Source organism: Miscanthus floridulus, chromosome 8 (assembly GCF_019320115.1).
Source record: "Miscanthus floridulus cultivar M001 chromosome 8, ASM1932011v1, whole genome shotgun sequence".
Classification (NCBI taxonomy): Eukaryota; Viridiplantae; Streptophyta; class Magnoliopsida; order Poales; family Poaceae; genus Miscanthus; species Miscanthus floridulus.
Window position 1 is genome coordinate 59,896,302 of NC_089587.1, and position 144,179 is coordinate 60,040,480.

At 44.8% G+C, this 144,179-nt stretch overlaps 5 protein-coding genes, 1 long non-coding RNA gene, 1 other non-coding gene and 2 pseudogenes across 8 annotated transcripts; 7 read left to right on the plus strand and 2 right to left on the minus strand.

The window, feature by feature from the left end:
• Positions 1-7,237: 7,237 nt before the first annotated feature.
• LOC136472242 (sm-like protein LSM2) lies at positions 7,238-16,387 on the plus strand. Its single transcript, XM_066469970.1, has 4 exons — positions 7,238-7,394; positions 7,609-7,645; positions 7,748-7,906; positions 16,030-16,387. The coding sequence occupies exons 2-4, from the start codon at positions 7,643-7,645 to the stop codon at positions 16,147-16,149; spliced, it is 282 nt and encodes a 93-aa protein (XP_066326067.1). The 5' UTR covers positions 7,238-7,394; positions 7,609-7,642; the 3' UTR covers positions 16,150-16,387.
• LOC136475402 (uncharacterized) lies at positions 8,055-12,860 on the minus strand (annotated as a pseudogene).
• A 13,508-nt stretch (positions 16,388-29,895) lies between the features above and the next one.
• LOC136472243 (oxysterol-binding protein-related protein 2A-like) lies at positions 29,896-36,968 on the plus strand. Of its 2 annotated transcripts, none has more exons than XM_066469971.1 (10): positions 29,896-30,415; positions 32,234-32,596; positions 32,887-32,965; positions 33,152-33,555; positions 34,044-34,199; positions 34,490-34,657; positions 34,750-34,890; positions 35,477-35,704; positions 35,787-35,900; positions 36,034-36,968. In XM_066469971.1, exons 1-10 carry the CDS (start codon positions 29,960-29,962, stop codon positions 36,187-36,189), a joined length of 2,265 nt encoding a protein of 754 aa, XP_066326068.1. In that variant the 5' UTR covers positions 29,896-29,959; the 3' UTR covers positions 36,190-36,968. The 2 variants fall into 2 exon arrangements, with proteins under 2 accessions (XP_066326068.1, XP_066326070.1); XM_066469973.1 differs by lacking the exon at positions 29,896-30,415 and adding an exon at positions 31,196-31,264.
• A 3,708-nt stretch (positions 36,969-40,676) lies between these two features.
• On the plus strand, positions 40,677-51,712 carry LOC136469159 (uncharacterized; annotated as a pseudogene).
• A 10,577-nt stretch (positions 51,713-62,289) lies between these two features.
• On the plus strand, positions 62,290-66,743 carry LOC136472244 (vesicle-associated protein 1-3-like). Its single transcript, XM_066469974.1, has 8 exons — positions 62,290-62,621; positions 63,276-63,346; positions 63,451-63,532; positions 63,643-63,758; positions 63,869-64,030; positions 64,455-64,499; positions 65,469-65,546; positions 66,264-66,743. The coding sequence occupies exons 1-8, from the start codon at positions 62,564-62,566 to the stop codon at positions 66,378-66,380; spliced, it is 729 nt and encodes a 242-aa protein (XP_066326071.1). The 5' UTR covers positions 62,290-62,563; the 3' UTR covers positions 66,381-66,743.
• Positions 66,744-75,135: 8,392 nt separating this feature from the next.
• Positions 75,136-83,651, minus strand: LOC136476485 (protein NRT1/ PTR FAMILY 6.3-like). Its single transcript, XM_066474340.1, has 4 exons — positions 83,345-83,651; positions 82,921-83,138; positions 81,493-82,088; positions 75,136-76,436 (listed from the first exon to the last, which is right to left on the minus strand). The coding sequence occupies exons 1-4, from the start codon at positions 83,472-83,474 to the stop codon at positions 75,575-75,577; spliced, it is 1,806 nt and encodes a 601-aa protein (XP_066330437.1). The 5' UTR covers positions 83,475-83,651; the 3' UTR covers positions 75,136-75,574.
• A 7,449-nt stretch (positions 83,652-91,100) lies between these two features.
• LOC136473781 (uncharacterized) lies at positions 91,101-91,881 on the plus strand. Its single transcript, XR_010762725.1, has 3 exons — positions 91,101-91,321; positions 91,414-91,609; positions 91,690-91,881. It is a non-coding gene; the product is annotated as an uncharacterized lncRNA (long non-coding RNA).
• A 2,546-nt stretch (positions 91,882-94,427) lies between these two features.
• On the plus strand, positions 94,428-98,336 carry LOC136469160 (uncharacterized). The gene is made up of 5 exons (XM_066467467.1): positions 94,428-95,444; positions 95,487-96,002; positions 97,008-97,145; positions 97,254-97,308; positions 98,317-98,336. Exons 1-5 carry the CDS (start codon positions 94,428-94,430, stop codon positions 98,334-98,336), a joined length of 1,746 nt encoding a protein of 581 aa, XP_066323564.1.
• Positions 98,337-126,912: 28,576 nt separating this feature from the next.
• Positions 126,913-127,021, plus strand: LOC136478602 (small nucleolar RNA R71). Its single transcript, XR_010764325.1, has one exon. It is a non-coding gene; the product is annotated as a small nucleolar RNA R71 (small nucleolar RNA).
• Positions 127,022-144,179: the final 17,158 nt, after the last annotated feature.

A 144,179-nucleotide genomic window follows, 5' to 3' on the forward strand; every position in this document is an offset into this window, starting at 1 on the left:
CTCGTCGCCTCCGCCTCAAAAGTCACTCTAGCAGGCTGTCGCATCCAATTAATGCGCCCAGCTGCACCCACTACGTAAGCCACGATCGGCAGTGCGCCACGACAGGAGCGACGGGACAACGGTCAAATCGCCTTTTTACCATCCCTTACTGACAATACAGGGTACCGTATCCTGTAGACGCACGTTCCGCACTGTTCCGCCTAAATCAACTACGACGATGGCCGCCAAGACCCTGCATTGCCACCCGCAAAGGTCTCGGCACGGCAGGCCTCAGCACAGCGGGTCTCGGCCTTAGCACAGCGGGTCTCGACACAACCGACTACAGCAACCACCAGGCCTCAGCACTTCACCGAGTCAACAAATATATAGGAGCACAGCGTGTCGCCGGCCTTAGAGACCATACCGACTAGACACCGACAGGAACTCCCATGATGCCGCGCTACTCCAGGGAGCAGAATACGTCAGCAAATAGTGGCCTTCTCATATACTTCTGGCTTCCTCCTTGTGGTTATAAAAGGAGGTAGCCGGTGCCATTTCTAGGGGAGGAGAACGAACAAAAAGAGGAACTCACCCATAGAACCACATCCGTGCTGCTTGAGAACAACGCCTCAAGCAGCCCGCACCGCCCCCGCCGAGACCTGGGGCTAGCTCCCTCTCTCGCCTAGCTTGTAACCCCCTACTACGAGCACTCCGGTGCAAGGAATACAAGATCGATCTCTCAGACTGGACGTAGGGCGTTGATTGCCTGAACCAGTATAAACCTTGTGTCTCTTTGCATCACCATCGGGAATTAGGGGCACGCAGCACAAATTCACTCGTCGGTTGAGGGGGCCCCCGGTTCCAAAACACCGACACATAGGGGGAGAAAAGTGAAAAAGGAAAGGGATCAATTAAAATTTTAAGCACACAAGTAGGGGGAGCAAGCTCATGAACTTGTATGGTGCATTTGAATGTGCATTTCATATGTTTGCTTGCATGGCATACGTTCTAAATTTAAAATATCCATGCTTGTGTGATTAATGCTAGTTGTTAGATTGAATGATGAAATGAAATCAGTAGATAAATTTCATTTCCAAATATTTCTAAGTGGTATTGAGCTAACCATGGTGCTAAGGATGGTATATTGGTGCACTCCGATTGGTATCACGCTTCAAAGGTCTATCTTTTATACCTTAGCATCATGTGGTAGACATTGTCTCCTATATTTCCTATATAAGCATATGTGCAAGCTATAATCCAAACTCTTAGCACATATGTAGGGGGAGCAATTGCTACCATTTAGAGTTCATGAAACCTGTCCATATCCTTTTACACATGGTAAATATGCTTGGGCAAGCAATATGGATTCAATTGAATTTCAATTCAAATCTTTGTATAAGGGTTGTCATTAATTACCAAAAAGGGGAAGATTGAAAGCTCTAGTTTGGTTTTAGTGAATTGATGAAACCCTAAGTGCTAACTTAGTTTATCAAGTGATCATGATATAGGTAGCACACTCCAAGTGGTCAAGCAAATGAAGATCATAACATGATGTGCTGACGCCATGGTGATGATCAAGTGCTTGGACTTGGAAAGAAGAAAGAGAAAAATAAAAAACTCAAGGCAAAGGTATAAACCATAGGAGCTATTTTGTTTTGGTGATCAAGACACTTAGCGAGTATGATCACATTTAGGTCTGATAGCTATACTATTAAGAGGGGTGAAACTCGTATCGGAATACGGTTATCAAAGTGCCACTAGATGCTCTAACTCATTGCATATGCATTTAGGATCTAGTGGAGTGCTAACACCCTTGAAAATGTTTGTGAAAATATGCTAACACATGTGCACAAGGTGATATACTTGGTGGTTGGCACATTTGATCAAGGCTGGTAAAGTTTAGGTGCAAGGGTAAGTAACTCCACCGGCGGAGTGTCTGCCCATAGAGTGCGGACAGTCCGACGGTGCCACCGGCGCCCTAGACAGAAAAGACAGAGGTCACTGGAAGTGACCAGACACTAGCCTCGGTTGGACCGACGCATCTGGTCAGGTGTAGCAGCAAAGACGCTGGCGTCGGTCAAACGACCGGACACTGGGTCACTCTACGACCGGACGCTGGTAGGGTGCATCCGGTTAGTGCTGACGTACGCTGACATAAGGCGCACAGAGGAGACATCATCTGACCGGACGCTGGTAGGGTCTGGTCAAGCATGACCGGACATGTCCGGTCGGCAAAAACACGTTTTGGACCCTTACTGTAAACAACCGGACGTTGAGGGTCCAGCGTCCGGTCAGCTCTGTTGGAGCGTCCGGTCAACATTTCGACCGTTGAGATCAAACGTTCACAGTTGAACACAGAAGACACGTGGCCACCATCGGGCGATCGGACGCTGAGGAGCAGCGTCCGGTCAGTTGGACCAGAGCATCCGGTCAGCCCGCGTTATGCCTAGTGAAGGGGTACAACGACTCTATTTCGTAGGGGCTTCTATTTAAGCCCCATGTCGATTGAAGCTCACACCTTTGGCCATTTTCATTGATATAGCAACCTTGTGAGCTTAGCCAAAGCCCTCCCACTCATCTTCATCATTGATTCATCATCTTTGTGAGATTAGAAGTGAATCCAAGTGCATTGCTTGAGTGTTTGTATCTAGAGGCACTTGGTGTTCATGTTTCGCTATGGGATCCGCTTGTTACTCTTGGTGGTTGCCTCCACCTAGACAGATTGGAGCAGCGAGGATCGTTGAGCGGAGGTTGGTGATTGTCTCCGGCTCCGATCGTGGTGATTGTGAGGGGTTCTTGACATTTTCCCGGTGGAGCGCCAAAAGGTACTCTAGTGGATTGCTCGTGGCTTGTGTGATCCTCATCTTGTGTTGGTTGTGTGGCACACTATTGAGGGTTTGGCGTGTGAAGCCAATTAGCGCGTGAACCTCCAAGTGAGTGAATCGCCACAACGAGGACTAGCTTGCTGGCAAGCAAGTGAACCTCGGTAAAAATCATTGTGTTCATCATTGATTTCGAGGTGATTAGTTTTCATTGTTATCTATCCTTATGATTGATTGGTTCCTCCATCTACACGACGGTATTATTTTCTTGATCACTCTCTTTACATTACCGTAAACTAGTTGTCAAGCTCTTTAGTGTAGCTAGTTGTGAGAGCTTGCTTGCTTGGTTGGTGTGGTTCTTTAGTTAGCCTTTGAGAGCACACTAACATAGGGTAGTGTCATAGCCATTGTGTGAATAGTTACTATCTAAACTAGAATTGTGGTAGGTGGCTTGCATTTTGAGTAGGCTAGCGCAACACTTGCTTCGCCTCATAATTGTCTAACTATTTTGTTAAGTGTTGTTGTAGAAATTTTTATTAGGCTATTCACCCCCCTCTAGCCATTAGGACCTTTTAGCGGCCAGCCCTGCCGACGAGCCGCCCCTTTCCACGCCTAGAGCGCCTTTCCCGCGCCGTTCCATCGCCTGCTGGAGTTCCTCGGTCGGTGCGTTGCTTTAGAAGACAAGGTAAAGGGTATATGTCCAAGACAAAAATTTATATGAGGTATTTACTGCGAATACGTGAGCCATCAGAATAGTACTGGTTGTACTGCGACGTGATTTAGTAGAAGCTCAGGGATCATTTTGCAAATATTCCGCGCCACAACCGCGCGTTGGGACACCGTCTCCGCCGTTTGGGCCGGACGGGTGTCGCCCACGTTGGGTCGGTTCGCTTGGGCCACCTGCGCGCCACGCTGGGCCACGCGCAGCTACTTGTCGCCTGGGCCGTTCGCGCCCGCGTGGGCTGGCTGCTCGCCGCCTGGGCCGTTCGCGCCCGCGTGGGCTGGCTGCTCGCCGCCTAGGCCGTTCGCGCCCGCGTGGGCTGGCTGCTCACTCGCCCAGGCTACCTAGCCACTAGCTTTGTTCATTTCTAAAAGTATTTGTTAATTTAGTTGGAGATAAACTTGTAAAATCCGTACTGAATCCTAGAAAAATCGTAAAAATGCTAAACTAGTTTGGTTAGGCTTCTAAAATCATGATCTACCTGCTAGTATAATTTGTTCATATAGTTGAATAATATTCGTGGAAGCTATATAATTAATCTAAGATACTTAATATTATAAAAATATAAACTTGTAGGAACTTCTGTGATAAATTGGTAATAGTATTGGATCTCAAATCTTTACAGTAGGTTCCTAGCAATATTAGCTGCTCACCGAAATTTTTGTAGCTCTAGAATAATTAGTTGCTTGATAAATAATGATGTCCTATTACGAATAAAGAAACACCGTTGGTTTATATAACTAAAAAAATTATTGAGAAGTGACGTCTTATGTGACAGCATGGATATGTAGCCTAAGTACGGTCGTCGTTAGAACTAGCTCGTTCACTTGAGACACGTAGAGCGTATTTATACGAGTCACGATTGCAGTCAGTTGATCATACCTTTGCATTTCATTACATTGCATATCATGATACGGACGTCGATGGATCACGGAGTCATTGGGAGTTGCTGGAGAAATAGTGCTTTTGGAGATCATGTCACCATGATAGAAAGCTAACTTCTGATTATATTTTACCCAGGCGGGCCCCGGTGCATAACCCCTACTTTTTATAGTTTAAATTATATTTGTGCATTAAGTTTTAAGAAGTTGAATGAAACCCACTTGCATATACATCTTTATTCCTATGAGTCTTACTAGTATGTCAGTATCGTGTAGAATGCTATGCTACAGGACTCTGGTAGAAGTCGAGTGATTGCCTATCACTCGCGAGAGATAGGAAATATATTATTAGATTACTATCACTTGGAAAATATGAAAATGGTGGAAGGGAGAATGGTGACCGGACAGGGATATGGTTTAGGTATTGGTGAGTGTAAGGAGTTGTGTCACCGTGGACACGGGGCATAACTTGGTTACACTGTTTTTTCCTGTCTGGTCGGTTAAGGACCGATCGTTGCATATGACTCTAGACAGGTCACAGACTTATTATGCTGAGCATATACTTGTGTATGGGCGCTTGGAAGACTTGTTGCTCTCTTGTCGCAGATCCGGCTCTTTCCGGACCGACTGTTAGGGTTTATTTTTGGTGAAGGAGGTCCTTGCACCGCACTGAGTCCGGGACTCAGGGGCGGGGGCTTGAAGTTCCAGTTTGGACGGGGACCTAGACACCCAGAATAGGAGAGTGGTGGGTTGGTCCTGCTTGTGCCTGGGGTACAAGCGGGGCGTGTGTTTTCAGGGTACCCAGCTGGGGGCATTGATTCGTGAATCGTCGGGCGATCCGGTACGGCTTGTCTACGGTTTAGCATCGTAGTAAGAACTGGAAGATGAAAGATGGAAGATTGACAAAGGAAATCTGATTGCTTACCACCTGCTTGAAAGTAGCATAGGTGCTTACATAGAATTGTTAGTTAATGAACCAATGCAGGTATTAATAAAAATCGAATATAAGGACGCACGTTTAGTAATGCTTCCTGCAAATACAATAAACCCACAAGCCAGATAGCCTTGCATATCCTTAGAGTCTTTTCTTTTCTCCTGTCGGGTAAGTTTTGCTGAGTACAATTGAGTACTTAGGGTTTTATTTCCCTTGTTGCAGATAATAGGAGGAGGCTTGAGCTGACCTTTGTGTGTGGATTCCTCCTGGTGGGCTCAGAGAGGATTTCCTTTACGCTGCGATCGTAGTTGTTATTTATAACTCTCACTAAATATTTTTATAAATGAAAGTTTATAATCTATTGTTATAGTTGTTATATATCAATCCCTCGACATGTCATGAATAGATATTTATTTTCGCTGTAATTCTGATCACATGTTTATATTTCGTTGTACATTAAATTATTCATAACTCTGATAATATGATTACATTCCGCTATTATAAAAATAAATGTTATACTCCGATGTACATGTAAAGTGATGTAAGAAATGGTTAAGAATGATGTAAGTTTTATTCTCTCATTTGTGATCCTGATGGCGAAAATATAGATTTTCGGGTTCTCCCCTAGGGTGTGCCCGACGAAACCGAGTAATTTGGTGTTCTCCCTCGAGTGCTTAGTGTCTAATGAAAGATGAGCACTCCTATGAGGCATCGGCGGGGGGGGGGGGGGGTTGCCTCCCTCTCATGCCGGTACAGGAGAGGGACGCGACCCTTGGGGTGCTCGAGAGGTGGAGGCGCGGGGAGAGGTAGAGGCGCGGCAGCGAAGGCGGAGGCGACGCCTCGGTCATGCGCGCGTGGGAAGGGAGACGATAGAGAGAGGAAGAAAATGGGTTGGGCCACCTAAACCTAAGTCCCCTTGTCGCAACAGCCCAATCACGCCGAAGTTGCTGGCGCGACAGGGCGGGCCCCACTGTTCGCCACGCCAGCTCTGGTCAATGACGGATGCCACCATGGCACCCCTTGTCGCGCCAGCGCATGTGGCGCGACAAAGTAGTCTAGTCGCGCCATCCTCGCTGGCGCGACCAAAAGGATCAGTTTTGCAAATACTTTTTTTGGATTAGTATTAAAATATTAATTAAAAATGGATTAAAAATAAAAAAATTGCAATTGGGTTGAACCCATCCCTAAAAATGGGATCCAACCCATTCCTTCTGATTTCGGAACCAACCACACGCTAAAAGGAGTTATACAAGCTAGTTGTAGATTTATAAGTACTTTTTAACAAGCATACACTTAAATAAATCTATAACTAAGGTATACATGAGCCAATAAATATGAAATTTTTACTACAGTTCAAGAATACAATAATTAGTCCACCATAAAAAATTCACAACAATTGGACCATAGAAACTGCAGCTATGAATTAATTATAGAAAAACATGGATCTAAAGCTACAACAAAACATTTGTACTAAAGCATACCATATTATATGTTCACTATGTAGATCTACTCGTGTGGAGTCCTAACAAAATTGGATTTTCTATTTTATGATTTAAGGTGATTTACTATGATTTTTCAAATATTCAGCCGAAATAAATAAAAAAGAAAAAGACAAAACCATCTTTCAAAATTGCTTATAACCGATCAGGGAGGTAAAATGAACTATTTTAAAAATTCAGGGAGGTGATTTACCCGATTTTAGAGTTCAACGAGGAAAATCAGATTTTCGCCAGAGCTGAGGCTGCATTTTTTCCTTAGGGAAAATGCACTTGTCTTTTGGGCTGTTTCCAGCCTCCAATACTCTCGGCGGTGGCATGGGCGCGGTGGCATGGGCGCGGTGGGCTGGCCAGTTGAGCTACAGGAGGCGGCCTCGCCTACTTCTTGCTCCCCGTTGTTTCTCTCTCCGGGCCCCACAAGTCACGTGACTTTTCGCATCACCACCCAGTGCGCTCTCTCTACCGGCTTGGTCTTCTTTCCTGGCGCCGACGACTGGTCGAACGCCGCCGCCCTTGGCTAGGTTTTCGTCGGGCCCTTCGCCGGCGACGAGCATCCACCAGGTACCCTCCGCCCCTCCCCTCCCCTCCCAGTCCCTTCCCATCCTATCGCTTCACGCTCTGTGAAACCGAGCACCCCCAAGCCCTAGGGTAAGCTTATTTGTGTTGGGATCTGACCCAATTTACATCCACATTATATATCTTATTATGCCCACTAGCTTTTGCCCCCGTCCTGAATTTGGGTGCTAATTCTGTGGTACTGTTTGCGGATATTCAGGGGCCAACTGAGCTGAGCCTGCAGTAGCGACACTATGGTAATTTTTTCCCTCCTGTTTGTTTCCTCTTTGGGTGCCCCCGCCTTGTTGGTGTTTGGGTGGCGCTGGAGTTCGATTGACGCGCCTCCCTTGTTGTGCCAGTTGTTCTTCTCCTACTTCAAGGAGCTCGTGGGGAAGGAGGTGACAGTGGAGCTCAAGAACGACCTGGCGATCCGCGGGACGCTCCACTCGGTTGACCAGTACCTCAACATCAAGCTGGAGAACACCCGCGTTGTTGACCAGGACAAGTATCCCCACATGGTATGTCTGTCTGCTGTCGTGTCTAATTGTTATTATGTGCCAGCACAGAATTCATGCCCTTCAGCATACTCCTACCAGTTAGAGTTCGTAGGCTACTAGAGAGTTTGTAGGCTATTAGATTGTTGCTCCTTCCTTGGTTGTTTTATGCTCATTCATCCTTGTTTGATATATCTGCTTGGTGGGAACTAGGAACTGCAGGGAAAAGGCCATAGTAGTAGCAGTTACTCCCATTTTCCAGCATCTTTTGTAGTGTGATGGAAGGTTCCTGTGTTGTACAGATAAAGGCCAGAAGGGATGTGTTACTGGCATTCTTGCGGCAGACCTTACAATAATTGCATAACTGTGCACTTGATTTGTAGCGGACTTACCCTTAAAATTGACTGTCAGAACTTAGTGTTTGGGTGATTTGTTGGTGCCCATGTCCACACATACAGAACAGCAACACAAATTTCTTGTTGCAACCTTTACACCAAGGTAGTGTTTGGTTCCGAGGACAAGGTGGGATGGGATGGGACGGTCCTAGTTTTTGTGGTGTTTGGTTGGGACTTGGGAGACAAGAGGGGATGGAGTCATCCCACTAGCTAATATTCCACATATATGCGGGGCAACCGTCCCTCGGAAAAAGGCGGGGGAGCTCGTCCTCACTCATGCCGTGACTTGGCTCATCCTCGTGTGACTGGGTGGGGGTTGGGCGGGCGGCGCGGTCGACCGAACGGGGCACGGACAGGTGGAGGCACAACCGAGCAGGGGCTGTATGGTGCGCTGGTGGCCATGGCACGGACGGGTGGGGGCGCAACCAAGCAGTGGTTCTACGGGGCGACGGAGGCCATGGCGCCAACGGGCGAGAGTCGGCAGAAGTGGCGTGGTTGGGTGGCAGACGGCGCGGATGGGCGGGGCCGGGCTAGTTGGCCAGATGGGGTGCGGACAGGCAGGGGTGCGTCCAAGCAAGTCCTGACAGGGCACCGGCAGCCATGGCACGGATGGGCGAGCTGGCCGGAGTGGAGCGGCTGAGCGAGAGTTGGCTGGGCACCACCGAACGGGCGGCGCGGGGGTCCGGACGGGCGGCGGTGGTCTTCTCTGAGGTGTGGTGGGGAGGAAGAGGATTAGTAATCATACTGATAGTTAGGGTCCACATAACAGTGGCAGACAGACAAAAATCTGCTATCCATGTAATCCCTTCTTATCCCATCCCTCTGAACCAAACGCAGCCTAATTGCATAGCTGTGCTGTTAACTGGCAGAAGATTTACCCTAATACTGACTGTCAGAACACAGTGCTTGGGTAATTCAATGGTATTCAGTGTCCATGAAGACAGAACAAAACCACAGATTTGTCCTTGAAGAATTCATATATAGTTCACTTTTGCATTGTGTATCAGACCTTCACATTCTCATATGTTGAGTGTGTCTTAGTGAGCCCCTCTAGCTTGCGCCTGATTGTATTGTACTGTAAATTTAGGAAACGCTGTTAGTTTGTGAATGAAAGTTCTGTTCCTAAATCATGGCTCAGAAGTTGCATAGTTAAATAACTATAATCGATCCAGTCAGTGTTCAAGAAGGCGCTATTCCGCGGCCGCCTGGGCGCACCGCTGCACTAGGCGGATGGGTACCGCCTTGCCTAGGGGGGTAGGCGGACGTTGGGCAGCGGAGGAGGAAGGGAGCGGCGAGCGGGATCATTGGTGGGGGAGGTTGAGGATGTTTTCAGATCGTATTATCGAGGCTAGTCGTATGACCACCGATCAGACGACTAATCGTGATTAGTCGTCGATAAGGGTCGATTAGTCGGTCCTAATCGGTCTAATCGGCTAGTCGGACATTTAGTCGTCCTTGTGCCTAGATGGCCTGATCGACCATGTATATACTATATATGATGTAAATATATGTAAACATGGCCATAATAAATAGGTAAATGTTAGAGGCAAGCAACCAAGCACAGTTTGGCATGTAATCATGTTTGCAATGAATCATTATCATGGTGATTTGGCCACTTACCTGTAACTGCTGCTTGCTGATGCCTGATGGTGAGTGCTGACTGTTGACTTGTGGCTGAATCTGAAATTACAAAGAAAGAAGATAATCAGTTAAATAGGCAAAATAGCAGAAAAAACAAATCTGTAAAGACTAAAGAAAATGTAAAGAGTAGTAGACAGTAGAGCATGGCAAAACAACTTAACCAAGTACACAAATTTAACAAATAAGAACTAACAGCAGTTTAGCACACTGCACACTGTGCACAACAATGTTTTCAGATCGTATTATCGAGGCTAGTCGTATGACCACCGATCAGACGACTAATCGGTCCTAATCGGTCTAATCGGCTAGTCGGACATTTAGTCGTCCTTGTGCCTAGATGACCTCGACCATGTATATACTATATATATGATGTAAATATATGTAAACATGGCCATAATAAATAGGTAAATGTTAGAGGCAAGCAACCAAGCACAGTTTGGCATGTAATCATGTTTGCAATGAATCATTATCATGGTGATTTGGCCACTTACCTCAACAACTGCACGCCGTCGAGCATCCTCTGCAGAGCGGCACAGCCACACAAATGTGTCACAAATTGGTGGCAACAGGCAATAAACAGCAGCAGAGTAGCAGACAGAGACAATGACCTTCAGAGGAGGCAGAGTGGTGGGACTGGTGGCTCATCTCGATGCTTGAGGCCTCCCGTGTCCGTCCTCTAGGTGTCGAGGAAGGAGCCTCAGAGGCGGGCGGAGCTACTGGGTCCCGGCAGGGGAGGAGACAGGAGCGAGCGGAGGTGGAGGCGCGGGCGGAGCTGTTGTGGACGGACGGACGGAGCTGCTGCGGGCGGAGCTGCTCGAACGGACGGACGGGCGGAGCTGCTCGGACGGAGCTGCTGCGGGCGGAGCTGCTGCGGACAGACGGAGCAGCTGCGGGCGGAGCTGCTCGAACGGACGGACGGGCGGAGCTGTTGCGGACGGACGGACGGGCGGAACTGCTCGGACGGAGCTGCTGCGGACGGACGGACGGAGCTGCTGCGGGCGGAGCTGCGGACGCCGGCGAGGGAGATCCAGAGGCAGGCCGCCGGCGGCTGCGAGAGAGAGGCAGAGAGCAGCGGGAGCTGGAAATGTGCCGTCACTCACTCACTCACTCACTCACTCCTTACCCTAATGGGCCAGCTAAAGGTGGGCCGAATTCTTTAGCTGGGCCAAATTCTCCCTCCCCCGAACTAGTCGTCCGGCTAGTCTGATCGGACGACTAATCGTGATTAGTCGCAACTTATCGAACGATAAGTTTTCTAATCGGTCTAAACTAATCGAGGGCCCTTATCGAGCACCTGGTTACGATAAGGATGACTAATCGCGATTAATTGCGATTAGTCGTCCGATCTGAAAACATTGGTGCACAGCAGTACACAACATAAGTAAACTAATAAACTTAAACAAGTTCTTAAGTCTGAAATGGAAATAGTTCTAAACATCCAGTCCACTGATCCATAGAACCAGCAATTCAGCCATCTAGAGAAGTAAATCTGCGTCAACATGGAAGTCTTCATTTCCATCATTTGTTGCAGGTCCGCCTGAGTCTTCCTCCCCTCCCTGGTCCTCCATTTCTTCATCTGTTGCACTTGCACCTTGTGGCTGTTCTGGTGCAACTCTGTTTTCCTCTTCTTCATGATCACTGCTTTCAGTTGCTGGTGCATCTGACCTTGGACTTCGACACTTCCTTTTGTTATTCCTCCCAACCTTGTCAATTTGTTTCTCTAACAAGTCTGCTAACATAGAAGCATTGGCTATCTCACTTGAAGCGTCAACTGAACCTAAGAAGAATGTTCCAGCTGGGCTATTCGCATGAAAGTTGATGAGATGACGGTGGCTAGTGTCAGTCCATCCATCTGACATGATTGTGCAGCCATATTCTTTCCAAGCATCCTCATGCTTCTTTCTCAGCTCCTCTGTCTTGTTCACTGCCCTATCAAGTAGTGGATTCCTAATCTCATGGTATGAAGGTGAGCGATACCCAGGACCATATTGCCCAATGTACTCAAGCATAATCTCCCAGCTTCTTGAGTTAATAGCATTCAATGGTATTCCATTCTCATAAAAAAAATCAGCCACATGGTCATCTACAATTTGCTTTGCTTCCTTGCTCTTTGTGGAGTACTCAAGAGTGGGCTGTGACATCTTGGACTTGTGCCTTTCTGCAACCACTTCTTCTGGACTCTTGCAAAGCAAAGAACTCACTGACTTGGAATGCTTCTGTGTTTAAGGTTTTGGTGGAGCAGAAACCACAAAGTTCGTGATTGATGCTTGAGCTATCTTTCTCGCTTGCTTTGATTTTGTCCCAGAACTTGGAACTTGCTTTGACTTTGTCCCAGCATTTGGTTCATTTTCAGCAGCAGCAGAAGCACCACCTCCACCTTGATCTGTTTCTTCTTCTGTTTCTGTCTCCACCCCAGTGTCGCAGGTACCTGAACCTGAGTCCTTGACCTTGTGACCAAGTAACCATTCATCTCATGCCTAACTAGTTTAGGTGCTTCACCACATTTCACTGCATCAGAATAGCCCCCAGCAAGGTGTTGCTTGAACCTTTTAATGCCTGCAGGGACAACCTTTTTGCAGAAAATACATTGGATGAACTCTTTCTTCCCTATGTCTGGCCAAAACCCATATTTCCATCCAGGATCTGATGATTTTGCCTTCCTCTTATCTTCAGCCATGGCAGCAAGATCTGGCGGCAATTTAGCTATCGCTTGAGCTATCAGAGATGCTTCAGTTGGAGCAGCTGACGACGCTGAGGCAGCCCCTCCTGAGACAGCTTCATTCTCAGGTAGAATTACCTCAACAACTGCACGCCGTCGAGCATCCCCTGCAGAGCAGCACAGCCACACAAATGTGTCACAAATTGGTGGCAACAGGCAATACACAACAGCATAGTAGCAGACATAGACAATAACCTTCAGAGGAGGCAGAGTGGTGGCTCATCTTGATGCTTGAGGCCACCTGTGTCCGTCCTCCAAGCGTCGAGGAAGGAGCTTAGAGCGACAGAGCCTCAGAAGCGGGCGGAGCTACTGGGTCCCGACAGGGGAGGAGACAGGCGTGGGCGGAGCTGCGGACACCGGCGAGGGAGATCCAGAGAGGCAGGCCGCAGGCGGAGGAGACGTGGGCAAAGGTGCCGGCGGCTGCGAGAGAGAGCAGAGCCAGAGCGGGAACTGGAAATGTGCGGCGGCTGCGGCTCCTTCACTAGGTTACTCACTCACTCCTCTTCTTCTTACCCTAATGGGCCAGCTAAAGGTGGGCCGAATTCTCCCTACCCAACTAGTCGTCCGGCTAGTCTGATCGGACGACTAATTGTGATTAGTCGCAACTTATTGGACGATAAGGTTTCTAATCGGTCTAAACTAATCGAGGGCCCTTATCGAGCACCTAGTTACGATAAGGATGACTAATCGCGATTAGTCGTCCGATCTGAAAACACTGGGTTGAGCGGCGGGCGGCGGCGGCGGCGGCGGCTGATATGCGTGTGTGCAGCATGCGGGAGAGACTGAGCAGAGGAAAAAGAAGGGATAAGGTGCCGGAGGACTTGGGCTTTGGGTCGTTTTCTATTTTATGGGCCTTTCTCTTCAGTGAAGTCCACTTATCTCCTGTTTTCTTTTTCTTTTTTCAACATGATATGTGTGTATTAGCCACCGCCTAGAAAAACGCCTAGGCTTGCTTAGGCTCTAGGCGGTGGGTCACCACCTAGGGCCGTTTCTAGGCGGAGGGCAGTCGGTGCGACCGCAGGGGGCCCAAGCCACTAGGGGGCCCATGAAAATATATGTATATAGTAATGTATATAGCTATTATAATTAAGCGATGAAAGCCTATATATTTAGTATAGCAGCCCATGAGAGTTTTGATGGTCAGCGTCTTTTCCTATTCTCGATCAACGTCATTTGTCCTTGTGGTCTCGTCCGACGCCCAACCCAACAAGAAAGACAAATGTTGTCCAATTGTTATCTTTTATTTGAGGTAATCATAAATAGTTATTTTACTTTTCTTTTAGTTCATTATATTAGTTGTATGATTGTTATGTTTAACTAAACATATGTTGCAAGTTATTCTTTCATATGATATATTTAATTGTCATATTAAAAATTAGTTTAATAGGCCCTTATGACTTTGCTTGCCCAAGGGCCTTTAAAATTGTAGAGACGGCCCTATGCCTAGAGACCGCCTAGCGCCTTCTTGAACCTTGTATCCAGTCGCTGCCTCCACTCCTATGTATGACTGAACTCAATTCCGTAGAAGGATGCTTAGATAGATGCAAGGTTGTGGGGGCACGCCAGCTGTGTTAGTTGCTGATCTAGTTCTGGTTGTCTAAACTTCTGAATCCATTGTCTATTTCTAAAGGATGTTCATCTAATTCTGAATGTATTGATCATTGATCAATGAATCTTCATAAATAAACGCTCAAATATGCTAATATGTTCTTGGAAGTGTTACTGATATTTGCATATGAAATTTTAAAACCTTGTTAATTCCCTGGCAAGATATAGATAGACAAGTCACCAGTGCAAGATATAGGCTTCCTTTCTATTGTTCTTGATAATGGAAGTAATCTGACGGTCTCAACTAAATAAGAAAAGAAAGGTAAAAAGATTGATACTAAGGAAGTTGACACATCTGGATTTTCCTTCTCACGTGAGTTATGGGTCGATCTAATCAATCTGTACTGATCTAGCATTTCTGTGGCAGCCTTGCGCTACATTTAGTTACTTTAGTTGTGCTCTTTACTCTGTAGCATTCTGACCTTGAAAATTTGTGTTGGAACTCAGTGCATGGGTAATGGATGGTGTCCCACAGTCCACACACACAGAATAGAACCATAGATGTAGCAAATGAAAGAAATGGAACATTCATGTCCACTGGACTTGTGCATGAACTCACACATCAAATTGAGTAACTTGAAGAAGTCTAATGAGCCCCTCTATCATGGCACTGATGTGCTTGGTTTGTCATTACTGCTGTACTTCGAATTCATTAGATCTTTTCAGGCTATGCATATATATATGCATGTTATATTTGGAACGCTCACTTCCTGTAGTTGCATGAGTGAAATGAATAAGAGAGATCGAGCGGTTCTGCTCCTTCACATCATGATTGTTCAGGTCTTCTTAGTGCTTGCACCGCACTTGATGACTTTTTATGAGCCAGTTAATTCCAGCACAAACTGCTAGTGGAACTACATTTTTTTACTCCCCTGATCCCAAATGTAGTTCGTTTTCGATTTGTCCTAAGTTAAAACACTTTTTTAAACCTTGACCACCAATGGCTAAAAATCTGAATAGATTTTCAACATAAGGTTCAGGCAACTAGTTTCGCCATGAAAATTAATTTCATAATATGTATTTATCACGATTTGAAATATTATATTTCCTTTGAATTTTCTTGTCGGAGTTTCACTTTGTAAACCTGTGTCCTAAGTGATTTGCATTTGAAATATTATAAGAACCATGCTGATGTGGGTTACTGCTCGGGCTTGTGGTTGCTACTTTCTAAACAAACAGTCTGAATGAAGTTGATATATGTGCTGGATTCTCCTTTTGACGCGCTACTCATGGGTGTATTTTTTGGGACCTTATTTTTTTAAACGAATTTTTGGGACCTTATTAATTAGTGCTGCTGGCAGGTAGGGTGCTGATATCTAGTTTTAGTTGGCATTTATTTAGTTAGCCTTTTGTTTGGGCCACTGAAGTTGATTGGATTATATTTCTGCAGGTGGGTGATTGTTGGGAACAATACTGTTTTGTCATAAATACATACTATGCAGTATATTGCTAAAGTGTGGTTTTCATACGTACAAGATGCTTGAAGTATTCTCAAAGCAAAGCAATCCTTAGATATTCCTATCCTGTACCCTATTTTGTGGGTAGCATAGCTATCTGTTGTCTGACGTATAAGTATATCCCTTTTTTTTGTGTTCTGCTTGGTGAATGCACAGAATGCTTAGGCTCTTTTACACCAGTGCTGCAACCTTTTCTGACTAGGCTGTTGGAAGCATCACATACATTGCATTTCTTTTGAATGGGCACACTAACCAAGCTGTAGGAAGTGATAGTGAATTATTGGTGCTGGACATGCTGTTAACAGTCAAATCATTCTCCTTTTGCAGCTGTCAGTGCGGAACTGCTTCATCAGGGGCTCGGTGGTGCGGTACGTGCTGCTCCCGCAGGATGGCGTGGACATCGACATCCTCCACGACGCCACCAGGAGGGAGGCGCGCGGAGGCTGATCCTGATCGGCACCGCCCCACCACCGGCCCTCACCTGCTTCCCCGGGGAGGAGATTTGCCTTGCCCTGATCTGATTGTACGAAGCATGCATGTATGGTGGTTGGTGGGTGTGTTAGACAGATGCTGGTCCGAGTTCCCTGGTACTTGCCGTGACAGACGTTCCAGGTTGGGTGATGTCCTGCTATATATCATATCATACTATGCCATGGCCCCAGCATGTTCCTTGTGGGTTGCTGTCTGTCTGCCTGCCTGTCTGTCAGTAATGCTGTTTGACCAAGAGGGCCCCCACTTATTAGCTGTGATGTTCCGCCCTGTCTCTGTCTGGTCGTGTTTTCCTTGAGACACGCTATTTATCATCAACGGCAGGCATTGCCGTGCAAAAAGCATTTTTAATGACCGGTCGGAAGATCGGCGATGCTGAGGGGTTAGGGGGTGAGTGTGCCCTGAAGTTAGAGCGACGCCACACACCGGTCCATGTTGGAATGGCGTCGCTGATCATAACGGATGCAGCGGTTGTTGAAACGCGTACAGCACCCAAGGTAAGTGGGATTAGCGGTTGCCGGTTGGTCTGCTTGAAGAGAAGAACACGTTGGATCTGCTGCCTTGTTCGTCACCAAGCCAGCGAATAACTAGTTGGTCACACCTTAGACGAGGTAGGTTCATTAGCAAAGTTAAATGACAAGTAGGTTTAAGGGTCTGTTCGGATCACCAGCACTAATAGTTGTCATATGAAATTAGCACTGCGATTAACTATTAGCTATAAGAAGCCTGCTAACAATCACTAGTTCCCACTAGCTAGCAGGTTTTGAGCTGCTGACAGGTAGTCAAAACTCAAAACGACGATTTTGCATGGGTAATTTCAACCTCACCCAGGCCTTGTTTAGATCACTTCCAAATTCCAAGTTTTTTCACTCTCTCTCCATCACATCAATTTTTAGACGCATGCATGGAGCATTAAATGTAGGTAAAAAAATAACTAATTGCACAGTTTGGTTGTAAATCACGAGACGAATCTTTTGAGCCTAGTTAGAGCATGATCGGACAAAGTTTGTCAAATACAAACGAAACGTGATACAGTGTCCAGATTGCAAAAAGTTGCGATCTAAACAAGGCCCTAGTATTATCAAACCTATTAGTAGGATGATCTTAGCTAGGTTCATAAAATTAGATACCACCTAAATAGGCCCATGCTGGTAGTTACTGTAGCTCCCACCTATTAGCAACCTAGGAGTAGGACTATTAGTACTAGCTAGTTGATTGATATATTATTGGAACATAAAGTATCTTGAATATTGGAACGGAATGCTATGACGTGGGGACAAGACCGGGCCTTGCGGCAGAAACTAGTGGAAAAGCTCTGCTAGCACAAGAAGAGACGCTACCGTCCATGCTCACGTGCACGCCCGGTTTGCGCTGCAGGACATCGCACGGCCTAGTTTTTTTTTTCTCTCTCTCATGAAGCACTGCATAGTTAACTGGTCCCCTAACCAACGGCGGTGGCTTGCCCCCTAATCTAATCCAGGTAATTAATCTTGGCTTGCAATCAGGATCGCTCCTATACGTGCACCTAGTCTAGAGATGATACGCTTAGGGTGTGTTTAGTTGGTAGACGGGGCTTGCATTATATATCTTGGCTAAGATAAGAGGAACTGTATTTTAGAAAAGATCTTTAGTGACATAATATGAGTGGATACAAAAAAAAAACTGAGATACTTTTTTGATTCCCTGCACGAGCGAATGCAAGCTGTCTAATATGTGAGACTAATCCTGTATCCATTTAGCCTGGCCCGGCGTGAAGCTCAGTTTGGTTGTATGCCGCCAGCCTGTGTCCACTCTTGCAATTGCATTCACTCAGGTATGCATGCAGCCAATCAAACATACTTCTCGCTCAGCTTTATACAGCTCCACCCATGCAGCGGCGGAGGGTGGATCAAAAGCAAGCAGGGGCTAATTACAAAAGCTATTGTTGTATTAGCTAACCGCAGAAACTACAACTGTTTTATAGGTTATCAAAACTAGGATTATGCACTACCAAAAGTAATCCTGTCACAAAGGAAGGGGGGAGGCCCAGTTTCACGTCCGTGAGCCTCCGCCCCTGCGTGTAGAATAAACCAACCAAACACACCCTTTACTGTTGATGCATACTATGCCTAAGACTTATTAGGGTATGTTTGGATGCCATACCACCGACTAAACTTTAGTCACCTAAACTTTCGGTCTCGACATCTAAACATGTGAACTCCTAACCCAACTAAGCATTAGTCCATTAGTTGGTAAAAGTGAACTAAAATGAACTAAAAGGTGGCCATGAGTCTATGTCCAAGGAATCTTCTTGCTTTTAGCTCACTTTTAGTCTGCGTACCCAAACACACTAGACCAAAAATAGTCTATCTCAACTTTAGTACAACTAAATTTTAGGTACCATTTAGTTCATTTGGATTCTAAGAATCCGCATAAAATAAAAATCAGAATCCTAAAATCCCATCCAAACAAGCTAGGATTCTATGAAATTCTAACACACATCCACACAATCCGAAAAACAGAAGGGATTATTTTTATCCAGAATCTGGATTATAGAATCCCATCAAACGTGGGACCTAGTCTATCTCTAAACTTTAGCCTTAGCAAGCCGAATAGTGCATGCTTTATTTGGTGGCAATCGAGAGAATTGTCGTACACGTTGGGGCCTGCCATCCGTACTACCCCTACCACTAGGGGTTGGGGTTTTGTTTCCTGCGAGAGGAATGGACGACTCGAGAGGGAATTTTTCATATAATAGGATTACAGGAGTAAGATGAAAAATCACTTGTTTTCGATTTTGGAGTAATTCCACAAGAATCTGGACATTTCAGTGTGAGGCCATCTTCTCTGTAGCTCCTGGTGGTTGGTTTAATCTCACACATTCTCTTAACTGTCCAGGTTTTCTAGTTTTAGCCATTTACGTTTCATCAGTGCCATGTTTTTTTTTTCTAGGTACGATTTCTTTTATTTATTTCCTACAGTTCATTGACCGACAACAGTGTCTTATACTCATTATGATGATCGGTACTGCACACCTCGAGATACACGCTAGTTTAGTGGGGATGGAGGGGAGGATGCTTTACAGAAAAATTGAGCTGTATTTGAAGCATTTCCGTGTGCGCAACAAGCAAATACAAATACTCCTACGAGGAGGAAACGGAATGATGACGTTGTCCGTCGTACGGCGGCGCCTTTTATCACGCGGCTCCAAGCGCCGCGGTGCTGCGTGCTGACGGTGCCGCAGGGAACATCTGGTGCGGCGATCCAAGGTCACATGATATGCTTCCAACACACCCACCCACGCATTGTCCCCCGAGCAGCAGCGGTCGTGCTGGCCGTCGTCTCCGTGTGGTGATTTTGCAAAATTCCCCTTCGCTGCTACAGCAAATGAGGAGAGAGAGTGTGGAGCCGTCACGTCATGACCACAACAGCGAGCGCTCGTGCTCCCAGACGGACTCGACGGCTGGCTTCGCGTTGCACCAAGCCCGTCTTGTTCAGCCGACCCCGCGCAGATCAAGCTGCACGCAGGAGAGGTGAAAAAATCACGCCAAAAATAGAAGTCGTCTTCTATGTCCCTTCGTTCTGATTGGCGCGCGCCTACGACAACCTTCAAGCCGGAGCTCGAGCTAGGATTGGGAGGACCGGAGGGGGACGAGGGGGAGGGTCGGACCGCCGGCTAGTGCTGCTGCTAGCTACTACCGGCCACTGCTGGGCGCTGGTCGCGCAGCCACGCAAGGGCGCAGGACCGAGGAGGAGATGAGCCGGAGGAGGGCCGAGGGAAGGCTATCGTGATGTTGCGCGCCTGCGCCGCCGGCCGCCGGTGCTTCCGTCCTTCCGCAGATCCCCAGCCGATGCGAGCGAGAGACAAGAGACAGAGAGAACCGAGGGATAGTGTTTCTGCTCTGCCTTCCTGGGCTGCTACTGCTGGCTTTTATTGGGCTTACATCCCATATAACAAACTACATATGTTGTACCATTATACATATTATATACATACATTTTATGTTTGTTATTTCTAAAACATGGGTATATTTGATATATGAAACATATTACATTACATTATATATATAATATATGATTTACTTTGAAGGGTTTGTTTTGTATCAATTAGCAACACAATGGTATATATAAATGATATTCATAATTGATCATAGCTACCATGCAAGCATTAAATGATTCATAGACAACCAAACAGACATCAGTTGTCTATGAGTTGTACGAGCTGTCTGTTTAGCCGTCTGTGTTATGAATTCCAAAAACTTACAGACAACAGTTGTCTCTTTGTTGTACATGCCCTTAGGAGCTGTTTGCAGCTAATTTTTTTATCAACCGAGTTAAAATAGAACAACTTCTCAAGTGGGTTTTTCTAGAACCTGAATACCTGATCTCCCAAATGACTAATGTCAGATGGAGCTGAAAATACCAGCAACTCGTAGAGCCAAAGCTAAAAAAAACTACCAATGAAGCAGAGTCGAGGCATCCTGTACTCTCTTTTCACGTACACTGACACACACAACCGCATTCCTCGCATCGAAGGAGTTTGAGCGAAGAACAGACAAATTCACGAGGGTCGTCTCGGCTAGCAGCAGTGGAAAAAAAACCCACTGAGCGTGTGAATGAAGACCTTCATGTACTCTACTGATTCCAAAACCGAGAGCAAAACACCGTGATTGCTGATGTTGGCTGTTTTCCAAATGTCGTTTCAAAGAGGAGACACACATGCTCCACATCTGTCCAAAAAACGTTTAATTAATTAAATTTAAACTATTATAATTTATAGAAAAATGTATACGAACCAGCAGTAGCTCACTTGGTGGTCTCACCGTCGTAGGAAGCCCAGAACTCCCTACCTCCACATGTTGTAAAACAAAAAATTCCCTAGCCGTCCCATACCAAAGCACAAGTCTAAGACCCGGTACAGTCTCACGTGGACAACGGTGCCGTAGGAGTTCAGGGTTTTTTTTTCTCGATCTACGTAATAAGGTCACCTTCTATCTTAAGCAGAATACCGGGGATTGTCTACCTCCACGGATCGAGTTTTTTTTTAAATGTATTGAAATATTTATGATAGTAAAAATTGGCACTAATATTTTCATGTCCATAAATAGATACTTATGTGAACTCAACCAAACTTGCGATAATTTAACTTTGGCTGAATCTGTAAGATCTTTTTTTCTTTTCGAATGGAGGGTGTAGATCATATACAATTTATTGTCTAATTGAAACGGAGGAATTTCATAGGAATACTGCTGTAGTTTCACATAAATCAGTTTAATTTCGCGGGAGAAACACAATCAAACTTACAGTAGTTTAACTTAGACTGAGTGCATAAGATCTTTTCTTTTGGAATAGAGGGTGTACATCATATATTTAATCGTTGGATGTGATCGAGATCTACGGTGTCCAGGCTCTATGTCACCGAGAGTGGTGGTCTCGTAGTTGTTCATAGTCTCCTACAGAGGAGCCGGTAGTCTCAACTGACAAAAAGCAGAAGCTACCAGTGAAAAACGCGTTGGGGAGGGAAAGTAGCTGCTTCGGGAGTAGAGAAAGCAAGAAATGCTGCTCCATGTGCTGTCAAAAGCTTCTGACAAAAAAGCATCCATCTCCCTACCTGCGATGGGGGATACACGTCCCTGGTGTTTGCTTGCATGGGTGGACCGACGAATTCAGCTGTGGCATACGATGCTGTTAGCTAGCGTTGGGTGTGCCCTAACCGCCTCCTCCGACCATCTGACTTCAGCAGCCACAGCTGCGTCCAGCCCCATCCTCTCAATGCGTGTGAGAGACACCGCAGCCACCGACCGCCAAGAGGCCACTGTCGTACCTCAAGCACCAGTGGAGCTCTGATCCATACGCCTCTCTGCCTCCTCATCATGTCCACGCCTCTCCTGCTTGCCGCCTTGGTGTCCCACTTGCTGCTCACCGAAGTTGATGGAGATCGCTGGAGGTCCTTAGAGGTGAAGGAGAAGAAGTGCAACGTGAATCTCTATTTCCCTCCGTCTTAAATGGATAGGCGTATTTGACCACAAAATAGATTTTGACCAGTAATTTCTCTTATAGTATGTAGTCAATTGCTAAAGAGTCAATACCATCTTAGAGCCACTTTGAACACAAATATATTTATATAAGTTTTAGGCTCTAAACTTGCACATACATTGACTAATTGTTGGTTAAACTTTATAAAGTTTGACTTTTTCTCTAGTCTAATACACCTATCAGTTCTAGACGGACGAGAGGAATTTAACAATTTTTTAGAAAAAAAAATCTCTCAACGGATAAATAGTAATTCCCTTATTCGTTTTGTGTTCTTGACACGTGAGCCAAGCCCTGCTAACTCCACGTTCACCGAATCCAATGGTTGGTTACCCGTACCATCCTCCAATTAAATTATCTAAACTGTGATTGGATCCAACAGCAAATAAAATAAGAGTAAATGTGTCGCTGTCTTCCAATGCGGTGGGTGAAGACAAAAACTAATCTCCTTTAGCGCATCAATCAGATCGTACTGTATTCCATGCATTCACAAATAGTGAATAGTTTTGAAATGTAGCAGGCTATAGGAGTTTGTATTACTCCCTATGTTATTTTTACATTTTGTATTGATTTTGTCCAAGTCAAATATTTCTATTTTTGGCCACTATTTTTTAATAAAATTATATAGGTTAACAACATAAAATTTATGTTTTTACATCTCACTATGAGAAATATTTCCATAATATATGTCCACATGTTGTAAAATTAAATAGTTTTTTTTAAATTGATGATAAAAATTAGGAAAAACCTAATACGACATGTAAACAAATAGAGGGAGTACAATATTTCTAAAAATTTTAACCATCTACTGCCACAGCCACACGATAGTTTTTCCCATGGTCAGCGGCGGATCTGCCAGGGGGGCTGGGGGCTCAAGCCCTCCCCCCCCTCCTACCATGGCTGAGCCTGTGGAGCCCCCCTCAGCCCCCCCTAAATTTTTCTGCCATTGAAGGATGGAAAGGAGGAGCTTGAGCGTTGAGCTGAGGTTGAAGATGATGCTAGAGCGTTGAGCTGAGCTTGATGCCTTTGTCCCCGTGTAAACTTAAGGCCCCCCCTAGATTTTCATCCTAGATCCGCCACTGCCCGTGGTGGTGGATTTTATTGATATAAGAGCATCTACAACATGCAACAATAATCTAAAAGGTTGAATTATAAAAAAGGTTTCAGACCCTTTCCAAACACTATCGGACAAAAAAAATACACTTCACTAGCAGTTATCTTTTATTGGTAAAAAAAATGCACTATCGGACAAAAAAACAGCCTCCAACATGTTACCAACACTTGGTCCTCTATATTTGTTAGCGCAACTTCAACAGAGTGACTATTTGTGTTGTGGAATCTTATTTTAGGTATTTTCACAAGAATAAGAAGTCCAATAGCTATTCTATCCTGTGATCCCTATCCCGCATTTCTTGCTCGGTAAAGAAAGCAAGCCGTAGAGGCTCGCCATCCACCTATCCGCGCCTATTATATTCCTGCATGGCACTGGTGGCATGCAAGCAGATGTCGGGAGTACAGGAAATAGGGAAGTTAGCCAATCTGAGCATGACGTGTGTGTTCTAAAAAAAAGATGATGGCAATTTGGAAAGGCTGTTGCGTTACTCTGTTTTTTGGAGGATGTTTTATTTTGGACAGTGGTTAAATCAATGGTTTTAGAATCTAATTTTACATAATCTCTTGGAGTTGCTCTTAGCAACCTAAATCTCCTCCCTCACTACCCATTCCTATGGGTGAGTAGGGGGCCTCTACTTTTCGGTTGGGTCAGTTTCTTCCCCCGCCATGGCCGGACCCCACTGCTCCACGGCTAATCTCACCTCCTCCCCGCAGCCTCCTCGCCCTACTCCGGCTCTTGCCTTCTCCCCGCTGGATCCCGTCTCTTCTCTGCCCAATCCCGGCTTCTCCTCGCCTGACACCTCTTCCTCATCGGTCGTCGCCTCCACACTCGGCATCGCTGCCTCCATACCCGACTCTGGCACCTTCCTAGCGGATTTTGCTTTTTCCCTGCCTGGCCAAGGCTCCTCGCCGCCCGATCCCGTCGCCACCCTGCCCAACCTCAGTTTGCCTAACCCTAACTCATCCCTACCTGATCCCGCCGCCACCCTGCTCGACCACGACTCGTTTACTCCCAACCCGCCGACTCCTTCACATGCGCTGCCTCTGCCTCTCTACACCCGACCTAGGCTCCTCCCCTCCCCCCTGACCGCCGCCGCCTCCTTCCCGTCTGACGGCGACACCCAACCCTGCAGGATGGTATTCCTATGTCATCGTGGAATTTTCGTTCTATATGTCATTGGGATTCTTATGAAAATTGATTCCTATATCATTCTAAAAAAATTTATACTTTGTCCTTTCGAAATAGTTTGCAATGGATTATGAAGGCACCTGCACACATATGATGTCGGAAGACACTAATGTTGATTTGATTACATTATCTACTCAAACAAAGTCAACCACACTATTAGATACTGATGAAATTCCTGCCTAGAGTGGCATAAACAAGCAAAGTACACACAGTTCTTGTGAAACCCAAATATAAGAACATCCAGATGTGTACTGATTTCAAGAGTTTGTGGTTATTTTCTAAAAATATTGAAGGTTCATTTTTCTTTTTTTATGAGAAGTTAAGTTTACCTATTCCCAAGTGTACCGGATCATTTCCAGCGTACGATACTTACTGCTCCGTCACGAACAGCATGATCTAACACCGACTAGTGGCATCTGTAAACATTGATCCACATTGTCAGTTAGAGCGAGTTTCATAAAGCTTGGTACTGGTAGGAGAGACCGAGAGTTTGAATAAAAAAATAGGCCTAGGAAAGAGGCTTGCTGGTCAGGCGGGGCACACCAGACACGCACACGTGCCACCACTAGTGGACCTGTCATTTTGATTTGACCAATTAAAAGCGTAAAGATCTCTTCTAAGCAAAACTATCAAAGACTTCATTTTTTGAACTCCCAACAAAGACTAGTTAGAAAACGAGTGGTGCTTGTTAATTACTTTATTGCGTTCTTTTATTTTTCTAAACTAAAGACCTTGATATTCGGCTTCAAAGGAAGTACAACTACGTATATTTACATATTGATGGAAAAGATATCTGGTTTGGACAAAGCTCGGTATCCCGGTATGCTCGGCTACACGCTGAATGTCAGGCTAGGTGCTTCCGACTAAGGCCCCGTTTAGTTCTAAAAAAATTTTGCATAGTAACCGTCACATCAAATCTTGCGGCACATGCATGGAGTACTAAATGTAGATGAAAAAAAACTAATTACACAGTTAGTCAAGAAATCGCGAGACGAAACTTTTGAACCTAATTAGTCCATAATTAGACACTAATTATCAAATACAAACGAAATGCTACAGTGTGCCAAAATCCAAAAATTTTTGGATCTAAATGCACCCTAAAGCGTTAGTCCGAGGTACCAAGGTGTCCTTATAGGCTTCGTCAATCCTAAGACCTAGTACCCAGTGCTGGCTGTAGGGTAGGGCACGAGGTGTGATGGCCGAGGACTCAAGTCCAGGTATACAAACCTCTAGGTCCTATAGTCCATTAGACATTAGCAAACTAATAAGAAAAGAGACATAGAACTGGTCAGGCGGCCTAAAAAGACAACATCGGCATTTCTTTCCTAGTTTTCTTTCCCCACGGCCCTCGGATAGAGAGGAGGCGAGGAGTCATGCTACACACAACGCACTTTGATCGTGAGTTCGCGACGTGTGTCTTACACATGCGGAGCTACCGAGCCGCGTCGCCGCGAAGAGCTAGACTACCGGAGACACGGACACGGCGCACGAGGACGGCGACTAGACAGGGCTCCACGACGACGACATCTTGATTCTTGGCTTCTTATGAATTGCGATCACCAATCAGTTGTTTAGGCCCAAGGTATTTTTTCCTTTTTATTTTTAATCCAAATTAATTATTTGTATAGTATTCCAGACTTCTAGTACTTTGTACCCATATAGTCATATTTTTCTTCCAATTTAGGTGTTAGAATTTTAGAATGTCACCTAAGAACATTTGTCATGGGTGAGAAAAGAAAACGAATATATTGCTTTTTTAATCTACATTGTACCTCGATAATTATTATACATCTACAAATATATTGCTTAATCTATATTGTTCCTCGATAATTATCAGACATGTTAAATAAAAAATATGTTATTGAATTTGCTTTCGTTTTGCAAGTAAAATTAGCGCATATATATTATAAGATTTTATACATGGTCAAGAGGGGGCCGTTGCGACGAGATCGTCAGAGGGCCCTTCAAATCCTAGGACCGGCACTGCTAGTACCGACTTATTATCTCACAACTATTCATATTCGTAGAATAGAAGTAGGACACACATACCTTCGTGGGTTCAATATACATAAAAAAAACTGTATATATATGATGGCTTGTGTATGTATTGTGTTCCGAAAAAGGGTTCTTTCCTATAGCTGTCTATTGATTATGATTTTGTTGATTCTCTGAACTCCATAGGTTGTTTTCGTTGTTTTCTCCACTTCTATATATTTCCCTTGCAACTTTGTTAGAGCTCACATACATTGTATTGCATGGTCCAGCAAGTGCAGTCCATGGTGTCCTTTGTAACGTAACACACTTCTAGAGCGAGGCAATTATCTTTCTTGCAAGCACAAAACAAACCCAAAGGGCTAAGACTGCGTTTAGTTCGCGAAATGAAAATTTTTAGATGTCACGTCGAATGTTTTGGGATGTCGGAAGGGGTTTTCGAATATTAATAAAAAAATTAATTACATAGCTCGCTTGGAACCGCGAGACGAATTTATGAAGCCTAATTAATCCATCATTAGTGCATGCTAGTTACTGTAGCACTTATGGCTAATCATAGACTAATTAGTCTTAAAACATTCGTCTCGCGATTTTCAACCAAACGGTGCGATTAGTTTTTTTCATCTATATTTAATACTTTATGCATATGATATAAGATTTGATGTGACAGTTTGAGATGAAATTTTTTGAACTAAACCCGGACTAAGTGGAAGCTGCTCTCACCACTAGCTACCGCCTGCTAGTCTACTGGCGAGTACACTCTTCTCATTTAAAAATGGTAACTGGTAGTACACTTTAACTATACATTAAGGCCCACTATATCTAGTCATAGCATGTGAACCCCTCCTGATCCCTATGACATCAAACATGTGCTCTTACATCTAATTAAACAGGCTTCATGTCTTCGCATACATAACCTCTCTGCCTTTTTCTTCCTTACAGTCTATTCGCTCGTTGGTTTCAGCCGGTCCAAACCAGTCAGCCAACAGTGTTTTCCTCTCAAAAAAACCAGCACCAGCTAACCCAAACCAGCACCAGCACCAACCAGCGAACATGCCCTTTGTAAACTGTAAGCTGATACCGCACAAAGTTTATTATGTTAAAATAGAAAAAGATGGCACATGAAGTTCATTCCAAGAAAAACGAAAGCACTAAAGAAGCCTTTCCACCAAAAATCACCACTGCGTGTGATCACAGCATACCATGTCCTAAAAGATCCGAAAACTACGTCCACTGTGACCCCCAACCACCAATCATTCTAAATATACATTCACAAAACAGAACCACAAATATATGGCCTAACAAAGCTCTAAATTATAAATTGCCAAAAATGATGAAAATATCTTAATATGTAGCTTTCTCTTACAAACAATACAAATACTAGATGATTTTGGGATATTTTTCTTGATGGTCGAAATACAGGACATGCCTAAGGACCTGTTTGATACCATGTGCTAATTGTTAGCCAGTTAATTTTAGCTCAATCAGCTTTAATGCATCCAAACAAGAGGGCTAATAGGTGGGCTAATTTTTTAGCAAAGTCTCTAAATAGTTGTTAGCCAACCGTAGCTAATTTAGGCTAGTTTTTAGCACAACTAGTAACTAGCCATGTCGGGTTCATAAACCCGGGGTCCCTCATGAACCAGCTTTCCAACAAAGGCTCGGCCCAACAGACAACGTTGCAAACGACGCGCAACTCATGGGCCGGCCCAAATACCTAAAACGACATAGAAGGGCGATCTAGTCTTCGACCGGAAGGCCTGGCCGAGAAGGAACGGCGCCCGCTTCCGACTCTGGCCCGCCTCTCCAACCGGAAGGCCTGGCCAAACACTACTTTCGACTCCGACCTGCGTCTTCAACTGGGGATGCGCCAAACCCATGCTCACTGTTCTTCTCCAACTGACACAATCAGAGCCGACTGGGACCAACCGATCGAGGACGCTCGCTCGGTAAGGACCAGGAAACAGACGGAGAAAGTAAGGCAGGGCACTCAAGTCAAACGCAATACCGAGGAACGTACCCTGTACACCTACAGGATAGTACCCTGCGACCTCCCTGGCATGACAGAACCTAAAAGGTGTTGTAGGCGTCGACATTTCTCCTACAGTGTTGTGGGCGCCATCAACTCCCATACCAGACAAACACGGTAAGGCTCCCCCACGTGCCTCTGAGGCATCAACAGTGTTGTGGGCGTTGGCATTTATCGTACTAAACGAACATGGTAAAACCCATTGCATGCCTCTAGGTATCAACCGTGTAGCAGGCACCAACGTCTGTCATACCTGAAGAAGACGACGCAACTTCCCACATGCATTGACATTAACAGTGTTATGGGCGTCTACGATCATCCCGTACCCGATAGTATGGGCAACAAGACTAGGCATACGTACACTCTCTCCCTCTCACTTGTAAGGCTATCTCCTTCATCTATAAAAGAGGATGCGCTCTCTCCCAAAACAGATCCGTTCATTAGGATACAACAACAGAACCACCAGGTTCAAATCATAAGCACACGCTCGAACACTTAGCACATAGCGGAGCTTCCGTCACTCTCGGCCCCTCTGACCAGAGTCCGACCGGACCTCTTGTACCCCCATCTTTCTCCTTCTCGTTTGTAACCCCACTGCAAACTTCGAGCACTGGGCTCAGGAATAAAGTCACCGACCAACTCAAACTGTACGTGGGCACGTTGTCTGAACCAGTATAAACCCTGTGGCAATCATAACGTACGACAAAAACTACAAATATTTACGTGTTGATCACTTTCTGCACCGACAACTAAATCTATCAACAACTTACGTGATGACACTTACATAGTGTAAAGTATGCCATTATGTGGATCAAAATTCAGAGAGCTAATGTAAATGTCTCAATTGCGGTTCATGTAGTTAGCAAAACACTATGGAAACAAACCAACAATAATTGCCAAAGTGTATAAGTGAACCGCTATATTGTCATAGACAATAAAGGAAGGTACTAGGTACGCGTCCGTGGAATGAACCTACATCTTAGAACCTAAAACGAATTAAAATGGTTGATGTTATAGATACCCTTTTATCATACTATGAAGAGACAAGGTGAGATGAGATAATACCCTAATCCCTATTTCAGCAAGACAGGGTGTCATTAGTTGGTGGTTTTATAAGTCGAAAATTTTGTTGTTGCAGTTTTGTAGACACAGACACAGACCAGCCCCCCCCCCCCCCCCCCCCCCCCCCCCCCCCCGCCCCCACACACAAAAAACACTCCAAAAAGATCCCAAATAAAGCCACCGGGCGGGTGGGCCCACACATAAATAGCGACCAACCGCTGCTAAAAATAAAGCTTGGCGACTGGCGAGGCGAGCGGACCTCGCGTCGATTCTCTCATCCCGCCCCCCACCCCCCTCGCATCGCGTCCCGTCCCGTCCACTCCCTCGCCGTCGCCGCCGTCGGAGCGCCGCGCCGCGCAGCGCAGCTCCGGATGACGCAGAGCATGAGAGGCGGAGGGAGCGGCCGCGGCCACGGGAAAGGCCAATACGGCAGCAGCCACAACCACCACCTCCACCACAGCGCGCTGTGCTGCCTCTCCGCCGCGCCGCCGCAGCCAGGGGACGCCACGCCGACGCTGACTCCGGAGCCGGAGGCCGCCGCCGCCGCCGCGGCGGCGGCCGCTGCGGCGGGGCCGGCCGTCGCGGTGGAGGGCGTGCTGCACAAGTGGACCAACTACGGCCGCGGGTGGCGGGAGCGCTGGTTCTCGCTCCGCGACGGCGTCCTGTCCTACTCCAAGATTCGGGCCGCCGACGCGGGCGGCGTCGCCCGGGCCGGGGCGCGGGCGCAGGCGGGCGCGGTGGACGGCGACGGGGAGGTCAGGCTGATCGGCTCCAGGGTGGGAGGAGCGCGCCGCACGGAGAAGCCCGCCGGCGTTGTTTTCCTCAAGGTCCGCCTCGCTCTTCCCTGTCCTTTCCTCCTCCTCCCCCGTGCGATTGGCGCGTGATATCGGCCGGTGGGGCAGATTCCGTTTCTTGATTTCGTCCTCTCGTTTGCCCGTCGACGGTTTCTCCCCGCATTCCTGACTGCTCGTTCGGTGAATGCAATGCAATTCGAGGCTGATTTTAACCTTTTCACCGCGATTACTTTCCGCCCGCTAAATTTGCGAGATTTTCTTCTTCTCGTATTGCCAATCTATGTTCCCGGGGAATTTGGTTGCCTTCGCGATGCAGCCAGCGCCGCTGTTGGCTGGATCAAAGTGTTGCAAAATTGCAAAAAGAAAAAAAAAAGAAAAAAAGAAATCCTATTTAATTGGCCCCGCCTCCGGGTTCTTTTTGAGGGGGGTGCAAGGTAGATTCTCGTGTCGAGTTCTGCTCATGATGATGGAATGGTAGGTGGGAGACATCGTCACATTGCTGGATCGAAATGACGTGACCTCCCTTTTCTATTTTCCTTTTGCTACGATGCTCGCATTCATTCCATCCTTCTCCTTGTCTGCGCATTGCCGTGACAAATCATTCAATCCTGTCCATTTTGTTGTTCAGATCGTCCCCCTCCCTCAAAATCCATTCAATGGTGCTATGCTAACATTAGCATGCTTGATTAATTAATCAACTGACTAACCACCTCATTAGTGGCCCTAAGACAGTTTCCTGTCTAAATTTAGTAGAATCTAGTTTAGCTTGGAGTATAAACGAACAAAAGGCTTCGCCTTTTTCTTTTCTTCTGATGATACCAGTATTATATGGGAGTATATGTATTTCCAAAAGGGCCGTACCTTTCTCTGTCACGCGATCAGGTACATCTTTGCACGTAAAGCCTGAGCTTTTCGCAGATTTTGTCTAAATTCCAGGCCTTGTTGTTATTTCTGAAAAGGATGGGGGCTCTGTTGCCATTCTGTTGATACAGATCGATTAGGACAAGCCAAGTTTATCAGTTAGTCGCTGTCTTGTTACTGTGCACACTTTTTTAACCCAAAACATGCTGTATGATAGGATTCATCCAAATGGATGGGTACTTGACAGGTGCTATGTGATAATTTTAATAATTTAATGTGATTACGAGATAGGATATGCTCTGGGGATGTTTTTGGAATTTGCATTATTGATTTGTACCGCTCCAGGGGTTGCTTTTCCACAAGGCTTTTACTAGCTGTTGAACTCCCAGTGTTAGTACTATCCCTGGGTCTTTTCAAGGCCTTTGCCCATGGGTCCCAAGAATTAAAGCATGCACAATCCATCCAAGTGGCCGCATAGAGAGAGGGAGCCTAGGGGAGGGAATAAAATGGAGGACCTGTGGTCTATGTCAGATTGAATCAGGGGGGTCTTGTGGATCTTCAGGAACTGCCTAGGTTGTTTGCCTGTTTGGTTGAGGTAGATTGTAGCTTGGATTTGTTTTCTTGGTTTCTTGAGATCCTTGTTTGCCCCCTCATTTTTTTTTGCGTTGGATTTTCATTTTGTTTCCCTCCCCCCCTAACCAAAGATTGAATTTGAAGGGAGAGGGGTCCGATTTATATTTTCTTCTTCTGGGGAATACCTTTCCTTGTTCCTTAAATCAGTTCTTGTATTCTCTTTGCCGTTTCTTAATAGAAGGTTTAGAGCTTGTCTATAAGATATTATAGATGCTGGTCTGTGTATGTATATGCTTTTCCTAGGCCTGAATGCCTGATGCATAGTATTGCATAAGGCCAAGGGAAGTTGTACACATTTTCCATGTCCAAGGCTACCCAGTTACAAACATATGGGAGCTAATAAGTTACTATGTTTAGGTGTCAGCATTTCGGGAGAGTAAGTCGGACGATAGGAGATTCTACATATTTTCCCCCACCAAGACGCTTCACTTGAAGACGGACTCGAAAGATGACCGAGTTGCCTGGATTGAGGCCTTGATCCTGGCAAGGAGTGTTTATTCTCTCGGGTCACTCAGTGGGAGAGTAACTTTCGTGCAGAGCGATGTTTCGATTTCAACTGCAAGGCTTAGAGATCGGATGCATCAGGAGGGTCTGAATGAGAGTCTTATACAGGACTGTGAACAGATTGTGCTTTCTGAGTTCTCAAGTTACCGAAAGCAACTGAAGCGACGTTACGAGGATTACTTAAGCTTGTTTGGGTCCTGCAGACATCAGTTTGAGGTAAGAAGAGCTGCATACATTCTTTGTAGGTGTTCATGACTTTGCCCAACGGTGTCCAGTAGCGGCAACCAGTCATTACTTTTCACAACAGTGATAAGTAGCAGCAACCGACTTGATGCCTGAAAGTAAAAATGTGTCTATATATAGTTGTGGCTTCTTAAATTCCTACCAATCAGCATATCTCATGTTGAAATAGTTATATAAGTTTGCAAAGGTTACTCCTTGAATGGTTACTCTCCTCTTTTCCCTGCAGGAATTTTACATAGTGTATTACACACATATTTGTGCAGGAAGGTAAAGATGGAAGTATAACACAGGAGGCATTGACAAGAAATGACTTCTCTAGTTCTCGGCATGGAAATTTTAGCGGTATGATTTTAACACATACTGGGCTATTTTCAGCACTAGACCAGCTACATGATCTACTTATCTGTTTCTTGTGTCTTTCACTCCTTTCATGTTTGTGTTTCAAGTAGCCCGAGTAATTTTGAACTCCCACATTTGTTTCCTAAGAATTAACATCTTGCTAATGGTACAATTTTTGTTCTTGCCCAGAATATAGCACAACAGAATCTGATGAGCATGAGTTTGAGAAGCAAGATGGAGGTGAATTGATTTGTGAAGATGAATCTACATTCTTTGATTCTGTAGACTACTTCACAGAGTCAGACAACAGATCTGCAACCATGTTAACTGGTCAGGAAGTTGTGGATTCCCAAACGCATGATTCCAGTAACAACAGGTTACCTCAAATCACACGACGGAGTAAGCTGCCTGAGCCTACTGAGAAAGAGAAAGGGATCAGCCTCTGGTCCATTATTAAAGATAGCGTTGGAAAGGATTTGACACGAGTTTGTCTTCCAGTGTACTTCAATGAACCACTCTCATCCCTTCAGAAGTGCTTTGAAGATTTGGAATATTCATACCTCTTGGATCAGGCATATCAACATGGAAAAGTGGTAAGATCGCTTTCACATCTTTGGTATTGCACATGTCTAGGAATTTTGTCTGCTTTCCATGAGTGGCAGAGATCAACGAAATTATTTCCAATCGCTTTTCTTGTTCAGCACTGCATCAGAGTTCAAATCAGCAAACTCAATCTTCAAATGTGATTGTGAGGCAAGTTGAAACTAGATGTGTCATATCTGCTGATCAGATTACATATTAGTACCTGTTGTCATGTTGGGAACTCATCAGTATTGTTCAAGCAGTATACTCTGCTAATAAGCGTGGAAGTTTACTCATTCTTAAAAAAGTGAAATGTGTTTTCAGAGTACTATAGTTGTATCTGTTAGTTTTGCTCAGCTATGCTGTACAATATCACTTGTGAGTTAGGGAAAAGGGCAATGCTGCAGTTCTGTGTATCAACATATAGCATGTTTCTAATACCATGCATGTTGCTATGTTATATGAACTTTTGCTCATTCTTATATTTGAAATCTACTAGGGGGACAGCCTCATGAGAATTCTCAAAGTAGCTGCTTTTGCGGTCTCTGGCTATGCTTCATCTGTTGCAAGACCTTGCAAACCATTCAATCCATTGCTAGGAGAGACCTATGAAGCTGATTACCCTGACAAAGGAGTTCGTTTTTTTGCAGAAAAGGTTAGTTCAATACGCTTTGTTCGTCTTGTGCAAGAGATGCTGTCTGGGTCTCGGGGGGAAGGATTTATGAGAAATGTTATACATTTACTAAGAAAATGAAGTTTATTTGTTTCGATTATGTTCATATAATGCAAAACTACTGTTGTATGTCCATTCCAAAGCCATTTAATTTCTGATAGAGCTATGCCCCTTTGTCTACCTTTTTACTAATCATCCATATCTTACTTTGTGGTACTTTGAATTGGAGACTTTAATTTCATTACATTGCTGTTCAACATTTCCACCAATAGGTTAGTCATCATCCAATGCTGATTGCCTGCCACTGTGAAGGCAAGGGCTGGAAATTCTGGGGCGACAGCAATCTCAAATCCAAGTTTTGGGGGCAGTCAATTCAAGTTGAACCAGTTGGCACTTTGACTCTTGAATTTGAGGATGGTGAAATCTTCCAATGGAATAAGGTGTCCAGCACAACTGGAGATACTAATGTTGCTGATTGATATTATAAGTTTCTTCTCATCATAATTAAATTCTTATCATATTGCCTTTTCAGGTCACAACAACCATTCACAATCTCATTCTTGGCAAGTTGTACTGCAGCCACCATGGAACCATGCACATAAAAGGGAATCGTCAGTATTCATGTAAACTGAAGTTCAAAGAGCCATCACTTCTTGACCGGAATCCTCATCTAGTATGTTTCGCTTTGTTCCTTTCTTTGTACTGTTAAGTGTCAACTCAAACATTACAATTGTGAACAAGGGATGTAGAGCCCACATGTGTTTTCCTCTTTGAGTACATTACCTTCTGACCAATCTGTGGTTAACTCATTATCTTCTTTTGTGCTGTTGGCATTTACATATGAAGAGTTTTGCATGATTATCATGCTCTTAGCATCTGACAAATAAACTGTGGGAGAGATGTAAACCACTTTTCATTGCAAGATTTCACAGTCTTGGCCTGGGGTATCAATATGAGTGGCTAGACTTAGCATCCATTTGACCTTTGATCACTTGGGGCAAGTGGTTCTCCTTGTGCTGATGATATAATTTGGACTGAGTTAGCAGTGATTTACAAATTTCGTTATATACTTATTGACCCTAGGTTACAGAACTTATATTTCCCATCTTTTATGTGTGACATCTGAGTTGTAATTTAATTCAAGTGCTACCATAAGTTATTCACTGTTTTAATTTGTGGTGCATACTTGTTTTTAGTTGTATGTTTGCCTCTTTCATACACTGCATTATGTTTATCTGTTGCATGCACTTTGTCCACAGGTACAAGGCTTTGTAGAGGACAATAATGGGAACAAAGCTTCGTTTTTGATAGGGAAGTGGGACGAAAGCATGTATTGTAGTAATTCCGATACTTTCAAGGTGAAGAGCGCCGATCAGCTGAAAGGTGCCTCGCTGCTGTGGGAAAAGAACAAACCTGCTCCTAACCCAACACGATACAATTTGTCTTCATTTGCGATCACACTGAATGAGTTGACCCCAGGGCTGCAGGTATGGATGTACATGTGATTGCCACATAAGTGTTTCGTAATCAAGATTTTGTCCTTAATTGCTTGGCCATTCCTGGATTCAGGAGAAACTTCCACCTACTGATTCACGGCTCAGACCAGACCAGCGCCACCTAGAGAATGGCGAATACGAGAAGGCGAATGCAGAGAAGTTGAGATTGGAGCGCCGGCAAAGAATGGTATCCTCTCTTGCTTCCTATGTAAAATTTAGAACTGACCTAGAGGATCTTGCCGAATAATTTTGGAAGAAGTTGAGCCTTTCATAGATCACATTCCCAACATGATGTTTCATCCTATTCTGTCTCATTGCAGTCAACGAAACTTCAAGACAATGGCTGGAAACCCAGGTGGTTCGAGCAGGACACCGAGGACGGGACTTATCGCTACAAAGGCGGATACTGGGAGACAAGAGAGAAGGGCTGCTGGGATGGGCGCCTCGACATATTTGGGGAATTTGTGGAAACATGAGCGCCCTGTTCTTGCAGCAGCAGAGGTTCAAGTAGCCCACACGCGTCGGGTAACGCCATTCAGAAACAATGGAGCACTGCCATCTCCAATGGAGCATCCTCTTGCTGAAGAAGAAAAGGGAGCAGCCTTGTGCGAGGAGTAGAGCATTGGAGACGAAGGCGTTGCCGTCATGACTGAATGGTAGCATAGTATATGATTGGCCACGGGAGAGGCATTGCCAGCGTGTTAGTATAGTAGTATAGTTCCAATGCAAATAAGAATGCTGGTATTCATTCTTTGGTTCCTTGTGTTGAACGTGGATCTGTTGTTGCTGATTAGGCTACCTGGCCTTCGTTACACTGTGGAAGAGATTTGCTTGCTCGGCTAGGCAAAAGTCTGCCTGCCCATGTAAGAGCAAGTATAATAAGTGGGCTGCATGTTGACGTGGAGCAGAGAGAGGAGAGAGGAGAGAAGTAGGCCCTAAGCTTAGGGCACCCGCAACAGTAGGAGTCAGCTACTAGCTTTAAGCCATCCTCTCCATTAGTATTAGCTTTTAGCAATGTCTCATAATATAATTAGGCCAATATGTCACTCTCATATGTTCTTAGAACGTGCGTACGAGCCTAGCTCTTGATCAAGAGTTAGCTTTTCTCTTTTTTTTTATTAAAATATAAAGAAAATGCTTAGAGCTGGCTTATGAGCCACCCACTGTGGGTGCTTTTATACCCGGTTTATGCACAGGAACCAAGAAATTCTGTGAGATGAATAAATGGGCTTTAAGCCGGCTAACTATTATATTACTGACTGTTCGTGTTTTTGCCGATTGCAGCCGGGGCTGGAAAAGCACCTTCGAGGCAGTAAACTTACATGATCCTGACATAATTCAGCAAACAATTATTACAACCTTCTTTTCGATCTCTGGTGGATAGTGTTTTCATCTTCAAAAATCAAGCGCATAGGTCTCAGCATTATGATCCTAGCAAAACTCACTGCCATTCTCTCTTTCTTTTGGTGAAAGGTATTTCCCTGGTTTTATAGAAGGCATATAACGGCTTACAGACTCCAGAAACAGTTCAGAACAGAGGGAAGCAGAAACACTAGACTGGCACTATGGGCTGGGACCCAAAAAGCAAACTCCTGCGTACAGGCACCACCAAAACCAGTAAACACTTCTTATAAAAAAGAATAAAAAACAGTAAACACTTGCTAAGCTCGATCAGCACCAAAGCAAGTGTTTCATCCTTTTCTTGACTCTTCACTTCAGTGAGACTAGTAGTTTGTCATCCATCCAGAAAGCCACCCTTTGATTTCAAAGAGTCGATTTCTAACAGACGCCCTCAGCAACTATTGCCATTTCTACAAGAAAAGAAAAGAAATCTTTGAACAAAACTTGAGCAGACAATCTTGGGAACATGTTTTCTCTAGACATTTTACTTCTACAAGTCCAAAGCGCCCAGGTGACAAGATATCACACCCGATTTTAAGGACAAAATCGAATGCACAACATATGTATGCCATGATCAATTTATTCGTACATATGTCGACTTCATTACAGTATCATAGCAAGGTTGCTTATAAAACAAAAACATTATTTAAAAAATGACCCATGGGTCAATGGGTCTGAAAGGAAAACTCATAAGCTGTTAGCGGAAAGGGATGCCATCTCCACATGAAGGTTGACCGGGGTACACCAGCCTAACAACAGCACCGTCTTCGGGAAACACCATCTTCTAGGGACTCCGTCTTCTGGTCTGAACAACTGGGTGGGGTAGAAAGGGGACAAAGAGAGGAAGGGTGAGTACATCGAAATGTACTCTGCAAGTATAGGAAAGTATGACATGAGGGCCAACACAAGGAAAGGCTTATATAGGTTTGACTCATGCACTTAAAGCGACAAATCCTAATTTACCTTAAATCCTTAGCACCTAATTGCTAGGTGAATTCTGCCTTCTCCTCAAAGAACCAACACTTGAATTCCATCCAAGCTCCCAAACTAATATAATGCTATGTTCCACCATGTATATCAAATATACAATAGGATAAATATTTATTTTAATAACTTATGAAAAATAGAAAAATGTTCACTTAACCAACCACGTAGCAATAATACTTTATCTTAATACTCCGTGATAATAAATTGCATAAGTTATTATATTAAATAAGTTTGTACATTTTCACTGAAACATTTTATCATATCAATATTATTAATTTAATTTTATGCACTATATAATATATAAATAATACTACACACATATAATACTGTGATATAACAAATTCAATATGTTTAGTGTTGGGATGCAAATAGAGTTTTAACTTATGTGGAAAACAATACTACTAGGACCTAGACTCCTTTTAATAAAAAACAATTTTTGAATAAAAGATAAAGAATACTAGAATTTCTAATTAACATGTGATAAAATTGCAACAACTTGATTAATAGTTAAAATATAAACTATAGATTTACGAAGTCACAAAATGGGTTGTATCAAGAGTTTATATATCTTAAGACTAGATTTAAACTAAATACATGTCACACTAGAAAAAAGGTAAATACTGCAAATTCTAACTAGATGTCCCCACTGGAGCCTGCATGTTAATCCTCACAGACTTGATAATATGAATATCTTACCATAAATATGAATATAGAAAACAAAAGATAGATCCTAGATATTCCCATAAAAGTCTGAAACATCTTAACATAAATTAGGTATAACCTAATCACCATTGATAATGATAATAGCTATTGGATCTATTTTATTTTATAAATAATTATTCACTTCTGCTCTCATGACTCTAATTTATATTACCAAATATGTCATTCAGAAACATGATCTAAAGTAGACCTAAATTTGCATTAATTACCGACGTCCATTGATAATTTACATAACTCATTATTAGGAAAAATAAATACCCCATCAAATCTACATCTAAATTATCAATATCCCCTCTTATAAAAATTTTGTTTAGATAACAAATAGAGCATATATATATGTTTCTGCATTACCCCACCTCTATCAATATTAATATAGTAAGATTTAATTAAAGTAAATATACGCATCGTGCCAACATGCATGAGCAATAAAATACATATGTTATCTTTTATCATATAAAAAATATTTTCTTAACAACTCATATACTAATGATGCTAACAAATTATTTATAAATCTATAATTTATATATATTGTTACTTTACATATATTTATGTATTTTAAGTAAAACGTTTGACATGTCTATATTGATAGTATGACCATAACGGAAATATAGTTATTTGATAGGAAAATTCAATCATCTTGAGAACCGTGGGAGATCATCCGGTGGCTGTATTTTTCTGGCCTTTAAGAATAATTTAGAGTAAAAAGTCTCATTATAAGGTTTAAGTATTAAAATTCTCTTAATGTTAAAATTGCTATCCTGTTTCGAGATCTCAATTTAACCTCTATGACTTATCTTAAGCGATATGGTGCACGTTTCAAATAATGGCCTATGTTATTGTAATACTTAAGAATATACTCTATGACCTAAAATCCTTAATTTTAAAAAAGTGCAAAAAGGAGAGTTAATGAAAGATACAATCAGCACAAGAGTTTCAACTTAACTTTGAGAGGAAAAAAAAACCTGTAGCAATCGATAAGAATAAAATTTGGAAAAAAAATCAAAATTTAGATTCATGACTTCATAAGATTCATGATGCAACAAGAGCCACCATGATAATGATAGGTTTCAAAATAATTGTATATTTAAAATATACAGAGGTGCCATGCAAAGAAAAAATATGAATATGGATGAAAAATATAGATTAGTTCGTTGAAAATAGTAATTAATAAGTTTATGATTACTGGATATAGACTACATGATATCTATTACATCTATTATGTTAGAAAATAAACAAAGAGAAAAACATACAATTTAATATAAGTAATTATTTATTAGTCTGATGTACTCCCTCCGTTCAAAATTATAAGAAATTTTGAGTTTTCTGGATACATATATTTTTGCTATATACTTAGATGACTGTTAAGATATGCAGTAAAAACAATATATCTAAAAAAGCCAAAACGGCTTATAATTTGGAACGAGGGGAATGTTAAATAATACTTAATACTTATATCTCCTAAAATTCTAGCCCATGCGGGAGCACGGGTTGATGGACTAGTAGTAAGATAATCCCAATGCAAATAAAATGGTAGTATTCATTATTTTTTTAAAAAAATGATTGAGTATTCATTCTCTCTTTCTTTTAACTGTCCCTGCTTTTTTATAGAAGGAAATAAGCATATATCGGCTTAAAACATTCCAGAAACAGTTCAAAACAGAGGAAGGAGAAATACAAGACAGGCAATCTGCGCCGGCCCCCAAAAGCAGAAACTTCAAGACAATGGCAGGAAACCCCGGTGGTTCGGGCAGGACACAGAGGACGGGACGTACCGCTACAAAGGCGGATACTGGGAAACAAGAGAGAAGGGCTGCTGGGATGGGTGCCTTGACGTATTTGGGGAAGTTGTGGAAACATGAGCACCCTGTTCTCGCAGCAGCAGAGGTTCAAGTAGCCAACACGCGTCGGGTAACGCCATTCAGAAACAATGGAGCACTGCCATCTCCAATGGAGCATCCTCTTGCTGAAGAAGAAAAGGGAGCAGCCTTGTGCGAGTAGAGCATTGGAGACGAAGGCGTTGCCGTCATGACTGAATGGTAGCATAGTACAGGGACATCTAATTATTTGTCACTCTTACGGAGGTCGCCTCTCTGATTATCAACTTTGTGGTGACAACTACAAAAATATCTCAAAAAATAGTAACTCGTCTAATATTTTGCCATTTTTGCTGACGTGGCATGCCAGATCAGCCAGCCAACTTGGGAACGGGCCGTTGACGCTCGAAGACCGAAGGCAAAAGACCATTCTGCCCCTGCCGTGTATTGCTTAACAAGCGCCGTCTCCTCCCATCTGTTCAGTCCACTCGCTATTTTTCCGTCCCTCCCCTTTCATTCCCTGTGGCGGCGCGAGCTCAAGGCGGGCAGGCGGGAGCTCGACGGCGGCGTCAAGTTGCAGGACGGCACGACGCCTGCAATGTTAGATCTACTTCCTTCTTCTACCTACGCGCGGCATCTGTGGATGGGGGGATTCCTGATGCTAGGGTTTCCTAATTTTCGTGTGTTGATGTAGGATTCGGATATAGAGCAAACCATTAGCCATGATGGTGTTGTCTCCGTGCCCCCCCCCGTATGTGAGGGATGTCCTAACTCCCAATTTGTTTGTTTTGCTTGTCATTATCAGGACTGATCCTGACAATGCTTTTAGAATCAATGTTAGCGTTGATAAATACACTTTGGTTAACGACTATGGAGTGGTTGACCTAGATGCTCAAGAACATGACCTGTGGTTTGACAGTAGCAATGTGTACACACTGAATGGCTTTGTAGATGATATGACCAGCAAGATCATTTGGGGCCGCAGTCAGCAACTGCTTATTTGGGGTGTTGACATTGACAGTGGAACAGAGTGGAAGGTTACTAGCAGTGATCAATTTGAGGAGATGATAATGTCTAGGATGGATGAGAAGATAATGCATGTTAGCTGTGATGTTGTTGAGAAAGATGTAGTTGGTCTGAATGATGTTGTTAGCAGAGCAAACAAAGGTGGGTCTTCTACTACTGCTGCCCAATCTGGTGTGACAAATGCAGGACATGCAGAGAATGCAGAAGGCTTAGGTGACACTTGTAGTACTCCTGAAGAAGGTAGAGCTGAAGAAAATGTGGTTGATTGGAACACATTGACTATATTGGCTGATGAGAACTATGATGGTGAAGCTAATGCTGTGGTAGATGAGGATCAAATATATGAGGCTTTTGGATTCAAGGCAGCAGATGAGGCTCCTGCAGATGAGGTTCCTATTCCTAACATACCTGCTGATGTGGAGGATGAAATGAATGAGGCAGCAATCCCTGTTAATGATGACCTAGGAGATGAGCCAATGTTTGGTTGGGATAGAGACAACCCTGACATGAGTGTTGGGACACTGTATCCTTGCATGGATGATTTTAGGATGGCAATTAGGCAGCATGCTATTGTGAATGAGTTTCAATTGGGGATAGAGAAGTCTGACAAGGAGAGGTTTAGGGGCTACTGCAGTTCCAAGGGCTGCTCATGGAAAATTAGAGCTAGACACCGAAGGATGGCAGTGTCAGGGTACCAATACTAACACTTTTTTATTCTTTTGATGTAACCTTATTTCTGATATTTGCATGTTGTATATGAATTTATCTTAACTATTTCTGACATTTCTTCATGTATGTGCAGATCCAAATCAATAAGGGTACCCACAAGTGTCTTTCAAAGAGTAGAGTTCTTGGGAGGATGGCATCCCAGAAGTGGATTGCTGAGAGGGCTATACCACTATTGAAGGATAATCGTGAGATGGGTCCCAAAGCTGTGAAGGAAGAGTTAGAGAAGAAGTACAATATAAAGATTCCATATCAGACTGTATTTTATGGGAGACAGAGGGCTGCAGATAAATTATTTGGTAAGTGGGATGATTGTTTTGATTATTTGTTTAGATTCAAGGCTGAGATTGAGCTTAGGTCTCCTGGTAGTGTAGTTGAGATAGATACAGTTACTGTGAAAGGCAAGGTACACTTCAGTAGATTTTTTTGTGCCTTCAAAGCAAGTATAGATGGATTTAGAGATGGCTGCAGACCCTATATTAGTGTAGATTCAACTGCTCTCAATGGTTCGGGATCTCAGCCTGTGGTCGACGTGTAATCGCTACTCGGTAGCCGAACGTGTAGTTTAGGCCATAAACGGTAGGTTACACGGAATCGTCGTGTAAACAGTAAAAAATGGCCGTGTAATCGGTCTACACGGCCGTGTAGGCAAACACTAGGTAATATTTTGAAAATAATTTATCTATGTTATTTTCAAAATATTACAAATGTTTATGATGTGTAATAAGTACCATTAGATTAGTTGTGGAATATACTTTCATAATAAAATTATTTGAATATACAAATATTATCTATGTTATAGGAATATATACACAGGTTATTATAGTTATTTTTACAAATAAAGTAAAAACGAGTAATCCGTGTAAAACCGTGTACACGCCGTGTACACGGTCTAAACGCTACACGAGACCTCGCCGACTGTCTACCGTTTATCGTTTAGGAAAACATTGCCTGCAGCCAATACAATAGATGGCCATAATTGGTTGTACCCAATTGCTTTTGGCTTCTTTGATTCGGAGACCAAGGATAATTGGACTTGGTTCATGGAACAGTTAGGGAAAGCTTTAGGGCCAATGAACCACTTGGCTATATGCATTGATGCCTGCAAAGGCTAGAAGCAGCTGTGAAAAAGGTTTTCCCTGGAGGAGAGCAGAGAGAGTGTTTCCGGCATCTCATGGAAAATATGAAGAAAAGATTTACAGGAAATGCCTATGCCAAGTACATGTGGCCAGCAGCAAGGGCATGCACAGTAGAGAAGTTCAATAAATTGATGGACAAAGTTATTGAAGCCTATCAGGAGTTGTTCCATGGTTGAAGGAACATCATAGTTTACTGTGGGCCAGGAGTGGATTCAAGGAAGAGATCAAGTGTGACTTCATAAATAACAATTTGGCTGAATCTTGGAATGCATGGATCCAAGCTGTAACACCTCGGTGTTACGATCCTTTTTAGCGCCGCGATTTAGACCTAAGTAAAACTTTCGAAACGAGTTTCTCGAATTTTTAATTTAAATATACGGGAAGCGATAAGCGAAGCTTGCGTAAATTAGTAAACCATTGTAAAAGTTACGATGGATGAACGTGCTCCAAAGCTAAGTGCTGTTACGGCGATTTACATAAGAATGCCTGAGTCAGAAGCACGTTGTCCTGTTTCCGAGTCAACTCGTGTCATTTTCGCCGCGCTGTTCTTGTTTTAATGAAAGTTGGCCGAACTTGCTGCAGTGTCGTCCTTCTTGTCCCTGTTGCTTGCCCTAGGTCCCTATTTCACAACGTTGTCTTCATCTACTCCATCCGTTTCCCCACTCTGGATGGCAGCAGTCACATCACCGATCAATCCGCGCCAGTCCTGCTTTCCCCTCCCTTTTTCTTCTCTATGGTGCCGAGGAGGAAACAACCAGCCGTGGAACGCCACTGCCGGGCAGGTCGGACCACGCCCACGCTGCCATGCCGGACCTGTCTTGCCTCGCCTACCTCCGTCCTTGTTTTTTCCCTCCGTCCTTTTTCTATTTATGCTGTCGAGGAGGAACTCCAGTTCGTGGGCGGCGGTTCTCTTCTCTCTCTCGCGCGAGAACAAGCTGGTCCCGCAGCGTTGCCTCACCGGCGCCCTTCCTTTCCCCCCCGCCTACTGCCCGTGGCCGGTGCTGCGCCCCCTAGCCGCAACCACCCACGCTCAGTCGAGTCGCAGCCGTCGCGCCTCGCAGTACCGCCCCTCCTTCCTCACGCACCCCGCTGCTCACCGCACGTGCAGGCGCGCTGAATCCGTGCGCAACTCCCCCTGCGTGCCCATGGTCCCATAGCCGCGCCGTCCGCCAATGCTTGAGCCTACGCGCGCCCTCGGTCTCGACCGCGCTGGAGCCACGGTCCAGCTCCTGCTCTCCCCACGGCGCGCCTGGCTTGGACTACCTCGTCACCGAGCCGCCTCGCCAACCGCAACTACCACGCACGCAGGCGCGTGCGTGCCACTACCATGGCTGTGCACGAGCAGCAGCGTCCCTTGTTTCACAGCGCCGGCCGGATGTGACTCGCCCGCTGCCGCAGCGCCATGGCCACGCCTGTAGCCATGCCTCTCCTCCATGCAAGCTCACACGAGTCCCATGGCTTGCTCTTGACAGCATCCGCATTCTCCGTGCCTGCGCGCCCGAGCCTCCAGCGCCACTGCACGCAAGTCTCCGAAGCACCGCGCGCCATCCGGTCGCCCGCGCCCCTGTCCTTACCGAGCCACCGTGAATTGGAGCCGCCGCTGCCATTTTTGCCACCTTCCGCGGGTTGTGCGGGCAGGCTGCCGTGGGGCAGCTCGGGCCTTGCCGTGGCCGGGTCGTGGTTGCGCGAGTTCCCGGGCAACTCTCCGGCGGGTCTCCCGCCACCGCCGTGCCTTCCCGGCCGGGATTGGTTGCCGGCCAGAGCTGCCCTGCCGGTGCTCTGCTTTGGAAGAAGACGAAGGGTATGAATCCAAGTAGATTTTTGTACGGGGGTTCTCGGTGCAAAATACTAGACTCATTTAAATAGTACATTAGTACCGCGGAGTGATTTAGTAGAAGCTCAGGGATCTTTTTGCTAATATTCCCACAGCCGCTGTGGATCTCGTGACCGGGACGGTTTGCTGGGCCGGCCTACCGTTGGCGCTGGGTCGCACCCCGCCCCGCGTTGGGCCTACTAAAGGGTCGAGATGGCGACTAGAGGGGGGGTGAATAGTCTTTTCTAAAACTTAATCGTGTCGGCTAACCGATACAAATGCGGAATTAAAACTAACGGTCTAGCCAAGACTACACCCCACTATATATGTTCGCTAGCACCTTGCAAAGATAACAATTATGCAACAAAGGTGCCGGGCTAGCTAGAGCTCTCCTAAACAATTCTAGGAGCAAGGTTACACAAACCTATGCCACTAGTACTTTAAGCGACAAGGGAGCTCCTACACATGCTAGTAAGCAAAAGCACAAAGCTAACTAAGCTCACTAGCAATGCTCAATAACAAGGCAACCAATGCCTAATTAGAGAGCGCAAATACTTAGCTACACAAACTAAGCAATGTGACTAACAAGGTTACTAAAACCAAATTAGCCACGCAAGGGAGCTACTTCTATGCTACACAAGCAAGAAGGTAATTAGCAAGCTACACAAGCTATCTAATTACAAGAGCAACTACACAAGCTTAATATGTATAAAAGTAATTGCAAGCTTGTGTAATGGGGATGCAAACCAACGGGAAGAATAAGGTTGACACGATGATTTTTCTCCCGAGGTTCACGTGTTTGCCAACACGCTAGTCCCCGTTGTGTCGACCGCTCACTTGGTGGTTCGGCGGCTAATTAGCATCACCCGCTAAGCCCGCACGTCGGGCGCCGCAAGAACCTACCCCTTGAGTGAGGGTAGCTCAATGACACGCTTTACTAAAGTTGCTCTTCGCGACTCCCGCGGGGCGAGCACAATGCCCCTCACAAGCACTTCTCCGGAGCGCCGCACAAGCTTCTTGCGGGCTTCGACGGAGACCACCACCAAGCCGTCTAGGAGGTGGCAACCTCCAAGAGTAACAAGCACCACCGGCTTGCAACTCGATCACCTAGTGCCACTCGATGCAACCTCACGATGCAATCGCACTAGAATCGCTCACTCACACAATCGAATGATCACTATCAAGTATATGTGTGATGGAGGGCTCCCAAGCACTCACAAACATGGACACTAAGTCCCTTGAGGTGCTCAGCCCCAGCCATGGCCGAAGGCCACTTCTATTTATAGCCCCAAGGGCTAAACTAGCCGTTACCCCTTCACTGGGCAACGGTCGGGCCGACCGGACGCTCCGGTCGTGTTGACCGGACGCTGGACCTCAGCGTCCGGTCACCCGCAGACGACCACGTGTCCCGATTCCAACGGTCACTTGACCTGACCGGACGCAGCAGCTTCAACTGACCGGACGCAGAACCCCCAGCGTCCGGTCGTTTCCAGTAAGCTCCCGAGCATGACCGGACGTGTCCGGTCGAACGTGATCGGACGCAGCCAGCGTCCGGTCACTCTCCAGCTACTGCTACACTCCATGTCAGCGCGACCGGACGCAGCCAGTCAGCGTCCGGTGCAATCAGATCCAGCGTCCGGTCAGTTGACCGACGCCAGCATCTTCGCGACCAACTCGTTCTCACTTCTAACTTCTTCACCCTTGCTCCAAAGTGCTAACCACTAAGAGTTTGCATCCGGTGCAATAGAAAGTAGGCATTCCATTTTCCCGAATGCGCCGAATCCCGCCGAGCAAGCTCGGCGGGAGGGAGAGAGGGACCCAAAACCCATCTCACCCCTGCAAACACCACCTCCTTTGTAAATGTGCCAACACCACCAAGTGTACACCACCATGTGTAAGTGTGTTAGCATTTTCACAATCATTTCCCAAAGGATGTTAGCCACTCAACTTGCCACGCCACTCGATCCTAGCGACAATGCAAAGTTAGATCACTCGAGTGGCACTAGATGACCGATATGCAAACAAGTTTGCCCCTCTTGATAGTACGGCCATCTATCCTAAACCCAGTCATAAACTTCTCTACACACCTATGACCGGTGAAATGAAATGCCCTAGGTTATACCTTTGCCTTGCGCATTCCATTCCATCTCCTTCAATGTCGATGCAACACATGCACCAACACGATCAACAATGATATGATCCACTTCATATCATCACGTGATCATATTGGTTCATCGATCTTGACTTTACTTGCTCTTCACCGTTGCCATCGTCCATCGGCGCCAAGTCTTGCTCAAGCTTCACCGCCACGCGGTCCATCACTCCAAAGCCATCGACTTGCCCTTCACGCTTGCAACCGATCCATCAAGCCAAGTCTTGTCTTGATCTTCTCCACCTTGATCACATGACTCAATGTCATGTCTCATGTGCATTTAAGCTCCTTCATCATCACATGTGTGAGCTTTGCAACATCTCCAAGCCATTTTCACCTTCATGGCATATGTTGCTCACACACATGTACCTATGGACTAATCACCTGTGTATCTCACATAAACACAATTAGTCCACCTAAGTTGTCACTCAATTACCAAAACCAAACAAGGACCTTTCACCTACTCGCGCTGCTGGGCCGCCTGCCCCGCTAGGCTGGTCGGCTGCCACTCGCCACCTGGGTCGCCGCGCGCCCACCTAGGCCGAACTGCCGCCGCGTGGGCCGCGTGCCACTGGACCGCGTGCGTCGTTCAGGCCTGGGCCGAGTTATTTGACGTCGGCCCGTTTCGAATTGTAGAGCAATTTCTAAGTCAGTTAAAATGTAGACTTGCAAAATCAATATAAAATTATATAGGAATCCAAAAATGGTGAAACCAATTTTGTTAGTCGTCTAAAATCATGATCTACCTATTAGTATAGTTGGTTCACATAGTGTGATATTATTCCTGGAGGCTATATAATTAATTTAAGATACTTAATGTTGTAAAATATAAACTTGTAGGAACTTCCGTGATAAATTGGTAATAGTATTGGATATGAAATCTTTACAGTAGGTTCCTAGCAATATTAGCTACTCATCGTAATTTTTGTAGCTCTAGAATAATTAGTTGCTAGATAAATAATGATGTCCTATTACGAATAAAGAAACACCGTTGGTTTATATAACTAAAAGAATTGTTGAGAAATAACGTCTTATGCGACAACATGGATATGTAGCCTAAGTACGGTCGTCGTTAGAACTAGCTCGTTCACTTGAGAGACGTAGAGCATATTTATACGAGTCACGATTGCATTCAGTTGATCATACCCTTACATTTCATTACATTGCATATCATGATAAGGACGTCGATGGATCACGGAGTCATCGGGAGTTGCTGGAGAAATGATGCTTTTGGAGATCATATCGCCATGATAGAAAGCTAACTTCTAATTGTATTTTACCCAGGCAAGCCCCGGTGCATAACCCCTACTTTTCTGTAGTTTAAATTATATTTGTGCATTAAGTTTCAAGAAGTTGAATGAAACCCACTTGCATATATATCTTTATCCTATGAGTCTTACTAGTATGATAGGATCGTGTAGATTGCTATGCTATAGGACTCCGGTAGAAGTCGAGTGATTATCTGTCACTCGTGAGATATAGGAAATATGTTACTATATGATTATCACTTGGAATATATAAAATTGTGGAAAGGAAAATGGTGACCGGGTAGGGATATGGTTTGGGTATTGGTGGGTGTAAGAAGCTGTGTCGCTGCAGAGGCGGGTCATAACTTGGTTACATTGTTTTTCCCTGTCTGGTCGGTTAAGGACCGATCGTTTCATATGACTATAGGCAGGTCACAGACTTATTATCCCGAGCACATACTTATGTATGGGCGCTTGGAAGACTTGTTGCTCTCTTATCGCGGATCCGGCTCTTTCTGGACCGACTGTTAGGGTTTGTTTTTGGTGGAGGAGGTCCTTGCACCGCACTGAGTCTGGGACTCAGGGGTGGGGGCTTGGAGTCCTAGTTTGGATGGAGACCTGGACACCTAGGATAGGAGAGTGATGGGTTGGTCCTGCTTGTGCCTAGGGTACAAGTGGGGCGTATGTTTTCGGGGTACCCAGCTGGGGGCATTGATTCGCGAATCGCTGGGCGATCCGGTACGGCTTGTCTGCGGTTTAGCATTGTAGTAAGAACATGAAAGATGGAAGATAGAAAAGGAAATCTAATTGCTTACCACCTGCTTGAAAGTAGCATAGGTGCTTACATAGAATGGTTAGTTAATGAACCAATGCGGCTATTAATAAAAATCGAATATAAGGATGCACGCTTAGTAAAGCTGCCTGCAAATGAAATAAACCCACAAGCCAAATAGCCTTGCATATCCTTGAAGTCTTTTCTTTTCTCCTGTCGGGTAAGTCTTGCTGAGTACAATTGAGTACTTAGGGTTTTATTCCCCCTGTTGCAGGTGACAGGTGGATGCTAGAGCTGACCCTTATGTGTGGATACCTTCTGGTGGGCTCAGCGAGGATTCCTTTACGCTGCGATCGTAGTTTTTATTTACAACTCTCACCGAATGTTTTTATAAATGAAAGTTTATAATCCGTTGTCATAGTTGCTATATATGTCAATACTTCAACATGTCATGAATAGATATTTATTTTCGTTGTAATTCTGATAACATGTTTATATGTCGCTGTTACATTAAATTATTCATAACTCTGATAAAATGATTTCATTCTGCTATTATAACAATAAATGTTATACTCTGATGTACATATAAAGTGATGAAGAACTGGTTAAGAATGATGTAAGCTTTATTCTCTCATTCGTGATCCTGATGGCAAAAATGTAGATTTTTGGGTTCTCCCCTAGGGTGTGCTCGACGGAACTGAGTAATTTAGTGTTCTCCCTCGAGTGCTTAGTGTCTAATGGAAGACAAGCACTCCTGTGAGGCATTAGATTAGGCAGTTCTGCCACACAAGCACACAAAGATCTACCATTAGACATTCTAGCTGATGCTATCAAGCACAAGACAATGGTACTTTTTGAGAAGAGAAGGAAGATATCCAAGGCCCTAAAATGATTCATACTACCAGCAATAATTCATCAGCTAAATGCAGCCTCAAAGGGACTAAACCATCTAAAGGCAACTAAGGGTGGACCCAACCAAGCAGAGGTGATAGTCATGTACAATGATGAAGTTGTCAAGAGGCATGTTGTCTACCTGGACCAACATGAGTGTACATGCAAAGAGTGGCAAGTGAGTGGCAAGCCCTGTCCCCATGCACTTGCAGTCATAATAGCTGAAAGGCAGCTAAATATGGAGCAATATATGGATGTGGCATACTCAGTGCACAAGTTCCAAGTAGCATATGCAGGAATGATTCCTGTCATCACTGATAAGAGCCAGTGGCCGGTAGTTGAGAAGGGATTCAAGCTTCTTCCACCAATTGGGAAGAAAAGATGACTTGGGAGGCAAAGGAAGAAGAGGGTTAAGGGATGCCTAGAGAGAAGTGGCAAAGCCACAAGGCATGTTACTTGCAAGGGCTATGGTGAATTAGGCCATAGAAGGACCAGTTGGAGGTGCCCACTAAGTGGCACCAAAAAAAGGTAACTTACTAACCTACCTTTGCTGAAATCCTTTCACCATTGTTAACTAACTTAATGAAATTGCAGGAAGAGGACAAGAAAGACAAAGACTAAAAAGGGGCCAAAGAAGGGTGCTGACAAGGAGTATGAACCTGCTCTAGCTAGTGAAACTGCAGCAGCACCACCTGAGCCTTCACCAGCTCCACCAGCAGCAGCAGCACCTGAGCCTTCACCAGCTCCACCAGCAGTAGCAGCACCATCACCAAGGACTCCAAGAACAAGGGCAGCAGTAGCAAGGGAAAGAGAGGGAGAGGAAGCAGCAGTAGCAGCAAGGTAAAATCTAAACCTAAATTGTGACTCAGGAACTTGCCATCTCGACAATAGCTCACTAAACCACTTTCAAATACAGGAGGTTGAACTTGGAAGCTCCACAACCCCTTGAAATGGTCATTCCAGAGGCTGAATCTCTGCCAAAACCTGCACTAGCTAAGAAGATGACCCCTAGGAGGAAGCAGCTAGCCACAAAGGTGAAGAAGTCTTCTACCAAGGGAAACTGATGAAGCAATGAATCCTTGTGATCTATATTTTAGGAACTTTGTTATGTTATTGAAAGGTGCATGAACAACTTGTTATGGTATTGTAAGTTGAATGGACAACTTGTAATGTATTGCCTTATAGGCCTGAATAACTTGTGATGACTTTGCTAGGGTTGTGTCATGTATGCAGACTGAACTTGCTATGTTTTTGTCATGTATGCAGACTGAACTTGCTATGGTTGTCAAGAGCATATCAGTGGTCTTGTAGTGATGATTTTTGGATATCATGTACAAGTGGAATAACATAAACAATATTCCATTAATCATTCAACATTTTCACACATATATGCCCACTGATTGGTCAGACTCATACTGAAACACAGAGCTCATTATTCAACTAAGATACAGCTTGAAGTAGTTCAACTAACAAACAAGGGAACTGACAACTAGTGAAACATACATAGCTCCAACCACTACACCAGCACCCATGACCAAGCTCAAAGCCTTCACTGCACCAACCAAAGCATCCAGCTTCACCTCCATTGAGTTCTTCTGCACACGCACCAGTGCCCTTGAATCAGCTTCTTCCTCTACTGCGCCATGTTGTTCTAGATTCAATCACAATCTTCCCCTGGTCCACCAATATGGCCAGGTACTCTCGCTGCCACTCAAAAAACCTACAAGATCCTGGAACCTAAACACATGGAAACATATTTGATGTGACAATTGATTCAAAACCCTAACAAATCGGAACCCAAAGAATGTGACTTACCCCTTGCATGTTCCTGGGACATTTGAAGAAGACACGGCCCTTGTTGCCTTTCTCATCTGTCTGGGCCATGAGCTCGAGCACCCTCTGCAGCCCACACTCCTCGCACATGATGAGGGGGAGCCATGTCTGCCTCCCAAGTGGGTACTCCCCTATCCTATTCGGCAGCTGCGGACGCCTATTGCGCGTTGATGAGCTCGCTCGACGGGACATGGTGGCTAGGGTTGGGGAGGGCAATGGAGGGAGGGGCAGCGGAGACCAAGGACGGGGAGACGAAGGAAGAAGAAGAAGAAGTGCAGAGAGAACCGTTCGGACTAAGCAGATGGGAGGAGATGGCGCTTGTTAAGTAATTCACGGCAGGGGCAGAATGGTCTTTTGCCTTCGGTCTTCGAGCGTCAACAGCCCGTTCCCAAGCTGGTTGGCTGATTTGGCATGCCACGTCAGCAAAAATGGCAAAATATTAGATGAGTTACTATTTTTTGGGACATTTTTGTAGTTGCCACCACAAAGTTGGCAATCAGAGAGGCGGCCTCCGTAAGAGTGGCAAATAATTAGATGTTCCGATTTCATCTTATCTCCTAGACAAACACAGCCTCAATTTCAATCTTGCTTCTCCTCCAACGGCCCACGCCCAAACCTCCACTCTGTCCAAAACCCCGCCTTCGTAGCCATGCTTTGCCGCCTCTTCCTCCACCACGCCCGCCGACGCCTCCACTCCTCTAGCATAGCCTCCTCCGTTCCCCTGTCTACCCCAACCTTCACCATTTTTGGCGCCAACACTGGCGTCGGCAAGACCCTCGTATCCGCAGGCCTCGCCGCTGCCCTCCTCTCCTCCCCCTCCCCTTCCGTCTCGTCCGTCGCCTACCTCAAGCGGCTTTAGACCGGCTACCTCGTTGACTCCGACACGCGCTTTGTCTTCAACAGGGCCGCCGCGCTGTTCCGCGCCTCCCCCTTCCCCCGAGCCACCCGCCTCGTAGCCTCATGCCGTACCCTCTTCCCGTCACCCACCATGGAGGCCAAGGCGGAACCGCTCCACGAGAGCCAAGAGAAGGTGGTGACCTACGGAGCGGGTGCCGCGGAGCAGACGAAGGTGCTCGCGTGCTGCACGACGTACGCGTGGCGGGAACCGGTGTCGCCGCACCTGGCAGCAGAGAGGGAAGGAATGGCGGCGAGGGATGATGAGGTCAAGGGTTGCGTCGAACGGTGGCTGCTGGAGGAAGGCGTGGGGGAAGGTGGGGAGGTGTGGAAAGTGCTGGAAACTGCTAGTGGCGTTGCCAGCCCCGGTGCCTCCGGTATGCTATAGTGCGGACCTCTACCGGTGTGCTTGCCTTTCACTCCTTGCAGCTTGGCTATTGATTTCATACACATGCCTTAGTTCTTTGCTTGATTTTATTGAATTTGGATATGATGTGTCTAGGACAGAATGGACACAAATGACATTTGGGTTTTGTTTGTTGCCTGTGGTGGTTGTGCTTGTGCATTGCAATTCAGCATCGTGATAATTGATCTGATGTCCATGCATGTTGCATATACTCTATCTGAAATATAGTTCAATGGAAGCATAATTTAGTAGACTCTTGTATGGAAATCATAGTCTTAGTGGCATTCCGTACAGCTATATCAATTTTTAGAAAAAAGGAAGTTTATTCTGGTCTCTACAAGAGTTTTGCACACAACCAATTTTTATTACAGTTCCAACCTCTTGCTGTTTTTTTAGCTCTCAAAAAGCGAAATCAAACAAAGGGATGATTGACTAAACACTAAGCCTTTTCAACGACGACCATCCATGCTTCGTGAATATTTCTATAGCCACAGTCTCCATTATGCGACATGCCCAGTTCAAAAAAGGCATGCCGCTCTTCTTCTGCAGGGTGTTCCAGTGGTAATTGAAAATAATAGTGTTTTTCCCAACATGGTAAAACCCAATTTCATTAACAAAGCAAAGAAATTACAATGTTTACAAGTTTGCAGACATAACTTCCTGCCAACAACTTCCCCATGCCCATGCCTCTGACCACCAAGGGATCAGCCGGCACTGGCCCTACTGAACACATCAAGCAAGACAACAGAACAAACAATGTTCGCCAGCAAACACCAACCCAAGTAAGGCTACTTAAACTTTTTCTGATACAGGCCAGGGGCACTGCCATCAACATGCTGGCTGGAAAATAGGACAACTACAGAAGACAATCACCCAGCGCCATGAATGATGAGTTGCTGGTCATCTTGGTCGTCTTCTTCCGTGACTTTCTTGTGGAAGTAGAGTGACATCGCCTTCAGGCTCTCCGCTCCTTGCTTCATTTGCCTTTCCATGTCCGGCTTCTGCAAGCCTGCCCAATAATCAAGAAAGGAGCACATCATACAGATAATCTCAGTAGGAGATTTGATTCATTTGTCACTTAATCTACATAATCATGGGAGTTACTCCTTTTGATGGTGGAGGCGAATTGATTGCGTCAGTTACCGTCCTTTTCGCTTCCGTTTCTCCGTCTCTTGGGATTCTCCGCTGCCTCTCTCCCTTCCCGTCGCAGCCATATATCCGCAGTCATCCGTCAGTCCAGACCTCTGTCTTCCGCAACCGCTCCCGAGAGAAACCACATCTCAGCAACCTTCTGGCTCCCCGTCCCGTACCTCTTCGCGCACGGAGCAACGGGAAAGCAGGTGCCTCCGGAACCCTCGCTCACTTGAGAACCTTGCACGGGGTGTGCGGCGATTAGGTTTTTGGGGAGCGATCCATGACTGCTCGTCCACGTACGTCTTCTTCCTGGTGGTGATTGCCTGCGGAACATCAAGAAGTCTTCTTCCTGGTGATCCGTTCGTGGGACTGCACTGCGAACATCGTCCTGCACCGACTGTGGTCCACGACTTCGAGCAACGCACTATGTCAACTAGTGCGAATGGAGCCTCCGATGCCCTCGGCATGGGACCCTCCGCTGGGTACAGTCTAATCTTTATGATTACTGTAATCTGCACTTTTACTGTATTTATCTGTATGTCATCTCTGCATGCTGTAGCGTTCGTTAAAGATATACATATACACATATATACTGTCACAAACCTGCTGATGTTTAAGCTGTCAGGCAAGAACATGCAAGATGTGAGTACCGACAAACAGTGTTTGTGCCTCAAACAATGTGGTAATATGAGTGGATCGATGGAAGGGTTCTTGTCACCTTTGTTTTTACGAAGTGGTGTCTTGCATAACAAAATAACAGGAGCTAGCTGCCACTCTTTGCATAGAAGGCCGCGTTTAGTTGGCCTCCTAAATCGGCGCCGCCGGAATTTCCAGCACTGTAGCTACACTGTAGCGTTTTGTTTTTATTTGGTAATAATTGTCCAATCGTTGACTAATTAGGCTCAAAATGTTCGTCTCGCAAAGTACAACCAATCTGTGCAATTAGTTTTTGATTTCGTCAACATTTAGTACTCCATACATGTACTGCAAGTTTGATGTGATGGAGAATCTTCTTTTTACATAGTATCGAAGTTGGGAGTTTTGGTGAAACTAAACATGGCCGAAGATTAGCTCTCCTCGTAACTGCCACGCTCCCGACCGCGCTCTACCACTGCAGGTCTCGCTCTGGTAGGTCAACCTATCCTTCAACTACATAGGCAGGGAGATCTCCAATGAGATCGGCTGGGGCCTCGGGGTGAACCTCAGCATTCTAGTCCTCGGTTTCAACGAGTCCAAGGGCAGCATCCCATCGTCTCTATCAAGGCTTCAAAACCTTCGTGTTCTCCTGCTGGGCCACAACCGCCTCACCGGCGCTATGCCTGCAGAGCTCGGCGAACTGACAGGCTGTGGCTGGCATACAACCCATTTGATGCAGGCGAGCTACCGGTGTCGTTCAGGAACCTGACCAACCTATTCAACCTCTACGCAGACCAGTGCAACCTCGTCGGCGATTTTCCGAGCTATGTGGTGAACATGCTGGAGTTGGAAACACTATCACTCGGGAACAACGGCATCACCGGCATGTTCCCGACGGCGCTCTACCATTGCCGCTCGCTTCGGTACCTCAACATCTCCCACAACTACATAGGAGGGGAGATCCCTAATGACATCGGTCTCGGCCTCTCGCCGAACTTGAGCACGCTAGACCTTAGCGGCAATGACCTCAACGGCACCATGCCGTCGTCTCTATCAAGGCTTCAAAACCTCGAGCATCTCCTGCTGCACGACAACCACCTCACTGGCACTATCCCAGCAGAGTTCAGCGAGCTGACAAGCCTTAGGTATTGTGGCTAGCGAACAACTCGCTGACCGGAACCATACCTCTGGAGATCTGGAGCCTCGAGAAGCTGGAAATGTTTGTTGTGGAGTGGTTGACGGCTTTGAGGCGATGAGCTCGATCGTTACCTTCGTCTTAAAGAACAACCTTACTGGTACCATCCCTGAAATCTTCGGTCACTTGAAGAACCTCACTGAATTATACCTGTACGGGAACAACTTCATCGGTGAGATACCCAGGAGCATCAGTCGGTTGCCGTCACTGATGGTGTTGATGCTGTTCAATAACAGGCTTACTGGTACGCTCCCGGAAGAACTCGGCAAGTACTCGCCAGGCTTATACTAGCCAGCCCTCGCTGCCTCAAACAACCGCTTGAATGCCTCCATACCACTAGGTCTCGCTCGCTGTTCCTCTCTGCAGTATCTACTCCTAGACAGCAACCAGCTCTCCAGCAACATACCAACAGATTTGGGCTACCATTGCTGAAGCAACTGAAGCTGGCCAACAATAAACTCTCCGGAGGATCTGTTAAGCTAATCTGCTGAAGCTCCGGCGACGACGTAACTTCCAAGGTGACTAGTACGCTGGAGCAACTAATTGGACAAGGCCTCCCAGCACAAATATTTTACACGACGACTCTGATCATCCTAATATCTCTTTTACACCTTGTAATCTTCACTGTTGCCATTTATATTGCCTTTCAGAAGTCCAGGTCCACTAAGTTGGGGGACGATTTGAGATGCGTCCATGACGACATGGCCCTAAGCTACCCTGTGCATTAATGTTACTACTACCCTATAGATGGTGACAAACCAAAAAAATAATGCTGTACCGCAGTGCAGGTCATCAACCGACTCTTTCAAATCAGTTCACGCCCCAGCAGTCTTTTGCTTCTTGGCAGTATTAACGTAGGGCCGCAGCACAAACTCGTCATGCACTTCACTTTGTTCCACAGTTCCAGCTTGATCTGTCAGGCAAGCACGATCAACAAGTTAGTACCAGCAAACAGTATTTGTGCCTCAGAAAATATGGTGATGATGACTGGATGCGAGTGTTCCTGATACCTGGTACAGCCGCATCTCAAACCGTGGGCCAACCTCCTTCAAGTCCATCGATCTGGGGCCACCGGGTTTTTCATATACATGATGCCTTGCATATCACAAAATAAAAGGAGCTGTCAGTAATATGCATAAAAGCTTCTCAGGAAGCAGAGCACACACACAATTACACACTAGTGTGTGACAGAAATATTGTATGTACCTGAAAGATATGTACTCGTCTCTATTAGCAAAAGTAATTATTCGCTTTGAATCTGGCTTTGGCATAGGAAAGAGGTGCTTGAGAATAGTGGCAGTCCTTTCACCAATCTGGAATACAAATAGCGAGTTACCAAACTGTCATGGAAAAAGAGAGAATACACCTCTGCAGAAAAGAAAAAAAAAACGCTACTCTCCCTAAAACTCTAAAGTGTGTTCAAGTTCCTACAATCCAATCTAAGTACTCTAGCAATCAACCAGAGCCCAGAATGCCTCCCACCAACATCATCCAAATTTGAGATTTCTGCATGCTAACTCAAGCAGACAGAAAGTGATGGTCAGATCCATAGTTGAGATTTCTGCATGCAAACTCGAGCAGACAGATGGTCAGATGTCAAGTGTTTCAAGTTAAATCAAGCAGCATATGGAAGTGGAGATGCTCAGTTTAGAAGGTTTGAATGGACTGAGAGTAGTCTTCACAGTAGTAACTAACTACATCTCACGTGGTTAACAAGAAAAACATCATCAAAACCTGAATTCTGCGCATATATTAGGATTTACATGCAATCCTATCAAATTTAGAACCAACAAACCAGACTCCCACCTAACAAACGGACAAGAAATAAAAGGAAAAGCAAAACATATCAAATACAAGTGACAGTGGAGATTCTCAGTCTTTGAATCATGAATGGATTTATGTGTCATCAATGGAGAGAATGTCTCGGGTTAACGAGAAAGACATCACTGCAACCCCCAACACTGAAACAAGAATGAATAGCAAGCACATCACATTCACAGGTTAATGAGACAAACATCATAATAACCTAGGAGTTCTGTGGAAATATTAGGATTCACATGCAAGATGTAACTCTGTTCAATTTGAACAAAGATTGACAGAACTAAATGGAGACGCCAAAACAAAACATAGAACAAGAATAGGGAAACATAGCAAACAAGTGAGAGTTGAGGTTCTCAGCCTTGAGTTATGAATGGATTTAGGTGCCTTTCATGGAATAAAGATGTATGAGGTTAACAAGAAAGTCATCATTGCAACCTCCCAATATTGTAAAATAGGCATGCACATGCTGAGATGCAGCAAGGCACAAAAGGCGAATGAAAAAGAACGGAACTATTGAGAAATTAACCAATGTACAACATAGACAAGTCAACAAAACAACGAACTTGCTTGGAAACAGCAGCGGAAGCAGAAAATGAAGGGAACAACGCAGTAGCAGCAGCAGATTATGGAACTGAAGGTGCTCAGCATCTTATTATTCAAATGAATATCATATCATCATCATCACCATACTAGCAATGTATGCTTAACAAGAAGCTGTCAATGGGAGGGAGGGAGGGATGGATGGATCGATAGATAGATACATATATATAATACACACGCACGCACACACATAGAGTGTGTGTTAGAGAGAGAGAGAGAGAGAGAGAGAGAGAGAGAGAGAGTTCTTGAGAAAGATATCATCACGGCAGCCTCCAGTTCATAATGACTGCATGGATATCCTCCTAATGGACATGGATTCCATGCAAGCAACAAGATAAACAAAAACACCATGGTAACCACTGCCACCACCACGCCTCACCATAACCAGCCCCACACACACTTCATCGTAAGTATGAAGTTGTTTACCTTGCTATGGAAATGCGTAACTTTTCAAGCACACATAGTGAACAGGTCACCATGACAACAATGAAGGCAAAACAATCCTGTCAAATTTTGAACCCAACAAACCAGACCCCCACCCAACAAAAAAGACATGAAAATAGAAGGAAAAGCAAAACATCAAGGCCAAGTGAAAGTGGAGATTCTCAGTCTTTGAGATATGAATGGATTTAAGTGTCTTTCATGGAAAGAACGTCTCAGGTTAACAAGAAAGACATCATTGAAAACCTCCAACACTGAAAGAAGACGAATAGCAATCACATCACAGGTTAATGAGACATATATCATCACAACCTCGGCATTCTGTGGAAATATTAAGATTCACATGCAACCTTTGAACAGAGATTGACAGGACACCAAAAAAACCATAAACAAGAAAAGGGAAACATACCAAACTAGTGAGAGTGGAGGTTCTCAGCCTTGAGTTATGAATGGATTAGGTTTCTTTCATGGAACAAATATGTATCAGGTTAACGAGAAAGACATCATTGCAACCTTCCAACATTGTAAAATAGGCATGTACATGCTGGGATGCAGCAAGGCACAAAAGGCAAATTAAAAGATGGTTACAAAAGTGTGCAACACCCTCAACTTGTTATGTCTTCGGACAATATCGATGCTGCTCAGTTATAGTTTTTGAATGGATAGATGCTATCCTCATAGTATGTCTCAGGTTAACGAGAAGTCCATCATGACAGCCACACAAACTGTAAGCAAACTACAAACTGTAATGTGAACATTTGCTTGCCCTTAACATGATATTTGATGTGACCAGCACTATATTTTGGAATGGAATTATTGTTAAATTAACCAATGTACAACATAGGCAAATCAACAAAACAAGAAACTTAGCTTGGAAACAGCAGCGGAAGCAGAAAATGTAGAAAGGAATAACGCAATAGCAGCAGCAGATTATGGAACTGGAGGTGCTCAGCAGCTTATTATTCAAATGAATATCATCATCACCATCATCATACTAGCAGTGTATGCTTAACAAGTAGGTCTCAATGGGAGGGAGGGAGGGATAGATTGGTAATATAGTGTACATCTAGGTGCATAGAAAAAGCTATGTATCTAGAAAAGCCAAAACGACTTATAATTTGGAATGGAGGGAGTATATGTGTGTGCCACGCGCGCGCGCGCACACACACACACACTATATTTGGTAGCTATATTTGGTAGCTATATAAAAAACTTTTAGAAATGGGTTACACATCAGATGGACCATATTGCGCCTTATAATTGGAGAATTGGAGAACTAGAACGGAATTAAAAGAAAGCAAACCAACTCAAAAAGAAAGCTAAAAAAACTGCTCTCGTCTTTTTTCGTTCACAGAGCTATAAAAGTATGTTTACATTTATGGTGGTGCAAACACATTTTTGAAAAGGTAGGTAACAACATAAGGAAGCTAGGAGAACTTGTTTCTTAATTTTTGGAGCTATACTTATTTATCTATGAAAATTTAATATAATGCATGCATATGAATTGTCTAGTGTGTACTAATGGACTGTCTGTCCGAACAACACAATAACAAACCATCGCACTATCTACTTGTGGTTGCAGACTATCCGCCAGGACATGTCCTAAACTTCGATGAAGCCAATGGGGACAGTTTTCAGGCACCTCTGGCTTGCGTTTTGGATTTGGTTTGTTGCTATGGCTTCCTAAGGCTATGCAGAACTAATTCTATGTGTTGATTTTTATAGGCATGATTGGGAGCTCCACCCAACAATAATGATATGTGTTATCGGAAGGCCACGAGGCTCATGGGAATGATGTTGGGAGGTGCTCTACCCGCAACAACTTTCCTCGGGGTAGTTTGAGGAAGCAATCAATTGTCGGAGTTCACTTATGGTGGCTCGAGAATGAAGGTGACTCGGTGCCTCCACCTCCAATCTGCACAAGGTTGAGGGCATGGATAAGGTGGAGCAGTTCATCAACGATGGCCTCTGGTGAGGTGATGAGGTCCTCCTCCCATCTTCTTTTCCTTCATCCTATTCTCTTTTCCTATCCCTTTTCTTTTCTTTGTTTAGGTTTAGGTGAGAGTGGAGTGAGGGAGAGGGCCGATTGTTGCGGGTGGGTAGGAGGGCTAATATGTGGGGCTAGGGGAGAGCATGTGTGTATGACACCTCGGATATTGCATAGAACGTGTGTCATTGTGATCTAGCAGACCGCCCTACGGTTAGGCGAATCGTTTGCCACACACGAAATCAGATGGTTGACTTGGCTAGATAGATTAAGTGTGTCGGACTCTCCATGGGTGAGACGAGCGGGCAAGGTGGGGCTAATGCGATTTTTTGCTATTACGTCGAACCATCCATCGTGAGCACCGACCTTTCGATAGTACCACCGTGTGGAAGGATTTGTTTAGGCTATAATTTTTTAGTGGCCTTTTGACCTAACTAGATTTTGAGATAAAGCGGATGTTGGGTTCATTAATCCTCAAAGAGAAGGGAGATTTTGGTTTTATCAAGATTCGACAAGAGCGTATTTGTTTGAATCTGGATTTTATTGGCAAAATTTCTTCAGATCAACCAAATTTAAGAAATAATGTATGTAATGTTAACTAAGGTTTAGCACAAGGATTTGACCAACCTGATCTTGTATATATCGTTACACAGATGAATCAAAATGATGGTGCATACGCAATTGAAGGCTGCACAGTGATGCAACTGCGTGTTCCGACCTGTACCTGAACATTTGGCAGCCAGCTGCGCACGTCGTAAAGCCACCACGTCACGGATTCATCCAGCTCAGCTGCATTAGTGCATTATTACCACGTATGACCTTCCCTCTCCACACTATACACTCTGGCTAGTGGCTGGCTACTGCCACCAACCAAAGGGCAGAACCGTCATTTGGCACGCTAGTTCATCGAAGGGAAATGACCCCCATGGCCATGTCTTAACGCATTTCTCCTGCAACCTTTTTTTTATGCCCGGCACTGCAGCGAGGCAAGAAGGCGACCGAAATTTCCAATCTTTTCCTCATTCCTTGGGGGATTTCCCCTCCTGTTCCCATCGATCAGAGGGTCCGGTGCTGTTGGTTTTTGCATTCGATTCCGTCGGAAGCAAAAGGAACTTATTTCCTTTTGGGTCGGGATTTGTGGCCGAGTTCTTCATTTGCTTGTCCCTGTGAGAGGAGGAGGCCTTGTTGGATCAGGGATCGAGCAAGGAAGCAGCCATGAGCGGCGGAAGCGGGAGTTTCCTCGAGATCCAGCCATCGGAGCTGGCATTCCCCTGTAAGTCCTCCCAGATCTCGTATCTAGATCGAGCTGTTTGGATCATGTTGGGATGCTGCCGTGACTGTTCTTTTTTATTGGATCTTGGTCAAAGCTGGGATCTTGGTACGAAACATGTTCGGCGATCCTCCCTAGGTGGATTTGCAGCCCCCTAATCAGCTAGGTTTGTGGAGTGGGTTGTAAAATCATGTCTTCTTGTTGTAGGTTCATAATGCCATTGAGGTACTAGTATTTGTATACCGATCTGTTCGTCTGCTGGGGTTTGAGTGGGCTAGATTTGTTTGTTTGTTTGTTGATCCATGCTTCCAGTGTGCATTGTGTGTGTGGTGAGTCATCGGTTTGGTAGTTACTAGGCCTTTCCGGGGCTTTGGGATCTTGTAGAAAAGATTGCTTTGTAACTGTATTGGTGTGTGCTGTTTGTTTTCATGTGGTAGCGGGAAATGAAATTTGCCTGTATATTTGGCGCTGCTTTTGACTTGACATTCTGGTCATTGTCTGCTTGCTTAGCTTGAAATAACTGCAATGTGTTATTTAGCACTTATCCTAAGTGTGCTCTGTTTGTTGAGTTCGTTTGCCTTTTAGGTCTTTCTATTGACTATACAGTGGATTAAACCGTCTTTGCTATGTGCCTGAACTGCTTTTCTGTACATGCAGTTGAGATAATGAGGCAGAGCTCGTGCTCCATGCAACTGACCAATAAGACTGACCATTATGTAGCATTCAAGGTAACTATTGTTCAATGTCACTTTTTCCATGCTCCAAGATATTCACTTGCTCGGATAGGTTGCACTGTTAGACGCAAATCTTATATCTCATCTATGATTCGCAGGTGAAAACAACCAACCCGAAGCAGTACTGCGTGCGTCCTAATATTGGCGTTGTATTACCTGGGTCAACTTGTGATGTTACAGGTAGCGCCCAAATCCATAACATCGTGAAACAACAGCTTGATGCGAGGAAATCCACTTATACCGTAACTCAAATTTGTACTTATGTTTACTTAACCTTTGTCTGTTGTTAGTGACAATGCAAGCACAGAAGGCTTCACCACCTGACATGCAGTGCAAGGACAAGTTCCTAGTTCAAAGCGTTGCAGCTGAGAATGGTGCAACAGCTCAAGATATTAATGCAGCAATGGTAACTACTCTTCCACTCTTGATTAGTTCTATTTCCATAAGGTTGCTATGTGCATACATTCTTGCTTGCCATGTCATGTGTGATGTGTCTATATGCTTTCATGATAACAGTTCAATAAGGAGCCAGGGAAGGTTGTTGATGAATTCAAGCTGCGTGTGGTTTATGTGCCAACAACTACGCCCAACCCGATCCCTGAAGAATCTGAACTAGGGAGTTCCGCTCCCTCGTATTCACAAGAAAATGGGATCAGTCATTCCACGAAGTCACTATCTGTAAGACACTGATCTATCTCAGTTTCTTTGTTTCATATAAAAAAAAAAACTCGACCGGGGGGTTAAGACTGCCCCGTAGCATTACAAATAAGAAGAAGGACCTTCTCACTTGGCCGAGAAAACCCCCGAACCCCCGCCCCCACCCTTACACGGTGGCTTTCCGTCGCCCAAGTGAGAATTGGGCCGGTTCCCCCCCAGTGCTTTGGTTATGGGGACAGACAAGGGGATTTTTTTAACCTCAGCCTGAAATTCGCTCCCACGGGGAGTCGAACCCAGGACCTGAGGAGTGCCGCTGGGTCACCTAACCGTTTGAGCTAGGCGCCCTTTGGCTTTGTTTCATATATATATTTGTACTCAGGCTTCTGTTGGTTTTTCATTTGATGGTCTAGTAAATTGCTATTTCTAACCAGTTTGCAAATTTTAGGTATCTAGATCGTCTGCTGAAACAACAAAGGAGAAGCCCTCTGAGGTATCCCTTTATGGTCGCCTCATTAGACATCAGTGCTATTATTAAATTAAAAGGCTTGCAACTGCAAAAGCATCTTGTGAATTGCACATCAACAATGTTTGAGTTATGTGTATGCCCTTGCTAGACTTGCCCTAACTAACCAGTTATGCATACAATTAATTGTTTAATTGATAAGAAAGATCAGAGATGAACTCATGGGCAGAATTGGTCTATGCATCCATGATGAATCTCAGTAGTTGATAATCCTTAAAATTTTGGAAGCATATACTGGCTTGCAAATTGCAACTGATTATAAGAGCTTGATGGGAAGCAATATCCCTTGGTGGTAATATCCATCCATGCAGTAATAAAAGATTTTTTGACCCATGGAAAGAAATGATACTATCAGAAATCTCGCTGTATTGATATAGCTTTTTCTGATGTTTAGATCTATCACATATGATTATGGTTTGGTCTCGAATAATCCTGCACCGGCATGGTAACTTCTAGATGAAGTTTACTATCAAATATATTTATGACTAGAATGGATTTCTGGTTTTCTGAGATTTTGTGATCAGATTCGCTATCCATTTTGAATAGTTGAGAAATAATAATGCCTCATTATCACTAAACTCTGTACTTTGAGGAAGAGAGGCAAACTAAATGGAATGTAAGTAGGTTACGGAACAAATCCCTTGCTAGTTTTCTAAACTTGATGCCTTCATGATTTCTTATTCACATGAACTATCTTGCTTTTATCATATAGCTCTTAGACATGAATATGCTTCATCCTATGAGTAGTAACAAGTTGGAAGATATAATTTGTCTGATCTCTTCAGTTTTTGCTTATTCATGTCTGATCTATTGAGTCCTTGACAGCAGAAAGCCAAAATACAGGACCTAATCTGGTTGTTAGTTTGTGTATAAGTTGTAACATACTTTATGAAGTTTTGCGTTTTTGACTAATTCACTTTGGTTGGTGACTGCTAGGCAACGTCTGTGATCTCCAAGCTAACTGAGGAGAAAATGTCTGCTGTTCAGCAGAACCAGAAGTTACGACAAGAGCTGGTAAGTTCTCCAGACATTTTGGTAGTACTAAATCAGTACTGTAGTTTGTGACCATTTGTTTTTTAAATGTCCTTTTTATTGTTTCCGTTCTCATATAAATATTACTTTGATGACATTATTCATCGATGCTAATTATTGTATGATTCTCATTTGCTCCTCTGATCACCATTGTCATCACAAGGGAAAAGAACACGGAAAGCTACTGAAGTGATTTTTTTATTAAAACTGCACAGTTGTCAAAATCATCAGCTTTTTATGCAAGCTAAACTGATTGCTCCTGTTAGACATTTAATAATCAATTTCAAGTCTAGAAACTATGATCTGTATTTGCTTTGGAAAAAAAAACTTTATAATTTTGCGTAAGAAGATCTAGTTAATTATTAAGGTCAGTGTGGAACCATGTATGAAGGTCTGTGTTAGTTTGCTTGTGCTTTGATAGCATGTGGTGACTTAAATTTTGGATGGACCTGTTGTGGTGAGAATACTATCCTGCTCTAATATTGAAGCAACTGCATCTAATGTTTATCTGAATGAACACCTAGTAGCTGCATATTTAGAAAAGGTGTACACCTATAAATCAAAAGCTTTAACATGGCCATGCCCTATAGCATAATAAATTCAAAAAGCATAATTGTTCAAAACCTGTGTGCTAACTCAAATATATGAGTTTTATTAAGAGTTTTTTCAGACTCACAAATTTCTGCCTCTCTGAATCAGGAGCTTCTACGGAAAGAGAGCAGCAAAACCAGTGGCGGCGGTGGTTTCTCCATCACCTTCTTGTTCATCGTGGGCCTTCTGGGCATCGTCGTCGGCTACATCCTCAAGAGAACATAGTTGGAATGGTGTCTCCAGCAGAGCTATACTCCCATGAAAGGATACCCACACGTGGTATCCCTCCCCATGTGTTTGTGCTCCTAAACGGAGCGCCCTGTTCTAACGTGTAACAACAGCAGCACTCCTAGAAGCCTTCGGTTTGTGTACATTATGGTGGTTCATACTTGCCTTTTTCAGAATTCTTTTCAGAGTTGGTAGACCTGTTTTTAAGCCTAGCTGCTGCGACTTTGTCACCGTCCCCATAACCTTTATTCTTTCTGACGGGATCTCAAATTTGCTGGGATGTTTCTACGAAACTGAACTGTTGCCAGTCTGATGAATTTGTCAGATATTTGAATCATTAAGTCTGAAGTATTCCGAACTCACAGGGATGCATTAGGTGTACACTATGTAATCACTGAGCATTAAGAGCAACTAGTAAAATAGCTTCAGGTTTGATTACAACGTCATACATGCTTCTGTTCCAACTATGTAATCATCAATAAGTTAGTGCACCTGAAAAAAAACTGTATGTGTTCATTCAGGTTGGCACCGTCACCGTGCACGTCGTCGGCGACTCCTGCATCAGGAAGAGCACCGCGGCAGCCACGCCGGCGAGAAACCCTAGCAGCAGCCACCCGAACCTCGCCACGGCGAGCCTCACCGGAGAGGGTTGCACGTCCCCGCCCGCTGCCATCATCTCTGCTTCCACCGGGTCGTAGTAGTCGTCCACCGCGTTTTTCTCCAACACCGTCAGCCATCCGTAGTCCTCGCCGCGGCCGTCGTCTAGGCCGGGCCGCCGCGTCTCCGCCGCCGCCGCATTGCCGCTGCTGCCCACCTCCGTCACGGCGGAGGCGCCCTGGACGCTGTCCTGCGCCGCCGTCCGGCCACCGCTACAGTCGTGGCCGTGCTCGCCGGCGTCGGGATTGGACGTGTCGCCGGTTGCTGCGTTCTCCATTGTCCTCGTACGTAGACAGTAGAGGACAGATTTGGCAGTAAAGGCTTTCGTTGTTCTTGTTCGTTGCGGTGTCCACGAACCGCACGCTGACACGCATATACACGGCTCGCCCTTTACGGACGCGTCGGTTCAGCGGCGGCTCCGCGCCGTCGGATGGAGTCCGTTCCGTGTGCGGCGTGATGTGGGCCGTCAGATCAACAGCCGCCGCCGGGATTATGTTGGTGCAACCACGAAATTACCATGTGAGAACGTTCGTTCCTAATATGGGAAAGGATGGCACTTGCTTTTTTTTTTTTGACTTGCTAGTGCCCGAATGTCCGATCCGGACACTGCCTGCACAAGATGGAAGCGAGCGCACTAGCAATGGGTCCTACACCGCCATGGACGCCGTCCGTGCCGCCACTTGCTTTGTACACGTATCCCATGTGCAACACCCGATCTACTTTTAAAATCAGCTTGTTCGGCATGACTGAAAAATAAATTAAAATACTGTTCCGGCTGATTGTTATGAGGAAAAAATACTGTTCTGTCTGAAAACACGGTTCATGTAAACAGTGCCAATGTGAGAGCGCTGGCCAGCCCCAGCCAGCCAGCCGAACGCTCTCAATATTTAGATGTAACATATAGAAAAAAAGACAGAGGTAACACTTGAAAAGTGTCTAAAACGCTTGCCAAAACGCCTAAAAATATTTGAAAACAATTGCAAACATATGTAATATCAAGATGAAACACTTGTAAAGCATACAAATGAAACACCTGAAAACACTTGAAAAATATGCTTGCAACATGCATGTACATGTAATATCCAGATCTACTTTTGTAACATTCAAATAAAACATTTGCAACATACGTCTAGACCAGATGAACATTTAGAACATACATTTGAAACATACGTGTATAGCCATTCCAACATGTGCAATATCTCGATCTACTTTTGTAACATTGATATACAACACTTGCAACGTACCTCTGAAACACTTGAAACATACTCTTGCACACATGCGGTTTTCACCCTTCTTCTTTCATACGACGCAACACAGAGCGGGGAACGGTCGATTCCAGCAAGCCAGCGGCCGAGGATGGTGGCGCGGCTTGGCAGTGGCCAGCTACGCCTCCGCCTCGCCTGGGCCCGGCCAGCGACGACCCCCTCTCCTGGCCGCCTAGCCACACACGGCGGCCAAAAAGGAGCTGCCAATCTCGGCGAGGTTGGAGAGGATGCCCGCGAGGAGCGACAGGGACTGCGGCGCAGCGACGGGGTACGGGGACGGAGAGCAACGCGTGCGGCAGCGGCCCGTTGAGGTGGGCGGCGGGGAGTCAGTGTGGGCCGGGTTGAGGAGTGTGGCAGAACCGCCCGAAATAACACGCCTTCGGAGACACTCGTCTTCCACTAGACACTAAGCACCCCGAAAGTTAGCTATATCGGACAGTTCCATCGAGCACACCCCACGGGAGAACTCGAATCAATCCACGTTTTACCTACAGAATCTAATAATGAGTACGAGCTTACAATACTTAGTCCATTTCATACAAAAAGAACTCTTGGAAATTATTTATTATAATATCAGGGTTCAGAGTGCGATAATTAAACAGCGGAATAAAAATAAACATCTAGCAGAAACGATACAAGGATCCGTCTGTGCTCACTAGAAGAATCCTCCACACAAGAGCTACTCCTCAAGCTACACTTGTAATAGAGTAAAATAAACCATGAGTACACAATGTACTCGTAAGACTTACCCGACTAGTGAAAATAGTTTCCCGACTCAAGGGGTATGATAGGCAATATGTGTTTGCTGTTTTTTGTTTGCGAAAAGCATTACTAGAAGTACGTCCTTAAGATCAAGTTTAATTAGCAGTCATGATTTTTTCATTAGCTAAGCACATGTTCTACTTTCAAGCAAGGGTTGAGCAATCAGAACCAATTTACCATCTTTTATATTCCAATTCTTGCTACGGTGATAGATCATAGCCAAGTCGTACTGTCTCACGGAAACATCGATTCGCGAACCAATATATCCCAGCTGGGTACCTCGAAACACACGTCCCGTTTGTACCTCAGGCACAAACAAGACAAACCCATTCCACTCCTGTCACAGGGTCTAGGTCCCTGTCTAACTTGGACTCCAAGCCCTCACACTTGAGACCCGGTCTCAATATGGTGCTTAGACCTTCACCTTTTTCCACCTCCAATCAGTCGGTCCAGAAAGAGCCGGGACCCACGATAAGAGCGTAATGAGCCTTCCCACTTCCATAAGCAAGTATGTGATCAGGATAATAAGTCTGTGACTTGACTACCATCCATAGTAACGGATGGTCCTCAATCGACACGGATAAGGAAAATAGTGTAACCAAGCCAAGCCCTGTGGCCGCGGGACATAACTCGTTACACCCACCAATACCCATACCATATCCTTGCCCCGGTCTTCATTTTCCTTTCATCATTTTTATCATGAGAGTAATTATAATAATCACCTATTGTGAGTAACGGCAGGTTACTCACGCTATCAAAAACCTAAGCAAAGCAGCTACTCGAACCTGCACTAGTAAGACTCATATGACAGATATATCTATGCATGTGGTTTCTATAAAATTCTTGTAACATAAATGCACATCACATAAGTACATATAGTGATTATAAAAAATAAGGGTTATGCACCGGGGCTTGCCTTGGACAGGCGCGGTGTCAGTCGAGTCAGTCGGTGGTGGCTCCGGGACCTCCTCCCTCACGAGGACCTTCTCCTCGTATTCCTCGATGATCTCCTTGAACTCGCGATCGTCTGTGGTCACTATCTCCACCAACTCGTTCTCTACATGTATGTGATGATGATGCAACCATTTAGCATTTAGGCAACATCAACTCTTAAAATAAGAATACGCATACCAAGCTACTAAGCTAGCTTTAATGACTAAGATACTAAGCTAACTATCATCTTTATCAAGCAAAGTGTTGGGTTCAACTAACGAACACATAGCTTTGTAATTTAAGGGTATATCTTTAGTTCTACTAAGGATTTAATGTATACTAAAACAAAGAACATTAACTACCCTAATGCTTAGTCTATTCTAAGGCTACAAAAATTACAGTAAGCAGATAATAATACAATAAGCTACTATAAAAATTTTAGGACTAAAGTTATCACCAATTTACCATAAAAATTCATACAATGATTAACTTAATAATATTAAGCATTCTCAAACGATTTAATAGCTCCTAGTATCAACGCATATAAGTATGAACTAAATACATCAACATATAGACCATAATTTTAGGAACCTAACAAAATTTATTTCACGATTTTTGGACACCTATATAATTTTATATTAATTACCAAAGATCAGGTCAAAAATTAAATTAGAAAACCATTACTAATTTCCTAGGGAAAAGAAAAATGAATCTCTCCCGTGGCCCACACGCGTGGCCCGCGTGACATAGCGTGCGCGCAGCGCCCCGCTGAAGCGGCCCACGCGACGCCGGCTCGCGCGTCAGACGATCCGCGACGGGGGAATCCCACACGCTGGCGCTTTTGTAAAATAGACATCGTACTTCTCCTAAATTACAACTAAGTCCTAACACTATTTCCTCCTCTCTCAAACCTTCTCATTTAACTCCTTGGCTTTCCTAGAATTCTCCCGCGCGCACCCCCGGTGACTCAGCACACGGCGACGCGGCGGGCGGTGACATAGCGCGGCCGCGCCGGCCACCTTGGACCTACGCCGACCCTCCTAACGGGTCGGTCACCATCTCCAACCCAAACGGCTATGCTAAACAGCGGTGCGAGGTGACATGACTTGTTAGGAAGGCTGCAGCGGCGCGTTGCCATCCGCGATGGCTACGCCACTATTTCGGCGAGCTAGGACAGCTACAAACCTAATTGGTTAGAGCGCGAGCATCAGGAGGCTACCATGGACTAGCCCAAGGTGATGGTTGGAGCGGAGGGTGACGGAGAAGGGCTGGCCACGTGTGGCTGAGCCATGCGGCGGCGCACCATGGCGGCACGGTCGCGTCAGCAACGATGGGAGGCGGTAGAGGTTCGGCTATGGCACGTAGGGCGAAGAGGGGATAAAAGGCGAATCTAGTGATGCATAGGAATTGCTCGGGGTGAAGTGATGGAGGGCTGCCCTCGGCCATGGCCAAGCGCGGCCTTATCGGCACGGCGGCCGGGAAAGTTCCAAATTGGAGCTTGGCCATGCACGGTTCAAGGTTGGGTGGGGTCAGGCAGCGAGAGGACTTGACGATGAAGCCGTGGATGTGCTAAATTGAATGGAGGTGATCGCTCGATGCTTAATTTGATGGCGCGGCTCGACGGCGACAACACACACACACAGAGAGACGGGGCGCGACAGGTGGGCTCAGCTTGGTCTCGCCTTGGCGAGACGCGATCGATGTGATCGTGATCGTCCACAACCGGCATGGCCCGCGCGACGCACGCCATAAAATGGCAAGGCGACGGCGAGCTCAGCCACATGCGCGCGGCAATGGTGGCCTCGAACCAGGCCAGCGGTGGCCCAGAGGTGCAGATAGATGCGTGAACGTGACGGTGAGGCGACGGCACCGACCGTGGCTGCGTCGCGATGCGAGGCGGGTTGGTAGTGCGGCAACGCGGCAGGTCAGCGGCAGTACCTCTTGGTTGCGCAAGCAGCAGCAGCGGCTCCGCGCACTAGAGGTCAGTGGCGACCAGGCCACAGCTAGGATAGAGCAGCCACGGCTAGCCACGCGCGGCAGCGCGTGCACGACCAGCGTGTGACGCCGTGCGGTCGGGCATGGTGATCGCGCTCACCCGGCGAACCAGCCCGAGAACATGTCGTGCACGAATTTTAAAGTGTCTATAAAAACTAAACGGTTGTTCTTGGAATCAAACCACCTTCACCATGCTCCAGAGTGCTTATCAGGCTACCAACTCGAGCTAAAACATGACACCATTTCTTAACTCGATTTCACAAAATAAATTCCCAAACATGACATTGTCTTGCTATCTTGAATTTTGATTCCAAGTTCCATTTCTAGGCTATCAAAATATTAGCTAACGATATTATTTTTCTACAGCAAGGATTTCATTGTCATCTACAAAGTTCATATTCCAAATTTATTTATATGCCACATATATGTTCTATAGTATTTTAGTTCAATAAAAATTAGTTTTAAACCCTACTTGATATACATGGGTTATGGAATAGCCTCTCATTTAGCATTTTTATTGGTCATCTTAGGTTCCAAAAATTTTATCCACACATTCCATCACATGCATTATCACATAAACATGATGCTCATGACATGGTTTAGTAATTTGTTTAGGGCGTAACACTGAGGGTGTTAAAGGGGCCGATGTAGAAAGTAGCATGCGTGCTCTCATACGAGCAGGCAACGACCGTGTTTCCTGGCTGAAGGAAGGAGAAGAGGAGCTAGCCACGTGTAAGAGAGGGGGGGGGGGGGGGGAATAAGTGGGGTGGCCCGTTGGGCTGCTGGCCATTCAGCCCAAGATAGGGATAGCATTCGATTTTTTTAAGATTCTAGACGTAGGTTGAGCATTACTGTTTTTTTGGGTGAGGTTCACATGAACTTTGGGGAAGCATGAGTATGGGTTCCTTTGCTTCAGTATCTTTCGAGGTTCGTTCTTAACTCCTTGCTCGACTAATGAACCTTCTCAACTTGTGTAAGGAGGAGTATATGCATTTTGTTCTCCTCTTGCGGAACGATTAGAAGATTCTGTCATAAAAAAGGACTGATGAACCTTCTTAGTTTTCTTGACAAAAGGTAGGCGTTAGGTCTTGTTAACCATAACCTAAAGGGAATATTGTGTTCTTGCCCCTACTTTGATGTCCAATTGTGATTTTACCCTCGTTTTTGTCGTCGTTGTGATTTTACCCCTGTTTTGTAACTACTAAGGCTTAGTTTACCCTTACTTTCAACTTTGTCAGTTATATCCCTTCACAGTAAGACCAAAGGACGACAATACCCTTGTCCGCTCATACCCTTCCAATCCCCCTCCTCTACCATCCTCTCTCCCTCCGTCCTCCTCCCCAGCGACGTGCCCCCTCCCCTCCCCTCCCGACATGCCCCCTCTCCAACCCTCCATCTCTCCTCCACTCTCCCCCGCGACGGCTCTCGGCGGTGGTGCGCGGTTGCCGCGAGCGTGGGCCTAGCTCCCGGCGGTGGCTCCTCCCAGATCCAGCGTCGAGCAGGGCGCAGGGCGGCTCGGCCCCTCCCGGCGGCACGGAGTAGCAGCAGCAGCGGGTGGCATCACGGATCCGCCCTCCTCCCCTACCTCCATGGCTCCACCGGCTGGAAGGAGCGCGGCTCTCCTCCATCAGCGGGCGGCGCAACCCCTCTCCCTCACCTCGGATTCGGCTGGATCCAAGGCGGGCGTGCCACCCGGCGGCTGGATCCGATGGAGGACGGCGGGATCCAGGGTGGGCGCGCCCCTGGCGACTAGATCCGGTGGAGGGCGGCTGGATCCATGGCGGCCGTGCCCCTCGGTGGAGGGCGGCTAGATCCATGGCGGCCCCCTTCCCGTGGTGGATCCATGGCCGACGCGCTTCCCGACAGCGGATCCAGGGAGGTCTCGTCCTTCGTCGAGACCAACGTGTCCGCGGCCGTCCGATGTTGGGGCCCGCAGGGTAGCGCGGTGCAGGCGGGGCTCGCCAACGCGCCCGCCGCACCGTACCTCGCCGCGGGGGGCTTCCGAGCATGCACCGTCCTCGTCTCCGGCGCCGCGCTCTGCTCAGGCGCGGACGACGTCGGCGAGGCGGCGAACGCCTCTACCGCCGGCGCGCTGCTAAGGGACCTCTTCGGGTACGGTCTGGCCGTCGGCGACTCCCACGCGTGCGCGCTCCGGCGGCCCAACCACACCACGGTGTGCTAGAGCCTCGGGGGGCCCACCACCACCCTGTACGAGCCGGCACTCGGGATCTCCTTCCAGTTCCTCGTCGCCGGCGGCAACTTCACGTGCGGCATCGCGTCTAGCTCCTATGATTTGGTCCGTAGAAAAATTAGGATCAATATTTAGGAAGAATGAGTTTTCGTCGGTAGAGCGATTTAGCTAGTGTATTCGGTAATGTGATTTGTTTGCCAAACAGGGGTAAAATCACAACGTATTCAGATAAGTAGGGTCAATTTCGCGGGGGTAAACTTGTCTTTACTGAGCCCATTTGACACCGTTACCTGTTGTTCACAGAATAAGGGTAAACTTAAGCTTCGTTTTCAAAAAAATAGGGGTAAAATCACAACGATGACAAAAGCAGGAGTAAAATCACAACTGGACGTCCAAGTAGGGACAAGAACGTAATAGCCCCTAACCTAAAAGAGCTTTACACACCATTATAATTATATTTATAATTATAATTATACTCCATCCGTCCCAAAATAAATCAACATCTAGAGTTATCACATTATTTTAGGTTTGACCAAACTTATAGAAAAAGAGCACCAATAATATTATGACATTGAATTTGGATCACTAGATTTATCATGAAATATATTTTCATAATTTTTTTTGCAGGGATATATTTTCATAATTTACTTGTGTTATATCATAAATGTTGTTATTTTTCACTATAAATTTAGTCAAACTCAAGATAGTTTTTATTTAGGGTGATTCTAGGAATTGATTTATTTTGAGATGGGAAAATATAAAATAACACATGGCAGGAAGAGATTTAGACATCCTATCTTACTAGTTTGAGTTTTTCATTTTTCCAACCTTTCAAATTTTCTCAAAGTTCTTATGGCAACCCTGGGGAAAAAGGTTTTCAAAATTTTTGTAGGTCAATCAAATCAACCAAAAGCAGCACACATAACATCCTCTCTTTTCTGCTCCTCTCTTGCATGATTTAAAGATTGCAGCACACGTGTGTTTTATAGCATTTCTGTTTTTTTTCCTTCCCACCGTGACGATATACAAAAAAAAATGCAGTAACACTATCACCGACACCTCGGCCCCACCATCCTTCCGCCTAATTAAGTACTAAACCCTTGCGCGGTTTTACATTCCCCCTCCCCTCTAAGAGACAAAGTTATTAATTTTTATACTACACGCGTATGCACGCGCCGATGCATCGTATCAGCGCGTACTGTACACTTTGATATAGAAGAAGATACACACACTCGTATACACTGACGACTGAGTAACACATGACACGACGGTACAACACGCGGACGGAGCAATCAATCAGAGCCGTTGGATTTGATCGACGATCGGACGGATCATATGCTTGGTATAGCAGGGGGTACGTCGTCGTCGCGTGCCTCGTCGATCATCGATCAGTGGAGCATGGGCTCGTCGGCCATCTCGACGCCGTTGACGCTGCCGTCGGCGCCGGGTCGTCCGGCCTTGTACTTGTACCACCTGGCGGCGACGAGGTAGACGAACAGATTGGCGAGGCAGATGACGGCGAGCAGCCAGTAGAAGTTGTCGAGCCTGCCCTTGTTGAGGTCGTCGGCGATCCAGGGGTGGCGGTCGCCCGTGACCCTGTGCACGGCGGCGACGAGCGCGGAGCTGACGAAGAACCCCAGCGACAGGGTGCTGAGGAACAGCCCCGTGCTCATGGTCTTCATCCCCTTGGGGCACTCGCGGAGGAAGAAGTCGAGCTGGCCGATGTACGTGAACGCCTCGCCGGCGCCCACCAGGAAGAACTGCGGGATGAGCCAGAACACGGACATGGGCACCACGCCGCCCGCGGGCACGGCGGCGTCGCGCGCCACGCGGAGCCGCCTGATCTCCGTGAGCGCGGCGCCCGCCATGGCCACCACGGAGAGGGCGAGGCCCACGCCGATCCGCTGCAGCGGGGTGAGGCCGTGCGGGTTGCCGCTCACGCGGCGCGCCACGGGCACCACGATCCGGTCGTAGACGGGGACGGTGAGGAGGATGGAGCCGACGAAGAAGACGGTGAGCGAACCGGCGGGAATCTGGAAGGAGGACCCGATGTGGCGGTCCATGGTGGTGGCCTGCGACACCGAGAAGGTGGTCATCTGCGCGTACACCGTCCAGAACATGATAGTGGTTGCCCAGATGGGCAGCATCCGCACCACCGTCTTCACCTCCTCCACGTCCGTCAGCGTCGCCAGCCGCCACTTGCTCGGCTCCGCCGCCGGCTCCTCGTTGATGGCGGCGTGGTCCAGGAAGCTGCAGTACCAGATTAAACACGCGGGAAAACCAAACCGTTAGCTGCTGCTGTTAGATTTTGAAAAAGATAAAAATTCAAGCAACAGCATTCAATCAAAAGCTGAAAGGATAAACAAGCAGGAGCTTCTGTTCAGAGTTCAGACAGAGTAAATCTGTTTTTTTTTTTCTTGTGCTTTCTTCAGAAAACAGAGACACACAGTAAAGTTAATTATAATATCATTTTTTCCCAATCAAGCAGTGACACACATATATATATTATATATAAGATGCTTATTAAAAAGTTCATTCTTGAAATGTTCTCTGGAAAAAAATTGCTCTTTTCAAGCATTCAGGTCGCTATCAGTGGACCACTTTAAGCTGAAACAGAGAGGCATGCAAAATGCAAAGTGGTTTTGGGCTTTGAGGAAAACACCAAGCAAGGCATGCGCAGACTAAAGCCGTGGTCACAGGCGCGAGATTCTGCACGAGATGGAGACACGAACCCAATCAGACACCTAAACAATTGTTCAGAGCTAGTGCTAGTTCAAGCAGATGGCCGGCCTACATACGACGATGCGTCCAGCATGCAGGGGCATCTGTATTTCTTACTCTGTATTATAGAAGACGCGATCACCATCTCAATAATCACTCGGGAGAGAGAAGAGAATCGTCGACGACACCTAATGAGTCGTCAGGGCTTATCATTTAAACAGGTCATCATCAGTATCAGCCAGCCTGCCAGAGGCCCTGCTATGGAATGAGAGTGAGACACGCCGGGTATTTTTTATTTTCAAGTTGAAGAAACAAGAGATTCAGTGCGTCAGGTGTGGCAATAATCTTTCCCAATCCCCTCCACATGGTGGACTGGTGGACTGTTGAGGCCCAATCAGGGACAAGAAACAAACACCTGTTCATGCAATGCAAATATGCAATGATGGAATGATGCAGGTGTAAGCAAAGCATCCTTCCTTCCCCGGATAGACCGGGTAGCATAGCATTGCATAGCATCACCATCATCGACAACGACTCAGAAGTGTGGAACTCTGAAGAGACTTAAACAAGCATTGTGGTCAGGCTCAGTTGCGATGCCTTATCGATAAGGTAAGGCACAAAGGAGAGGGTTAGTGGGCACATCTGACGTTAATCTGAGGCTTCCTCATGTGATCACGCAGCAAAAGGAATACCATACCCCTCCCCTGTCTTTGTCATATGCTGCTCATGTAGTCATGTGCAAAAGTATCGCGACCGAGATGAACCCAACTCACGGCAGGGAATTTGCCAGCAGGAGGACATGGGCCTCGAACCCTTCAGAAAACTGTGAGGAGTCCCGGCCATGTCCGTGCCGATCGATGCCGACCGCCATGCCCATTTGCCCGAACCCCGACGAGGTCACGTGTTCAGGTCCCGGACACCACTCACTAACACCGTCTTCTAAAAGTAACAGGAAAAGGGCCGTAAAAAAGAGGAGGGTCGGTTTCGAGTTTTGATGGCTGCAAGTAAGCAAGGGTTAGCAGCCACTAATCTTGATCAGGCCGGCGTAAGCGAGCATGGATGGGGGATGGCAACGGCAGGCACCATCACATGCCTGCAGTGCAGGCTGCTTTACCTCACGCGTATGGTGATGGTCCATGCGTCCATGTGATGGTCTCGTCGATCCCTCCAGTGATCTTTCTCCACAGCTTTTCCACACCAGAGGACATGATGCATGGCCACACCATCACCACACCAAACACATGCAGAGAGAAAGAAAGAGATGCAGTGCCAAGGGAGCCATGCCAAAGACGACGGCCAACCTACCTAGACGGCAGCACCGCAGCAGCAGCATGTGAGTGAGAGAGGGATGCAAAAGGTTGCTCCGATCGGTTAGATAGATAGATTTGGCCGTCGCCATCCATGGCGGCCACTCGTCGTCCGCCCGTCCGTCCGTCCGTTGGTCCATAGCAGCTAGGCGAGTAGGAAGGTTCCCCACACACACCATGTTGCTGCTGCTGCTCTGTCCCTCTCCAATGCAAGATCAACACTTCCCTGTGCCTTTGAGCCTTTCGCGTCCACCGCTGAATCATGCTGCCGATCTCCATTTCATTTGACCCCTGAAACTAACAATCATGCACCCGCCTTTCCTCTGGCTTTTGAGGGGCCTTTCGGTGTGCAGTGCACACGTCCTGGTAACAGTGATCTAATAATTGAGGGAATGCGTATCTGTAGGGCTCTCTTTTGGGGATTCAGATCAGCTATAGCCCTTCTAGACTTCTAGTGTTATGTTATATAGTGCCCCACTGTACTGTGAGTTCATATCATAACCCATATATGAAGGAATATGTTTAGTTTCAGCGCACACACGTCACACGTGTATGATCAAGTCTGTCTGTCTGTGAGTGTGTCAGTGGTCACTGTTGGTCACCAAACCTCTTTTTATTCCAGGATCAATCAGGTCTGTTGAAAGTAATTTCATCTGAAAGGAGCTTCGCTATGACGTCAGCCGTCACATCATGGTTTCGTTTTGAAGCAAATGTCCGTGTCATTTTTCTTCCCTGATGTGATTCTACAGCGAAAATCTCGGGATTTTGAAAGGCTACTATTGTTGGCTGGCTACACATATCGACAGGACAGACAATGTTCTACTGCAACTTGATTTCCAAGTGAGTGAGGAAAGGAAAAAGTTGATGCTGATGAGTCTGGCGTTTTCTTCTATGCTAGAGTAAATTAGGTTAGCTTTTGCTGTAACTTGGTCATTCCTCTATACTCATGTCATCATCACATCGCCAACAAGAAACCGTTCTTCTCCACGGTTCTTCTTCTGTAGGCTAGAGAGGAATGCAGAGCTAATGCCAATAATTAACTAATCTTAAACATACTCCATGCCACCTGCTGGATGCAGATTCTGACCCCTCAATACCAAGATCCCATATGTACACTCTTCCAGTCCTGTCTACATCCCATTGGAGCTACTTACTCACTACCACTATTCAACATTTCAATTCAAACCGTCAAAGTTACGACGCCTTGCTATATCACATTTTCAATGCAGCTGCAGCTCTCAGGAAAAGTCTCAAACTCCGAAAACTGATATGACAGAGCTCCTGCTATTACATTCAAAAATAATAATAAAAAGACTCCCAAACGTCGCTAATGACACCAAAAACTGAGGACTGCAGCTAGACAACAAGCGAGATCAAGCCCTTTTGGCCTCGCATGCCGACCTCCCCCCTGTTTTTCCTCGCATCTTCTTCCAGTTTTGTACTACTAATAGTACTAGTATATTCCGCCTCTCTGAATTTCAGCAGGTATTCAGTTGGACCATACAGTATAAACATATATATATTGGTATTTATACAATATCTACACTCTGCCCTGAAAATTTTGTGCAGATATTTGCAAGTGTTGGATGGATGCAGCAGTTGCAGTGCAGAGCACCGGGCAGAGGAGGACAACAAGGGATGATAGCAGCGCACCAGGAGGAGCACAGCACAGTCCGTGACGCTTCTCCGTCCCCCTAGGGAGCTTAGAATAGCGCAATTATTGGTCTGGGTGCTGCCAAACTCAGCCATTTGTCGCTCACCGGAGGTCTTATCCTCTTTCCCTAAACATCATACGTTGCGTGGGCGACATCACTTAACATAAGATCTTCGCTAAAGCTACGCGAAAGGCTAAGTCAAGCGAGAGGGAGAGGTGCTACGCGTGTGCGGCGTCTAGCAAATGGGTGACTGGACAGGGAGGACGGGCCCGCCCCGGCGGCGATGGTTGACGTTGAGAGGGGGTGTACAGGACCACTTGTCAGTGACTGACCCCGTCTGCCATGCCAAGCAAGGAATCAAGCAAGGAAGGTTTTGGGCTATGTTCGCTCGAGCTTATAAGCCATATTCAGTCCTACATTTTCAGTCATGAAACAATATTTTTTTTCTCATAACAAATCAGCCCTATAAATCAGTCGCAGCAGCAATAAGTCCTACCGAGCTGAGCCTTGGCTGGCCACCGGCGAGGGACGGCGTCGGCTGTTAATGAGATTGTGGACTCTAGTAGGGAAGGCATGCAATTGGCAGCTGTGGTATGAATGAATTTGCCATGAATTCATCCATAGTACATACACCACGTGAGTGGGCGATGCAAGCTGGGAGAAAACGATATAGGGAGATGGAGCGGACAAAACAGTGCACTCGATTGTGCAATCCATCCGTTTGCATCTACATGCATTGGACTGGTTTGGATTTGTACCCTAGCCTAGCTGGCAAATTGTATATTGTTATTGGAGAATGGAGACAGACAGTACATACACCCCCTTCCTCTCTGTTGTTTGTCTGGCAATGGCTGTGTCTCTCACTTGCTCTAAGTCCCTCTCTCTGGTTACAATACAAGTGAGACTGACAAATGAGGTCAACCAATAGTAAGGCAAATAACCCTATTGGTGAGGACCGCGCGTAGTGCGGTTGGCAACGACGCCAGGCGCGCGTCCACGCCCGCCTGTCTCAGCTCACCAGGTGCCTCACCGGGGCTTTGTTCCATTTTCAACGGTCTCCGCTTGGACAGGTTCCAAGCGTGCGTCTCTCACGCGTGATGCTACGATAAGATTGTGATGTGTTCGTCGTGTACGAAATCAGAGAATATCGTGATGTGCCCGTCGTCTACGAAATCAGAGAATTTCGGTGATCTTAACAAGGACGTGGTCTTCAAATCTGAGTGTAGTTGTAGTTTTGTTTTGTGTTGTGTGGGCGTGTGTGTATGAACAGATGCTATAACTGTACCCAGATGAGAGTCAAACAAAAAAAAAGCCTATTGGTGTGCTGCCAGTCCATCTTACTTGGACTCTTTTTTTGACTGATGCCATCACTTAGCTATTTAATCCATTACATACTACTGCAGTATTATTAGTCAGATGGTAGTATAAGTTTTTTTTTTGGGCAACCGGCCTGGCCAGTCAAGTAAGTAAGGTAATTAAGCAGAAACTTGACTCATTTGGTAAGGTAATTACCACTACTAGAGCATGGCGATGACGATGGACAAAAGTAAACAAAAGCAGTAGATGTTTTGGAAAGTAGTCAGTAAGTAAAAGGTAGGTAGGCAAAAGCCAGCTAGAGCTTACCGGAACTGGTCGGTGTGGGGGAGGCGCTCCTTGCGCTTGCTCTTCTTGCCGGAACCTTCCTCGGCCGCAGCGGCGGCGGCCTTACCGACGTCGATGTCGTAGAGCATGGCGGGGTCAGCGGGGAGCGGGAGCCGGCGCTTCCGCCACGCCGCCACGACGACGGCCGCGATCTGCGTGAGCGGGCTCCCCACCAGCTTCTTGAACCGGTACCTGCGCGTGCCGGCGAGGAAGACGACGAGCCCAACGGCGATGGCGCAGGCGCAGGCGCCGTAGCCCCAGCGCCTGCCCAGGTTGTCCTGGACGTAGACGAGCACGGTGACGGCCAGCAGGGAGCCGAGGGAGATGAAGAAGAAGAACCAGTTGAAGAAGCGCATCATCTGGTGCTTCTCGCCCCGGTCCGACTCGTCGAACTGGTCGGAGCCGAAGCCGGACACGCTCGACTTGAGCCCGCCCGTGCCCAGCGCCGTCAGGTACAGGGCGAGGTACATCACTCCCAGCTGCCCGCCCGACGCGCGCGCGCACTCACCGGTGTTGCCGGAGCACGCCGCCGGACGCAGACCCGGCGCCGCCGTCGAGATCGTCAGGATCGTCACGCCCTGCGCGCCCAATCACGCACGTACGCAAACAAACAAATTACTTACTGTACTTTGTATGTATCATCAGCTAGCAGCTGTATGTATTATTTGTCAAAATCCAACCTTTTAAATCTTTGGGTGATTATCAGTAGTATATAAACCGAAACAAACAAAACTCGTGCAGATTAAATTTAAAATTACTGCTCTTTTCCGGCGGGCGTGCAGTGTGCAGTAATAATAAATTAGAAATCTGTTTAGTTTTACGCTTTCATCAGGTGAGGTAGATTGACAGACAGATGATGCAAGGATCGAATCTAACTCTACTGATAATAATGGAAAGGAAATTGGAGTGACTTGGACCCCGGCTGTCCAGCACCATCACTCCATGCATGGGATGGGCATGGATCTTGTCAGCATGTATATATGTTCCATCCACAGGGACGGGAGATATATGACGACGGCGATGATGACTGAATTGAAATTGATTACATAGCCACCTTTTGTTTGTTTGGGTCCGCGTTCTTTTCAGAGAAGGAGCATCTTGTGGATGCAAAGTTCCAATTTTTATTTGGTTTTTACTGACTACTAGTCCTGCTCCTACTAGGGAAGGGAATAATGATAATAACATGAAAAGCCCAAGCAGATTTTTTTTTGTCGATGATGAAATGACAGAGGGGATTGACCGGCGGACCCATCCAGCAAAACTGACTGACCGACATCTAGAGAGCAGAGCACGCCGGTGACATTAATGGACTTGAATGAATGAATGGATTATCGAAGCAGAGAACAAAAAAGGAAAACAGAATCGAAAGAATCCCAAGTTTGTGGGAGGAAGGAGAGCGATGACACTGACCGATGCCTGGACGGCGGTGAAGATGGCGATGGTGAGGTATCGGCCGAGGAAGGAGTCGGCGACGAAGCCGCCGAGGAGGCAGAGCATGAAGGAGGTGCCCATGAAGTTGGTGACGACGTTGGCGGACTCGGCGTTGCCCAGGTGCATGGTGCCCGTGAGGTACGTCACCAGGTTCACGGCGATGCCCAGCGTGGTCAGCCGCTCGTTCAGCTCCGCCACTGCAGCAGCACCACAGACACAGGTCAGGAGTCAGGAACAGCCCATGCATTATTTTTCATCCTTCAGTACGTTCAGCGTCGACCGTCAGCGACAGCGAGCGAGCGATCTCGATCGACGCATGCCAGATCTGCCTGCCGCCGGGTGGGATGGAACGAGAGAGGAACCCGGCCGGCCGGCCGGACTCGGATCGACCCAACCAACGTACCTAGGATCATGGCGGCGGCACCCCAGCGGCCGGTGGTGGTGCGCGGGGCCGGGCGGCCCTTGAAGTCCCAGGCGTCGAGGAGGACGTCGGTCTCCGCCGCGGCATTGGTCTCGGGGAGGAGCCCGACCATCTTCTCTCTTCTCTTCGCCTCCCTACTGCCGGCCGGGGCTACGTGGAAGGATTTGGGAGGAGACGAGACGGGAGACCCAGCCAGACACCCAGAGACGAGACCAGACTAGGTGCGGTTGCCGGCCGGCACCGGCTGCCTCGCTGTGCTGTGCCTGTGCGGTGCGGGGTGCGGACTGCCGTGCTCTGCCGGGCTGGGCGTTGCCCGCTATATATAATAACCGTTCGCGCCGGGGGCATTTCCGGGAGAATCTCGTGCCTGCTCTGTGGCCCCCCCGGATCAGTGGATAATCACAGGAGGTGGATAACATATAACATGCATTCCGCCTTTTATTTATGCATAACAGTTATTACTTTTTCATATACTTACTAAATATATATATTAAAAAAAGCGATTTTGGGGCAGGCAAGGCAAGGCGTGTTAAAGGGCAGGCTACTGAAAACGAGTACTCCTAGATAGAATAGAAGAGGGGATAAGGGCACTTGGCCTTGCCTAACGGAACGGGGGGATGTGCATGGACGGTAGTTATTATACGTTGATAAGTCTGGAGACACGGAAACCGCTGCTGCTACAAATCCACCTGCCACACGCGGCCAAGCACCACGCGCTTCTTTTCTTTCTCCTTGTCCTTGGGACTCTTTTCCACAAGCAACTTGGATTTGGGCCCTCCTCGTTTGCTCGCATGCCTTTTGGCTGCTACTTACTGTAATATACAAACCAACCCCACGAGCAAAACGGGTAGGTAACTGTAAAACCACATCACATTGTTCACAACCTCATTTCAGGAGGTGTTTTTCTTTTTCTTTTTCTCAAGGAATCAAGCTGTTTCTTGGATATCTCACATCTTATATTTTCAAAACAGACATGTTTAGAGATACAAATGTCAATACTATTTTCTATACATCTAGCCAGGAATTGGTTGACTCCTCAAAGTGCAATATGTTCGTTTGTTCTAGGATGGAAAGTATAAAAGGCACCGATTTTGAAATGGGCTTCCTATTATATGCGGGAGTTTTTTTTTACATCCTCCTATTGGAATTATAAGAAGTTGGGTAAAAGCCATCGAAGTCCAAGGCCTTAGCATGCATAGACTAAACCCTGTTTGGATATCCTTCCGATTATAATTATCAGATTATATAATCATATTTTGATCCGGTAGATTATATGATGGATTATTATAATCAAACTTCTTTATTACCATAATCCCATAATCCATGTGAAACCAGGTTATGGGAGATTATGAACGCTGAAAGCCCAACACTACCGGACAGAGCATCTTTGCCGAGGGCATAATGATTTGCCGACGGCAAATGCTCGGGCACTTGGTAAAGAGTCTTTACCGAGGGCCTGATCCTCGGCAAAGAACCGCCATCGGCAAATACTCTTTGCCGAGGGCCAGAGACAAATACGCGTCAACAATAATTTTTTGCCGAGGGCAAAGGCCCGGCCCTCGGCAACACCGCCTGACACGAGATTCATCCCCTACCGTTAATCTTTGCCGAGGGCATCACCGTTAGGCCCTCGGCAAAGACTTTTTAACCGTTTTTGCAATTTTTTTAAAAAAATCTTTGCCGAGCGCCCTGTGAACTGGCGCTCGGCAAAGACAGTCTTTGCCGAGTGCCAAGGTTGGCACTCGGCAATTTTTTTTTGTTTTTTTCTCCCCATTTTTTCCTGGGGCCTTGCTACAGTAATTGAAACTCCATTTCAAAATTTGGGACAATTTTGAGTTTTTTTACTATATTTCCTTAATTATTTTTGTTTCGTTGAATTTTTCCGACTATTTCAAATTTGAACTGCATGTACATGAAATAATGGAATTTGGTCATTCAAAAAATGGTATTCATGATGTTTGGCGTATGTTGAGGCCGTATCCAGGAACTTGCATGAAATTACGAGCATCTTGTTGTCGTAACATGGCGATGTACTTACGGTAAAAGTGTATTTAGATTATATAAAATGCAAACGAAGTCCAAAAATCACGAAACTTGTCGAGGTGTCTTGTTATCGCATGTGGAGGGCGTGGTAAAAAAATTAAGAAAGTTACATCACAATTTGCTTCAAACTTTCTCAATTTTTTTACCACGCCCTCCACATGCGATAACAAGACACCTCGACAAGTTTCGTGATTTTCAGACTTCGTTTGCATTTTATATAATCTAAATACACTTTTACCGCAAGTACATCGCCATGTTACGACAACAAGATGCTCGTAATTTCATGCGAGTTCCTGGATACGGCCTCAACATACGCCAAACATCATGAATACCATTTTTTGAATGATCAAATTCCATTATTTCATGTACATGCAGTTCAAATTTGAAATAGTCAAAAAAATTCAACGAAACAAAAATAATTAAGGAAATATAGTAAAAAAAACTCAAAATTGTCCCAAATTTTAAAATGGGGTTTCAATTACTGTAGCAAGGCCCCAGGAAAAAATGGGGAGAAAAAAACAAAAAAAAATTAATTTGCCGAGTGCCTGCCAACCTTGGCACTCGGCAAAGACTGTCTTTGCCGAGCGCCAGCTCACAGGGCGCTCGGCAAAGATTTTTTTTAAAAAATTGCAAAACCCTTTGCCGAGTGCTGCTGGGCCCGACACTCGGCAAAGCTTCTAACCTAAAGTCCTAGAACGGGTCGGCCCAACCGACCCCCTCCTCACTCCTCTCCCACCCACGCCCCCGCGTCCTTGCCGCGCCGCCGCCGCCCCCGCCGTCGTCCCCCTACGGCCGGCGAGCTCCTGTTGGGCCCTCCCCGGCGCCCCCGTCCCGCCCCGGCGCCCCCGTCCAGCCCTGATGGCCCCGCGCCCGTGCCCCGAGCTCGCCGGCGCCCGGCCCCGGCAGCCTAGTGGCCCTGCGCCCGCGCCCTGAGCTCGCCGGTGCCTCGGTCGCCGTGCCCTGCGGCCGGCCAGCAGAGGGAGAAGGAGAGGAGCAAGAGGAAGAAAGAGAAGGGGGTGGAGGAAGAGGAAGAAAGAGAAGGGGGAGGAGGAAGAAGAGGAAGAAAGAGAAAGGGGAGGAGGAAGAAGAGGAAGGTGCCGACCCGACCGCCCGTCGATCCTCGCTTCGTTCCGACCGCCCGTTGATCCTCGCGTTGCTGCGGTCATCCCCGCTGTCGTCGTCGGCCCTCGCTCTTGTCGTTCTTGCCACCAAGGTAAGCCCTACCCTTGTAGGGTTAGTAGTAGTAGTAGTTAGTAGTTAGTAGTAGTTAGTTGTAGTGTTAGTAGTAGTATTTAGTAGTGTTAGTTGTAGGGTTAGTAGTAGTAGTAGTTAGTAAATAGTAGTAGTTAGTAAGTAGTAGTGGTTAGTAGTATTAGTTAGTAGTGTTAGTTGTAGGGTTAGTAGTAGTAGTAGTTAGTAAATAGTAGTAGTTAGTAAGTAGTAGTGGTTAGTAGTAGTTGTTATTAATAGTTAAGTAGTTCTTAGTATTAGTACTATTAGTAGTTAAGTAGTTGTTAGTAGTAGTTTTAGTAGTAGTTGTAGGGTTAGTAGTAATTGTTGTTGTACTACTTCAATACTTTCATCTGAATGGAAAGAGAACTAAAATACATGGCTCCTCTTGATATATTGGTGGTTGTTGGCCTTTGTGCCATGTTTTTTTGTAGGTTTTGGGAACCTCCCCATGCAGGGGAGGTGCTGCCAAAATTTTGAGTCGACACTAACTATTTTTGCCCTTTTTTGCAGGAGGACCTGTGCGAGGGACTCGGCGACCCCGATCGTCTTCGTCGGTGCTGCGGGTCTTCCTGCACCGCGTTGACTCGCCACTGCACCGACTCTCCACCGCCCCGCTACCCTGACCTCACCGGCACCCTAGGTATAACCCCTCTATCCGTATGTGGTCTTTGGTCACGTAACCTAGTTAGGTGTCTCTCGTCCGAAAGAGATACAGTTGGAGGTATACAGATCTTTGTATATCTACGACCGTATCTGTTTTGGATTGTCCACGTTTTTTGGACAACCCGTGGATGCGTAGATGGGTTAGTTTCCATGGTCCGCTTCGGTCCGAGATGGTGTTTCGGCATCACCCCCTGTTGTTCTCTGGATACACACTCTCCCTTGCAGGACGTGCATTGGGAGAACAGCGGGGAGGTGCTACCAAAATTCTGTCTTGGATAAGGAGCGGAGCATGGAAACTAACCTCATCTATGCATCCGCGGGTGGGATTAGGACCTATCCTCACCTATTAGAGAGTAGGAACACCGCATAGATGCAATTGATGGTTACATTACTATGTGCTGTATATGTGGAAGGATAGAAGACCGTCAGTGGATGTACACGGGCCAGAGAAGCAAGAGTGACTTTGACATTGAGTGGGTGAATGGGACAGATGCTTTCTTGGAACATGCATGGAGCTCGGGTGTAGCTAAAGGACATTCTAAACTTTGGTGTCCCTATAGCAAATGTGACAACAATAGAAGGGTAGACAAGGTGACCATGGGTAAACATCTTGTGTACAATGGTTATACGGCTGGCTACCACCGGTGGATCCACCATGGTGAAGCAGATCGTATAAGAGCGGAGGTGGTGAGACCATGCCTTGAGGCTTTTGATGATGATGCCGGAGTAGCAGACATGCTAGATGACACTCACCAAGCTCACTTCGCAGAAGGACGTGAGAAGGAGGAGATGGAGGAAGCCGCTAAGGCCTTCTACGAAATGTTGGACTCGACACAGAAACCCCTTCATGAGAGTACAACGGGTTCTCAGCTGGATGCCATTGGACGTGTTATGGGGTTGAAGGCCGAGTTAAATCTGAGTCGCGAAGGCTTTGATAAGATGTTGGCCGTGTTTGGCAGCATGCTATCGGAGAAGCACATTCTACCGAAGAACTTGCACGAGTCACAGAAACTACTTCGTATGCTTAAGATGCCATATGACAAGATACATGTTTGTCCGAAGGGGTGCGTCTTATTTAGGAAAGATCACAAGGATGCAAAGTACTGTCCGAAGTGTAAATCCTCAAGGTACCTGGAGGTAGACTCTGGAGATGGCCAGAAGAGGTAGGTTACGATCCCCGCGAAAGTCCTATGGCACCTTCCGTTTGTGCCGAGGATCCAACGGCTTTTCATGACCAAGGAATCCGCGAAATAGATGACATGGCATAAAGAAGGTGTATGGTACAAGCCATGGACGATGGTGCATCCGTCCGATGCCGAAGCATGGACGTACGCTAATGACAAACATCCTGACAAAGCAGCTAAGGCTCGTAATGTATGTGTCGCGCTGGCAACAGATGGGTTCAATCCTTATGGACAGTTGTCTGCCCCATACACATGTTGGCCCATGTTTGTTATCCCCCTAAATCTCCCCCCGGCATCTCCTTTCAACGGCATAACGTCTTCTTGTCGTTGATAATTCCTAGACACCCGGGGAGTAATATGGGTGTGTACATGGAGCCTATGATTGATGAATTGATCGATGCTTGGGAGAAGGGGGTATGGACATACGACCGAGCTACAAAATCATCCTTCAAGATGCATGTTTGGTACCACTACTCCCTGCATAACTTCCTGGCGTATGGGATATTCGCCGCCTGGTGTGTCCACGGGAAATTCTCATGCCCAATATGCAAGGAAGCTATGAGGTTCATTTGGTTGAAGAAGGGTGGTAAGTATTCGTCGTTCGACAGGCACTTTATGAGTCAACGGGATGAAGAGTCATGACTACCACATATGGATTGAGCGGCTTCTTCCAACGATGGTCCGAGGCTATGTCCCTGACCATGTCTGGCAAGTGCTGGCAGAGTTGAGTTTTTTCTTCCGTCAGCTTTGTGCCAAGGAGATATCTCGGACCGTCGCTTAGGACTTGGAAAAAGCGGCACCTGTGTTACTCTGTAAGCTGGAGAAGATCTTTCCACCCAGCTTCTTCTTGCCCATGTAGCATCTGATTGTGCACCTCCCGTCCAAGGCACGTTTGGGGGGGGGGGCCCGTGCAAGCCTGGTGGTGCTATCCAATCGAGAGATGTCTAAAGACTCTTCGCAAGAAATGTACAAATAAAGCCAGAATTGAGGCTTCCATTGCAGAGGCAAGTCTAAGGGAGGAGGTGGCAAACTTCACAACACTATACTACAAGCCGAAACTTCCTAGCAATCATAATCCACTCCCTCGTTACAATGTTGGCGAAAATGAATGGACCCACAGCCTGTTCCAAGGCCAACTCTGCAGCGCAAGTGGATCGACCAATAAGATATTGGGAAATGAAGAGTGGCGAAGTGTCATGCTATATGTGTTGACCAACCTTCCCGAGGTGCAGCCGTTCATCGAGTAAGTTCTCAACGAACTTGTTTCAATACGCCCTGAATATTCTTCATGCAACCCCACTGATTCTTATTTGGACAGGGAATTTATTCGTGAGTCCTGGCATCAATCAAGGGATCCTACCTCGCAGGAACATGACACCCTTCTTTCTCGAGGTGCGGGTGCGGGGAGGCCTGATTTCATTTCTTGGTTCAAACAAAAGGTAATGTCCAATTTAGCTCCCACGTTCCATATTCCAAGTTTCTCGTTCGTTCGATTAATATAACGACCTATCATGCTTGAGCTTGTAGGCCCAGACTGACTCATCCATAAGTGAGGAGTTGAGACAGGTTGCAGGCGGCTATGACATTAGGGTGCAGTCATTTACCGGTTATGATGTGAACGGATATCGCTTCCACACAACAAGATATGAGCAGACTCGGCCCAAACGGAAAACCACAAATAGCGCAGTTTGCACGCCCGGCACTGACGACCTCGACTATCATGGTAGAGTTGAGGAAATATATGAACTCTCATTTCATGGTCACAAACATAAACCTGTCGTGTTCAAATGCCACTGGTTTAATCCTCGAGAAACGAGATAGACCCCTCATCTTGGGCTAGTCGAGATTCGAGAAGATTCCATCTATCCAGGAAAAGATGTCTACATTGTGGCTCAACAGGCCATGCAGGTGTACTATACGTGATATGCCAACCAAGACAAAGCGGATCTTAAGGGTTGGGCTATTGTGCACCAGGTGTCTCCACACGGTAAACTACCTGCCCCAAACGATGACGATTACAACTTCAACGCAAACACATATGATGGACAGTTCTATCAAGAAGATGGGCTACCAGGCACGTTTGAGATAGTCTTACCCGAAGCGATCGAAATGGAAGTAGACAACGAAACGGAGGATGACGAGGTTGATGGAGATGTGGTGCAAAATGCCAAGGACATAGAAATGCTTGACCAATTAAGGCTAGGCAATGACAACGAAGACAACATAGAACCTTCAGATAGTGTTGCCCATTTGGACAATTTTGACAGTGATGACGACACCTATGATCCTAATCATGAAGATTATTCCTAATACATGTAATACTATGTTTGTTTTAGTTTGTATTTTCTTTATTTATTTTGAATCTATTTCTAATATATATACTAATAAGTCTTGTTCATTCTTTGTGATTGCAGGTGATGGCGAGCAGCCATCCACGATGTGAGATAGCCTCCCTTTACAGGAGACCACGCCCTCCCGTTTCAGACGAGGGGTCGGGGTTAGGGGTAGCGTCCACAGGATGTCAGAGGAGGAGGACCAGGGTTAGCAGGAGGCAGCGGACTCCTTCCCCGCCACCTTCAGACGTGGTGATGGAGGAGGAGCACATGATGGCCACGCCCGAGGGCGAGGTCGAGGACAAGGACGTCCGACAGACCCAGGATGAGGCAGCCGAGGACGAGGCCGCCGAGGGCGAGGCCGTCGAGGGCGAGGCCGTCGAGGGCGAGGCCGCCGAGGGCGATAGTTCCGCTACCCCGACTGTCTACCAGCGAGGTCCCGTGAGCCTCCCTCAGCCTCCGCTTCCTCACAACCGGGCACTAATTTGCCCTATGGCAAAGAGGTAAGTAACTATAGATGTTATCACAACTACTTCATATGATAATATTGGAAATCAAAAGAGGAACTGATAAATTTTCTTAATCACTTGTGCAGGGCCTGGTTGGTTTTGTCGGGTACTTCTGCATGCTCCCCCACGAGCATCCTTGGTGTTTTGTGCAGGAAATGATACCCTGACCTTGTGAACGTGTTTGAGGACGTGCAGGAGCCAGCCTACACGTGGGACAGGTACCAGTTGGCCCCTAACGATAGGTACCGCAACAAGCAGGAGCGGGTACTGGCGGAGTTTTGGGTAAGTCTCTCTCGCACAACATTTTCATTGGGCAAGTCTTTTATTGAAATAATGAATGGATACATCGGTTTTGTATGCAGATGTATTTCAAGCCAGAAGAAGGACTTGAGGCCCGGGCGGATCAGGCAGCCGCCGCCGCCTGTAGGAAGTACGTCACCGACATGCACCATGAGGCGCGTGTGCAGGCCCACAGAGACTACTACGCCGTGGTGTTGAAGCAGTCCATTAGCAAGCCTGATGCAAGATAGGTAGAGCTGTCCCGGGCCTAGTACCTTGAGGTAGACGAAAACATTAATAATGATTCGTTTTGAGATTAAGTAGGTTTAATTTTATCTTTTTCTATGTCAAATAATCAATGACTTATAGGTGATTCCCTGGTGGTGCCGATCCCACTCCGTGTGCTGGGAGATGATCGTGGACAGGTGGTTGTCCAATGACTTTGCTGAGAACCATGCGAGGCAGCGGGACCAGCGTCTGCTGAGGCGAGGTGCTACTCATCATCAAGGCAGCCGCAACCTCCCTGCCTACAAACAAGCATATGTAAGTGATTTCTTTTATCTTATTTGACGCTGAGTTCTGCCTTATTTCTCACCATCTTGCCATCTTACTCGTAGGAGGCTGCACACCTGGGCGTGGAGGTCTCGGAGTTCTCTACGTGGGCTATGTCCCACATGGACAGGGCGTCTTCCTCTATCTCCTTCGACCCGTCTGCCCCGCGCGAGGTGTACTCCGACCTGACCGTGCACACTAAGGTTCAAGAGTACACCTCAAAGGTGAGGGAGGTCCATGGGGAAGATTACGATGTGCGCACTGAGCCCATTGATGTAGAGACCATCATGAGGCTAGGAGGAGGCAAGAAGCATGGGCGGCTATGGATTGCAGATGGCGCCATCGACTCCACCACTGTTCCCTCTCTCGACGTGCTCCGAGCACAGAGCACGAGCTCCAGCCAGCCCATACGCCCACGGCCTACTCCGTCACTGCAGCGGGTCGACGCTCTCGAGGTATGTCCTATTTTACTCATCGTATGTTCATCTTTGCACACCTAAGTTACATTTGCATTACTGAAACATTGAAGTTTGTATTGCAGGCCGAGCTGCAGGCCCAGAAGCTCATGGTCGAGGCTCAGAGCGCACAGCTGCAGGCCCAGAGGGAAGCGTTCGTGGCCCAGGAGAGGAGGATGCAAGAAATGGAGGCCTTCATGCGGAGTGTCCAGCAAGGGGGTGTACCTTTGCCGTTGGTAGCACCTCCACCGCCTACTCCTACAGCCACTCCTGTAAGTATGAAAGTTCACTCTTAGATGCTTCCTTGACATACAACCATGGTTGACATACAAACTTACTAGATGCTTGACATAGAAACTTACTAGATGCTTGACATAAAAACTTACTACATGCTTGCACTAGCTATGACATACACCAATGCTTCACATAGAAACTTACTAGATGAATCTCACACATGCAACCTCTTATCCTTTTTGCAGCTTTCGTCGGTGGGTTCGAATAACCCCGCTCATGCATCACCGAATGAACCATCGTGTCATAGGCCGCTTTTTTGAGGAGTTGTGCTTCGTCATGTGCTTGGACATGAGCTTCACTTGTGGTTGTGAGTTGTGCTTTGACTTATGGACTGTGTTTGTGAGATGCCGGTGAGCTAGCACCTTGGTGATGAGCGATTGACAACACGGTGTGCGTGTGACGTGTCTCTCGGCAGGTTGTGGTTGTAGGTGACAGGTGGAGACAAGGTACATGCGGCGACGAGTGAAGAACGAGGATAGGATGCCATGCCGAAGAACCGTGGGGGCGGAGAAGGGCGGATCGAGGCTTACGTTCGAGGGACAGGCGATCGTGCGGTGTACGTCTACTGTACCTGGCTACACGGTGGGAGGACGTCGAGGGAGGTTTCCAGATTACGCCACAAAATCCGGGGTTCGCTGGTTGAGCCACAAAGCCATGCATCGTACCGGGACGCTCGTGCGGCGTGCGTTGGTCGAAGATGGAAATTCTGGCGATCGCGATACGATTTCGGATGGTCGTGCGGCGACATCGCGAGGATCACATCGCGGAGATGGAGGGATCGCGGACATCGCAGAATTTGCCATAGAGGACGTAATTGGAATTTACGCCCCTACGTTAGATTTATTTAGCGTAGGGGGTTATGTGAAAATAGGTCGTGTCACCCTTTGGAGATATAAATATGTGGCACCTAGGGTTGAGAGGGGGGAACGTTTTGGACTCTCGGCGAGTTAGTATTCACGCGTGAACAGTACCCGTGAACAGTACTCATGCCCCGGGGTTCCACGGTTCAGTTTTCCTCTCTCCGGTCTAGCCTAGGGTTTGAATTCTAGTGAGAGGTTTTTGTTGATCTCTCCAGGCGGAGGCTAGATGCACTTTTGTAAGTTCAATTACTCAATTTAATCTTTCATCTATAATGATTGATCTTGTGCATCTCGATTGGTTCTTTACAATTCTCGTCAGCATCTGACATAGTCTGCTTGTTTTATTTTTATCTCAAGATCCGTAAGTCCGATTGACGTGATTCCAGTTGGGTTAGTTTCGTAATTTCATCTAGTTTAATCTGAAAAATTTTTAGGTCGATCGGAGTTACGGATTTTCGCCCACATCAGGTTTACTAGGTACATAGAGTTCTGGCTAGATTTGAAAAACGTGATTTAATCAGGTTTTGTGTTTAGGGGAAGGGTTAGAAATTATTTTTGGCTTCCGCGACCATTCACCCCCCCTCTGGTCGCCCGTTTCGATCCTTCAATTGGTATCATAGCCGGTTTAGGTTTTCTATACCTTAATCGGTGCTGAAAGCTATGGCAACTAATGAAAAGTTTGATGTTCGCGCTCCGTTTTTTGATGGGACTGATTATGATTACTGGAAGGCATGTATGACCAACTATCTCAAAGGCAAGTCGCTGAAGCTATGGAAAATCACACAAAATGCCACATATGTGATTCCAGCTGAGGAACCGACTGACGCCGCTGAGATCGGGCTTCTTGAAACAAATCATCGCGCTGTTGCTATTTTACAGGCTTCTATTTGTAAAACTGAATATGATCGGGTTTCTAGTGAAGATCTCGCTTATCAGATCTGGGAGAAACTTAGAAAATATCATGAAGGCTCAAACACTGTGAAAAACCGAAAATTTGAGATTCACCGAAAAGAGTTTGATGCTTTTTGCCAATTGCCTAGTGAGTCTATTGATGACATGTTTGCACGTTTTCAAGTGATTGTTAATAAGATGAAGGCCATGAATAGCAATATGCCTTATGATGATCATGCTAGGGCTCTCAGATTATTACATTCACTTAATGATGAATGGGATATGAAAGTTGAGGCGATCGTTGAATCTGTAGGTTATGAGACTCTCACCACTGATGAGCTTTACAGTAAGCTCAAATCAAAAGAGATCGAAATTGTTTCTAAGCGTAAATTGAAAAATCCCACAGCTGCTTCTTCTTCTGACGTTCCAATGGCTTTGATTTCTGGAAATAAGACTAACACTAATGCTAATCCAAATGTTTCCAGTTTTGCTTTGTCTTCTTTGTGTCATGTTGCAGATGAGGAGTTGGAGGTGCTAGATGATGATCAGCTTGTACTGCTCTCCAACAAGTTTAAGCGTGTGTATGACAACAGGCGTAATAGAAGACGTTCAGATGGCTGCTTCAACTGTGGTGAGCGAGGACACTTTGCTGCTGATTGCCCAAACAAGCAGAGATCTTTTGAGCAGGGCAATAACTCCTCTAGGCGCCAGGAGAAGTTCAGGGAGAGGAAGAAGAAGAAGGATAAGCAATGGAAGAAAGACGGACAAAAATACTCTGACAAGCAAGTCGCTAAGGCTGCAAATGTTTTGTTATCTTCTCTTGGATAGTATGTTTCAGGTGGCTCGTCAGACTCCAGCGATTCAGATTCCGAGGATGAGACACCCAAGAAGAAGACAGACGGACTTTGCTTCATCACTGACGCTGGCATCAATGGTGGGATATGTACTATGGCCTTGGAGGGTGATGCATCAACTGACAGCAACGATGAAACTTCTGATGATGAGGTAGATACTTCTGTAGAACAAAGAATAGCTGATTTAACTAAAATTGTTCATAAGCAAAATAAAGTGTTGGCTAAACTTAAAACTGATTATGATAAAACTTGTGCTAAACTAGCTACTCTCAAAAATGCTGCATCTAATCCTGCTGAACCTGATGAATGTGAAGAATGCTCAATTTATATGATTTCGCTTTCTAAATTGCAAACCAAGTATGCTTCCATTGTTGATGATCGAGATAAACTTTATGCTGAACTAAATGAACTTCGTTCTCAGTCGAATTTGCTTGGTACTTGTGTTTCTTGCCCGCTTCTGAAAGTTGACTTGGATAATGCTTTATGTCGGGTAAAAATTTTTGAAGAACACACTTGTCCAGATTTGCCGGATTGTTCGATTTGTCCAACTTTACGATCTGAATTAAATGTTGCTAAATCACATATTGTTGAGTTGGAAAAACACACTTGTCCGGTTCTTCCTTCATGCCTAACTTGTCCTAATTTTGTTGTTGAAAATAATGATTTAAGGGCCAAACTTGCTGATTTGGAAGAAGAAAATAAGCATTTGAGAACTATTCTTGGTTGGTGTTCTATTCGTGAGCCTCAAATTGGTATGGCTATTGCTCAAATTAAACGGAGTGAGCGTTTTGGTCCCGGTTATGACTTGAAACATGTTTTTGGTGAAAAAAGTGGACCGCCTATTGATGAGAAGAATCCACCTTTGGCTAAATATACTGGACCACCTCCTAGGAAGGGTTCAGGTGTCACCTCTAATGGGTTGCTGGTTGAGACATCTAGATCTGCTCCTAAAAAGCAGGTTTGGGTGCCTAAGCCAAAACACTTCAAGGGTGTACAAATTACTAAGCCAAATGGTTCTTCTTGTCATCATTTTGCTAAGCCTATTTTTGTTGCTTCTAGTTCTAATGCTGAGGCTTCTTTCGCTCCTGCACGCAAGCTTTATCATTGTGATTTTTGCAGTCATGATGGTCATCTTTATGAGTTCTGTTATCGGAGGATGCATGCTGAACGACGTGAGCAGTACCCCACACGTGGTACTCATGATCGTCGTGTTTTTAGATGTGAGCAGTACCCTGTACGTGGTACTCATGATCGTCCTGTTTTGAGACGTGAGCCGTTTGTTCGCTCTTCTGGTTTTCGCTCACATACTCGTGCTCTTGCACAACATCAGGATGACAGACCACGTTTTCCCCCTCGTGGTTCTCATCGTTTTTTTGAGAGCTTTGATTTTGCTAATGCTTCTTTTGAGCAAGTGGCTCAGCACTGGTTTTCATTACATTATCCTAACCCCAGTGTTGAGTCATTAGCTCACCCTCGCTCTCGTTGTTGATTGCAGGTTGGAGGCGAGGAGGACATATGGATAATGGACTCCGGTTGTTCGCGCCACATGACTGGAGATGATAAATGGTTCTCCAGCCTCACCCCCACGAGCGTAAAGGAAAACATCACTTTTGGGGATAAAAGTCAAGGTAAGGTAATGGCGCATGGCTGCATCAAGGTAACAGATAAATACACGTTAAAGGACATCGTATTGGTAAAGAATTTGCATTATAATTTGCTGTCTGTTTCGCAACTTCTTGAGGATGATTTTGAGGTTCGTTTTAAGAAAGGAAATTCACGTGTTCTTGATTCTGCTGGTAACCTTGTTTACAAGATTTCTCCTTTTAGACGGATTTTTAAAGCTGATTTTTCTAAATCTTTTGGTGAAACTTGCTGTTTAGTTGCTCATGGTTCCCCCCTGATTTGGAAGTGGCATCGTCGGTTGGGCCACTTGAGCTTTGATTTTCTTTGTTGTTTGAGTTCATTGGATTTAATTGATGGTTTACCGAAACTCAAGTTTGAAAAGGATTTGATTTGTGCTCCCTGCAAACATGGAAAAATGGTTGCTGCTTCTCATGCACCTGTGACTCAGGTGATGACGAGACGACCGGGTGAACTGTTACATATGGACACTGTTGGTCCAGCCCATGTTCGGTCTGCTGGTGGGAAGTGGTATGTGCTCGTCGTTGTGGATGATTTTTCTCGATATTCATGGGTGTTCTTTTTGGAATCTAAGGATGAGGCTTTCTCACATGTTCATGATCTTGTTCTGAAGCTAAAAAATGAGTTGTTAAATAATGCCGTTAGAGCAATTCGCAGTGACAATGGTACGGAATTCAAGAATTCTCGCATGAAAGTTTTTTGTTCAGAACAAGGTTTAGATCATCAGTTTTCCTCACCTTACGTTCCTCCCCAGAACGGTGTTGTTGAGCGTAAAAATCGTACGCTTGTTGAGATGGCTAGGACAATGCTCGATGAACATAAAACTCCTAGACGTTTTTGGGCTGAGGCTATCAACACCGCTTGCTATGTTGCTAATCGCATTTTTCTAAGAGCTTTTCTGGGGAAAACATCTTATGAGTTGAGATTTGGTCGACCTCCCAAAGTTTTCCACTTTCGAGTTTTTGGCTGCAAGTGTTTTATATTGAAAAAGGGAAATTTGGATAAATTTGAATCGCGTTCTTCCGATGGGTTATTTTTGGGGTATGCCTTGCAAGGGCGAGCGTACCGTGTGCTTAATCTTGATACTAACCGCATCGATGAGACATGTGAGGTCACCTTCAACGAGACAATGCCTTGTTTTTCTTCTGCTTTTGAGTGTGCAGGTGATGACGAGATCGGGTAGGATATTTTTGAGGATGAGAAAGAGGAAGATGAATGTGACGACGGCGATGATGATGATGCCTAGCCTGCGATGCAGGGGGAGCCTGGCGCCCAGCCTGAGCAGGCGCCCTCCACCACTTTGGAGGATGGACCATCGCCGACACGTACATCTACAGCAGAGCCTGCAGCTTCACCGACTGTTGATCATGTACCGGCTACAGTTGAGGGGGAGGCGATTTCAGAACGTACAGCACCACGACACATTCAGAATCGTCATCCTGCCAAGAACATAATAGGTAATTTGGATGAACGCACGACAAGGAACAGAGGTATGAAAAATAAAAATTATTGTGTCTTTGCGCATACTGCCTTTGTTGCCTCTTTTGAACCCCGAGATGCTGGACATGCTTTATCTGATTCTAACTGGGTCAATGCCATGCATGAGGAGTTAGAAAATTTCGCACGGAATCAGGTTTGGGTTTTGGTTGATCCTCCTCCTTCTTGTAAACCAATTGGAACTAAATGGGTCTTTAAGAACAAACAAGGAGAAGATGGTCATGTTGTTAGAAATAAAGCTAGGCTGGTTGCTCGGGGCTTTTCTCAAAAAGAGGGTCTTGATTATGGTGAAACTTTTGCTCCTGTTGCTCGTTTAGAAGCCATTTGTATTTTGCTTGCATTTGCTGCTTCGCGTGGATATAAGCTTTATCAAATGGACGTGAAAAGTGCTTTTCTGAATGGTTTTATAGAAGAAGAAGTTTATGTTAAACAACCGCCTGGTTTTGAACATCCCAATTTTCCTGATCGTGTTTTTAAGTTGCAAAAGGCTTTATATGGTTTGAAGCAAGCACCTCGTGCTTGGTATGCTAGATTGAAAACTTTTCTACTTAAAAACGGGTTCAAAATGGGTTCAGTTGATAAAACTCTTTTTCTCCTCAGGCAAGGAAATGACACTTTAATAGTTCAGATTTATGTGGATGATATCATTTTCGGTGGTTCCTCTCATGCTCTTGTGAAAAAGTTTGCAGATGTGATGAGTAAAGAATTTGAGATGTCTATGATGGGCGAGCTGAATTTCTTTCTTGGCTTACAAATAAAACAAACTTCGGAAGGTACATTTGTGCATCAGGGAAAGTACACGAAGGATGTCCTGAAGAAGTTTGCGATGGATGATGTGAAGCCAATTTCTACGCCCGTGCCGACTAGCGCTGCCTTGGATGCTAATGAGGACGGAGAGCCCGTGGATCAGAAGGAATATCGAAGCATGATTGGGTCGCTGCTGTACTTGACTGCTACGAGGCCAGATATACACTTTGCTGTGTGTATGTGTGCTCATTTTCAGGCGTCCCCCAGGACTTCTCACCATCAGGCGGTGAAGCGCATAATGAGGTATCTTCGATTTACTCCTGCATTTGGCCTTTGGTACTCTGCTACTTCAACTCTCAGTTTGTGTGGTTATTCGGATGCTGATTTTGCTGGGTGTCATTTGGATAGAAAGTCTACATTGGGTACTTGCCAATTTTTGGGTTCTTCGCTTGTTTCTTGGTCCTCTAGAAAACAATCTAATGTTGCTCAATCTACTACAGAGGCTGAGTATGTTGCTGCTGCTAGTTGTTATTCTCAGCTTTTATGGATGATAGCTACCCTTTGCGATTTTGGTTTGTCGTTTTCTCGCGTTCCTCTCTTGTGTGACAGCACTAGCGCTATAAGTGTTGCAAAGAATCCTATGCTTCACTCTAAGACGAAACACATTGAGGTTCGTCATCATTTTCTGAGGGATCATGCTGAGAAGGGTGATATTAAGCTTAAATACATTGATACTAGTCAGCAACTTGCTGATATTCTGACTAAACCACTCGATCAAACCATGTTTGCACGTTTGCGTGGTGAGTTCAGGGTGTGTTACCCATTCTAGTATCATTGTAAGTTGCTTCAGTTACATATGCCTTATACTTGTTTTGGCTAGTTTGCGATCGATGCTTTTGGAGAGGTTTGAATGTTTTGCTTGACCAATTTTTATTTTGAAAACAGCACAGATATATACTTAAAAAATTATGTTGGGCTATGCTTGCTTTTTTGGATCTAGTGACTTGTTGAATACTTGACATATGTCTTACTCATGGTTCGGTTGTCAGCTTCTTTTAATGGGTTTTCATTGCAAATGTAACTCACAATGCAAGTTTTAACTTGGGAGTGCATAGTATGGTTGTGAGCGGAAAAAAAATTCTGAATTCCCATATCTCTGCTATTTCACTCATGATCTGCTTGTTTTCCTGAGAATTTAAATATGGGCACAACTCTGATTTTTCCCATATCCCTGCTGGTTCTCGCTCATAATCAAAATTAAACAAACTGGCTGGGCATAACTCTTGCTTCCCATATCCCTGCTTGTCATGCTCACCAAAGCCAGAATTAAATATGACAAGTGCATGCATTTGTGGGCGTTGCAGTGAACTTTGACTGAAGCTGTGTATCCATCGTGTCAGCTTGCTATATGTTTTGTCTTCAGCTTGGCACTAATTTTGGAATATGCACGTTTTTGCCTGGCTAATTGGTTTTTCAAAGAGATTTCAGTTCTAAAATTCTATTGGTCATGGCATTGTGTTGCTCCTTCTCTGAGTAGCTCGTGTTGCTGGTTAGCTTTTATAAGTATTCTGTATATGTCTCAAAAGCTTCGACTTGTGCTTTCTCACATGCTTTTCTCTAAATTGATTCCTTATATTTTATCTTGATGGAGTGCTTTGTCAACAAGGGGGAGAGTGAGTAGCGCACAAATTCATTTTTGCAGGGGGAGTTTGATTTCGTTTTTGCTGAGACTTGGCATGCTTGTTTCGAGGGGTTGAGGGGGAGTGTTGCTGAAATTATTGAGTTTTGCTGCTGAGATTGCTTTTGGGAGATTGATATGGCTTTTGATTCATTTTGGGGAGAGTGATTTTTTTTGTCTTGATTGTGTCGAGTCTAGCTTTTTCGCTAGCCCATGTCTTTGGGGATCAAGATTGTTTCTTTTTCTTTCGTTTTATTTTTTTAGTTCCAATAAATTTGTGCGGTGTGGTGTTGTCAATGCACTCATCAAGGGGGAGATTGAGATGCCGGTGAGCTAGCACCTTGGTGATGAGCGATTGACAACACGGTGTGCGTGTGACGTGTCTCTCGGCAGGTTGTGGTTGTAGGTGACAGGTGGAGACAAGGTACATGCGGCGACGAGTGAAGAACGAGGATAGGATGCCGTGCCGAAGAACCGTGGGGGCGGAGAAGGGCGGATCGAGGCTTGTGTTCGAGGGACAGGCGATCGTGCGGTGTACGTCTACTGTACCTGGCTACATGGTGGGAAGACGTCGAGGGAGGTTTCCAGATTACGCCACAAAATCCGGGGTTCGCTGGTTGAGCCACAAAGCCATGCATCGTACCGGGACGCTCGTGCGGCGTGCGTTGGCCGAAGATGGAAATTCTGGCGATCGCGATACGATTTTGGATGGTCGTGCGGCGACATCGCGAGGATCATATCGCGGAGATGGAGGGATCGCGGACATCGCAGAATTTGCCATAGAGGACGTAATTGGAATTTACGCCCCTACGTTGGATTTATTTAGCGTAGGGGGTTATGTGAAAATAGGTCGTGCCACCCTTTGGAGATATAAATATGTGGCACCTAGGGTTGAGAGGGGGGAACGTTTTGGACTCTCGGCGAGTTAGTATTCATGCGTGAACAGTACCCATGAACAGTACTCATGCCCCGGGGTTCCACGGTTCAGTTTTCCTCTCTCCGGTCTAGCCTAGGGTTTGAATTCTAGTGAGAGGTTTTTGTTGATCTCTCCGATTAAGAGAGGGAGGATGTTCGGGCGGAGGCTAGATGCACTTTTGTAAGTTCAATTACTCAATTTAATCTTTCATCTATAATGATTGATCTTGTGCATCTCGATTGGTTCTTTACAATTCTCGTCAGCATCTGACATAGTCTGCTTGTTTTATTTTTATCTCAAGATCCGTAAGTCCGATTGACGTGATTCCAGTTGGGTTAGTTTCGTAATTTCATCTAGTTTAATCTGACAAATTTTTAGGTCGATCGGAGTTACGGATTTTCGCCCACATCAGGTTTACTAGGTACATAGAGTTCTGGCTAGATTTGAAAAACGTGATTTAATCAGGTTTTGTGTTTAGGGGAAGGGTTAGAAATTATTTTTGGCTTCCGCGACCATTCACCCCCCTCTGGTCGCCCGTTTCGATCCTTCAGTTTGTGAATTTGTGACTTGTGGTTGTGATATAATGTGTGAAAATGGTTTCGTTGTGATATATATGTGATTATTATGATGTTTGTGATATATATGTGACATGTGATATATATTTGAACTGTTTGTGTCAGTGGAATGCAAAAGAACAAAAAAAAATTTGCAGTTTCGGTTGATTTGCCGAGTGCAATGGTCATGGCACTTGGCAAAGCTGGGAAACTTTGCTGAGTGCCAGGACATTGCGCTCGGCAAAGATTTTTTTTAAAAAAAAACAAAAAATCTTTGCCGAGTGCCAGGCTGGGGAGGCACTCGACAAAGAGTTTTTTTTAAAAAAATAAAAAATATCTTTGCCGAGTGCCTTGCCGCCGTGGCACTCGGTAAAGAGTTTTTGAAAAAAAAGTCTTTGCCGAGTGCCCTAACTGTCAGCACTCGGCAAAGGCGCCGTCAATGGAGCAGCGCCGTTGACGGCTGCTTTTCTTTGCCGAGCGCCGCTATTGGCCCTTGGAAAAGGCTTTGCCAAGTGCCCGACAAATGGCCCTCGGCAAAAAGCCTCTTTGCCATTAATTTTTTTTCGAGGGCTCTTTGCCGAGGGCGGCACTCGGCAAAGGCTTTGCTGAGGGTTTTTGGGCCTTTGTCGAGTGCCCTGGGCCCTCGGCAAAGAGGGCGTCTCCAGTAGTGCAAATTGTAATCCTATGCATAATCCAGATTATAATAATCAAACTGTGATCCAAACAAGCCCTTGACTTCTCATTGGTCACAAGAGGAGTACCTACAAAATTGTAGAGGTGACGAAGGAGCTGGTCTACTACTTACGTTTCTTTGAAATATGCCCGTCCAAGACTAAAATCTCTTGATTTAACATGGTGCTCGTATTTTTCTACATTTTATTATATAGTATTTAGCATCACTATTTTCTAGTGCTAGGCAAATGCACCCATCGACGATGAGGCGTTTATTATGTCGTTATCAATATCAGATGCCTTCTTCGATATTAAGACCTGCTAGCTCAGTCTTTCGAATATGCTCATAGAGGTACGCTATTTATGCGGTCATATGTGCATGTGAGCATCCACTTGCGTTAAAAAAATGTACACAACAATAATGAGTTCTGCCGCTGGTCATGGCGAGAGTTGGGTTTCTATCCTAGCTAGACTAGCTTGGAGAGTTGACCCTCGTGAGGATCGAGTTCGGAAGTACGTATGAACGACGATCATCGGCCATGAGAACCGTAGTTGACATCTGTGGAGATCACTTTTGTTGACATCTATGAGAAATGCCCAAGTGCCAAGCTAGTACTCCTACATGACATTGAGCCGTGACCTTTATCTGGCCACAAGAAACATAAGTTGACATGGTCAACCGGAAATAATGCAGGCTACTACTACTACTAGCTGCTAGATATATAACGCTGAAGCAATCGTTGGCCACAAGAAATAAACAAGCTGACATATACGTACGTGAGGAATACCAAAGTACAAATGCATCATTGAGACACGCGTGGTCGTGAGCCACAAGAAACAAGTGTCGTCGACTTGGGGCCACCAATTGAAAGCCAAGTGCATGCATGTATATGCTCTCTCTCATAGCTACAACACGTACAATCGGCTACAACATCGAAGATGGGAAAAATGTGACCTTTACCTAGGGATTCCTGAGGCGATGACGATAGATCAATGCCCTATTCGCTTTGCTGATAAGTTACGGCTGAAAGTACCGTTGACTGATTTATTATGAGAGAAAAATAATGTTCGTTGGCTGAAAAAGTACAGCTTATAAACCAAGTGAACAGGACAAAATCACGCACATATTCTCTGGAGATGGCACATCCCACAAGCTAAGCTACCACTGTTGTACCTGCCACTCGATTTTAGCGTAGTAATACAGCACTACGTCGTCACAACCTATACAAGGCCAACACAAGTGAAGGGGACCGTGACACCTAAGAGGGGATGAATTAGGCAACTTAAAACTCTAACTCAAAACTATAATATATTTTTCAACCTTAGCAAAACCTATGCAAAAGATAAATATCTAAATGTGCAACTACGCATTTCCTAGTGTGTTACTATCCCTAACATAATGAGAGTAATACAAACACTGTAAATGCGGAATCTAAAGAGCAAGGCAGAGATATGCAAACTCCCGTCGACGACTCCGGTATTTTTAACGAGGTATCGAGAAGCGCACAAGCTTCTCCTTAGTCCTCGTTGGAGCCCCTCGCAGGGGAATTTCTTGCAAGGGCCAAGCTCTCGGGCCGGGTAACTCCGTGGATAGCCCTGGGCCTTCCCCACGCGCAAGTGGGTCTTTGGTGTGCCTTCCGTCAAGCCTCTCCTGGACCGCTCCCCGCCGTCTTCACTATCAAGCTTCCGTCCAAAGCGCCGTGGGCCTTGTTCCCTCCGGTACACGGTGGCGGCCACACCACAAACGCGGTTGGTATGATCTCGCAAGACTACAAGCCCCTCCGATGTACAACAATGGTGCGCGCAAGCACCGAGTGATAAGAGGTATGCAAACCTCACTAAACACTAGGCCTAAACCTAAAGAAAGCGCATAAGCGGTGGTCTAATCAACCTAAGCATTTCGCAAAGCACATACGCTAATAACCTAATAAATCACTAAGCACTATGCAAGTGGAGAACACTAAAATAATGTACTAGCACCCTTAGTATGTTTCCTTAGCTCCACACTCCTCAAATGGTCGGTTGGTGGGTCCATTTATAAGCCCCACTGAGAAAGTAGCCGTTGGGGATGAAGTCCCGCTTTTCTGCTACTGACAGGACGCTGATCATGTCATGACAGGACGCGTCGGTCGTCCCGACCGTTAGAGCCGTGATCAATTGATCGGACGCTGGCAGCGTTCGGTCACATGCCACTAGACGCGTCCAGTCGCAATTTCGCCGCTCTGAAACCTCTCTATACTCGATTAGACGCTACAGTCCTGTGTCCGGTCTATTTGCCGCCAGCGTCCGGTCAGTGCTGAATGTGTTGCCGATGATGATGAACAGTGCCATCGGTGCGTCCGATTACTTTACTGTTCAGCGTCCGGTCGCTGCAGCTGACGCCCATTGCCATTGCCGAGCCACTGATCGGAGCGTCCGGTTACTTTCCGCCAGCATCCGGTCACCTCTGTGAGCTTGTTTCTTCGTGATCTTGCGTCCGGCTTGGTTACTATCTTCGTGCTTGGACTTTGCTTGATATCGTGGGTCTTCTCTTGTGCTTCAAAGGTCTTGCTTATGGTATTGATCGTAGGATCACCATGTCGCCTTCGTCCAAGTCACGTCTTGTACCCTTTTGAACTACAAAACAATCACTTGCAAATTTATTAGTCCAATTTGGTTGTGTTGGTCATCAAACACCAAAATCCAAAGTAAATGGGCCTATAGTCCATTTTCCTTACAATCTCCTCCTTTTTGGTGATTGATGACAAAACGACCAAAGCAAGCAAATACTAAGAATTTTGGAATTTAAAAAACTATCTACTTGCAAGGATGCAACGCAAAGGGCAAGGTTATGTGATGCTAAAAGATACCACATGTAAACATCTTTGAAAACTTATCTTGCCCTTACAAATGTTCTCATGTGGCATTATGGATTTAAGCCTCCCTCTAACTCCATAATCCACTATCCTCCCTTTCTCGGACCATTACCACTTGTAGACCATTACCACTTATAAATTATTATGATCTTGCTTTTGGTCCTATAAATTAATGCTTGCTTTTGGTCCTCTAAATTCTCCCCCTTTGGAATCAAACACCAAAAAAAGACATTAGTAGCACAAGAAAGGGTCAAACTTTATGATCCTTTGTATGTGGAGTGAAATATATCACAAAATTTGACTCTCACATTACATAGACTAAGCTCCCCCCTAAATATATGCATACATATGATGGAGAATGAAGTTTATGCATAATTAGCAAGTTAATATTCAAGGAAATTTAATCTATATAATGTATGGAGAAAGCATATAAATACCAAAGTGATATCAACATGATGATATCGGTTTAGAAATACCACATGTGGAAACCAATTTGATTTACACCACTTGCAATAGGTGGTGAATATTTGAAGTATGATGCTTAACTCTGGGGACTCCATTTTCCTTGCAATGAGACTACTACACACAAGATAAGCTTGAAAATGTGTTAGTCTCAAAGCATCCAACTTGTAGAGTAACCTCTCCCTAAACTTGTGCACACAAGTATAGAATACTTATAGGGGACATGCACATTGATTTTAGAATAAAAAATACCACTTGAGAGATGACATCACATGAATATGAGAATCATTTTCGAAGGTGATATTCGGGAGAAATTATCTATAATTTCGACTTTGGCACATATTAGATGAACAATTGAAATACAAGCTATGTGCCGTGCTCCTAAATGTTTTAAACCATGTAGGTTTGCTTCAAGGGTTAAAAGTGAAACCGAGCAAGCCTACCATAAGATATACCTAGTGTATGCATGATAAAAGATTAAACATGCAAATACAAACCTAGGCATGAAAAGCAACTAGATGCTTAAAGATACCACTTAAAGTAAATTAAATCTCACTGGTAGGAAATTAAATCTAGTTACCTAACATGGAAAGATGAATTTGGGTCCATAGTTTTCACTAACCCACTTAGCAATTAACATGATCCAATGTGATGCACCCCATGAAATGCATCCATACTTTGTCAAGTCTCTAAATTCCTCGAAGTCCAAATAGACTCCTCACTTCTCTTTTGGGATCTAAACCTTCTTGGTGCTCTTCATATTTGAAATGATTTTCTTTGGCACCCAAAAACGTTTGACTCCATTGTTGGCTTGCTTGTTCACCTTGATGGCCACCACCTTGTCATTTTTCTTCTTCTTCAAGAGATAAGGTGTGGAGGCCTTCTTGTCCACCTTGTTAGTGTAGGTGTTGGAGAGCTTGCTTATTTGCTTTTTGTTTTTTGTTTTTCTCTTTCTTCTTAGCTCCTCCCCCATTCTTCACCTTGCACTCATAGGACTTGTGGCCTTCCTTGTGGCACACGTAGCAAACCATGATTTGTCCTTCATCAAGCTTCTTCACTTCCTTGACGGTGTTATCTTGATGAAGTTGGGCTTGCTCCGTCTTGCCTTTCACTTGAGTCAAGTCCTTGGTGAGGCGACCCACTTCTTGCTTGAGTTGCTCATTTTCCTTTGCAACCTCTTATGTGCATATATCTACAACAACTTTCTCAACACAAACTTGGTTGCACAAGGGTGAGTCTAAATATAAATTATTACAAGAAGTAGAGACATCCTTTTTAGGCATGTTAAAGATAGAACTTTTCTTTTTAGGTGTCTTCGTGGGGGTTGTATGAACGGCTTTAAGATTAGCAACTTTATTAGTTAGCTCATCATAATGTTTGCACATGGTTTCCATTTTAGTAAGCAAACTTTTATAAGCATCTTGTGAGCTAGCTAACTTTTCTTTTAATTTTTTATTTTTCTTTGCAAGTTGCTCATCATTGATTATGCATGTATTTGTTGTTGTACTAGCCTCAAGTTGCTCAATTTTAGTAGATAGTTCAATATTGAGATTAGCAAATGTCCTATATTGTTCAACCAAAGTTTTATATGCTTCTTGTGAACTATCTAGCTTTTCTTTTTCTTTTTTGAGTTTCTTTTGTTGACTAGTGCAAACTTTAGCATAGTTAAGATTTTGTTGCACAATTTCATCATAAGAAGGCATTTCATTATCACTCTCACTCTCACTAGAGTATGAGCTTTCATTACCTCGTGCCATAAGGCACACTAGAAGATCTTGATGATAAGTGCTTGCGCCCTCGCCTCTTGTGATGGTCTTCTTCTACACTTGAAGAATCATCCCATGACTTTATTGATGTGAGGGCTTTGTCCTTGCACGCCTTCTTCTTTGTCTTGGGTATGGGCTTATTTGGACACACTTCCACAAAGTGCCTCAACTCGTCGCATCCATAGTATCCTCTCTTTTTTTGCTCATTTCTTTGATTGGTGAATATGATATCTTGAATTTGGATGGGCACACCCTTGACATTGAGCTTTTGGATCATCTTCTCTACCTTGTTGATAAGTTTAATTGATTCTTCATCAAGGTCGGAGATGGAGGAGGAAGATTGATCGTCATTACTCGAATCATCATCATCCTCATTTTCTTCTTCATCTTCACTTGAGGAGCTTGAGCTTGAGCTTGTCTCAACTTGCTTGCCCTTCATCTTCTTTTTCTCACTACATGCGAGAGCTTTGCCTTTGCTTGATGAAGAGACTTCTTCTTGACCCATCTTGCATGACATTTCAAATGCCACTATCTTGCCAATGATTATGGCCGGAGTCATGGTGCTCAAATCCTCCATGTTGTGAAGGATGTTGATGATGCTTGTATATTTCTTTTGTTGTAGCACATAGATGATCTTCCTCACGATGTCCGCATCACCTAGCTTTGTTAATCCTATAGAATTGAGCTCATTGATAATTATATTCAAACGAGAATATATATCATGAACAAGCTCATCATCATTCATTTCAAAAGAATCATAACTTTGTTGAGCTAGGCAATGTTTTTGCTCACGGACATTACTTGTGCCGTCATGGAGCTCTTAGAATTTTAACCAAATTTTATGTGCCGTATTTAAGGTGAACACTTGGTTAAACACATCCATGCTAAAAGATTCAAACAAGTAATTTTTAGCTCTAGCATTGAAATGCATTTCTTTTTCTTCACTCTTTGTGGGTTTATTGGGATTCTTAATGGGTTTCATCCCGTCACGAGTGACTCTCCAAATACCCAAGTCTACCGCCTTAAGATGACAAGTCATTCTAGCTTTATAATAGGGGAAGTTAGTGCCGTCAAAGTGCGAAGGCCTAGAGGTATCCATCCCAACCACTCTAAATAGCGTCGACTCAACGGTGGTTAAGCCAAAGGTCCAAATTGAGCCAACCGGCTCTGATAGCATTTGAAGGGGACCGTGACACCTAAGAGGGGAGGGGGTGAATTAGGTAACTTAAAACTCTAACTCAAAACTATGGCCTCTTTTTCAACCTTAGCAAAACCTATGCAAAAGATAAACTATATAAATGTGCAACTACGATTTTGCTAGTGTGTTACTATCCCTACCGTAAAAGGAGTAATACAAACAATGTAAATGTGAAAGCTAAAGAGCAAGGTAGAGATATGTAAACTCCCATCGATGACTCCGGTATTTTTACCGAGGTATCGAGAAGCATGCAAGCTTCTCCCTAATCCTTGTTGGAGCCCCTCGCAAGGAATCCCTCGCAAGGGCTAAGCTCCCGGTTGGGTAACTCCATGGATAGTCCCAGGCCTTTCCCACGCGCAAGTGGGCCTCTGGTGTGCCTTCCGGCAAGCCTCTCCCAGACCGCTCTCCGTCGTCTTTACTATCAAGCTTCCGGCTAAAACGTTGTGGGCCTTGTTCCCTCTAGTAAACGGTGCCGGCCACACCACAAACGCGGTTGGTGTGATCTCGCAAGACTACAAGCCCCTCCGATGTACAACAATGGCGCGCGCAAGCACTGAGTGGTAAGAGGTATGCAAACATCGCTAAACACTAGGCCTAAACCTAGAGCAAGCACATAAACAGTAGTCTAATCAACCTAAGCACTTCGCAAAGCACCTACATTAATCACATAATAAATCACTAAGCACTATGCAAGTGGAGATCACTAAAATAGTGTACTAGCACCCTTGGTATGTTTTTCTCAGCTCCACACTCCTCAAATGGCCGGTTGGAGGGCATATTTATAAGCCCCACTGAGAAAGTAGCCGTTGGGGATGAAGTTCCGCTTTTCTGCTACTGACCGGATGCTGATCATGTTCTGACCGGACGCGCCGGTCGTACCAACCGTTAGAGCCACGGTCAACTGATCAGACGCTGGCAGCGTCCGGTCATATGCCACCAGACGCGTTCGGTCGCAATTTTGCTGCTTTGGAACCTCTCTGTACTCGATCGGACGCTGCAGTCCTAGGTCTGATCGATTTGCCGCCAGCGTCCGGTTAGTGCTGAATGTGTTGCTGGTGATGATGAACAGTGCCATCAGTGCGTCCGGTAACTTTACTGTTCAGCGTCTGGTCACCGTTGCTGACGCCCATTGCCGTTGCCGAGCCACTGATCGGAGCGTTCGGTTGCTTTCCGCCAGTGTCCGGTCTAGCGTTCGGTCACCTCTATGAGCTTGTTTCTTCGCGATCTTGCGTCTGACTTGGTTTCTATCTTCGTGCTTGAACTTTGCTTGATATCTTGTGTCTTCTCTTGTGCTTTAAATGTCTTGCTTATGGTATTGATCGTGGGATCATCATATCGCCTTCGTCTAAGTCACGTCTTGCATCTTTTTGAACTACAAAACAATCACTTGTAAATTCATTAGTCCAATTTGGTTGTGTTGGTCATCAAACACCAAAATCCAAAGTAAATGGGCTTAGGGTCCATTTTCCTTACAACAAGCAAAGCATCGAATGAAAGTCTCAGACTAATAGCGGTAGTTAGTGATATGATTATGACTACTATTAGCCTAAATAGTCGTTTAGCCATTTTAAACACCATGTGAGCGGTACGTGGTGGTACGCCGTTTGTCTCGTTTAGATAGCTGTTTTCACACATGTGTAATATTTTGGCCATTTGCCAGAATAATGACAACTATTGTTCCATTCGCTCTAAATTATAAGATATTTTGAATTTTTGGATACATAGCTTTGCTAATGCATTTGGATATACACTATGTCTACGTACATAAGAGCAACTATAATAACAAACTGTAAACTAGCTAAATACTGAGGTGGAGGAGAGAGAAAAGAAGAGGACTGTAGGCTTACATCCAGCTTAGGCACAAGAGCCTAAGAAATTTTATGAGAAAGACAAATGGACCACGTATTAATAATGAAAAGCTAACTACTATATGGATGGGCTGAGAGAAGGCTGCAAAAAAAACCTTCGAGCCAGCAAGCCAGCTGTATTATTAGCCTTGCTCTAATAAAACCAATATATATCAACAAGCCAAAACATCTTATAGTTTCGAATGACGAAGGGAGTAAATGATAAGTAGCTGAATGTTTAGCGTTTAACGTTTAAGAAATTATTGATGATTATAATTTCACCATACCATATAAGTTCTCTTGATTAGGCTCAAATATCTTTTTTTTGGATTCTTTCATGTATTCTTTTTTAATTTAAAATAAATAAATATTCTATCTTCCAAGTATTTATGAGCAATAATAAAGATTTGATGTAAAAAGAACACGATCTAATCCGATGTACTGAATGGGATTTATCGGATAGGATCGAATAACAATATGATCGCGCGCACTCCAAGGGGTTTCAATCGGGGTGATTATCAAGTAACGACAGCAAATTCCTTCGCTCCCTCGAAAATACAGCATAAAAACAGGATCCGCCTTTCTAGAACAAGAGGTGAATCGGATTCATTCATGCGTACCGTTTAATTTCCTTTTTACTAGTATATATACTATATCATAATCGTATATATACTCCATATCACTGCTCTTAAAAAAAGAATCTTATATATACTACTGTCCACTGACCACTGGGTGGTACATGTTTTTATTTTCATTTATTTTAATGATATCTTTAAGCTCCTTACATCAAAAGTACTATAGATAAGATGTGGCCAGTTGTTCCTTGCCACACGTACGAAAAAATACTGGTAAAAAAGACACTTTTAATATATAATCAACAACTCTTCTGCTTGATTCACTAAAAAAAAAGCTTTACACTAACGATATGTTTTGGATTTTCACTTGGGGTTTTGTGAACCGCCATTGTGAAAGGTTAATAGAAATGACGATATTCCACCGACATCAGCTTGAGAATCCCTTGCGTAAATGTTTACACCAGTGGTTGGCTTAAAGCTGCCATTAGTGTAAATCGATTTATACTGGCAACATGCTTCTACAGTATAAATGGTTTTACAAAATTCATAAATCGGTCAAAAATAGCAATCTTTTTAAATTGGGAGAAGCCTGCCAGCCAACCTCGTGCCGGGAAACTCACTACTGCGATTTTCACGCGAAATATGCGTGCATGCGGCTGTGGCACATTGTTTTCTTTTGACTATGCCTCAGAGTCACTTGTGACTAAGTGGCTAATACAATTGTTTTGTATTCACTTTGTCAAATATTAGAATGCATATTTGAGACCCTAAACATATTTTAGTAGAAAGTTTAAACTAATAAAATTTTAGATTTCTTCTAGTACTACAACTTTTTAGGCCTTTTCTTAATCTGAGGTCATTTGGAAAATTAAAAAAATTCAAAATATAAAAACTTAGAACATAATTTCCCGGCACTAAATGATATCAAACGAAAAAGTTATCAACCACAAATTTGCAGATCTCTTCGAGTAATACAACTTTGGTTTAGGTCATTTCTCCATCTAAGGTACTCTGAAAAAAATAAAAAAAAACAAAATTTAAATTATTTATACCGGTGGTAAGTTAAGAAAGCTGTAAATGTAAACATATTTATAGTGATGATCTTTTAAGATTACCTCTAATACAAATCCTATATTTACAATGGTAGTCTCTTAAGCCAACCGCCAATATAGATCTAATTTACACGGACTGTTGTCTTAAGACTACAACCGGTTCAAATAGAGAATTTGTACCGGCAACAATCTTAGGAAATCCGCTAGCAGAGATGTATCTTCACTGGCTGCTCATAGCCATGGGCCCATAATTTTATTTGTACTGTCACCTATTCTTTATGAACCGTCAGTGAAAAAATGCTTGGTGTCAACAAAAATCGATTTGTACTAGTGAAAACTGCTTGAAATTCACTAAGAAAATGCTTGTATATATGCTAATAAAAATTCTCAGACACCACGTTACACACACATAGGTAATGTACCAAGTAAGCTAGAAAGGGTACCCATGCATGCTAGTACATACTACCTCTATTCACAAAAGAATGTAATCTCGCTTTCCAAAAAATCAAACAATTTGTACTATGATTAAAGTTATATAAAAAATAATAACATTCATAATACAAGATAGATACCATTAGATTATTATTATAGAATATATTTTTGTAATAAATTTTATTGGAGACGTAAATGCTAATATTATTAATTATAAATTGGTCAAATTTAAATTAGTTTGACTGGCACAACTTTCATAGTTACATTCTTTTGTAGAGTATGAGACATCAACGGTAGTCCAAAATATTGTGCTAATGGTCCCAAAAAGGTACTCCTTCTCTGACAACCTTTGAGGCAAAGTACTATGCATCAATAAACTTCATTGGCATAGTTGGGATTGCCGTGGGTGTTTACATTTCTCTTGAAATAAAATTGATGTATTGCTTCCATTTTAAATTATAAGTTGTTTTAGCATTTTAGGTATATAATTTTTGTTGTATTTTTAGACATAGCGTGCACCAAAATACATAGCAAAAGTTATGTGTCTACAAAAGCTAATTCAACTTATAATTTGAAATGGGAATAGTTGAAAATAATAACACATGTCAGCGCCTCAACGGTAGAAAACGGGTGGCCACCCAAGGCGTTTGTAGTTGTAGATTCCAATTTTGTTTACATATGCGTGCCAGTGCACGTTCCATATGGGTGTGTATGGACGTAGCGTGGTGTGTACCGCTGACTTAGAACTTGTGTAGAAATAGATCACTGACATTTACGTTACTTAGCGTACATTATAGAAAGTCCCACTACGATGATGCAATAATCTGCAACAAAATCTGCAGTATCTAGCGTGGAAGGTAAAGAAGGCCGTCATATATACTTGGTGGTAACTGTATTAGTTCTCTATTGATCTGATCTTTGTATGAAAAGAATTCGTAACGATGCTAGTATCTAGGGACTAAAGAAAACTGTAAAAATCACTGTCTAAATTATTCTTCATTTTGTAGGGTTCGCTCCTAAAATTCTCTAGGCGAGAATGCAAGCATGATCGAGAGAGCGAAATTCTGTTCCAACAAAAGTTGAGAGAGCGAAAGAGTAGCTTGTATGCTACGATTACACCTGTATTGTTCTTACCTCACTTTCGAGCAGATGACGCTAAAATAATGTGAGCGATGAATGTGCTAATGAATGGTAGCATGCATTGTTGTAAAATACATATTTCATCCACCAGCTAAAAGGAAATGTAGCTATTTTTCTCAATTTAAATAAAAGAATTTGGCATAAAGTGATCGAAATTGTAGCTTGTGATGGCATATATCTTACTAGTATCATTCTCTTGCACTGTACATTTTGGGTTCTCCGGACAACATGTGACCGAGTGATAGCTCTTAATGTTGGAATATCATACGGCAGTAGCTGTCACGCCTGTCAGTGCTCCATGAGCTACTTGCTACTACTTGCATAGGTTAGTAACCTCACCAGATACACCTTTAGGAAAGGCCATGGCATTGGAGAAATCAGGTGTATTTGGTCATGCTAAATTCCAAAGTAGAAGCTCCCTAGAAGTCCTTTCATGGTGGGTTGTTGCTTTGTAGTTGGTCTAGCTCTAAACATGTTTGGGTTGGATTCAAAGATCCAACTCAATTAACCAATTATATATCTCTGGTAAAATTCGCCGCATGTATAAACGGTAGCAACATTTGCCGTTTATATAGTTGCTTTAGTAGCTTAATGTTGTAGCTAGTTGCTTTCTTGTTGTGGTTGCTTGAACCTTTGGGGGAGGGGTCTTTATTGCCCTATTCTATTTTTCAGTCTGGTTCTCCTTTTTTATATAATTAGCGGCTCTCATGTCTAGTTTGTTGAAATTAAATAAATAGATAGTAGACCGTCGTTTGACAACCGACAAGGGTAGAAATAGATAGCAAGGAGGTTGGATTATCTGATACATCCGCGGTTGGTGGTCATTCTTTCACCTAACCCTGACCCTAACTTCACACCATTGATTTCGTACTTGGGCAATCCTACCGAAGAAAACTTCGCATGATTTGGTTGTAGCGGCATCATAGCGATTGGTGCTGGTGGCTGAAGTGTTTTGTCCCAAGCACATGTGCATCAATCTAGCCTTTGCATTAAAAAAGGTCATTAGAAGCCAAGAGTGCTGTCAAGTCTGTTATATCAACCCGATGTAGTGAACTTGAATCTTAACAAAATATTTGTTATCAAAAAGAATATCTCAATCTACATGCATAAATGGATAGCAGGAAATGCTATTGTTGCTTTACAACAAATAGGGGTAGAAATTGATAGTAGGAAATCAGAATTACCCGGGTAGCAGCGCGGGTGAAGTGGTTGTTTTGTTGATCGACCCTGACTTAAATAATAACCATTATATATGTAACACCCTAAAAATTGCACTTTTTGAAATAGGGTTAAAAAGATTTAATTTTGGATTTTTATGCTCATTAAAACATAGGAAATAAAAAATTTCATGAAATTAAAATTTATTATAAGGTTTAGAAACATGTTTGTGCATACATGCTGCTGCATATTTATTTTGTGATGAGTGATTTGATCCAAATTCAAAATTATTTAAAATGTTTTTTTTTTTGAAAAATGGATTCGAAAATAGAACTCAGAAAAAGAAAAGAAAATGTGAGAATAAAAGAATTTAAAAAGTTGCAAAAATTATTTTTGGAAAACTTACTAAAATTGCTCATTTTTATTTGAATTGAAAAGTGTATTTGAAATCCTATTCAAACTTGATTTGGTTCATATTTGAATGGGGTTTTGAAATAGGAAAGAAAATAGAAAAGGAATTCTTTATTTTTTCCCTCTCCTTAAATGGCATTAGGCCCGTTCTGCCTTGTTTCCCCGCAGCCCATCTCCTTCTCTTCTCTCGCAAAGCCCAGCAGCGCTGCGTCGCCCGCTCCCATTCCCGGCGGCCCATTCCCTCCTCTCTCCCGCAGGCGGCCCAACACCGCTCTCTCCTCGCTGCTGAGCCAGCCCAAGACGAAGCCACGTTGCCTGCGCATTTCCCTCTCCTCTCTCTCTCTCGGACGCCGACAGGTGGGCCATCCCTGTTAGCTCTATCCCTCACCTCAGGTCGTATCCGACCTAGACTCGTGCGATGCCAAGGCCATGTCCGCGCCTCTCTTGACTCCTCCCTTGCCTTGCCTTGCGCCCTACGCTGCCCGGCCCTTCAATAGCGAGCCTCCGCGCCCATGCCGTCCCCTACCAAGCCCTAGACCAAGCCGCAGCGAAGCTGCCGCCGCCATAGTTGATCCGCCACCGTCGTGTTCACTGTTCCGCCGCCTCTTCACCTCGGCGACTGCCTTGCCGGGCTTCTACGTGAGGTAAGCAAGCTTCTAGAACCTCCCTTGCTCCCTCTCTCGCTTTATACAGCCAGTGCTGCGCCGCCGATGTTTCTCCGGCGAGCTCAAGCCGCCCTGTTGAGCATCACGTCACCCCTGAGCTATCGCCGCCGCCCTAGCCCCTCCATCATGTTTGCCTTGTTCTCCTCTTGCTCCCCGTTATTTTCCCAAGCCAAACGGTGTACGGAACATCAACATCGATGAACTCCGACGAGGAGCAGAGCTTCCAGCCATGGCACCGCCATCCTAGCACTATTCTAGCCGGCTCTCATCTCTCCCTCCCCCTCTGATCTAATCCGAGCCATCCATCTTGGATCCAACAGCTCAGATTAGCCCATACCTCTTCGCCTATCGTTTTTACAAAAAAGCCCTTATAATTATTTGGATCTCAACCCACCATCCCTGGTTTCTTTCAAAAGGACCCCTACCCCTTTCTCCTAATAGTGCCCGCAGTCCTCAGCCGGATTTAAAAATCAGATTTTATTTATTTTAATTTCGAAAACCAAGTTCTATCTATTTACAAAATTGCCACTATCTTCATTATGCCATATCTTCCCCGTTTTAACTCCAATTTGACCCGTTCAAATTGCGATAGGTTCGTATTTATGTTGTCCACATGTTCATACTACATTAAGTATGTTTTCAACTTTTAAATTTTGTGATTAGATTTAATCTATTATTTTACTAAAGGAAATCTTGTTTAAATCGTAATTTATTCGTTTTAACTCCTATTCGGTCCATTCAAAATGTGTTGGATTCATGACGACGTAAACTACGCATTAGTATCAATGTTTTACATGCCAAGAACTCTAGAATATCATGGTTTAAAATCTAATTTAAATAATAATTATGCAACTAGATTTTATAAATAAAATATAATTTGTTTTACTTTAGTTTTATAATTCAAATCTAAATTTGGACTTAATACTATTTAGATAATTCTCTAAAGTATCTTATATATGGTTTATAATTAAAATAAATAAAGCCTATAGTTTTCTTTTTAAAACAAATCTTTCGGTAGATGTATCTTTTTTTATCGTAGTTCCGATTAGCGTGCTTTTCACGTCTGTGTGTTCGTAGTGACGTGTAGAACATCTTTAAAACCTTTTTACTTATTGTTTCATATGTTTGGTATATTGTTTAAATTTAGTTCTATTGTTTGCTTCGTGTATGATTGCATGGATGCTTGTGTGGTGCTTTATGATCATGTCCAGTCGGTGAGCTTTGCGTTGGTGATATAAAAGAAGTTGGTGATCCAGAAGAAGTCCTTTGAATGTTACAATTCAGTAGAAGAAGGATCTAAGTTTTAAGACATGTATAGCATGGGATCTTCCTTGTTGTCCTATTCACCTTAATATCATTTTAATCATATGCATGTGTCTACCTTGGCAACCGTAGTAATTTTTTCTAGCTATTTGATATCCTGGATTCCTTGGTACCTATGGGGTATTGTATTGGGTAGTATGATGCTAGTGCTCAACTAAAACCATGATCTTGTAACTTGACTAATGGTATATGCAATAAATATTAAAAGATGTTTTTTAGCAACATGGAACAAGGGGCTAGAGCATTGGGCTATTTTTATGGTGCTCTAGATTTCTCTCCCTAAGGACTTATCTGTAAGTGATAATCCGGGACTTATAGTACAGCTGTGATGGCTACATGGCTCTGGCTTTAGCTCAGTATGAGAATCTTTTCTAGCTTGTTAGAGGTTACCTTTATTGGCTTAAGAATGGCTTACCGAATCGGGTATAGGACAGCCTCTACTCTTATGTGTATAGCCGTGATAGAATTGTGTCATTCGACAGGGGCTTCCTATATCTGTTTGTCGAGTAAATCTAATGGCCCTAACTTGTTAGACGAACCTTTGAAAGGCTTCATAGTGAACCATGCCGACCTTTCTTGGTAGTGGGTCAAGAGGCTGATCATCTCGGATGAAAGGGTAAATCACGACTCACAGTGAAAGTGTACAACCTCTGTAGAGTATAAAACTGGTATATCAGCCGTGCTCACGGTCATGAGCGGCCTTGGAACCCTTACGGAATAGATGATGAACATTAAAGATACTGATGATGAAGAGCTCACTAATGATTATTGTTTATGCTATTCATTATTCATGTTTACCTGATCATGTGTTTATATGGGTTTGTGAATAAACTTGTTGCCACCCAATTGCTAAAAGATGACTCATTAAAAGCTAATCACAGTTAAACAAGTGTCAGTCTTTTGTGCCTCATGAACCCCATGATATATTTGTTGAGTACGACATGTACTTACGCTTGCTTTATTTTTCAATTATTTGGATAAAAATTCCGAATGGGTACCGATTGCTAGTATGGAGGAGTTAGGCTCGTGATCAACCAATCAGTTATCCCTGTGGATTGGAGTCTTCACCCGAAGAACGGAGTTATCTTTTTGCTGTTTGCCGTCTAAGATTATATCCTTTATACTAAGTATGTTATATATTGAGCATTGTCTTTCGATATTACCCTTATTTGTAGCTATATGTGTGATTTGACTTCCTGGGCTCACATATGGTGTGTATCTGATTTTGTTTCTAAAATCAGGTGCTACAATATATCTCTAGCAAAATTCAACCATGGTCATCAATTTACCTAACTTTGATCATGACTTTATTATCGACACACGAACTGAATATCTTTATGGTGGAACCTGCTTATTAGGGCTTGTATGGATGCATTTGTATCCATGCCTCAGTTCACATGTACGTGCTGAGTAGATTGAGATGTAAATTAGTTTAATTTTCACCCTAATACATCATAATACATGTGGAGTGCAGCCAAACAAGCCCTAGAGATACAAGTCATCAACTTAATGCGAGTGCTTGTATTTTTTGAATTTGTTCTAGAATTTAATAGTCTGGGGTGACTTGACCCATCTAACCTTTACTATCGACACGGACACACAAAACTTATTGAAGATGGAGTAGTAATAATAAGGATATATAGGACATGGATTGATAAGGATACATAGGACGGTTAAATAGCGATTTTATAAAAACTTCCAGGCACACTTGGTGCTACTAGAACTGTGTTTTTCTTTTTGAAAAAAAGGTATATTCTTTCTTCTAATATGAACGGTAGAGTTCCCAGCCGGCATTTTTTTTCCAAAAAATAAAAATAAAAGTAGTTATCCAGAGATGCCCATTAATAACGTACAGAATGGAAAAGTTAAGGGGGAGGCACAAAGACAAAGAAAACGGAGGAGGGAATGAACAAAAAAATAATAATAAATCCGAAAACAGATGCTCCTATCGGGAAGGCCTCCAGCCTATCACAATATTCCCGAGGTCAACACGGGAGCACAGGTGCCTCCCAAAAGGCCTCTTTCGATCGAGAAAGCAAATGGAGGGGGAGGATGCGGTGGGCCGGCCGGCCGGACGTTGATGCGCGCCGCCCTCCACCATGGTTGCGTCTCGCGGCGGCAGCCATGACACATGGGCACAGCATCCTATCATCGGCGTCTCTGTCAATGGCGCACGGCATCTCTGGCGACGACTGGGGGATCGGATCGGAGCTTTTGCGTTTGCTTGGGACCGGGCACGTCGGACAGCGCCGGTGCTGGCTTGTCTATGGCGGATTGGGCGGCGGGCGCCCACGCGGCGCTGCGCTGTCCGTAGCTCGCCGGGTAGACAGCGGATTCGATGCCCATTGCAGGGGAATGAGGGAAGGAAGGAGGTTGCTGTCAGTCTCCGTCTTGTCTCTGCAATAACCTTGCCCATGCATGGATGCCTGTTTTGGTAAAAGAGAGCACGTGCTGCTACATCTCTTTTTTTTTACCTTTATTACCATAGTGTTAAAAGTGAAACTTGTTAGAGATTCTTGGAATTTATTTAGGTTCTGTACGTATGTATCTGAGTCAACTCTTTTCTATTGACTTCCATTAGGAGCTGAAAATCCAAAAAAAAAACACTATATACGTAGTACAACAATAACAACAAAAGGCTAATGCTACTGGATTAATTGGTGATGATCATGGAAATGCTGTACTAAATATATAATCCATTCAAATTGAAAGAATATTGAGAGACCAAGTTGAGAAGTATCTTGGTCTCATCTCATCCAGTTGTGTGATGAATGATTGACACAAGAGTCGAGAGGTTGGAGACTTTCTCGTTTGAGTCATATTTCATATGTGCTTGATTATGCTAATGGCTAACTGGAGAGACTCTTGTTCTTGAACTTTTTGCAATCCAAAGCTTACTGTGCTAGGAGTGGATTGTAACTGGATATCTTGATCTAATCCCATCCTTCTTGGTGATTTAATTCACGCTCAAGTTGTAACTCCCTCTCCAAATCTGAAATTGGTCCTATTGAGGATTTTCGGAGCCATTTTTTTTTGGTGATTTGTGATCTGCTGCTTTGGTTGAGTTGTAAGATTAATTTTGAAGTGTTTTGGGACCTTTGGAGCTTGTTCAAATCATGTATTGATGCCCAACACCTATCTCCAAAGTTCCAATCCCCAAAACTCCTCTTTTCTAGCTTCTTTTGATAATTTTGTCGGAGGTCTTTGATATGAAGGTTTTGGGTTGATCTTTAAGTGATATGAGACCTTAGGATCTCATCTAGGCACGTGATTTTACAGATTTCCAACTAGCACACAGAAATCACCTTTTGGTTGTTTCTTGACAAAACGCTAATTTGATAGAGGAAATTTGAAATTACCATTGAAAATTTAATCTTTTTGGCTTGATCCCTTGGGAATAGCTTCTAAATTGGTTAGCCAAGGTGTCTGAAAAATTTCACAATTTTTTGGCGGTCACTTGAATTGATTTCAAATTTTTCTTGGAAAGGATTTCGCTAAAAACTGCAAAAACCAGCTCGAGCCGGTTTCAAAACTAGCCTAGGCCGGTTTTTGAAGTTGCTCCGATTGAGCTGATTTTTGGTTACTTATGATGTTATAACCCTGTCAACCAAATTTCAAGTATTTTGAAAATAGTTTCCTTTTGACCTTTTCTCTTCGGTGAAATCTGAAAATCAGCTCGAGCTGGTTTGGAAACCAGCCCAAAACGAATTTCTAACTCTCTCCAATTGAGCTGATTTTTGGTGGAGAAGTCTCTCACAGTGTTATAAACCCCTCCACAAATTTTGTTGTTGTTTGGAGGTCATTTGACTAAGGTTTGGACTTTTCCTTAAAAGCACTCCTTATCTTTTTAGCCTCGTTTATATGATCCGTAGGACTGCTGCGATCACGTGATCTCGGCTAGCGTTACTTGAGGGGGTTTTGGATCAATTTTGACACATAGTCAACATATTGCTCATGTGTTCGATGAGAGAAAATTGAGGCTCTCATTCATCCTTCTCTGGTGTCAGTCTCCTAGTATAGGCTGTGTCATGCTACTCCTGTATTAGAGAGGCCGTGTCAGTCTCCTACATAGTCAATATGCTCTCCTACATAGTAGTACTAGAGAGAGGCCGTGTCAGTCTCCTATTAGAGGATGAATTTGAAGGAAGTGCAATAGTCTGAATAGAATCTGGGTCATATGTCTGCAAATTAAACGTGTGGCGAGGAGCAGTGGCGGATACACAACATGATTGAAGGGGGACTGGTCTCTTCTTCTTTCTCTCTCTTCATTTTTCTTTTTTCCCCCACCTCTTCTTCTTCCTCGTCCTCCCCATATTTCCATTGATGGAGAGGCCCCCCCCCCCCCCACACCACACACACACACTAGATCCGCCCCTGGCGAGGAGCACACGTGCGGTGGAGTTTTCCTAAGAGATACTGGTCTTTTGGCACGACAAGTTACACAGTCAAGCCATGCATCCTAAAACGTACTCATGCAGTGAAACAAACAAACGATTAACTCACCTAACCCGAGGTAGGTAAGGGGTGGTTGAACGTATTATGGCCACACAAAGTTCCTCCTTGTGGGGAGACACGCATGATAGAGAAAGGACGTTTCTTTGCTCGGCCATGCATGCGTGGTAGAGTATGTAGAAGTAGAACATACGTGCAGACTACTAATTTAATGGCTTCGATCAGAGGTCATCAAAATGCATGCATGCTCCACAGTTACAACAGGAAAATTCATCAATCCAGAACAAGATCGTCAAAAACCCATAATGAACTGACGTATATATATTCCATAGCTTGTCCATGCACAATATTTATTCGACACGCAAAGTTTATGTTCCCACAAAAATGTCCTGGAAATTAAAAGGCGAAATGTATATATGGCCATCAAATATGTGCCGTACAAGGTTATTAGTGTGTGTGTGTGTGTGGGTGTGTGTTCCCTTGATAGCATTCATATATATGCAAGGCTGACAAATTCCATAGGTAAATAGATACTCGAATCATGATGATGAATTGATACGTACATCTACAACCACTTGGGATAGGCATATATACTACTACGCGCTAGAGTATCCTCATCATATTTTCCTCGACGACGAAAAGCGAATCAGAAACACATCCACACCATTGAGGATGTGCTAGGATGCGTGTGGCTATCGTGCCGTCTTGAACCTCACGCCGTCTCCGACCTTGCGACACTCGCCCCCGCGTATACCGCTGGCCTGCCCCGTCCTTGCGGTCTTCTGAATGCGCGCCCGACCCCGTTGCCCCACGCTGCGCTGACCTGGTGAAGTTGGTCATGTTCGTAGGGTATTAAAGCCGGTTAAAGCTGTTTTGTCATGAGAGAAAAATACTATAGATTAGCTGATAAACCGACTGATAAGTTCAAACGAACAGACCCGTCCTCATGGCATCTCCATGCCTCCCCACTCCTTCCTTGGCCCAACCGTCGTCTTTCTCCGCTCGCCGCTGGCAGTGGGCCCACCGCCTTGCTGCTCTGTTTATCTTCGCCCGTCTCCTCCACCTGGCCAGCCTGCTCCCTCAAACCCACTTCTATAGCTGCAGATCACTGCACCCGAACCCGTCGCTGGCATATGGAGAGCGGCGTCTAATCAATATCAATTTGAGGGGCCTGCAGTATAGGTGTGTGAAAGTACGTATAATCGAGCGTGCACGAATCTATGAGTATCTCTCTCTCTATATATCCTTATTACTCTTATATATAGATATATATGTGGTGGATACTATGGTCGTAGCGGCACACAATCGACAAATCTCTTCTTTCTACTATACACGTATTCCTCATTTCATATAATATTCGATGTGCGGCGTGTGGCGTTTACATGTACATGCATATATGAATGAATGAGATGGAGCGTCATTTTCTGCTGTAGCTATTGAACTCAGATTGGAGCCAATCCCATCTGCAATTGAAAGCGCCTCGGCCTGGCTCTACTGCCGATCGATGTGAGACTACTCATCAGTAGTCTTGTAGTCTCTAGGAATAATAGCACAGTTGAGCTCAAATTCCTGGTTAGGATAGGTCCACGATGGAGATGAGAGTGGAGAATCCCCCATCAGGGTTTACTTGATCCACGCACACACAAATTAAAGTAGTGTTGCTTCTTTGCAAGCAACAATTGGCAGCCATTCCTTTCTCTTCTTGTATAGGGTCCATACATAGTTGTACAAGAGAGAGATGAGATTATTCCTAATATTGCTTGTGCATACTATTCCAATATAGGAAACTCTCTCTCTCTCTCTCTCTCTCTCTCTCTCTCTCTCTCTCTCTCTCTCTCTCTCTCTCTCTCTTACCATAATTCAGATTGTTCACGTAAATAAATAGAAAAAAAACTTGAACGGATGTCCAGCCACATTCAACTAATCTCTAGTTTTTACTACCTCTGTTCCATAAAGAGTGTTACTCTATGAACATATTACTCCCTTGGTCATAAAATACAAGGTATCGAAGGTTTAAGTTAAATTTGTCCCAAGTAAGTAACTATAAGGTATTATGAATTACTAGACCACATTCTTGTGTGCCTGTCTTTTAAACCCCATCTATGCATGTCTTTTAAACACCATCTTGTGCAAAGTCACTCCTATAATTATTGGTATCCAAAATCAATGACAAACATACATGCCTTTTTAAACTACGCATTACTAGGAAATTAAGCAGGCTGACAACCAAACTAACTAATTAGTGAGAGACATGTTAGTCTTTTGCCAGATTCTTTGTTTAGTTCTAACTTCTAAAATCTGTTGGATACCTTGTATTTCAGGACCGAGGGAGTAGATAAAAGGTGAAATGAAATTGGGTGTCCATATTTATTAGTCGCAGTTGAGATTTGCGAGGGCCATGTCACCTGGGTAATCGGCCGAATTAATTGACATATGCATGCACAAGCTGGTCTTGGCGTCATACGGTTGAAAAGAGCCTGTTGACATTTCTTAACGTCGCTACTAAGAACAAGGTTGTGAATTTAATCTCTAGCAACGACGCCTGAAATACTGGTTGGTAATTACTTGTGACTTAAAAGAATAAAGATACGAAAGAAAACGATCTACAAGCACACAAATAATATACCATTGTAGCACTTCACCCGGGAGTATTCCAGGTATCGTTATTTTTATTTTTACCACAGGGAAGGTCTGGCATGAACATGTATTGCTAACTTATACTATTGATGGAGAAGTAAACCATAACCAATTTCTACTCACAACAGGGGTAAGCCATAGGATAGAATATGTATATGTATATGATAAGTATTGATCAATGATAAATCACTCAGAGTACTCATTTCTATGGCATTAGCATGGCTAAGAAGAATATTAGAGGGATAATTCCTAAGTCATTCTTAATTACAAGTCAAAGCATACAATGATTAGGGCAATTACACCTAGTAATTATGGCTAAAATCAACTTTATATCTACACATAAGGGACATTACTAAGGAAGATTAAGAACAGAGCTTGTCTTCCTTCGTAACCGGACCCTACTTACACCTATATTCGGGGAGTGGACTACAAAGGACTCAACGGGAGTGTCACATCCGCAATCTTCCACATGACCCGAAATATAGGGTGTATCCGCAGGTAAACAACGTATAAGCACCATGCTTACACAATGTCGACCACTCACCCCGTGTACTTTAGAGTGAGCGCTATACGAACTTATGCATAAATATAACGATAATCTAGCTATACTAAGTATATAATCAAAGTAGACAATGAACATGACAACTAAGAACATGAATGAGATGAACACCAATGTTGTCATAACAATTGTAGCAAGCATATAAAAGTAATGGAGATACAAAAGAGAGGGGATACAAAGATTATATCGAACCACGCTGTCTTCAAGAGCTTCCTTGGGTAGCAGAGTGACTGATCTGCAAGCTGCAAACGCATATTTGTGTACAACAAAGGATCTCCTAAAATCTTCTCATAAATTACCTTAGGCATGATGTTGACACTCGCTCCGAGATCACAGACAGCTTCCTGGAAAATATGAGGTCCAATGGCGATGGGGATGGCAGGTCTCCCCAGGTCGCCTTTCTTGTCGGGTAGGGAATAATCTATCTATCTTTCCGTCGATGGCTCCGTGTAGTAGTAAGCTGCATTGTGAATATCGACAAGATTTGTGGTTTCTAGATCTTCTGGCTGCCCAGGAATCTTACCTTTGTCGGATGGAGGAACAGCAGCCGCCAGCTGAGCTATTTGTGATTCTATCATTTTATTAAAGCTATGCTGGTTCTTAATGGCAGAAGCAAAGCTATCCATTCTATTGATTAGCCAGCACTTAATTCTCTCAAGGGTGGTTGATTGAAATTATTATAATTGTTACCTTGAGGGTTACCTTGGTAATTGCCTTGGTAGTTCAGCCTCTGTTGCTGGTTCCATCCGTGATTCTATTAAGGATGAAAGTAGTTGTTATTGACGAAGTTCACATCCTCATGGGTTTCAGGACAGTTGTTCCCTGAATACCCAATATTGCCACACACTTCACATGTCATGCGGGAATCATGAATGTGCATGACTTCTTACTTCTCATTGGCTCGATCTTCAAGCTTCTTCATCAGTAGGTCCATCTTGGCAGACAACATGTCTACCTCCTTGAGTTGATGCATACACCCACCTCTCTTGCGGGTCTGAAGACGTTCTTCATTCCAACCTTGGTTGGAGGCCATCTTCTCTACAAGAGTTGTTACAGCTAGGATTGTGAGTGATAGGAAAGCACCTCCAGCAGCAGCATCCATAGTCTCACGAGCACTATTAGTCAACCCATGGTAGAAAGTCTGCATGAGTAGCCACTTCTCAATCCCATTATGAGGACATTCTACAATGTAGTCATGAAAACGTTCCCATGCCTCAGGGACAGATTCATCATGTTCTTGTTGAAAGCTTGAAATTCTCCCATGTAGAGCATTGGTCTTTCCGTGGGAAAGAACTTGGCTAGGAAGACAGTAGAGCAGTTATCACATGTAGTGTTTCTATCTTTGATGGCGTAGAACCATTGCTTCGCCTTCCCTAGGAGTGAGAATGGGAAGAGGCGAAGTAGTCTGGCGTCTTGGGTCACTCCTTTGATGGTGAAAGTGTTATAAATCTTCAGGAAGTGTTGGAGATGTGCACTCGCATCTTCATGTGCCTTCCCATAAAACTAGCTTGCTTGCACCATGCTGATGAGAGTTGGCTGAGCTCGAATCCATTGTCTCCAACATTGACTGTTGGTACAGTATGAATGTTGGCTGTAGTTGGAGCAGAGAACTCATGGAGAGTCTTATTGGCCATGGCTTCAAATTATGGTGTTAAGCTTCGCCTTGTCTGGTTGTCTTCCGATTCTAAAGCCGAGACCTTCTTGAGTTTGGCTCTAGTTCTCCTGATTAATGCTTCTGGATCTTCAACGTAGTTTGTCGAAAGGTCAAAACTGATCATACATTACCCTACATAAGATACACAAGTAAACAAAACAAGGATAAGCCTGTTTGAGCAGAGGTCAATGGTTATCTCGATCACATCAATAAGTATAAGTTTATCAATACTTCCTTTGCCTAGCTATATTCCCCCGTAATGGCGCCAGCAATGCTTGTTGACATTTCTTAACATCGCTACTATGAACAAGGTTGTGAATTTAATCTCTAGCAATGACGCCAGAAATGCTAGTTGGTAATTACTTGTGACTTGAAAGAATAAACATATGAAAGAAAACGATCTGCAAGCACACAGATAATATACCATTGTAGCACTTCACCCAGGAGTATTCCAGGTATTGTTATTTTTATTTTTACCACAGGGAAGGTCTGGCATGAATATGTATTGATAACTTATACTATTGATGGAGAAGTAAACCATAACCAATTTCTACTCACAACAGGGGTAAGTTATAGGATAAAATATGTATATGATAAGTATTGATCAATGATAAATCACTCAGAGTACTCCTTTCTATGGCATTAGCATAGCTAAGAAGAATATTAGAGGGATAATCCTTAGTCATTCTTAATTACAAGTCAAAGCATACAATGATTAGTGCAATTACACCTAGTAATCATGGCTAAAATCAACTTCATATCTACACATAAGGGACATTACTAAGGAAGATTAAGAACAGAGCTTGTCTTCCTTCGTAACCGGACCCTACTTGCACCTATATTCAGGGAGTGGACTACAAAGGACTCAACGGGAGTGTCACATCCGCGATCTTGCACATGACCCAGAATATAGGGTGTATCCATTGGTAAACAACGTATAAGCACCACGCTTACACAATGTTGACCACTCACCCCGTGTACTTTAGAGTGAGCGCTATATGAACTTATGCATAAATATAACGATAATCTAGCTATACTAAGTATATAATCAAAGTAGACAATGAACATGATAACTAAGAACATGAATGAGATGAACACCAATGTTGTCATAACAATTGTAGCAAGCATATAAAAGTAATGGAGATACAAAAGAGAGGGGGTGCAAAGATTATACCGAACCACGCTCTTGACAAGATCGAGAATCCAAGCGAGACCTGCTTGCCTCCCTCTAGACCTAGCCTAACTAGCTATGCCCTAGAATATGATGGGGTTCTAAGGATGATTAGGGTTTCTGTCTTCTCAAATGACTTATGCCTCAGGGGGGTGGCAGGGGCTGGTATATATAGGCCAGAGCGTCCATCGTGAGCCCTTGGATTAAACCGACTTAAAGGACAACGTAGATGCAACCTAGGAGGCGATGGAGAACCAACATTGTGACAGAGACCGACATGTGGGCCCTAGGGGACCGAGCGGCCTACAGGTGGGGCCGTGGCAGCGTCTCGCTGTCCGCTTTGATGTGGAGTCCTCTCGAGTATTCTGGAGTCTTCTGGTGTCCGTTTCGCGGTGGATAAGCACGATTAATTTCGACATGTAGGTCCACCTTGATAGTTTTCTGGATAAACCCTACAGAAAATACTGATTCACCAAAACTCATAGAATTTATTAGTTTAAACCCCTAGACCTTTGTTGGTGATCGTATTTATGCCCTTATGCATGTTAAATTGATGGTTTATAATGGTTGTTAACTACCGTCAACAGAGCCTGTGGGGTTCAATGAGATGGGCTCCATTTGGATGGTTCACATGCTAGAGTGACACTTTTTGTGGGACATTTTCTCAATGCTACTGTCACTTTTATGGGATGAAGATTGTATAAAATTAAATTATAATAATAATATAAACCATATGACCATGAAACTTAGATTAATTTCATACATTTGTAATAAAGCAGGATGGATTAGGGTTATCAACAAAAAATATAAAGTTGAAATACATTTATGAGTCAAATGTCACTCTACATTTAGGATTATGTCATACTTTCATTGGAGTTTAGTAGTTTATGACTCTTGGTGGATTTCGTTATGCTTCTCGTGGTCTAATGCCCCTTTTTCTTCATAGCTACCTGCTACGAATCATTGAATACCTTATTTTATCATTTTATCATCTTCTTTGTTGTAGTAGCAAAGATTGTGATACCAGTGACACACAACCACTAACCATAGCCTTTGTCTTTAGGGCCTATTTATTTTAGCTTTTTGTTGGCTTCTACCAGCTAGAAGCCAGAAGTTGAAACAAACATCCTAGCTATTGAGCTTCCTTTTGGAAAAACTAGAAAACTAGCTTCTAAGGAAATACACTAAAAATCGCAACCCACACTGAGAGAAGTTTTTCTAGATTTTGGTGTGTTAAGAAGCTAAAAATATATTAGAAAAGCCAACAGAAAAAAGTAAAAAACCAGAAGCCAAAAGCCAGACACCCAACTTTTGAGCCAAAAGGCCAAAAACTACAGCTCAAACAAACATGCCCTTGGTCCATTGATTGTTCGGTGCTTTCATCTTCCACTGGCCGAACCATCTGGTGCAAGCATTTGCACAGTTCCTTCACACAATGTCGTTGGTAGAACTCTAATTTGTTTGTCTGATGCGCATGCCTTTTCCTCGATGTTGGATTGTCCCTTGAGTGCACTTTCTTCTGTTCTCGCCTCGAACTTCTTCATATGAACTCAAACTGAGACAAAACTTGTTGCATTGGTTTCCATGCACCATAAACCAAGCTCTCGGGACCATATGTTCATCAAGATTATACCACCATGCACACTTGAACATTTGGTTGATCCTTTGCACACATGACTCCCCTTTTTATCGATCCTAACTCTTAAAAGGGTCTTGAATCCTTGAGTCTTCGCTTGTAAGACCTGAGTCCTCCACGATCCACTGAATCTTGAGTTTGTGATCATTTCACTTGACTCCTTGATTGATCTCCTTCTTCATCATTGAGATCTTTGACCGTCTTATCATCAACCAATGGGGATGTCACCATTCTTCATGCATTGTGGTCTTGATCCTCCAATCCATACACTAGCAACACATGCTAAAGCTTTCCTCAAACTTGCTTCTTCATCAATGCTTGAGGATACTCCTTTATCTTCACACATTGTGACCTAACATTAGACCTGTTTCTCCAAAATACACACATTAGTCACAAAAGCAAGGTTGTCATTAACACCAAAACCACTTACCTAAGGGGTCTGGAAGTTTGCACTCCTCTGTGGGGCACCGCCTCCACTATGGCAGATTCGGAGGGAGGGAAGGGGGGGGGAGAGAGAGAGAGAGAGAGAGAGAGAGAGAGAGAGAGAGAGAGAGAGAGAGAGAGAGAGGACTCAAAGGAGGAAGGCTGGATGTACTCACTGGAACAATATCTGTCACTACCATGCTTGACAATGATAGGCATCAGACTCCATAGATCTGGGCACGAGATGTAGTTCCGTGCCACTCGGTTCCTCATGCCAGGCTGCTACCTCCTCACGCCGCCATGGACCACCTTGCCTCCACCGACATGCACCACTTTTCCACAAGCCTAAGGATGAGTGGATTTGGTAAGGGGAGGAGTGTCGCCCTAGGATCCGACTGCAAAGTCCATGAGAGATCAATGATCGAGTGTGCACAAAGAGGGATTCGAGTGGACCGGGTTGGGAGGGAGAGAGATCAAGTAGGCCCAGTTAGGGGAGTTAGGGGGAGCGCGAGCGGTGGCTAGTTGAATCAGAGAAAACCCTAGGGCTGATTTTAGGCCGATATATATGTGTGGAAAATAGGCTAATATTGGGGTTGGACATGTTTTCATAGGCGGACAAGTTAAGAGATGTGCCTCTGAAAATTGTTCAATTTTTAGAGTCTGGCCTCTTGAGTTGTTTGCCTCTGAAAACTAATTAAAAAGGTGTGCTTGGATTAACAAAGGCGAGAGTTTCTTATGTCCACCTCTGAAAATAAATGAGTTCCTAAAATCTTTTTTATAGCAGCGTAGTTACTCCTCAAACAGACTATTTAGTTTTTAGTGTGCCTCCTACATGGTCAGAATATAGATTAATTAAAGTCGCATTATATATTGTTATCTGCAACCACGTATTCTGAGTAAAGAATACACGTTCACTACACTGCAATTCTAATTCCAAGTAGTGACAGCTTCTCAAAATGAGGATTTTCACTAGCTACAGCATATTAACAGAAATGAATTCCAGCATGGGATGACCAAGTTACCTACAAGGAGTAGAGTTAGCATATTCAACTTGAGTTGACTCGATTATCATGGGATACAATATACGAATGCATGTTGTAAGGATACAATTTACAAGAACTATATGGCAGTGCAAATATGGCAGTTCAAATGTCTCTTGTCTCTACTGAGTGTATTTGAAGGAGTTCTGTACAACGATCCACATGTGATGAAGCTATTTGCAAGCAAAAAAAAAATGACTATTCCATTGTTAAATGCATAAATTATTTTCTGTAGCGCAGTGAAGAGTAGAAAGTTTTTAATTAAGTAACTGTGAACTGCTCAAAAGGATTATGTACACTTACTAGTTTGGAAATGTATCTACTATTCTTAATGCTGCATCAACAGATAATCCATCCTTTGTACCCATTCCATGAACAATACTAATTATATCTTCACGGATGGGCTGCCTGTTAAAAACAGAATGGCTGTAACTAGGTGTAGCAAGCAAGAAAAACAAAAGTTTAGAGATTGATTCAAGAATAGAACAAAAAAAATGACTCGCAAAATCAGGCATCTTTCTTCAGATTATCATATTTTGTACTGTTTAAAATGCCAATGCCAAGAAGACAAGCAAACACTTAATTATACACATAGGGCTAAATGGAAATTAAGTCCCTGAATATTGAAGACTAAATTAATACCAATGTTTGTAATTCAGGAACACTTTTAGCATGTCAAAATTTAGCAATCACCAGATAGAATATTTAAGCTATTCACAATTTGTATTGCACAAATTGAGAGCCTTGAAAGCCTTGATGAATTGATCTGACAAGCTGGCGAATCTATATCTAATATTAAAGAGGCAAATTTTTTCTCTACCCATTTTTTTGGCCCTTCCTTAACTAACTTTGTGAATGTGTAAACCGTCCCAGACACATCTACACCCCTACTATTTTATTACTTGAATATATGGGGTTAAGGTAACTTGAATAGGAATCCAAATCAAATAGTATCATACGAGGCTTCTTGCCTAGAATAGCCTGATCGAATTGGAATCCTACTCGAAATAGAAATAGAAAAGGAAATAAAAGTATAAAGTAATAAGCAAATATAAATTAGACAATGCTATTTTTTTTATGATCACAGGAATTGATCTTCGTCATTGCGTGCATCAGCTCATGGTTCAGCTTTTGCAGCCAGTTCCACGCCTATTAATTAAGAGCAACAGCCAATTCTTCATCTTCTGTTGTCCGTCTAATTGAACCCCGATGATTTTCTTCTTTGTATTTTTTCTGAGGCTGTATGGACGATTTTTCTGAGTGTTAACTTATGTCGTCCTTTTTTCATCTGGGCAGAATCCTGAACGGACACACGTCCGATTTACTCTCTCACCAGGCCATTTTTTCGATCAAACTCATGTTCATTTTACTCTGCCGTTGTTGTTTTCCATTAAGGCCGATTTTTTATTTTGTTTCTTATGGTCATACATGTCAATTTTCAGTTTTGTTTTTCATGATTTTTTGAACCATTTTTATCCCGTTCCAACAAAAATAATAAGTGTCAAAAACAAAGACCTTGACTCTTTCCTAAGAAGCAAAGATTCCTATCACTAAGTTAGTGATGTATTTTAACTGATTAGGAATAAAACTTCTCATAGTGAAACTTGGTTCAGTCGATGGTCCAACTTATCAAACATCGAGTTAAGGTCTTACGATATTTGTTGTCCAATCCAGCCTAAATAAATTTATCTTTATGCAGAGCAATATCCAAAATAGTCACCACACATAAAGAAAGATCAATTCTTGATACGTCGATAAATAGCTAACTTGATACGAGTTAGAACAACTGATACGTAGTCTTATTACTATAGGTATTGACTCCTGTTGCAACGCACGGGCACATTTGCTAGTTAAACTTAAAAGCTAATTAGCCCCGTCTATTCTCGCATCAAATTGGTTCTGTTTTTCAAGCGAATGACAAGCTGCATGGACATACTCATGCAAATACTAAAAAGCTAAACTTGTTTGGTATGATAAGCTACTAAACTACAAGGACATATCACATATCAGTAATTCCATTACTTCCTTACTGACCTGAAGTCTAGATAGAACTGGAACTATATGGAATATAAAATCGATAACAATAAAATGCTACATGGGGGAAATATCAGGAATCTTCTCACCACTCCACTATGCCCATCACGCTACTGCTCCTAGAGCTCCTCCATCACGACACAAATCAGTAAAGTAGCTGCCCACCACACATACAGATCTAGAAGAGGGGTGAGGGTCCTGGTACAAGAACTGACCTGGGCGTATTCTACCGCATCCGTGGCTAGATCCACCGGTGTCGTGGCCGGGTTTGGCACCTCCTCGCCGGTGAGGGCCAGATCTGTGGAGGGGTGACATTCAAGAACCGGTGCTTGCTCTTCCTTGACGTGGTGGCGGTGTCTTCCTCGGCTTGCCATGGTCTTCGCGGGTGTTGGAGGTGCCCCTAGGGCTGGCGACTACAGCAGCTCGGCGGTTCGTGGAGGCCCTGGGGCGGCGGTTGCGGCCTGCGGCGATGGGAGGAGTCATTGGGGGCGGCGGTGTGGAGTGAGTCCGTGAATGGAGGCCGCAAGATGGTGACATAGGGCGGGTGGAGGTCGTCGGGCGACGAGTTGCAAGTGTGGTGGCGCGGTCCTACCGGTGGTGGCGCTATCCGTGTTGCAGGGGCGGGCGGCGTACTAGCGGCGGCGGCTCAAAGGGGTGTGGGTGGGGGGCTGGATAGGAGTGTATTAGGGTTTGGGCGTGTGGGGCACATGTTGTAGGCCCAGTAGCGCAAGACATCATGCGTGTTTTTTTTGGCGGAGCCGGTTCTTTTTTTTTGTTCGAGTTCAGACTTGGGAACAAGCTGGATAGAGGTGGGGCACGCAAGCTCTGCATGGGGTCCATTTTCTTTAGCGACAGACAGACTAATGGTATACTTGGCTTTAGCTTCAGACAGTTCACCGTTAAATATCAATATTTATAGCGACAGACAATAAATCGTTAAATGAGGAAATAACAATAGATGGTCTGTGAGTTATCTTTAGCGACAGATCATCCATCGATAAATATAATTTTTAGCGTCAGATGTCTGATGCAGTGTTGTGGTGTGGTGCACCTACTTTAATATGTTACATCAACACAATGTACACGCATGGTATACATGCATAGATAACAAACAGTCAACGTGGCACTACTGATCGTTGAGTTATTTTGCGCATGTGGGGGCTGACGTTGATGACCAAAAGAAAGACTATCTGCCGACTCGGTAACATTATTACCGGACATGGAAAGAGAGCAGGTCATTGCCACACTAGCTATCTAGCTGTTATGTATATATGTATATATAAATTCCAATGCAAATTCACCAAAGTTAAGTTTACTTGTCAGTTTTGACTTGTGTATCGTTTGCACTTGCACCGAAAGTCATATCTGGAGTTGACCTAGGTGAGAATGTGCACATACACATGACACACCACGTGGCGTGATACGTACATGCACCACCGACGTAGCAAAACACTATGGGCCTTTTTTGGGAGTGTGTCCCAGGAGCCCGGCTGCGCTCCTGGGCTGCAACTCCCGTGTTTGGGAGGCTTGGCCCGCCCTGGAGCCCGGCCGGCGGGAGCAAAACGGCCCCGAGCGCCTAGCTCTAGGGAAACGAAACTAGGGTTCGTTTCTCCCGGGCGCGGCTCTGTGCGGCACGAGGGCGGGCGATTTCGGCGGCGGCAGGTGGCTCGCGCGGGAAGAGGGAAAGCTCCGCGCGCATTCTCCCCACCGACAAAATCCTCCGCCTTTATAAGTGGCTCTTGGTGCTACTTCTTCTTCCTTCCTCTCCGTGCTTTTCGCCTTCCTCTAGCCACGTGAGAGACCAGCGGTGGTGATGAGCTGGTGTGCATCGCGGCGGCGTCCTCCCCCAGCGGGCTTCATCTCTGTTCCCCCACCTTGGATCTGCTACAACGAGGCGTCGCTCCGTCGACCATAGGGACTCCATGGAGGGGGCTGTCTTCTTCCCTCTTCTTCTGTGGGTGTGGTGGTGGTGAAGCTGTTCTTCTGGCCAGATCTGCTTCCTCTTCGGCCAGATCTGCTTCGTCTGCCTCGCCGGGTCTTGTTCTTCCTCCCGTTGTGCCGCTCCTTTGCGCCGACGCCGACCCCGAGGTGAAATCGACCCCCAATCCTCCCTCCTTCTTCACGGCGATGATGTTAGGGTTTCATATCCTAGTTGTTGTTCATGATTGGTTCATCTGATTTGAATACTACTTGTTGTTCCTCGATGGATTAGGGTTTGCTATCATAGTTCAGTGATGGTCGTTCTTACAGTCTTTCTTGCTTGCTACTACGATGTGCTTGTTCCTTGTTGAGGTCTGTATACCCAATGCATTTCTTGTTGTTCATATGGTTTGCTTCTATATTTTTACGATATGATCGATGATGTTGTCCTAAGCACCTAGAGGCATGTACCTAAATGAAGTCGTGCTTTATTTGCTTACTGAATCATTGTACAATCATGTTGAGGCTAGGCAGGGTATGATTATCTGAGTTTGCGTTACATTGTTATATGCATGTAGCTGTGAGTTGTGAGATGATGTGTAGGCAAGCAGCTGCCCTGATTGTAGTCATGGTGTCCTTTGTTACCAGTAGGCTTAAAAGGAAAAGGCCTGGACTTGACAGTGAACTTGACCCTCTGCTGTATTGTGGTAGAACCTTCCAAAATAGCACGCTTCCGGAGGTGCACGTCTTTCACCAGACACTAAGCACCTCGAAAGTAAGCTACATCGGACGGTTCTGTCGAGCACACCCCAAGGGAGAACTCGAACAATCCACGTTTTTTCTCTAGGATCCAATAATGAGAACGAGTTTACAATACTTAGTCAATTTCATACAACAAGAGTTCTTAGAAATACATTATTACAATACCAAGTTCATAGTGTGGAATTTAAATAGTGGAATTAAAATACACATCTAACGATATGATACAAGGATCTGTCTGTGCCCACCAGAAGAATCCTCCACACAACAGCTACTCCTCAAGCTGCACCTGTAATAGGGGTAAATAAACCCTGAGTACACAATATACTTGCAAGACTTACCCGACTAGTGGGAATAATTTCCTGACTCCAAATGATATGATAAGCTTTATGATTTGTTGGGTTTCCTTTTTGCAAAAGCATTACTAGCAGTGAATCCTTATGTATGTATTTTATTAGCAGTCATGATTAGTTCATTAGCAAACTATTCTATGTAAGCACATGTTCTACTTTCAAGCAAGAGTTGAGCAATCAGATCCATTCATTCTCTTTCATCTTCCAGTTCTTACTACGGTGCTAGATCGTAGACAAGTTGCACCGTATTACACAGCGATTCATGAACTAATGTAGCTCAGCTGGGTACGCCAAAACACACGCCCCACTTGTACCCCAGGCATAAGCAGGACCAACCCACCACTCTCGTGTCAAGGGATCCAGGTCCACGTCCAAACTTGGACTCCAAGCCCCCACACCTGAGTCCCGGACTCAGTGTGGTGCTTAGACCTCCACCATCCTTGCCTCCAATCAGTTGGTCCAAAAAGAGCTGGAACCCACAATAAGAGAGCAACGATCCTTCCCTGCTCCCATAAACAAGTATGTGCTCAGGATAATAAGTCTGCGACATGACTAGAATCCAATGCAACGGTCGGTCCTTAACCGACATAGACAGGGAAAACAATATAACCAAGCTATGCTCCATTGGTCGCGGGACACAACCTCTTACATCCACCAATACACGTACCATATCCCTGCTCAGTCTTCATTTCTTTTCACCATTTTATCATGAGAGTAATATTGATAATCACCTATTATGAGTAATAGCAGGTTACTCACGCTACCAAAAAACCTAAGCATGCGGCCTAAGCTAGTAGGACTCATAGGTAGGTATATCTATGCATGTAGTTTCAATATAAATCCTATAACGTAAATGCACATCACACACACACACACACACACACACACATATATATATATATATATATATATAGTGATTATTCAAAATAAGGGTTATGCGCCGAGGCTTGCCTTGGGCAGGCGTGGTGTCAGCTCAATCAGTTAGTGGTGGCTCTAGAACCTCCTCCTGCACGAGGATCTCCTCCTCGTACTCCTCGATCACCTCCTCAAACTCGTGATCTCCGATGGTCATGATCTCCACCAACTCATTTTCTACATGCAGGCGATGATGATGCAACACTTAGTATTTTGGCAACAACAACTCTTAAAATAAGAATACATCTACTAAGCCACTAAGCTAGCTCTAATGACTAAGGCAGTAAGATAACTATCATCATTACCAAGCAAAGTGTTGGGTTCAACTAATAAACACCTAGCTTTACAAATGAAGGATATATCTCTATTTTTACTAATGATTTAATATATATTTGAAACAAAGAGCATTTAACTACCCTTATGTTAAGTCTATTCTAAATCTACAAAAATTACAATGAGCACATAATAATACCATGAAGCTACTATAAATTTTTCAAAGCTAAAGTTATCACCATTTTGCCACAAAAAATCCTACAATATTGAACCTAATAATATTCAGCACTCCCAAATGATTTAATAGCTCCTGGTATCAACAAGTATATATATGAACTAAATATACTAACAGATAGAGCATAATTTTAGGAACTTAACAAAATTAGTTTCACAATTTTTAGATACCTACATGATTTTATATTAATTACCAAAGTTCAGCTCAAAATTAAAATAAAAAGCTATTTCTATTCTACATGAAAAAGCTAAACTGATTTCAGCCCAACGCGGTCCACACGGCGCAACGTGCGCGCACGCGCAAGCGCTCGATGGCCCATAGGCGTGGCCCACGCGAGGCCGGCCTACAGCGCGAGGCGGGCCACGGCGGGGGAATCCCGCGCACGCTGGTATATTAGCAAAAATGCCCCTGGACTATGAGCAAAATAACTAGTAGTTCTTGTTACTATTTCTATAGACAACGACTTTGCAACAGAACCCTCAGATCTTTCTTCTCTTTACAACGGTAGGGCCCCTGGCCTCCCCCACGCGCTCCGGCACGGCGAGTGGTGGTACTGGCGCTTGCGCTGGCCACATGGGACCCATGCTGACCTATCTACGAGGGCGACGCTCACCTAGGGTTCAATGTGAGACGATGGGTGGCAGTTGCACGAGCTGGAATGCCGTAGAAGGACCTCTCCACGATGGCGGGCACCCTGTGGCAATGGCGACGGGGTTCAGGTTTGCCGCAGCAACAACAAGGTGGTAGGGGTAGCGGGTGAGCAACGACAACTCACCAATGACCTTACCGAGAAGCTAGCTTGGTAGGAGATGACCCGAGCGAGGCTGGCCACATGCGCGCTGCGAGGTGAACGGTGGACCGCAAAGGCACGGCCGCATCAGCGGCAAGGAGGCGGCACTAGAGCCGCGACTAGCATGCGCATGATGAAGAGGGAGCCAAGGCGAGCTAGTGGTGCAGAGGAATTGGCGTGGGATGAAGTGGTGGAGGCTGGCCACAACATAGGTGGCGATAGGCCTTAATGGCACGGTGATGAGCAAAGCTCTAAAATTGGAGCTAGGCCTAGCCATAATCAAGGTAGGGTGGAGTCAGCTAGAGGGGACGTGAAGACAGAGACACGAGCATGAGGAATTGATAAAAGGTACTCGCTCTCTGGCTTCACCATGACGCGACATGATGGCGGTGGAAAACAGAGGGAGAAAGAGGAAAAAGAAAGAGACGGTGCGGCATGTGGGTTTGGCTCGTCCCTGCCTTAGCGGGATGCGAGCAGCAGGATTGGAGACCCACACGCTAGCGCTATGGACAACGTGTGCCCACGACCGACCGGCGTGGCCCATGCACCACAGTGCCATAAATGGCATGGCGACAGTGGCTCGCCCATGTGCGCGCGACAGAGGCGACACGCATAGTGATGGCAACAACGCAGAGGTGCAGCGAACCAGCACGAACGCGATGATGATGCGATGGTAGCGGCAGCGTCGCGACGTGAGGAGGGTCAGCAGTGCGGACACGACGGCAGCGCAGCGCTGTCGCGGCGGCACCCAAGACGGCAGCGTGAGGCAGAGCAGTAGGGCGTGGGGCCAGCAGCTCACTGTGGCCGGCCTCAGCCAAGCCCAAGCGGCTCGACCATCTAAGCACGCTGGCACAGTTGACCGTGTGGGACACGGCCATGTGCGCAGCGTGAGAAGGCCACGTGGTGACCGCGCACCCGGCGCCAACCAACCCGAGACAGTGACACGCACAAATTTTAAAGCATTCAACATGACCTAACGGTTGCTCCTAAACCTAAACCATCTTCACCATGCTCAAGATGGCACATGAGACTACCAAATTGATCTATAACACTACACCACCCCTTTAACCCAATCTCTCACAATAAATTGCTAAACATAGCTATGTCTAACAGTCGGCAGACTTGAAAATTTCTATGTTTTTTAGCTGAATTTGATTTCCATTTGTGATTTCTAAGGTAGTGGAAATATTAGATAGTAATATCATTTTTTGACCGCAAGTATTTCACTGTCATCTACAAAGTTTGTACTTCCAACTTTATTAAGGTAACACATATATGTTCTATAACATTTTTGCTTAATAAAAATTGGTTTTAAACCCTAAGTGATATAACATGACTATCAAATCAACTTTTGTTTCGCATTTTAGTTGATCGTTTCGAGTTACGGAAAGATATACACACCTTATTACCTGCATTAACACATAAACATGATGCTCATAACATGTTTTAGTAAATGATTTATGGTGTAACACCGAGGGTGTTACATGTATGCACTTAGTGATGAAACTGACCAACACAGGTAGCACACCCTTAACCTGGTCAATAACTACAATGATGAAGAGTACCTAGCCATGCTTAGGATGACCAGAGCACCTTTTTTGCTTTATGCAACTTGTTTAGAGCTAGGAGCCTAGTTTCTGATAGAGAGGGGGTCACAGTAGAGGAGCAGGTTGCAATGTTCCTCCATGTAGTTAGTCACAACCAAAGATTTAGAGTTGTCCACTAGTCTTTTAGGAGGTTGAAAGCTCTAGTTTGGTTTTGGTGAATTGATGAAACCCTAAGTGCTAACCTAGTTCATCAAGTGATCATGAGATAGGTAGCACACTTCAAGTAGAGAAGCAAATGAAGATCATAACATGACAATGGTGATAGCATGGAGATGATCAAGGGCTTACACTTGAAGAGAAGAAAGAGAAAAACAAAAAGCTCAAGGCAAAGGTATAACTTGTAGGAGCTATTTTGTTTTGGTGGTCAAGACACTTAGAGAGTGTGATCACATTTAGGTTTGATAGCCGTACTATTAAGAGGGGTGAAACTCGTATCGGAATGCGGTTATCAAAGTGCCACTAGATGCTCTAACTCATTGCATATGCATTTAAGATCTAGTGGAGTGCTAACACCTTTGATAATATTTGTGAAAATATGCTAACACATGTGCACAAGGTGTGTGCAGGGTTGAGATGGGTTTGGGTCCCTCGGCGGGATTCGACGCTTTCGGGAAAATGAAATGCCTATTTTCTATTGCGCCGGATGCAAATTCTTGGTGGTTGGCACATTGGAGCAAGGGTGGAGAAGATAGAAGTGAGAACAGAGCTGATGCCAGCGTCGGTCCAGTGACCGGACGCTGAATCCAGAAGCACCGGACGCTGACTGCCTGCGTCCGGTCGCGTTGACTATCGGTACAGTGGCTTGGGTTTACCACCGGACGCTGGCTGTGTCCGGTCGAGGTGGACCGAACGCGTCCGGTCGAGGAAAACCAGGTTTCGACCCTTACTGTACTCGACCGAACGCTGAGGTTCCAGCGTTCGGTCAGTTTTAACCGGACGCGTCCGGTCGAGGTCGGTACCTTACTGGAAACGACCGGACGTTGGGGGTTCAGCGTCCGGTCAGTTGAAGCTGCTGCGTCCGGTCAGCGTCATAGCCGTTGGAATCTGACGAACAGCATTTGAAGGCGATGACACGTGGCGTCCATCGGGCGACCGGACGCTAAGGGCCAGCGTCCGGTCAGTATGACCGGAGCGTCCGGTCAGAGCGTGTTTTGCCCAGTGAAGGGGTATAACGGCTCTATTTGATTGGGGCTCTATTTATAGCCCCATGGCCGGCTCAAGGGAAAACTCTTGCACATTTTCATTGACATAGCAACCTTGTGAGCCTAGCTAAAGGACTCCCACTCATCTACATCATTGACTCATCATCATAGTGAGATTGGGAGTGATTCAAGTGCATTGCTTGAGTGATTGCATCTAGAGGCACTTAGTGATCGTGTTTCGCTGCGGATTTCGCTTGTTACTCTTGGTGGTTGCCGCCACCTAGACAGCTTGGAGCAGCGAGGATCGTCGAGCGGAGGTGGTGATTGTCTCCGGCTCCGATCGTGGTGATTGTGAGGGGTTCTTGACCTTTCCCCGGCGGAGCGCCAAAAGGTACTCTAGTGGATTGCTCGTGGCTTGTGTGATCCTCATCTTGTGTTGGTTGTGCGGCACCCTATTGAGGGTTTGGCGTGTGAAGCCAATTAGTGCGTGAACCTCCAAGTGAGTGAATCGCCACAACGAGGACTAGCTTGCCGGCAAGCAAGTGAACCTCGGTAAAAAATCATTGTGTTCATCGTTGATTCCGAGGTGATTGGTCATCATTGTTATTCATCTTCGTGATTGATTGGTTCATTCATCTACACGGCGGTATAACCCTCTTGATCACTCTCTTTACTTTACCGCAAACTAGTTGACAAGCTCTTTAGTGTAGCTAGTTGTGAGAGCTTGCATGCTTGGTTGGTGTGGTTCTTTAGTTAGCCTTTGAGAGCACACTAACATAGGGTAGTGTCATTGCTCTTGTGTGAATTGACACTATCTAAACTAGAATTGTGGTAGGTGGCTTGCATTTTTGAGTAGGCTAGCGCAACACTCGCTTCGCCTCATAATTATCAAACCATTTGGTTAAGTGTTGTTGTAGAAATTTTTATTAGGCTATTCACCCCCCCCCCCTCTAGCCATTAGGACCTTTCAGAGGTCCATTAAGATAGTGCATAGACACTTCCACCAGGTTTGTATGTTGTTGGTGAGCTTAGGAATGAGATGATCAAGCCTCCTAGCACTGCCATTCACCTAAAGGTACTTGGAAGCCATAGATGGAATCCATTCTTCAAGGTAGTTGTGAAGCACATGTTCCTTCATTAGATACATGTGCATATTCATATGTACTATTACCTCACTTCCATGGTTTTTAGGACTGCAATGTGTTGGCAAGGGTGACCAGACACATGCAGGTTGCTTTCAGGGGTAGGAAACACAACCCCACACAAAATGTCATGGCTGTTGTGGACTTTGATCTCAAGTTCACATATGTCCATGCTGGCTAGGAGGGCTCTGCCCATGATGCACTTATCCTAGCTGATACCATAGAGAGAAATGATGGGTTCACTGTACCTGAAGATAACTGCACTACCTAGTCAATGCACTTATGTTCTTAAGATTGGCACACACACTCACAATAGTTGTCTAATTATAGGTAAATTCTACCTTGTAGATGCTGGCTATGCATGTCGCAGTGGCTTCCTACCCCTATAGGGGGTTAGGTACCACTTGACTGAGTTTGGGAGTAGAAACCACTCAACCAATGCAAGGGAGCTTTTCAACCTAAGGATCTCATCATTAAGGGTCATTGTGGAGAGGGCTTTTGGTGCACTGGAGAACATGTTTCGTATCCTAGACAACAAGCCCTTTCACCCATACAAGACTCAAGTCAAGCTTGTATTGGCCTGCTATATTCTACATAATTGGATCCTAGGTTTTGGTGTTGACCAAGTAGTGCCACCTATGGAGGGTTTCATTGGCAGCCAACCTGACCCACTTGACAACCTGCCTAATAATGAGAGTCAGTCCCAAGACTCCATTGCCATGGCACTTAGGAGGGATGCCATCTGTAATGCTATGTGGGAAGAGAGGGGTACCTCTAGGATTTGATCATGCAGTAACTTTGTTATTCAATTCAATTTGTTTACCCAGCTATGGAACTCATATTTGTATGATGCTTATGTAATAATCTATTGGACAAGCCTGAGACCAAATTTATTTCTTTCTCAAGTGTTTATTGTTTGGTTCATGTTGTTTTTCATCATCTGTCACTGGTTCATGGTCTTTGGCCATGAAACTCAGCCATACAGTGGTAGCAGCATAGATCAATTATGATGCTCCTATTGCATGGCTATGTCCCATGGCCAAAGCTTGTGTATTCATGATTATGATGTTATTCTCCTACTTACTTTGAAATTGCAATACCAAATAGGATGGCTCCACTCCCAGTTGACCTGCTTGGTGCCCAGGGTGTGTTTGTGGCTGCTTCTGATGTAGTAAATGGGCTATTGGGGGTGTTGTTGCTGCTGCTGTTGCAGCTAGTGCTGGTGTTGGTGCTGGTGTAGTAGCTGCAACTAGTATTGGTGCTAGTGCTACTAGTGTAGCAGCTGGTGATGGTGTTGCTGGTGTTGGTGCTGCTGTAGGAGTCCTAGGGCCATGAG

What these genes read in the sequence shown, in the direction of transcription:
- LOC136472242 (XM_066469970.1), top strand. An exon ending in AGGACAAGTATCCCCACATG is followed by an intron (nt 7,907 to 16,029) that starts GTATGTCTGTCT and finishes CTCCTTTTGCAG; the next exon opens with CTGTCAGTGCGGAACTGCTT.
- LOC136472243 (XM_066469971.1), top strand. Translation starts at nt 29,960, where the DNA reads ATGACGCAGAGCATGAGAGGCGGAGGGAGCGGCCGCGGCCACGGGAAA. An exon ending in TCGGCATGGAAATTTTAGCG is followed by an intron (nt 32,966 to 33,151) that starts GTATGATTTTAA and finishes GTTCTTGCCCAG; the next exon opens with AATATAGCACAACAGAATCT. An exon ending in AGTTGACCCCAGGGCTGCAG is followed by an intron (nt 35,705 to 35,786) that starts GTATGGATGTAC and finishes TCCTGGATTCAG; the next exon opens with GAGAAACTTCCACCTACTGA.
- LOC136472244 (XM_066469974.1), top strand. Translation starts at nt 62,564, where the DNA reads ATGAGCGGCGGAAGCGGGAGTTTCCTCGAGATCCAGCCATCGGAGCTG. An exon ending in AAGATATTAATGCAGCAATG is followed by an intron (nt 63,759 to 63,868) that starts GTAACTACTCTT and finishes TCATGATAACAG; the next exon opens with TTCAATAAGGAGCCAGGGAA. An exon ending in AGAAGTTACGACAAGAGCTG is followed by an intron (nt 65,547 to 66,263) that starts GTAAGTTCTCCA and finishes TCTCTGAATCAG; the next exon opens with GAGCTTCTACGGAAAGAGAG.
- LOC136476485 (XM_066474340.1), bottom strand. Translation starts at nt 83,474, where the DNA reads ATGGTCGGGCTCCTCCCCGAGACCAATGCCGCGGCGGAGACCGACGTC. An exon ending in TGCCGCCGCCATGATCCTAG is followed by an intron (nt 83,139 to 83,344) that starts GTACGTTGGTTG and finishes GTGCTGCTGCAG; the next exon opens with TGGCGGAGCTGAACGAGCGG. An exon ending in CCCCACACCGACCAGTTCCG is followed by an intron (nt 76,437 to 81,492) that starts GTAAGCTCTAGC and finishes CTGGTACTGCAG; the next exon opens with CTTCCTGGACCACGCCGCCA.
- LOC136469160 (XM_066467467.1), top strand. Translation starts at nt 94,428, where the DNA reads ATGGCAACTAATGAAAAGTTTGATGTTCGCGCTCCGTTTTTTGATGGG. An exon ending in TGGATAATGCTTTATGTCGG is followed by an intron (nt 96,003 to 97,007) that starts GTAAAAATTTTT and finishes TGTTGATTGCAG; the next exon opens with GTTGGAGGCGAGGAGGACAT. An exon ending in ACGTGTTCTTGATTCTGCTG is followed by an intron (nt 97,309 to 98,316) that starts GTAACCTTGTTT and finishes TTGAGTGTGCAG; the next exon opens with GTGATGACGAGATCGGGTAG.